The sequence below is a fragment of the Amblyomma maculatum genome, chromosome 1 (assembly GCF_055883805.1).
Source record: "Amblyomma maculatum isolate TAMU_Amacu chromosome 1, ASM5588380v1, whole genome shotgun sequence".
Classification (NCBI taxonomy): Eukaryota; Metazoa; Arthropoda; class Arachnida; order Ixodida; family Ixodidae; genus Amblyomma; species Amblyomma maculatum.
This window is the reverse complement of record NC_139344.1, coordinates 179,066,897-179,188,792: the sequence shown is the minus strand read 5'-3', so window position 1 is coordinate 179,188,792 and position 121,896 is coordinate 179,066,897. Positions and strand designations below refer to the sequence as shown.

The 121,896-nt window shown below is 46.0% G+C and overlaps 3 protein-coding genes across 4 annotated transcripts; 2 read left to right on the top strand and 1 right to left on the bottom strand.

Annotated features, from left to right (window-relative positions):
• Nucleotides 1-1,605: 1,605 nt before the first annotated feature.
• On the top strand, nucleotides 1,606-8,883 carry LOC146205010 (uncharacterized). Its single transcript, XM_084589676.1, has 5 exons — nucleotides 1,606-1,856; nucleotides 3,491-3,631; nucleotides 5,252-5,340; nucleotides 8,234-8,453; nucleotides 8,701-8,883. The coding sequence occupies exons 2-5, from the start codon at nucleotides 3,586-3,588 to the stop codon at nucleotides 8,781-8,783; spliced, it is 438 nt and encodes a 145-aa protein (XP_084445802.1). The 5' UTR covers nucleotides 1,606-1,856; nucleotides 3,491-3,585; the 3' UTR covers nucleotides 8,784-8,883.
• Nucleotides 8,884-21,341: 12,458 nt separating this feature from the next.
• On the bottom strand, nucleotides 21,342-95,426 carry Mtp (microsomal triacylglycerol transfer protein). Of its 2 annotated transcripts, XM_084589673.1 has the most exons (19): nucleotides 95,085-95,426; nucleotides 68,026-68,052; nucleotides 64,939-65,132; nucleotides 51,758-51,985; nucleotides 51,274-51,387; nucleotides 50,913-51,058; nucleotides 50,196-50,284; nucleotides 49,719-49,789; nucleotides 49,173-49,333; nucleotides 47,894-48,056; nucleotides 47,377-47,490; nucleotides 45,871-46,083; nucleotides 41,089-41,300; nucleotides 40,071-40,168; nucleotides 39,883-40,004; nucleotides 34,380-34,583; nucleotides 24,896-25,050; nucleotides 23,077-23,247; nucleotides 21,342-21,551 (listed from the first exon to the last, which is right to left on the bottom strand). In XM_084589673.1, exons 1-19 carry the CDS (start codon nucleotides 95,140-95,142, stop codon nucleotides 21,404-21,406), a joined length of 2,688 nt encoding a protein of 895 aa, XP_084445799.1. In that variant the 5' UTR covers nucleotides 95,143-95,426; the 3' UTR covers nucleotides 21,342-21,403. The 2 variants fall into 2 exon arrangements, with proteins under 2 accessions (XP_084445799.1, XP_084445801.1); XM_084589675.1 differs by lacking the exon at nucleotides 68,026-68,052 and having other exon boundaries at nucleotides 95,085-95,423.
• LOC146205009 (SPRY domain-containing SOCS box protein 3-like) lies at nucleotides 76,185-76,919 on the top strand. Its single transcript, XM_084587545.1, has one exon. It carries the CDS (start codon nucleotides 76,185-76,187, stop codon nucleotides 76,917-76,919), a length of 735 nt encoding a protein of 244 aa, XP_084443671.1.
• Nucleotides 95,427-121,896: the final 26,470 nt, after the last annotated feature.

The window sequence follows — 121,896 nt, the reverse complement described above, 5'->3', positions numbered from 1 at the left end:
TGTACCCCTTATGAAAATCGAATTTTCCTTTTTACTTCCTTTGTTTTTCCTTTTTGCTTCCTGAACAGCCTTCCTATAGACTTTTCCTTTCTTTTGACTAAAGGAAGTTTCCTTTGAGCTCACCTTGTTGAGACTTTCCTTTCTTTTGACAGAAGGAAGCTCATTTTTAAACTGGCTCTCTTTGGCAATATCAATAATGACCTTCCTTTGTTTTTCCTCAAGTAAAGAGAAAGTTCTCTTTACTCTTTATGCATCATACCTTCTTTTTTTTTTGTTCTTAAGCGAAAACATACGAAGCTCATTTTTCTTTTCAGCTAGACTTCTCGTTTTTTTTCTTTCATTAGTATCCCTTGCACTTTTTTAACTTCTGAACTTTTTTGAATAAACCAATTATACATTTATCAAAATATACAAAATCGCATTCGTTTCTTTGTTGTGCAAGTAAACATCATTTTAATTTTCTTTTTCATTTGATATTAAATCCCTGCTTTTTTTTTTTCACGCGCTAGATCTTATTTTTAGCGCAAGTTTCTTCTTAGTCGCCACACAAGGACCAATAATATTCACCACCTTCCTTCCTTTGTCCTTAAGTGTAAAGATAACTTTCTTTTCATTCATTTCTTGTGCTTATTTTTGTGCGTGTGGCATTACTTGGTCTATTTCTTGCCCCTCTGATTTTTTTAAGATAAAATATAATACATTCAAGAATTTTCATACATGTTAAAGAATGCCAGGTGGTTCTAATTCATCGCTTTCGCAGCCCGCTGGTTCGATGGCGATGCATGCGCGAGACGGCATGTACATACATACATCCGTGACCGCTGCTTCAGCACTCTGACACGGTACGCAACAAAGCTCGGCGCAGGGCTGGCAGGGTTCGTCAGTATTTGCGTCGGCATTGCAGCCTGGCAACTCTTGGCTCGCAGCGACGCCAAGGGCAACGCTGTTAGCAAGCGCGGCCTGCTTCCGTCGTGATTTAGTGCACTTCGGTACGGCGCGACGTTGACGTCGCGCAAGTACGCTTTTACCGTGGTGGCATTTCCAGTGCGTTCGACGGGTAGGCGGTTACCGCAGCACCATCGATAACGGCTTCAAAAGCCTGCAGTTAAATGCACTTCACGATGTGCCTAGTACCGGATGTCACATTGTTCACGAAAGTCAAGCTCGTTTACCTCCTATCACAGTTTAAAGACCAGCAATTAATACGTCAGCGACGTCGGTACGTCGGTACCACCACGCACAGAAGCCCCCGCAGCCGAGGTTACGAATACGCCAGTAAAACCAACGTTCTCACGGCGAGTAAAACGGTAAAACCAATGAAGATTGACATGCACCACAAGAATTCCGCAGCAAAAAAAAGGGCGCTGCAGCTGCTTGTGGCAATAATTTGCTTAAATTATTTTGTGTTTTGTTACGCATCACATATTACTACTAAAAAAAACAAACGTTTAAGGTTGTTTATAAATTATAAGTTTTATTTTGAAAGTTTGTGAAGTTTGCAAAAATGCATTTAAAAGTTTGCAATGGCGCTTGAGACTCTAGCGCTATCGTTTTCGTGAAAACAGCCGGCGGCATGCTTCACTATGTGTTTCATGACCGTAGAAAGTTGATTGTTCGCGTTCGTTGTGTTCGTCGTGTTTTCTTTACGTGAGTAGTGCAAATGGCCGATCATGTCTTGGTTAAATGGGCGACCGCTCAGAAGTGGGACGTATACCCTGTAAGAAACCTACAATCAAAAGAACTGCAGGCGAAACTGATGGATAATCCCAAATACTGGAAGATTATTCCAAACCAAGGAGTACTACATGCCCAGTGGAAGGAGGGGTCGTACTCTCCTACGTTCATTCTCAGAGTGGGTAAGTAGTCAAACGTCTCTTGTCTCTTTTCGTATTCGTGTCTTGATAATGTTTACCTGTGAAACACCTTCCTTTGCTACTCGCGGTGAGTCGTGTCGCGAAGTCGTTTACATGCCCGCATTACGACCGCATTGTGTTAACCGGCAGGTGACAGTAGTGCACATGGTGAAAGAGGTAGACAGTTGATTCCGGGAATTGCGTGAAATTAAAACAAAAATGCATAATGAACTGAATTTGCGGAAATAAGAAGTAGAATAAACGCGGCTGCTGTCGTTACGTGGACCTGATTCTCCCTGTTTACACAGCAAATGGCAATTCTCGGTGTTTCGTGTTAACAGGAGTAGGCTTCCCAATTTGGGCTCTATATAAAAAAAAAAAAAAAAACACCCTGCCCGCATCGTCGTTTCGGAACGGTGCGGCATGGAGAATGGCAGCTCCTTGATTATTGAAGCTGATTTAGAATAAGTTTTAAAGATGCCCAGGGTGCTCGTTCCGAGACAATTGGTAGTGTAGCAGCGAAACGGACGCTTTCACAGCTGCAGGCGACTTAAGTTTAAGCAGAAAAAAGCGCCTAACGTGTTGTCGCATTCATTTACTTTCATATTCATTTGTTTGTTTCTTTTTATTGAAGCGTCAAACATGCTTCCTTTCTTCGCTACCAGCCATTCCTCAGATTTCGCGCAGAGAGAGAAAACTTTATTAAAAAAAGTGAAAAAAAAAAGTGTGTGTGGTGGGGAGGCAGTGTGTGGAGTCTCCATTCTAAGACTCCAGTGGCCTGGGCTGCCGCTTTTGCCTGAGTTACCAGCCTACGCCGGGTTGCTAGGTCAGAGCATAGCAAAGCAAGCAGTGATATCAGTTACCAACAGCATAATGCTGCAATGATTTTTAGCTGCCTATGTAAAAGTTGCTCCCAGTGCATGGGGTACGGCCAACAGGTGGAAGGGCACCGCTCTCTCCACTTCATTTTCAATGCTGCCGTTGCACTTTGCCACTACTTCTGGATGAGGCTACCTGCCACGGGATCGCATGCTCCCTTTCATAAAGCTCACGACTGTACATGGGTACAATCCCAGCATTCATGGCCGCATTTCAGTGGAGGTGAAATGCAAGTTGACTGTGTACTGTATGATGTCATTTGCACATTAAAAAACCCCAGGTGAGCCCACCACTACGGCATCCCTCATCGCTATAGCTTAAGTCGCTTTGGGACATAAAACACCATGAACCTACCATAAAGCAGAGTGGCTATGTTTTACGGTATGCGTGGGAGCTCAAACTGTTTTTCTGGAAATGCATCCTTTGTTTTGTCCACTACTGCTCAAGTGGGCATTCTGCCCACTTGAGCAGTAGTGATGCTGGATGGTGTCAGCTCGCAGTTAAACATTACCATTTCCTTTTCTGTGCCAAGGTTTGCTCAAGGGCTAATGTTCCTCCTTAAGAAGTGTTGCTTTGAACCCTAAACAGTGTCCATGCTACGTTTCTCTTGTCAGTGGTCTTCATTTGGTCACTATTTTGCTAATCTCATGTGTGGAACCAGATATCTGCACAATGCGTTATACTGAATAATTTTTGTATGATGCATTTGAGTGCCAATACAATTTAGTGAATAGACCTTGCCACATGTCGTTTTGCAGGAAAGCTGCAGCTGTGACAAAATGTCTAAGCCAACAGATGCAAAAAAGAGAGTCCTGGAGCTTGAGGATGAAGTGGGGTCTGCAAAAAAAAAAGAATGAAGAAATATAAGGCCGCAAGAGATGAAGCACGTCAGATGCTTGGTATGTGATCGCTTTTTTCTGAAGCCATTGGAATGCTGATCTCCATTGCCATGAGACTGAAATTATTTGCTGTGTCACCAGATGCTACGTAAAGCATAACAAATTCAAGTGCTAACTCTTAAATGAATAAGACCTCTTGGTCTGTAGCATGTCCTAGTAAAAGCACCAGTAAGATTATGTTGCTGCAATAAGGTTCCCCCTACACTGAGGATTAGGATTGGTGTTCCTCCTGTAGTTGTCTTTGCGACACATTATAGGTGGTGTACAGTAGCGCTCAGCTACACCGTGGCGCTGCTGCATGACGCCACCAACCACCATGCTTGCAGTGCACGTAGCAGATGAACTGCTGCCACTCCTGCTCTGCAAGCATGCTTTGTTTGTGTTACAGTGACTTGCGTGTCACATGTCATTGCTTGGGATCGGCATGCATCTGAGATTGAGCCTGTTGTCGTATGTGATAGCTGCATGAAAATGCATGGTAAACAAATGCCACTCAAGGTGAGCACCTGTGCTGATTTGTGCTGCTCAAGCCGATGCCTTAAAACGGGCGCGGGATTGATTTCCTTTCTATTCTGGAGTGGTCGGTGACAACAACGCTCCAGTGAACCCGGAGAGCTGCATTAGGTTCAAACACATTCACGGGGTGTAAGTTGTAGCCAGATGGCTGCGGCAGGTCTGTGGTGCTCTTGCATTACTGTGGATGGCGTATCTGAATGGAACCCTTGATTCCCTCAGATTTTAACCTCAGAGTCTCCTGCAAATGATGAGGTGCATCTAGAATGAGCGCAGGAGGGACAGCAAAAAATCTAAATTTGTATGAAATTATCATATGTGGCCTCGTCCTGTCTTGGACCTTGGAATCCTTATGGCATGCGCTTCATTTTCCTGTGCCATTTTGGTCACTTAGGTGGTGTTTTTTTTTTTTTTTTTTTCACAACAGGAAATTTATACTTGTCCAAGCTCGGCACCTGGCTCAGCAATCTGCCTAACTTAACTCGGTCACTACACCATGTTAGCAAATGTCGACACGAAAGACAGACACGAGATAGGTGAAGCATGGGCTATCGAGTATCAGCTACACACTCGAGTGTCAGCTTTTGTCCAAATGTATGGCGTATTGCTGCCGCCATACATGTATATTGCATGCTGACCTCTTCAAGGCCCTTGCTACCGACAAACTGTTTCAGGGATGTGATCTGACTAACTTCTGTTAAAGCACTCACAGCTATCTCGGCATCATCATTCGCACCCATGAATTCATTCTAAGCAATAGCAGCACCCGTCAGTTGCACTGTAGTTACAACGTCCTCCGCAGTTAATTCAATCCAGGCATTTCCACAGCGAACAAAGAGATCAGAAGTGGGATGTCAGCATTGGCTTCATCAATTGCTATCAGCATCCCCTAGATTATGTACCGCTGATAGGGCGCCTTGAGTGCGTGAGTGATGCCAGTGTCTAGCAGCTAAATTTTGAATGGCGCATTTGGTGACAGAAAAGGGTTGGTCATGCAGTCAAGGGCAAAGTAAAGGCTTTTCTCCTGTGGTGAATGTTACATGGGCTGCTGCTGCTAGTGATGAAATAGTATGTTTTGTTCCAGCTTTCCTTTTTTGTTTTTTTCAGATGTTGCTGAGCTGGTCAATCAGCTGACGGAATCCGTTAATAATGCTGCGTGTACAACTCAAGCAGTTGTACTGCCAACCGAGGCTCAGGTTAGTTGCTTTAGTCTAGTGTCTGCATGGTTGTGCTCATTACTGCCTTTCTCGATGAAACATTTTTAAGGGTCACACAAGAACTTGGTTCTAGCTTTATGATAGCACTGCCACAAGTCATGCACTTCCATTGAGAAGTGTGCAGGGATAGGGAAACGAGGAGCTCATTATCCATGTGAATGAAGTCAGCAGTCACTGAATTCAGAGATAGGCAAGAAGCAATGCTCTTTATGATTGGTTGGCTCTTAGGGTTTAATGTCCAAAGCGACTCAGGCTATGAGAGATACTGTAGTGCAAGGCTCTGGAAATTTCGACCACCTGGGGTGCTTTAACGTGCACCGACAACACAGAGCACACGGGCACCTTGCGTTTCGGCTCCACTGAAAAGCGGCTGCCCTGGCTGGGATGCTGTTTATGAGGCTGGGCTCACAGACTGCATAATTAGTAGCATTATGATATTTTTAAATGAATGTCAATTTGATAGAAACGACAAAAGACAGACAGGGCTATTTTCTTAAATTCGTCAAAACAACCATGAAAAAAAATCCCAACTGCTTCCTTTCATTTTAGTGACTGTTACTTCATTCGTGTGTATATTGATTTGGAAGAGTTTTTGTGAAAGCTGTAGTGATCGGAAGTGCAAGGTTACTTTTGTTTACGCTTCCTGTTGAGCATACTTCGCTTGGGCTATAGCAAAGCCCTTTTCATCAGAAAAGAGATTTCCATTAGCTTGTTTAATATTCAGCAATTTCTTAGGTTATCGATCTCGGAAGGCCATCTTTTTGCACTACAACTCGAATGACGCAGCTGGTGCTCCTCTAATCAGTCATTTTAGCGACTTGGGGCAGTCATCATGGTATTCAAGCTAATGTGCATATAATCCACTTGCACCTGACAGCCACCTGCAATGTCACTCTGGCAAGTCAAAGGCAATTAACCACCATGGTATTGCCAGGAGGGTCTCCTTTGAGAAGGAGTTGTGGCTTCTTAAGCTGATCCAACAATAGTTCAATTTCACTTTAACCCCTTGAGCACTATTATTTCGAGATTTCTAGCTAAAATTGCTTAAAATTACGATATCGTTAAAGGCCCCATTACATGAAAATTTGTTGTCTGTGTTGTGAGTGAAACATCAAGAGCATGGCGCTGGCAAGTGGCATGGCCGAACACACATTCTTCGATGATTTGTGTGGCTTAACGAGACCACATGATATCCAAAAGTTAGGAGGAGCTGCTAACTCCGGTCGTTCATTTGAGGTGGGAAGGTGAAATACGAATCAACATTCCAGTGCTCTTCAATGCTGAGTCAGGCTTGCTACACCTAGGCTACGCAGACATGTTGATACAGCTTTGTTAAAGCAGGGCTTTATATGTTGGGTGGTAGCCTACACTGGTCGCATCATACCCTTAAAGGCGGAGCTTAAGTGTCCCTTTAGTTTTTATTTTTACTGCTGGTTTCTATTGGTAGTGTAATAAAAAAGGAGGTATCCGAGACAAAAATATTTGAACCAGAAACTAAGTCAAATGAGCGCAGTGAAGTTTATTGCTCATTACGTGAAAAATCAACTGCCCGCCAATAAGCAGCAATCTAGTCGAGTAACATATAGCGAGGTAACTGGAAATGTTTTACAAGGGACGACCAAGAATGGAAGCCCAGGGGGTTTCATCGGAATGTTGTCAATTTTCATCCATTGACACAGAACTCGCAATAGTATCGTCTGAGCTGTCATCATCTTCGTCGGAAGAACTACTCATGTCATCACTGTCGTCTTCACTTCCCATAACAATGCAAAAATTGGTGTCTGAGCCATCTTCGGATGGCGAGGATGGCAACGAAGAAAAGCTTCTTTCCCGCGATGACGGGCCAACAGTGCATGCATTGCCTCTACCAGGCACCATTTTTCTCATTAAGGCTGCTTAAAAGGCTTTCAAGCGGTAGAACAAAAAGCAGTTAACGGGTCAGTGGTGCCATCTGTCAAATGGCGCATGACCTAAGCCTTAGGTGAGTACAGAGGAGCGCTGTACTCACCTAAAACTCTCAGGGCGAGGATCTATCCTGCAAGGACAAGCACTCGTCCAAAATGGCTTGAGGGCATCTTTGCAAGGACGAGCTGCTTGTCCAAAGCGCTTGAGGGGTTAAATTATGAAAGCTACCTGTGCAAGCTGGAAACTAAATGTTGCCTCAAAGTAGCACATACAGAGCAGGGAGTGCATGCTTTTGCTAAACCTTCATTGGCAGTTTTTTTTAATTGGTTGAGCTTCTGATGTACGAAAAGGATGTTAGTATTTTTAAACAGGAAGTGACAATGTGGGCACTGTGCTCTGTCTAAACTGGCTTTTAATGGCCTTTGCAATGTTAATGATGAGTAAATCCCTTTATTTTCTGACTTAAAATCTGTTGTTTTTTTTTATTGTTGAAATGCAAGCATAAATTAGGTCGTTAAAAAATATCTTATTTCTTGTTTTTTCTTCTGCTATAGCAATGCACTATTAGCGCACAATCCTTTACGGGGCATTATGTGCCCTCTTTTTGGCTAGTTACTTTAAATACATATTACACAATTGTCAGGTTACACTAATAAAAATGTTAAAAGATGTTTGGCCTGATTCAAAATTAGATCAAAACACCGCTCGGGAAGGTGTCAAAAACATCCAATAGTTTTCGTATGCCTTCATTGTTGTACATGTAAAAGTACGGCTTCTTGAATGTGTATTTTTACTTGCAAACAAATGACCTTAATTATGCATTTTGGGATTTCTTTGAATGTTCTTAAGCTGGTCTAAGTTTTTTGTTGGTTATAAAGCCCCTTCATTTTCTTATTGCATATCAAGGAATATTGTTGTTGGTTACAATACTGGTCATAGTACTAATATTTGCTTTTTGTTCTTGCAGGTGCACATTGGCAGCAATATTATGGTAAATCAGCAGTTGATTGACCGCATGAAACTCAGTGCGGGCAATCAAGCAACAAAGTTTGCATGTAACTTGGTGCGGGTTGTGTTCTCACCCGAAGAACTGGAAGAAAGCTCACTCTATGGCCGTGTCTGCAATGCCCGCAAGGAACAAGCTCCAAAAAAGGCACTGGGCTGCCCAAAATTGGATGCTGTTATCTGTAAGTCCTCGAGCTCATAGCCTGTGCATGTGATGCAAGAGCATTCTGCAATATTGTCCAAACAGCTGACTTTTCAGTGATGGTCAGGGCCATAATGCTTGCCTTAATGCATAATGCTGTGGTGCCTGCATGGCGCTCACACTGTCAGTGCTCTGTATATTTAATTTACAAAAGCTAAGGAAGGCTGGATGGACTCTAGCTTGTTCATTGCAGTCATGCTTCTAATGTTTTTTTTTTCTTTTTGCAGCCTACACCTGCTTGCTCAATGGAGTACTAGCCAAGGTGGTCACCGGCAGTTGCGCAAGTTTGCACTGGGATTGTGGACAGTGATCCAATTTTTTGTCGCAGGGTCTTCGAAAGCAGGCCTAATTGCAAGGCCTAAACAGAGGAAGTACATCTATTCAAATAAATATAAGCTCATACAAACAAATGTTTCAGTCTGAACCTACTTCCTTCGAACATCCACCAAATATCCCATAGTCATCATTCCTTCGAACTTCCTTTGAACCAATAATTGGCCACTGCCTGTGAACTCAACTCAAACTGACAACGGTCTGTTCCCTGGGAGCTCAAAGGAAATTCACAGGAAATTCACAGGATGGTCAGAGAAATTTAATTCACTGTGAATTCAAAATCAGTAGCCAATTCTCAGTTCAGAGGAAGTTGCTTCCTTCTGACTTTTTTGAGTTCACATTGAACTCAAAGGATGTTCCCATTTTTATAAGGGACCTCTGCCGAAGACACCATTATACAAACGTTTATTAACTGTGAGAGGCCGGTTGGGGACGCTTATAAGACGGTTTCTTCATCCTCGCTGAACACGCCGTGTACTCGTCCAATAGACTGCTTAATATTCAATGAAGGAATCATTTTGGACGTACGGAATGTCTTGTCGTGTCAAGGCATCTTGTAAACGTTAAGCAGCCATCTCAGAGGCCAAGTAGGCTGTGTATAAGATTGCACGTGCTTCTTGGCTAGACGGCCGTCTAATATGAGGGCTATACTCAGCGGATAATTATTGCTAATGTAGCAAAATTGATTTGCGAATTATTACCAAATTAGCCCGTCATTCTCATCTATAGTAAGGCTAGAAGCTAGAACCAGATATAAAAGTTTAAAAATCATTTACCTCATTATTAACAACTCTCTCAAACTAAATAAATTATATTACTTAAAAAAACGATGAAACACCAAGGCATCGCCATTTATTCAGTTCATCTCATTACCGACCATATGAAATGACTGTTTTAAGTTTACTTGCTTTCCTCGAAGCTGCCGAGATTGGAATTCTCTCCAGACTGCTGTTTCGTCTGCATCATTAACAATTCCTGCATATAGGTATGATTCTCCATGGCACTAACTGAGAGGTAAGAATACTTTGCGGCTATTGAAACGAGCTGTTGTCTTCGTTTTTTTTTTTGTATTATTTTCTTTTAGCTGTTTGTGTCTTCGATGTGTGCCTGTTCTTGCATTACCAAATTTAAGGTCGATATTTTTCTTTTCTAATTCTGTAAAAGGCCCTAACTGTTGCGGCTTTCGGGATAAATAAATGAATTCTATTCTATAATTCTGTAGTGTCCACACGAGAATCGCAATTTCCGCTGTACAAAACATTAGCGGAAAGTATAGTAAAGTTGAATTATTGAACCTAAAAGGTGAATTTGTGCGCCCTTATGTATACGTCCGAACAGGCCTGAGAGCACGCGCAGCTGTAAACTACCGCCTCTACTGCCCAGAGCCAGCCCCACTGTTCCCTTATCGGGTCACGAGGCACGGGCTACACTGCTACATGGTGGGCGCCCAGGTCTGCCCCATGCAAAGACGCCGGGCATATTCGATTTTCCAGTTCCGCACAAATCGCTGACAGGTCCCAGCTTCCGCTCTTACAGGAAGTAACGCCATGTTCACCTGACCTCACTGCTCCCGCACCTCTGCTTTGCCAATCATGCACCAGTCACTACGACGCAGTTCTTTCGTAGTGACGCCGCGAGCACGTTTATCTTCTACCAGGCATGTAATACTGAAGACAACACAGATGCGAATCAATCGTTGCTTCTCGCGAATGGAGCGCGACATGCAGTTTGGTTTGCATGCCGTTGCTGCTTGTGAAGTTGCTCCGTGAGTTCAACTCGCTTCGCTCGAAACCAGACGAAGGCATTCGCAAAAAAAAAAAAAAAAAAAAAAAAAAAAAAAGACTGAAATTGTTACAGCTACTCCAGCACACAGCTGCTCGCTTGCGACGCTTCCAGGCCTGCGTACTGAAAAAATTGCGGAACAGGGGAAGAACTTCTGAATAGCACGGGCAAATAATCCATATTCGAGGCTCTAAACACGTACAGTGTGTAGTGAACTTCAAGACAAGAAGGTGAAGTTGGGAAATTCAAACGTCTTACTGCTGCTTAGAGAGCAGCTACGTACGGAGTTCATGTCATGGTTTAACCCTCATGTATCGTTTCATGACTGGCCGAAGTGAGACGTGGACACAACCAGGAAACAGGGAACAGTGAAAGAACGGTTTTATTCGGTGAGTGTTTTTATAGCGCACTTCGTGCGTAAGAGGGCGAGCGTTATTGTCCATCACACTGAGCAGTGCTCACAAGAATCCGAGAGGGCCTGTTAGGTTGAGCTGTCGGGTAGAGAACTGGTTGATGGGTTCATGTTACAACCGCCGTGTTGGATCTGGGAGTCGAGTGGACGAAACTCCGCCGCTAAAGGTGGATTAATTGACTCGCAGCCCCAGTCGCAAATTACAACTTCATTCTCTTTCACGCAAATAAGGAAAATTATGATCTGCAAAGGAGAACATAAGCGGGAGCCAGTGTACTGCTCGTGAGCTCGCTCCTAAGACGGCGCACCACGAGAGTTGATCGAATTCAGGTAAACAGATAATAATTGGGCAGTGCCGATCTCGTTCAGCACGACCTCTTCATTCGAATCAACGTTGCCAGTTCATCTAAAAGAGGTGGTGTCTCATACACAGCGACCCGCCAGAAAAAAAAAATCAAAAAAAGAGGGTAAGTGAGAGACAAAATTCAAAAAAGGCAACAAAAGACAACATTACGTCACCCTCTATCTATTGACACCACTCATTAACCTCTACCACTTCTCCTCAATTGCTCACAACTGCTTCTTTGGCATTAAAAAAAAGGGGGGAGGGGGTAATGTAAGAGGCAACAACAAACAGATACGCATGACACAGCGCTAACTTTAGCACGGAAGTATATAAACAGAAGAAAGGGCTCCAATGAAGAAAAATAAAATAAGACTCATCGCACGCTCATGCCATGACCATCAAGGAATGCAATTTTTTTTTTCTGACAGGTTCACCGAAAAAGTTACGACGCACAAAGCTGCATTCTTGCAAATCGAAAGTGCTTTGATTATTTATATATGCAACAATTCCATCTCCTTGCCTCAGCAGTGCACTCCCCGAACAACGGCTAACAGGTTTTACGCAGGCAGTCATGGCAGCATTCAGAGAACTTGCCCTTGCTGTGCCACATTGCGCTTGAATTCAGTCAGTCTTTCATTTATACATCTGCCAATATGCACTAAAACAAACAACAACAAAAAACAGCGAAAGGCAATTTTCCTAAACGTATAACATGGCAGTAATGTAATAATATACTTACTTCACACGCCCCGATGGAGATCACTGCTATAATTGAGATCCCAAGTTATAGCGCCAAACCAGTAGTGCTTCGCTCTCTCACACGATTTTTCGCTTTGTACAAATATCCACACAAGGAACAAATATTCATAAACATGTCTGACACACATGGTTGGCACGGTTTTTTACTGCTAATCATATTCGATTCGGTTTTGAAAAGCTTCAATTGTGCTGAACCCAACGTGAACTGTGCTGAACCCAATGTATGACGACAATCATCACCAAATCGAGACGCAGTGCTATACAAACGAGACCTTGTACAACACGGTCACCGCGGAGAGCATGTATGCACGTTTCACGCCCTTAAACATGGCCTTCGAATACTGGCTCATTTGTCGTGCCCGTTTATCGTTAAGGGGTCCTTTGATAGCAGTTTTCTCTTTATGTCTCGATTAAGCCATATCGTTCAAAACAGCGTGCTTATTCGTTGGCCGAGTTTATTCGCGAACCTCTAATCACTAAAAGTGCAAACTGCATTTATCGGCAGACATGCGCGCGCGAGCCGGAAGTGCGCCCGAAGTCAGGTTACACCGGCTTTCCGGAGCAGCAGGAGATCGCCAGTTCCATACCTCTACCGCACATCACTCACCCAGCGCAAAGAACGTGTCCTCCGGAGAATTCAAACACCCTCCCCACTCTCGCGCTTCTCATTAAGTGTGCTGCACATCAGCGGAATGCAAAAGCATATCATGGGAATGTAGCAATACCAGGTTTACAGATTATACAGCCTCTTCCGAGCACGAAGGAAAGACCAGTTCCATCGTATGGAAAAGATAGGTGGCCAACGGTCCTCCTAGATCAAAAGGTACTGGCCAAGAATGGTTGCCCCATTTGAAGGCCCACTTTCTGTGCCCAAGGCTTCAATAAGAATTTTCTCTCTTCCTCTAAGAAAGCTTTCGGCTTTTATTAAACAAGGTTTCGCGAGGCCCCGCACTTGGTAGCGCTGACCGGGTGCATAGGTAGGATGAAAAGTTATTCTTGTTGCTTTAGATTTTGCTTGCTTTGCGGTGTACGCGAGGTTTTCGGACCACGAGGGAAGTGTTGCAGTGAAGTAAGGTTAGCTAGGCATGTACGTTAGGGTGCAGTGCAACCTGATGGCCTTCTTGGTGAGCACCTCTGTCATGACCCAGGTTGCGTGTTGTAGACCTGGTTGGTTGTCGGAGCAGGAACAAGGACGAGGCGCTGGAAACCGGACTTTGAAGTGAGATGGGAGAACTTTTATATACAAAATTTACATGGTATCGTTTTAGTAGGAGACTTACTGGAGCAACAGTCTCCGTTTTACCGATCCCGTTTGACTGACTACATTTTTCTGACTCTCTCCGACACACACAATTTTTAATGGGCTGTTTCCCTCTTTCCCAGATGTGAGGAAGGCCCGTTGATGATGGAATGTCTTTTTCCTCACTCTCCCGCAATCTCACACACACGCACAAGCACTGTTCGCACTCGTTGACACGTCCCTCTGTCTGGTTCTGGCTTGAGGGTGAGGAGGTGGCCGTCTAGACGGCGTAGATGGGGTCAGCTGCTTGTCTCCGGGCGTGGTTGCATCTGGGCAGACTCATCGGTCCAGGTGTCGCTGGGCTGCATTCAGCTAGACCACTTAGCCGAAAGTTATCCCTGTGGTTCACCACGGGAAGAAAGGAAAGAATGCGCGCCCGCTGTTCGTAGAGAGGCTCGACACTTCAAGGGACCGGGATTTGTTCGTTTCCCATCCTTTGTTCCGGTCGTCCACGTGTCGGCTGGACCTTGATAATTGCCGCCGCGTGACGGACAATAACCTTCGGCCGGCCGGTGCCAGGTGCAGTGGCGTCTCACCGGCGCCGATGTTGGGGAGCTCTGGCTTGGGAGGGGGTAAGTGGCGCCTGCTTCCCGTCTCGATCTTTTGTCGCCGCTCGTCCGATCACAACAGCTCGTCCGCCGCCAGGTAGAGGCCTCAAATGGGGCTACACCTGATTGGTGTGCTCTGAAGAGGCCGCATCAGCTGGGCTGGTCTCCGGTTTCTTTTTTTATCCAGAAGTGCAATGCCTGCAGGCCAAAGGTCTCAAGTAGGGCATTAGTGATGATGTCGGCACAATACCCCCGCCCCCACAAAGGAAGAGCACCGCCATCTCCTGAGCCGTGCCAGGCAACCAAAGAACAAGCCTTAAACTATAGGCTGTAAGAGTTCCCTCCCTTTCTGGTCACTCTACGGGCGTCCGACGGAGAGAGCTACTGACCAAACCTACGCGGGCGATTTATTCACGCCACTCTTTGCAATTTTGAATCAAATTTTGGTAATATATAAAGACCGCAGCTGCCGTCGCGATCTCCGGACAACGGCTGATAACATGAACACCGAGAGATATACCTACATCATAAACTACACTAGGCATATACTAACCTCAAATGATCAAGTGCTGTTAAAGAAAAAAACAAACAATCCTGAAAGGGATATGGCCAAGAAGGTTAGATCCCTCTGAGCATAAAAGGGTACACTCAGAGGAGCGCCTGGAGGCAGTCCTTTGCATAGCAGAAAAAGCCTCGGCTGAGACTGTCAGCATACCAATTTTCATTTACCCTACGGTAGCGCACTTCAAAATTATGCCCCCGCAGGGCGAAATCTGAATCACCACGTATCCTCTCGATAACTTCAGTGAAAGAGGTTGCATTCCTACCGGAAAATACAAAATCGATCTCTCACGTTAAGCCTGGCTAGATTACAATACGTCGGTGCAAGCAAGGTTCAATCCGAACAGGCTTCTACAGCCAACTTTCCTACCGGGCTCTCAGGGGTACGTTAGTGCAAGCAAGGTTCATTCCGAACAGGCTTCCACAACCAACTTTCCTACCGGTCTCTCAGAAGTATGTTGGTGCAAGCAAGGTTCAAATCCGAACAGGCTTCTACAACCAACTTTCCTACCAGGAAGAACACCTTACGTTAAGCCTGGAAAAACTCAAGGAGAAGGCGATACACTCACCAACCGAAGCAAGGACACCAGCAGAACATCCCACAGCTGCCATCCAGTTGTCGTGACCCAGGTTGCGTGTTGTAGACCTGGTTGATTGTCGGAACAGGAACAAGGGCAAGGCGCTGAAAACCAGACTTTCAAGTGAGATGGGAAAACTTTTATGTACAAAATTTACATGGTAGCGTTTTAGTAGGAGACTGACTGGAGCAACAGTGATCCCGTTTGACTGACTACATTTTTCTGATTCTCTCCGACACACACTTGTCCTCAGTTTTTAGAGGGCTGTTTCCCTCTTTCCCAGATGAGAGGAAGGCCCGTTGATGGTGGATTGTCTTTGTCCTCACTCTCCTGCATTCTCACACACACGCACAAGCACTGTTCGCACTAGTTGGCACGTCCCTCTGTCTGGTTCTGGCTTGAGGGTTCTGGCTTGAGGTTCTGGCTAGACGGCGTACATGGCAGTCGTCAGCCGCTTGTCTCTGGGCGTGGTTGCATCTGGGCTGACTCATCGGTCCAGGTGTCGCTGGGCAGCATTTTGCTAGACCACTTAGCCGATTGGGAAGGAAAGCGTAGCAGGGGGCGGCAGAAAGTTAGGTGGGCGGATGAGGTTAAGAAGTTCGCAGGGATCAAGTGGATGCAGCTAGCACAGAGCCGGGTTAAGTGGAGAAATATGGGAGAGGCCTTCGCCCTGCAGTGGGTATAGTCAGGCTGATGATGATGATGGTCCCCGTGGCTCACCATTGGAAGAAAGGAAAGAATGCGCGCCCGCTGTCGGTAGCAAGGCTCGACACTTTAAGGGATCGGAATTTGGTCGTTTCCCATCCTTTGTTCCGGCCGTCCACGTGTCGGCTGGACCTTGATAATTTCCGCCGCATGACGGACAATACCCTTCGGCCAGCCGGTACCAGGTGCAGTCTCACCTGCGCCGATGTTGGAGAGCTCTGGCTTGGGAAGGGGTGAGTGGCGCCTTCTTCCCGTCTCGATCTTTTGTCGCCGCTTGTCCGATCACAACACCCCCTCGCCCACTGTCTTTGGGCTCGGTCATCGAATTTCGTGGCGCTCAAGAAGAAATTTCGCATAGCGGCCCGCAGCTTCGCAGGGGGGCGCTGCAGGCACCAGTGAAAAGCGCCCTCTTCGGCGGCGTCCTGGTAATTGACTGGGCAGGCCGGTTCCCCCTGCCATTGAACAGCTGCGCTAGTGGCTCTTGAAAGGGGTCAGTTCTGCATGTGTTGGGCTGCTGCAGATCTGTTTGTGCAGTCGCGTGCTTTCTCCTTGGTGCCAGAGAATTAGGAAAATTGGCAGTACGAACACGAAGAAAAAAAAACTAGTGGATCATGTCCCCTCCATGAGGCGAATTGACGGAAACGCCATTATCATAACGGCCCTTTTAGTCGCAAATAATTATGCGGCAACATAGTTTACAACTTAGAAAGTAAATACCTTTTTTAACATAGCCATCTTCACAATGCAAAATTTTATTCAATGGCTCAGTGTGGTGCATGCAATTTCACTGACTAAACAGCTTAGATTTTGATACTTTTTTGTGCTAATAATAAGGAAAATTACACTTATTTTAACACAAATTAATATTCATGAAGGTTATATGCGAGGCTCAAGAGAAAAACGAGACCATCCACCGAATATGTCTACCAACTGCTCGCTTATGGTCAATAAGTGCCCTAGAGATAAGCGGTTGCTAATTTATTTAATTCTATCACAGCGCACGTGTACCCCTACGACAACCTATCCGCAAAGCCATCGATCATGAGCGAATGCTCACTGTGGATGGCAAACATTTTGACTTTTCACAATTTTTTTCGAAACTGCATTCGGCCACTTGAACACTCATCAGTAAATAACGATAATGAAGAAAAGCTTAACTAAATGATATGATTCCGTGCAAAGGTTTGGTAAGTAAATGTTTCTGCAATAAATAATACCATACTTTTTCAACTGGATAGAAGTTTTGTCTAGTTGGAGGCCGTCCATGGTAAAACATTGTGGACGCATGTTCTCTTTCTCTGTACTCGTAAATTTTGCGACAAAAAAGTTTCATCGCGAACATCTTTTTTTAGCATTCAATGCTATGCTCTCCAAAGCAATAGCCTACAAGGAGCAGTTGCAAATGCACTTTCACAGTCGGCATTATGTGACAAGCATGGTTCTGTTATGTGCTTTTAATAAAAATAACCAAGAGGAGCCATTCCGCACCCCTGGACACAACAACTTTCTTCCCTCTCTGAACGCCTTGGAATGCCAACCAGACTCGCAGCAATTAGCAACATCTCTTTTGTGCACCTGCGAGGCCAGCGGCGCGAGCAGCCCGCATACCAGTCGGGACGTGGGTGGTTCAATGCGCTCCCTCGGCGACGTTCCCGACCAGTAGTTCAGAAATGACCGCCAGAGGAAGAAGGGGGCGCTGGTGTAGTGGGAGCAAACTTTAGGTGCACTCCCGATGTGGCCAGGAACCCACCGAAACGTTACAGGATGTGGCGCAGTTGTATGAGGGCATAATCTAGGGCTGTGTGGAGATCTAACGAAAGGGTTCTACGATTAAAAGCCCCGAAGGACTCCTGCGAGTCCATGTAGACTACGTAAACTAAGGAAGAAGGAACTAAAAAAAATGATTTAAATTTGGATAATGCCACGGAGTTCTAGCTGGAGGGTATAAGGAGGTTTTGAGAACGGACCACTAGGGAAGTTGATAGCATCGGGGATGATGGGTGACAGAAGATAGCTGCCGCAGATCAATGCAGGCCACCGCGCCACCGCTAGTGTGTCCGCTCAGCTAACTTTATGGAGGAGGAGGAAGAACATTTATTTCCGGCCACCTCCGGGTCCGCACGCAGGCGTCCAGGGAGGCAGTCTGTCGCACCGCGGCCAGAGGACACCCCACCCCGTCTAGGAGAAGAGGTATTCAGCCTCGGCCGCCAGGCGGACGGCGAATCGCTGAGTTTTTTCGTCAGAGCTTCTTAGCGTGGTCTCCCATTCATCGCTAGTTTTAATCGCGTTGCGCCCTGGGGCACGAACGCATCTCTATATTATGTGATCTAATGTTGCCACGTGGCCGCAAAATTTACAAATTTCGGTTTCTGCACCGTCCCTCTTCCGCCCTCTGGCACCCGTCCAACTCCTCCACAGGGGTGAAAAGAAATTTCGAGCTTGGAGCCTTCTCCAGTCGTATGATTCCTTTTTACTCAGGGATCTATCCGGTGGCGGATATATCCTCCGGTCTTTCTTCAGGTTGTCGGTTACATCCCTAAACGTACCAATACATTCGTTGCTTTTAGATGTTGTTGTGGAGGCTTCCGCAGCACCCCGAGGTAGCGAGGAGCGGGCGAGCATGTGGGCAGCCTCGTTGCCGGCGAGACCGGCGTGTGCTGGGGTCCAGATTATGGTCACGCTTTCGGCGAGAGACGACTCGTTCAGAATTTTTGCAGCACGATTGTTGACTCTACCCTTGCTAAAATTCCTAACCGTCGCTTTGCTATCGCTGATGACGTGTTTCACGCCTGGTTGTGCAATGGCAATGGCTATTGCAATCTCCTCCGCCTCTACCGGCGGTAGATCTCGGTTTCTTTCGATTCCTATGGCGATCCCGGTGTCTAATAGAGCGACCGAGGTTACGTCGCCTTCTTTCGCGATCGCTGCATCGGTGTAGGCGACCGATCCCGGTGGGAGTTTGTCCAATTTGTTAGCGAGGTGCTTAGCTCTGCTTTTTCTCCTCCCCTCGTCGTGTACGGGGTGCATGTTCTTCGGTATGGGCGAGACGTACAGATGCTTTCTGATTTCTCGATCTATGCTTTCTCTGACACTTTCGCCTTCCCCGGGCGCTAGTAAGTTTACCTAGTCGAGGATTTGCCTACCCGCCGCCGTTCCTGCGAGTCGCTCTCTCTGGGGCAGCCTGACCGCCGCAGCTAGCTCTTTCCACTCATTATGCAACCCCATTTTCTCTAGAATGTAGTTAGAAGTAGTTATGGGGAGTCCTAGAACGCACTTCGTGCATCTCTTAATTATGGTGTTTAATTCGCGTTCTTCGGTCTTGATATTTAGGAATGGAGTCGCGTAGCAGATTCTGCCCGTGACAAAAGCTTGTACGAGTCTGAGTCTACTAGCCTCCGTGAGACCACTCCTTCTGTTGGCGTCTTCTTAAATACTCTGACTACGAGCTCCGCCTCATCTTTTAATTTCTTAATCAGGCTTTTACTACCCCTGCGGTTGACAATCATACCCAATATTCTAATTTCATCTACTTTCGGGACTTCGTTCCCGTTGACTTTAATTTTGATATCTGGAGTTAGCTTCCCACTACTGCTGGTCATTACCAGGAGCTCCGATTTTTCTGGCGAACAGCATAGACCTACGTCCTCTGCGTGTTTGCTGATTATATCCGCTACCTCTTGGAGCCTGGATGTGATGTACGAGTCGTTCCCTTCGCACATCCACACGGTCACATCGTCCGCGTAGATGCTTAGTTTTAAGTCATCGAGATGGACAAGCTTACGGGGGAGCTTCCTCATTACGATGTTAAAAAGGAAAGGTGAGAGTACAGACCCCTGCGGAGTGCCTCTGTTTCCCAGCGGGAACTCCTCCGAATTTAAGCCCTGAAAGCTGATGATCGCCGTCCTGTCTCGCAGGAATTATGGATTTTTAAGAACATGTTCCGTGGAATCGGAGCGATGCGCCAGTTGAACACATGCTGCAGGTGGAGAGAACTTTAATGGGAACGTCGATGAGTTTATAAGGGATATGCGAGTATCCATCTCTCTTAATATTCGACGGAAAGTCGAGTCATCTGTCAATATGTATGGAGAGTTAAGAGCGTGTTTAAAAAATAAAGAGACCGGTGTGGTTTTGCAGAACGATTCCGCCCCACATCACTCACATGCGCATCGATGCTTTGGCGAATATGAGCGTGTTCAAAAAAAGATATTGTGACGTTATGAAAATCCAAAACAAAAAAATACGGTAGGTGACGTGCTTGTAGACGTCAGCCGAGGATGCAGCACAATCCTTTTGTCACAGCCTAGAACTTGAAAGTCTTGTTAGATTGTTTATAATCTGCATCTGAATTTGACTATTTGTGAGGCGACGAGAAAATCTCGACAAATCAACAAGCTCTGGATCTCCTGGCTTAAGCTTCATCTAGATGTTCAGGAATGTCTGCAGAACGTTTCGTGTTAGTGAGCACCATGATGGAATATAAACACAGCTCCAAGCAGTACAGCGATGCAATAGCAACTGACGATTTGTGCTCGCTGATTTACAATGTAATCGAAACAATTCTCGCGCTTCATCTGTGTTACATTGAAAATCTGTGTTCGTGTCGCTCCTAATATATCCTAATAGCGGATTGCACAGCCATATGAGAACATGAAAAAATCCTCTCGACTTAGTAAGCTCTGTGAACGGATGCTGAAGCTGTAAAAAATGGCATTAGGCGTTAATTCAGTATTTTACCGCGGGAATGGCAAAGATGTGGCTAACACAGTTTTCTTGAAGAGCCTTCAGGCCAAGATAAGATCAAACACAGGATGGTGGTTTGGTGCAACTCATTGATATATGCTTTTTAAACTTTTCTAGCCGCGGAAAAGAGTTGTGCTGGTTGTAATATACAAGCTTTTACTTAATATTACCGCGACGTTACATAGTTATAAATACGCTACTTTCACAGAAGACAGAGGTAGGAAAAGGCCAGGAAATGAAGCAAAGGGGTCTTCATCAACTTCTGACTCATTATAAAAGGCAATCAGCGAGCGTTGTTTTTCTTTTTTTCGTGGGGATCGCAGAGGTTGAACTGCACCTCCATTCACTTTGAAAATGTGAGCACGCAGTCATATTCGGTGTCACAAGTTTTAACCAGCTTCCGGGAAACATCAACATGTTCAAGCCGAATACGCTGCACATTCACTCAAGATGGGGCTTTTATAAGCTAAAAAAGGTCGGGAAATTAAACCTGTGTCTTCCTATTGTTCGCGCCACACTCGTGTATCGTAATAAACTATCTAGACCAACTAGCCTTATTTGCTACCCATCATAAGTTCGCGGGTGCTACACAGGCGTAGAAACCCTTCTTTATATGCGGCTCCACCGTGAAGCACAGGACAAAATTTCGTTTTTTTTTATGTAATAATTGGGTGTCGCTGTGTTTCCTGCTCGAAATGCACAGCCTTCACCTACATTGCATAGTACACTTTTCACCACAAGCACAAGAAGGCGAAGCAACTGCGATCTGTTGTGCGATTGCCACACAAGGCTCGCACGATGTGTCGATAAAGGTTTTATTTTTTAATGAGAAATTCATTAAGCATATAGTGCCTACGCGACGTTCATACATCGGCGAGCAACACGGAGCAATACTCGCAGTTCTTTTTGTGAAATGCATAAGACTTCCCGCTGATATTCTGAGATCTCCTCTTGAGCCTGCGCACAAGGTGCTTGCGGCCAGTCACACTCTCGTACTTGCGAATGTTGTGCCTGCGCAGAAGAGGAGGAGGTGGAAAAAAGCAATTAACGCAGAAACGGCCCTTACTGCATTTACACGAAAATAAATTGGCTCCAATAAAGACAACAACACTACTGTTGGAACCTCTCTCTTTGAGAATGCAAAACACGTGAAAAAAAAAAAAAAAAAAACAGCGAAAGCTAAACCCTCTCTTTCAGTTTGTAGTTTACGATGACACACATGCCGGATTACAGAAAAGAGGATCAACCTGTAGGTACACAAGACGAAGAGAATTCGACGCTTCATGGTCCATCTAGGAATAACATGATAAATGCAGCGCTCAAGTAACGCATTTACTCTGAAGGAGGCCTTGCGAGTGAGTGCGTAAGTTTTATATATGATTAAGCTGCTTGAATTCAGAAGAAAGAACATGGCATACGCGGAAAACTTAACGAGGTTCTTTTACACGAAGTCCGTCTCCTGTATTTGGAACTTTGTCACTTGCCCGATAGTGTCGATAGTGACCTCCAGAATATCTCGATATATATAGTGCACACTAAAATGGGGAGGAAGTTTCTGCTTAAGAGTAGACGCGACAGTGCCTTTAACACTTCCTTTTCATTCCGCGAATTCTCAGGAATTTTTCTTCTGTAAACTATTGAAAATTAAAAATATATATATTATTACTGTAGTTCAGCACGCGTCTCAAACAAGCGATACGCATTACAACGCATTCGATAAGCCCTAAGTGGTCTATGCGATGCGTACCCGCCCGGCATGCGAGAGCCCGAGTTCGAACACAAGTGGCGATGAATCTATTTCATTGAATTGCTCCTATTCTCTGACATTCAATTCAATTAACTTATTTGCATCTCCAGGTTGAGGTTGAAATACTGCCGTTACAGAAACCTTTAGTTTCATTCTGGCCCTCCCTCAATTCTTTATCTTTATTTAAATGCGGTGCGTTCGAAATTACAGCTCGATGCGAAGTCATGACCCTGTGCACCAATAAGGACTTCCCCGACCACCGTATACGGAGGAGGCTTTCCGGTGAAACAAGTTGCATGGGACGCTCAGAACGCATCTACGCTGTCAAATTTTCATCTCACATAGCAAAAGAAAGAGAATTAGCAATGACACTATCGGTGCATGAGAACTGTTGCGTGACCCAGATACCAGGCTCTTTACTATAGGCGTACGTGTTTGCCTTTAGTTTGAACAAATTTAAGTCACTGTTTTCATCTTGAATTTGATGAACAAATTGAAGTGACAGCAATCCAGTGCAACGAAATTCCTCCCGGAAGGGTATTGTTGCAAGTGCCATAGCTTCACACTTTCTATCTATTTATAGTCAAGGTGGCGCAACGTTGGCGAGAAAACGAGTGATACAGCGAATGTCATCGATTGGTGCGGAGTCCCCCTGCAGCCCGCTAAAAAACTGCTCCAAGTAAATTGCGTTTAAAGCTAGCGAAAGAAATCCATTTTCTCGTTTTTCTCTGCGCAGTCATCAGCTTTCTTACATGCATGCGCAAATGAGAAAAAGGGCGGGCAACGTACCTCAAGACGACGCCCGGCTGCGTCATCTGGATGCACATCTTGTAGGGCTTCTCGTAGAAGTCGAGATCAGTGACAAACTCGAGGTGCGTGTCGCCGGCCACGTTCAACTGCACGTGACTCGAGGCTGCGTCGCTATTGAGCGACGCCGACGCCTGGATGACGGCCGCGCCGCTGCAGTGATCGGAGAAGGCACACCGTGAGCCCAGAGTGCCTCGGCTGGGCACGAGCAATATGGCGCGCGAGGAGAGATGTCTTGGAATTATAATCGCGTGCACCATGTCTCACATTCGCCCCGGGACAAGAAGCCCTGATGCTGTTCTGTAGATGAAGATGCATACAAGGGAAACAGGGAAGGGGCAATGCAGTGCTGTATGGAAGAACGTCTGTAGACCGACTTTATATCATTACAACAGCTGAGGCGGGCAAACGCTACGACAACCTGGGCGGTAGCCGCGCGATGTTTGGGCACCGTCGCTTATGGTCACGTGGACAAACGCAGTAGCTACGGCGTTTCGCTGCTCAGCTCAAGTTCACGGGCTCAAACGCTTCGATGAGGGCGAAATGCAAAATATGCCCCTATGTTGTGCCGTGTCACTGCAAGAAATTATTTCAGCACTAAACTACGCCGTACTACATCAAAGCTCACGTTCTGCTACATACGTACCGCACTCTATTAAACAAAACGTAAGTGTGTGTCGCTGTTGTGTCACGCGGAAAGCAGCAACTGTCTCACTATCGGTGGACAGCTTAATGACCACCCCGTGAGGGAAACGGTATGAAGAAGGTAGCGAAAACAACCAGAAAGAGGCATCGAAGGGCTTCGTAGGCTCCGTATCAATTTTTACCGCTTTACTGTTCTTTAACCTGTTCCGGCAGAGCACATGGGCGTCTTTTGAATTTCAGAGAGAAAAAAAAAACAATAAAAAACGAGGCGTTCGAACTAGGAGACACTGAGATGGCGTCAAAAGAACGTGCGCTGTGAACGAATGGACATTTTGATGGCGCAACACGGTGATCGATAGAGCTCATAAGTCCAGCCCTTCGCAGAGAATCCTGCTGTTCTGACCGGCCTCTTGACGCAGGTGTGAAATGGAAAGCGGTAGTTTTATCAATATTTAAAGTAAAAAACAGAAAGCGTTATCGTTTCTTTTTGCCGCTACATCATGCGATAGATGTGCTGACTACAAACATTAGGAGAACACCTAAGCTCTTACGTTAAGGGTATGACGCACTAGCGTCGTTCCACATGCACGGACGATATCGTTTCCCCGTTTAGCTTATTTTGATTTTGATTTTATTTTTACACACCGATACTTAGCATCAGCAAACATTGGTTATCCATTCTGAGCAGTCTGACATCTTTCAAAGCATTTTCCTTTCATCAATTATTTCAATTCATTAATTGATCAAGTAAACTCTAAATTTTCTTAGCATCATTAAGCATTAGCTTTTCATTCAGAGCATTCTGAACACTTTGAATCCTCTGCATCAATTTCGTCATTTTATTTAATTAATGAATTATTTACAATGATTTATTAACTCGTCACTGCCTATCGCGCACCGATCAATCAGCAATCACATGTTACCATGATACGTTTTTTTTTTTTTTTTTAACGCAGCCCCCGATAATTCCTGACAACTACTACTACTACTAATACTACTACTACTACTACTACTACTACTACTACTACTACTACTACGTCAACGGCTTTTCGACCAAACCAGCTGTATAAGCTATCGCTTAAAACACCACGCTGAAATGCGCGCGCAAGCGTACGCCACTGGCAAGACGCCGCCTGTCAGGCATGCATTCACGCACCTCGTCCTGACCACAGAGTGCGAGTTCCTGTTCCACAGCGAGATCTGTATGGAGCCGGTCATGTCCAGGGAGATAACACCCTGAAGCTTGAGCTCCAGCACGAGGCCATTGAGCAGAGCCACGAACTGGTAGTGGTCCATCATGAGGAGGTTGCCCTGCAAAGCAGAGGGAGCGGCATTTTCAGCTTCGACACTCTGAACACTTTGAATCCTCTGCATCAATTTCGTCATTTTATTTAATTAATGAATTATTTACAATGATTTATTAACTCGTCACTGCCTATCGCGCACCGATCAATCATCAATCGCTCGCATTTTCTCTTCAAATAAAAGTAAAATGTCGTAAAGTGCGCCAGCTCTAGTGCCACCGCGACTGATTGCATAGAGCATGACTAGGTCTCTTGAAAATCAACACCTAGTGCACCTTCGCAATCAGTAAAACGTGCCGTCACGCGTAATAGTATTTATAGAAGCAAGGACCGGCGGCGCAAGCAAAGGCGAGAGCTGCCTCGCCCAGTGCTCGCAAAACAACATTCTTGCCTCGGGATGCGAGTCACGTAGCGCCTTGGCCGCCCCGTCAGTAGGAATCGAGCCCATCATGCGCGAGACCGGTAGAGCCGTGACTTTGACGGACGCTCACTAACAGCGCATTCCCAGCATATTTCTCAGCGCGTCTCGCCTTTCGCCGTTGCTGCATGCCGTAAATGCGTTGGCCAAAAACAGTGTCGAGCCCGATCCGCTGGCTACGGTTTCCAGCAGAGCAAATGATCCAATCACGTGGGCAGTGCGTTGAGTCCGGGTTTTTTTTTTTTTTTTTTTTTTTTTTTTTTTTTGTCTGCAGAACAATGCGGGCGTTGCCGCATCAGAAAAGGGCACCTTCTCGCGAATGGAATGCTCGCTTGGAAAGCGACGAGCCCGATTGCCCATCTAGCAAGCATTGGTGCTTGCGGAGCCGTTCTCTTCGTGCCAGTGCGAAAACGAACAGACATGGGAAAGACACCGCAAGCGGTCGCGCTTAGGCCTAGATCGAGTCAGAGCTCCATCCCCTACGGCAGTTCCAGTCCCGAGAAATACAACCTGCCGGCTGTGAACGAACCACCAGTCCTGTCTGATGACGTCTCAACTTGCCTCCCGCTGTTACGCTGTTTTTTTTTTTCTTCTTCTTCTTCTTTTTATGGCGCGTGACTTAAGCTCTCATGCGCCAGCCGCATGGTAGGATTTGTCGGCTTTTAAAGAAATTTCTAATGTATGCTTGAAGTCTCAGTTTGTTTAGAAGCTTGGCTCCTTTCAAAAACGTGAAGACACATGTTCTAGAGTGCATTTCCTCCTTTGAGTAAGCAAAGCTGAAATAGTGTACATTCGGAATAAAACAGTGAATAATTATTTTGCCTCAATTCGTCCAGCCTTGCACATCAACATAAAATGTGATGAATGGAGATCATTTCTCCGCCTAGTTCTTATGTTTGTGTTTCTCCTTTTGCAAGAATAAAACTTATGTAAGGTGTGTGTTTCTCCAACGCGAAGTCTTAAAGTGACATCAATGAGTCGTTCTTGGTGTGTGCATAACTTCGATACTGCTATATGATAGGTTTCACAATTGTTCACTTGTTCACTTCAGTATTCCATTCTTCCATTTTTTTCTCAGCTTAGAGTGTGTTAACGTGACTGTATACCTTTGTAGGACGTGTGAACTCTATGTGTCGAACTTGTGAGGCCCATGCGTCAGCTTTTTCGTTACCGTTTATTTCGATGGGGCTCGGAAGCCAGCAAAGTTCATAGTGTGCCGTTGTGTTGTGGCTCTTATGTTGTTTATGATGTCACCAAATAGTCATGTAACTGCATTGATATGGTTAAACGAGTACAGGTATGCTCAAAGAATCAGTGGTGTGAGTGATATTCTTCATGCTCTCATTTATTTATTTTTTTCTACAGCGATGGAAGCTGGGGAAGCTAAAGGTCGCCGCAGCCAATGAGGAGCGCGCATTCAATGCGCCCATCCGCGCTTTGTCTGCTGGCAAATATACAGGATTCGTTCGAAAAAAAAAAAAAAAAAACACTGTGCTCTGCCATAACAGAAGACTGAGAGAGGCTAAGAAAAGCAGCCCGCACTGAGCAAGTACAGAAAAATCAAGCTGGAGTTGGCTCCGCGATGCCAGCGCTCGGGTTCTGTTCTGACGGAGCGGAGCGAAGACCTACGCGCAGATGCGCAGCGCACGGCTGACTGTGGAGCCTGCATGACCTTGAAGCCTGCGCAGCCCGCTCGCGCGGGAGCGCGTGCCAGGCGCCGAGGAGAAGAAAGTGGAACAGTCGTGTAGAGACGCGCGCAAAGACAAGTACATGGCCCAGTCTAGGTGGCTTTGACAAAGCCCGCGCTTTTCGCCACTGTGGCTTCTCAATTTTTGCCTTTTCCGATTCCTCGGCTTACAAAGAGGCTGGTTGGAAACGTGTTTTTTAATCGGTGCTTTCGAAAGCGAGAAATTATGATTAACTGATAGATTGCCGTCACTGCATGCGCGCTGCTTCAGGTCCTAAAAAAACGAGCCGAGGACATTGTTTTCAAATTGCGCTCTGAGGAAAAAAAAAAAAATGGGGCAGATTACACTGTCTTGCGTGACTTATGACATAGCGATGTTTGCATTTGGTTTGACTAAGTTCGTGATTATACTTCGAGACTCGTTATTTCTATCTTTTGTCGGCGGAGAAGTGCGACAGGTACTGCTCCTATTCTTTCTTGTAAACAAATTTAAAACGCCGCTGATTCCTGCTTTACTGCGTCTGCTTCTTTATGTTGTGTAGTGCGGCGTTCGAGGAAGCTCCAAATGAAAGGTGCAGCACGGACGCCTAGGTCGGATGCCCAGCGGGGTCAGCTTCGTATATGCGTGAATCGCCTGGTGGAGTCATCGGTCATGACCGGATGAGACGTCATGATGACGTCAGATCCGGTTATTAGACATGACCGGGTCACCTCCGGCGTCATGACCGTCCGTCCGTCCGTCCCGTCCCGTCCCGTCCCGTCCCGTCCCGTCCCGTCCCGTCCCGTCCCGTCCCGTCCCGTCCCGTCCCGTCCCGTCCCGTCCCGTCCCGTCCCGTCCCGTCCCGTCCCGTCCCGTCCCGTCCCGTCCCGTCCCGTCCCGTCCCGTCCCGTCCCGTCCCGTCCCGTCCCGTCCCGTCCCGTCCCGTCCCGTCCCGTCCCGTCCCGTCCCGTCCCGTCCGTCTGTCTGTCCGTCCGTCCGTCTGTCCGTCCGTCCGTCTGTCTGTCTGTCTGTCTGTCTGTCTGTCTGTCTGTCTGTCTGTCTGTCTGTCTGTCTGTCCGTCTGTCTGTCTGTCTGTCTGTCTGTCTGTCTGTCTGTCTGTCTGTCTGTCTGTCTGTCTGTCTGTCTGTCTGTCCGTCTGTCCGTCTGTCTGTCTGTCTGTCTGTCTGTCTGTCTGTCTGTCTGTCTGTCTGTCTGTCTGTCTGTCTGTCTGTCTGTCTGTCTGTCTGTCTGTCTGTCTGTCTGTCTGTCTGTCTGTCTGTCTGTCTGTCTGTCTGTCTGTCTGTCTGTCTGTCTGTCTGTCTGTCTCGTCGGTTCTTTATTTGCAGGAAATCGTTCCTTCCTGCGGGTGGCAGAGACCAAAGGCATGATTGCCTGACAAGGTCTCTGCTCCAGTAACAAAGTAAGCAGTCTAGATTAGTGCATCAGAAAGCTGGTACGATACATAATAAATATGAACATAGGAGCCACGATAAAAATACAGGCGTACATTCATACAGCATGGTTCTATTCACTCAACCACTACGCAATGCAGCGGCCTAATTCTATTTCGTTATGATTTAAACACATTGCACATTCGCTCATGTAACCCAGACACATTCACTTGGGCGTGCTAACTATCACCTCTGTGAAAATCACATGGTTCTCTCGATGTTATTATTATTAGCAGCTATTTTTTATGAGATGTTGTTAGCTAAACCTTCTCTGACGGTCAGTGACATATTACCTACTGCAGCTCGCAACCAAATGTGCATTTTGTAATACATATATTTCGCTTGTATACAACGCTTTGTTTCAATCAGGATGTCCACATATTATCAGCATATTCTACGAAACACTGATTTAAATAATGCGAAATTTCCGCGCAATATCTTCTCCCTCAAATAAAGTGACACTTTATATCATGGGAATTGTCTGCGGATGTGCAAACGCGCAACGCATTATTGCACATTTCTAAGTATGGCACATTCCCTGACAATATTCTTAGTTACTAGCAGGACCGTGTACCTTGCCTTTTATCTATTCTCTACGTCTTCACGCTAACCGAAATGAGAGCTGAAGCGGTATTTAATTCCTACAGAATTTCCGCTTACAGATCATGTAGAAACGAACGGAAAGTGTGATTTCTTGTGGAGCCCCTAGAGACTTGAAGCCTTTACGCCAACCGCTGTCTACAGCCCATGAGCAGTTGAGTAAGCCGACCGTTGGTATCTTGAAATTGTTTAAACATAAAGGGGACGCCTGCGCTGCCAGCTTCCTCTATGTGGTTTCAATGCGAGAGCGTTAAAGACCCCATTACTGTTTATACGTACTGTACGCCTGAGTAAACTGGACGACAACAGGTGGGCAGCTAAAGCATAAAAATACTTTTACAGAAATAGCTTGTGCTTCCATTGGCCGAAAAAACTAGAAAGCTAACCAGTAAGTACGCAGCTTTAAACAACATGTTACAAACACAAGGGATAAATTAAGTTGGATTAATTCAGTGAAAGAATAACAGATTACTAGCCTGCATAGAAAATATAAAATGGTAACTCAAGAGTCAGACCAGTGTTTATTCGGATTTATATAATCTTGTCCATCGAAGTAACTTCATTTATCGAACTTATTTGAATTGCGTGGGGTACATTTATTTTATATACCTCCTCGATTACATCACCTGACAACGCACAGACAAGTATTTCAAGTTCAAGCAGAATTGCTGGTGGAGGAGGGACGTAAAACAGGAAGAAAGGCATTGATTTCTTTGACACAAAATGGGCTGCAAGAGAGCTACTCAGAAACAGGAGAAGGTGTTTGCTTATTGACCCTGATTCGGGTCGCTTCCTCAAGCCGATGAGTTGAGGCCCTATACCGCTTTACACACGGGCGACATGGGCGACGAGCTAGGGCCAGAGTAATCGACGGACCTGACATTTCCTGACATCCGCCTGAGCATCGAATTCCGGCCACATGGTGCCTCCATTCAAGTTCATTCATTTAATTTTCTTCAAAATGAACAGATCAAATTCCGGGTTATGTGCTAGCCGCTAATACCGCGAAAAAGAAACGTACCTGAAAATGACTGTAATGGCCGGAACATCCCAAGAACTGCAACCAGATCCCTTTATTGTGCATTCTTTGTTTCCAAAATCCTTACGTAGCAATGATTTTTGGTATGGTCGGTCAACAATGAGTTCACAGCGGAACGCGAGACACTGCGGTAACCCGAACAACTTTCTTGGCGCTTGTCCATGCGACGAACACAGCCAGCGGGCGCGCACTACGTCGGGTTCAGGGCTTGTCAAATCGACTCAGCGAGTTAACTGGCAAAGTCATTGGCCTGCTTTGTCCGCAGCAGCTGACGAACGAATAGCACCAGCTGTCATAAGACCCTAAAACGCCGTGTTGAGAGGTAAGAATTAGAAGGAGACAGTGGTCTCGATTCTCCAAAGGTTTGTCGGTTGGACGGAAAGGGTCCATGTTCGAGAGACCATGTGCTCGGACAACACATGCACGCTGAAATCAATGTCTTCAGAATGAGATCAAAGAATCTGGAAGACGTCGAATGGTGGAGCTAGGAGGGTGGCTTTGCCCTGCACGAAGAGTTCGCTTTCATCAAGACGGAAACGTGGCCTAAGGTAGAAGCCGGACTTCAATGTGAGGAAGGTGCATTTCCCGTCAATGCACAGACTATTGTTGTTGGGGCAGTAAGCGCAGCCTCCGGAGCACGCAGCATTCCGAGTTGAGGAGCTCACCTCCCTTCGGCTGGAGGGGTCTGTCATCTTTACCGCAGAATCCTGGCTTCGAAAAGGAGACCGGCTGATGTGGGGCATGTTCCACCAGCACGTCTAATCTGTTATCCCCAGTGCAGGATCCTTGCCTCCAGGAGACGGCACTGGCCAAGGCTTCGTGGCTGGCTTAAGTTCATCATGGCGAGCTCGTTGTTTACAGAAATGACAACTGGCGTTTTGAAGATGCCGCATGCCAATACGTTGTGGTTGGCTTCCCTTGTCCCGCCGCACCCGTTGTCATTAGACCCGATACTTGACCTCCGCAAGACGCCGGACGAAAATAAGAGGAGGTTCCCATCTCCGGAAATGCAAATTTCGTCATTTTCTGGGCGAAAACGCGATCCCTGGAAGGCACCACAACCTAAAAGGTTGGCTTCCTTAGGAAGCCCGGATCCATCGTCCTCGAGGCGGCATCCTTGACCGAAGAAAATTTCGCTGGCCGAAGAGAGCAGACAAAGTTCAGGTGGCGCGCCGGGCGCCTTTTCAGCATGAAATCTTGGCATCCAGAAGGTAGCGCTTGCCAAGGCTAAAAAATTAGCTCCCTCCATCACGCAGAGTGCGTTGTTTTGATACCAGAAACCTGGTCTCCGGAAGATTGCACATGCCAAGACAATGAGGTCTGCGTCGCTTAGGACTCCGAGTCTCTCGTTTTCAGGCCAACAACGTTGCCCCCGTGAGTAGCTCTTCAAGACGAAAAGAGAGGCTTCCTCGCCTGGTATTTTGCTTTTGGGTCGAAAGCCTTGTCTCCGGATGACGCAGGGCTCTAATGGGAAGAAGTCTCGTTCTCTGGACATTCTGAGTCTGTTTTTTGAAAGGTTAGTAGCCTCCATAACAATCTCCACACCGAGGAGTACGTTGGCTCGCTTTCGGAAGTCGGATCTTTTGTTTCCAAGGCATAATCCAGATCTCCAACAGAAGACTCTGGAGGAGGAGTGGAAGTCGGAATTTGTGGAGAGAAAGAGTCCGCTGCCATCAGTTCGGAGACCTCGCCTCCGGAAGAATCCGTGGCTAGCTTCAACTGGTCCACTGAGTCTGTTGTCCTCATGATGGAAACTTGGTCTCCGGAAGACGTCGGACGATGAGAGGAGGTCGTCTTCCCAGAGTACGCAGAGTTGGTCGTTTTCGGAGCGGAAACGTGACCTCCGGAAGGCTCCGCCAGCAGAGGTGAGAAGGGTGGTTTTTTCAGACAGGCCGGATCCGTCGCCTTCAGGGTTAGCTCCTGGCATCCAGAAGATTTCGCCTGTCGAGGCACACAAGGAAATTTCTCGTGGCACACCGAATGCCCCAACCTCGGGGAGTAATTCTGGCTTCGGAAGGACGGCGCTGACCGAGAAGAAAAAGTCGGTCTCCATTGCAACCCCCAGGCCGTCGGCGTCTGAAAATCGGCACCCGAAGACACGGCATACCGCGGCGCGGAGGTAACCTTCGCAGGGGCCTTGGTCCTTAAGCCATAAGAGCCGCCAGGAACTGCGCGATTCCAATGAGAGGATGTCGCCTTCCCTGCGTACGATGAGCCTGTTGGTTTGGGGATGTCGCTTCCAGAAGACTTTGCAGCCCGGGTGGTATATGTGGACTTCCTTCGCCAGGCCGAGTCCACAGTCTCCAAGGTGCAATTCTGCCTTCCAGTAGAAGGCGATGGTCGAGACGAAAAAGTCACCTTCGAGGTCGATGACGCGTCCGCTGACCTCAATCCAGAAACCTGCCCTCGGGAAGGCTGTGAACGGCAAAGCGTGGAGGTTGTCCTCACTCGTCCCGCCGAGCCTTCGTACCGCCGAGCCTTGCCTTCGTGAGACGCCGTATCCTTTTTCCTGGAGGTCCGGTTCCTCTCCCACTCCGATTCCTTCGACCCCGGGGCAGAAACGTGGCTTTTGGAAGAAGCCGCACTCCATGACGTAGAGGTCAGCTTTTTCTGGCATTCCGAGTCCGTTGTCAGGCTGAAATCTTGACCTACGGAAGATATCAGGGGCCCAGTCGTAGGGGTGGGCATTCTGTGGCCAGCTGAGTCCATATTCGTTGTGGTGTATCTCTAGCATCCGAAAGACGGCGTCCGCCGAAGGGATGAAGTCGGCAGCTCCTGGCTGTCCGCAGCCTTGTCGATGGCTGCTCCTTAAGGTAGTTGATCTCCCGTTGAGGGCACGCAGGCAAACGACTTTCAGGGTTACTGCTATTGCGGGGACGATGAAACAAGCGCACGGCTTCAGGTCCTAATGCTGAGTTGTTCGAATGGGCTCGCGCACAAGCAGAACGTGCTGCATCATCTTCCTCGACACCTTTTTGCCGGATGTGAGTACATATTGTATATGTCTAAGTCCATAAAAAGAAACACTGCACCAAGCCACGTGTCTTTTGAAAAGCGTAAGCAATTATAATGGGATTAATAAAAAGGACTCGGAAAAATGAAGTATTTTTCCTGTATTATCAGATTTACCAAGATGAACTTGCTCGTGTCCGGAATAGAGTGCGCGCGACCCTTTTAAAGGCGTATACGTCCATGACGGGGCTGCCCAAGAAGCGTGCGGCAGCTAAATAATGTACAGAATGAGCCGATGTTGGTTAAAAACAATATATATTTTTACTTCGGCAACTTAATTACTGAAGGACGCAATTCATAGTTGGAAGAGGTGGCATGCTTAATAAAGGCGGAACGCGGATTATGTATGTATGTATGTATGTATGTATGTATGTATGTATGTATGTATGTATGTATGTATGTATGTATGTATGTATGTATGTATGTATGTATGTATGTATGTATGTATGTATGTATGTATGTGTGTGTGTGTGTGTGTGTGTGTGTGTGTGTGTGTGTGTGTGTATGTATGTATGTATGTATGTATGTATGTATGTATGTATGTATGTATGTATGTATGTATGTATGTATGTATGTATGTATGTATGTATGTATGTATGTATGTATGTATGTATGTATGTATGTATGTATGTATGTATGTATGTATGTATGTATGTATGTATGTATGTATGTATGTATGTATGTATGTATGTATGTATGTATGTATGTATGTATGTATGTATGTATGTATGTATGTATGTATGTATGTATGTATGTATGTATGTATGTATGTACGTACGTACGAACGTATGTATGTATGTATGTATGTATGTATGTATGTATGTATGTATGTATGTATGTATGTATGTATGTATGTATGTATGTATGTATGTATGTATGTATGTATGTATGTATGTATGTATGTATGTATGTGTGTATGTATGTATGTATGTATGTGTGTATGTATGTATGCATGTATGGCTGTCTGATTTACATTTATAAATCAAGATAAAGACTGAGGAATTCATAATTACAATTCCAACAATTCAGCCGAAAAAAAAAAGCATCTTTCCCACTCCCGTACCCGCGTAAGGCGGAATTCAGCTACAAAGCCTCCATGTGTCCACAACACGGTTTCAAAAGCTCTCCGAAGCCGTCCTTCGGACCCACCTGTAGCGCAGGTGTGGGCTCGCTGGCGGTACCGGACCAGACGTGGCTCATGAGCTCTGAGGTGCCCACGAAGAATACGTAGGGGCGTAGTTCATAGCCCAGCACGCTGAGCCGCATGCCGGCTGTGGCCTCCTCCTCGCCGCCGCCGCTGCCAGAATCGTCGCCACCGGCCAGGCCATCCAGGCCGCCCGCGAACAGGCCCACCTGTGGGAAAGGCACAACCGCCGCCACTCGACAAACAGCTCATGCAGACCGCGTGTCCGGGCTGCTGGCTTCTGAAGCTTGTTACTACAGCCACATTCCTTTCTCCTGCATAGGCCGGTCATGCTTGCGTCCGAACAATCAAATGAAACTTCATATTTGTTCTCAAGGAGAAAAGAGGGTAAAAGCCGCATAAAAGCAGTATGGCGAGCAACGGCCCCCTCTACGTATAATTCGACAGCAAATGTTGGAAGTGTATAGGTTTTAATAAAATCAAGAAAGATGTCTCTTAAGAGGAGAATGGCGAAAGCCTACGCTTCCCATCCTATAATTTACCTCCAATCGTTAGCCTCTTGTCGGCATTCCTTGCAGTGCTCCATATAATTATAATTGGTTTACAGGAAAGGAAAGGCGCAGTATCTATCCCACTTTCTCCGGAAAATGTGAGTTTGGACGGTACACCATCGCTCCTGTCTCGTGGCGTTCCTTGGCGCGCGTTTGTGGCATTACAGATGGTAGGGACGCATCCCGCTTCGGCCAATCAGAAGGCCGCAAAAGCGGGACACACTTCGTCCACGACCGCATGAGCTATTAAAGGCTTTCGCCTTAAAAAGCGCTTCCTGTAAATCAAGACACATCACACTCAAAAAAGATTTAACAAGGGTAGATGTACCAAAATCGCTAAAAAAAACCACGCACACAAAATAAAAATCGGGATGTCATGGACATGGCGAAATACTGCGCACACTGCAATATAACCCGCTACCGAAATTCGTTTCATTTTGTGCTGCTTACCATTTCAGATGTACTGCATGATTACGCTATTCTCTTATTTCTTCAATGCGACAGTCTGGTCAGCAATACCATTAAAAAAAAGGGGGGGGGGGGGGGGGCTTGGGAATCAAGAAAACCGCGTAAAGTGGTTGGCGCTCGGCACAAGTTAAGGAGGTGACCTTCAACAAAGCAGAAGTGGAGACATCGCGGGCTCGGCTCCAACTGGTGGCATGTATTAATGATGTCATTCATTTTCATATATAACATGGAAATTAAAGATAACAGAAATACGTTACTGTGTTGTCCTTGATTTTAAACACTTCTTTGGTATCTCAATGGGTATAGGGTTTGTTTCGCAAATTGACATCCGCTAAGGGGGACGCTGTATTAAAGAGCTTCGGAAATTTCGACCACTTGAGGCTCTTGGACAGACACTGACATCGCGTGGCACTTGAGTTTCGCCTCCACTGAAACGCGGCAGCCGCGACATGTGATAGAACCCGTGCCCTCGGGATCAGGAGTCGAGCGCCAACCGCTGTGCAACCGCCGCGGGGCCAGAACGTATATGCAGTTGCGGTCGTATATATATCCCATTCCGGTCTGCTCACTAAGAACTGCAAAATTCCACGATGAAATTCAAAATTATTTCAGCAGCCTGAGAACACTTTAGAATCAACTGAACGGAATCACCATGGCACGACTTTCTGAGTGATCCTGCTCTGTTCCTGCGCGAATGAGCAACGCGATTTTGCCCTGGATGATGCCTTGCTGCAGACCATTTCAAGTACTCATGGGGTGGTGGATCGTTAGCGTCGCCAAACCGGGCAGTGGAAGCAGCCACACAATGTGACCTTGAACGGCTATCGAAACGCGCCGTGGCCAGAAGCCAAACAGCGGGACACCCAGAATAGTCGACACGTCTTGTGCTGGGTCTACTTCGATCGTTGCAACGTTAAACGCGGACCCTAAAGCACTTCTATCGGCTACACCGCTCGATTATTCGCGCGGAAACTTAGCACGCAGTATACTATACCATCTATCGTTTTAATACCAGTTTCGATGATGTGCTTGCCTGACCGATCAGAATTAATTAGAAATCCGTGCCGTCTGCATACAGTATCGGTGACTAGTAAAAGAGCGCTTCTTTTGCGTCGACGACGCAGATTTCGAAATAATTCTGATCGAATCAGACAAGTACATCAATAAAACTGGCATTAAAAAGGGTAAACGATTATATGCTGTGTGACCTAATGAGCGCGTATAAGCGAGCGGTTTTACCGACAGAAACAATTTACGGAGTGCGTTTAGCATTGCAACACCCGTTAGTTACTGCTGGCGTTTTATTCGAACACAGCTCGAAAAAGATGCAGTATGTGAGCGCCCCTGAAAAAAAAAAATAAATAAAATAACCTGCAACCAATGTCTCCGACCTCATGCAATGAGTTCGCGGGTCAATCGTATCGGGTCTCGGCTAGCGACCTGCGATTTCACGCTAGCTGGCTCAAGGTGGTTGACGACAGAACAATGAGCCGACGTCACTGGCTGCATTTTCAGCTTCATTTTTGAGTTGTATCTAATTGTGGACGTGTTTGAACAGCGGGAATGACTGCACACCGTGATTCAGACAGTGAACCTAAGAGTGCGCTGCGGTATAGTCTGTAATAAACCCGAGCTTTTCTGATAACTGATGTGTGTCAAATAAGCCATGCAACCACCGTAAATGTAAAAGTTCAGCGTCAACTTTTGCGTTATTCTGATAAATCAGTGGCACTCAGGTACCGCAATACAGCTTTATGCTTTCGTTCCGCTATATATGCTCCGATATGTGAACCATCGAGGTCAGACCACTTAGCACCACCATTTTTGTGGATTTCCTATTTGGCGCAGAAGGTTCGGAGTGGTATCAAACTATTAAGCGTGCTACGGAGCACTAAATTACTAGCTGAGTCAGAGCCTAGTGTATGCTAGGGATTCGCACCGATGACCTTGGCCATCCGAAACCATACGAGTTCCCATGAACCTTAGTATGCCGCGCGCCAGCTGCAGTGGAGAGGAAGAGATGAGACGGTAGTCCAGGGAGCCCTGGCGCAGTATATATCTGTCACACTTCTGTGTGGACCCCTCAATCCCGCCCCAAGGGAGGATAGGAAGGAGGGACTGAAAGAAGATAGAGAGAAGAGCTTTCATAATGGACGGCTCCGAAATAATCAATATTTTGTTCGTAATGTAAAATCCGGCCAGAAAACTTACTAAATGCGGAAGCGAGCCGAGATCGAAGCGACAGCAGCGACTGCGTCTGCGGGCCGATGGCTAACGCTCGTGAAACATGGTGAAAGGATGATTGAAGTTCCAATTTTTTTTTTTTTTTTCAGTCTCACGCGCTAGAATTTAACTGGGTGCTTACAGATGCGAAGCGTGGTTCGCTCTTTTCCAAAACACTGTCGTTAAAGATACAAGTAGTAATGAGGAATGCGGGCTTCTTAGTATCGCGATACCTTTCGTGAAGAGGTCGAAGGGCGCCTCCATATTCGACACTGCCGCTGAGGGCGATAGCTGTAAACTGCTTGTATAACAGGAAAAAGTTGATATAGGCTGCTTTCGAACGCTCTCCTCATAGGATGAGGAGCCCGACGTGTTAAGCGCGAGGGTGGCCGCGGGAGCGGCCCATTGCTTCGTACACCCTGGTGGCTAGGAGCCCATATGACGCTTGTTTTAGTTGGATCGGCGGCAGCCCCTCTTAGAATTTGGGAGCCAAGAGGTGATATTTCCCCTGCCAGATAATGTTCACAGGCCCGGCGATAGTTTGTGATAACCGTCTTAATCGTAAACCATTACTAACCACCACCGTATCTACCCGGCTCCTGCCAAGGGGCTGAATAAGGCGGAGGGGTGAACGCTGTGGCGCTTGCTGACAGGAACTCTTCTCTGTCCTGCCGTACTGAAAAACTTTGATCCACACATCGATGGGCGTTGCCCGCACTGAAGAGACCTGCGATATCTATTACACGTGTAGGCACGTGTTCAGAGTCTTCCTCTTCCCCATTCCCCTACCCGAGAGACATGGGAAACTGCCCTCCTCAACTGCTCCACACTGGAGGTCCAAAGGGCTCCATTAAAGCAGGCGCGAGACGGGTCCTCATCGCGCAGTATCCCAGACTAAGAATACCGACCATATAGCTGGGTTTTCAGACTCCCAAACTGTCTTTCTGAGCATTAAAAAGTTTACATCGCCACCATCGCCCACAGTTCAATCGTACGCTTCATTGAAGGCCATGAAAAAGTACACAAGCATATGGGTGCCAACTGAAGTGCGGCGCAGACTCCAGTCAGTGCTCGTTTGCGACACACGGACCATCATTGAGGGAATAGAGAGATAGACGACGGAGATTTGGCCAGGTCGATACATGGAACGAAAAATGGTAGGGGTAACATTAAGAGATAGGAAGCGTGCAGAGTGGGTCAGAGAAATAACTCAAGTTACCGACATTCTAGTGGAAATTAAGAAGAAGAAATGGACATGGGCAGGACATGTAGTGCGAAGAGAGGATAACCGATGGTCGCTGAGGGTAACAAACTGGATTCCAAGGGAAGGAAAGCGTAGCAGGGGGCGGCAGAAAGTTAGGTGGGCGGATGAGGTTAAGAAGTTCGCACGGGTCAAGTGGATGCAGCTAGCACAGAACCGGGTTAAGTGGAGAAATATGGGAGAGGCCTTCGCCCTGCAGTGGGTATAGTCAGGATGATGATGATGATGATGATGATACATATTCGCTCGCAAGCAACCGATCAAGAGGACGAACTATACATATCTAGAAGAAGGTCGGCAAGCACCGTAACCTATACCCTGAATATCGCACTTCTATTTTCGCAGTTAACTGCATTGTTGTTTGCTTTCTGAGCGTAAACTAGAGATACGAAAAAAAAAATGAAAGGCTGAGGGTGATGGCTTACGACTACTACTGCAGGGGTTAAATTGTCTGTTGCTCTCTAAAAAAAAAAAAGAGCGAGAAAAAGTTGAAGAAAAAGTGAGAGACGATCATAAAAATTGACAAGGCGAAGCTGCGAGCCTGCGACAACAGTTGCTGCTTTCACTGTTCGCCTCCTCAGTGCGTCTCTGAATTTGATTTAGCCATCACTTATTCCACTGCTTTTGGCAGATGGAGGTGGTTGGGCAGTGGACATCTCCTTTTCTCTCACGCACCGATGCCGACATTTTCCACTGCTACCTTCGTGTCAGCAAAACACAGAGAAAACCAACCGGAACACATACACAGTCTCCGCAGAAGCAGTGATCTGTGTGAGGCTTGGGGGAAAATAAAGCTACCAGGCATACGCTATTATGTGACTTCTCAGCCATGTAATGAAGACGAAGTTAAACCCATGATGAAGCAACGATGGGGCGTGGTGTGGCAAGTTTCCCCATGATTTTCAAGCTGAAGCCCTTTCTCTCTTCGACCAAGTGACTTCTTAAAAGCAAACTAAAAGTAAAAGATGATAAGACTGAGTCGCTTCCAGCCTGTGTGTTGCTTACAGAGATCAGGTTTAGCCTTTCGTCAGAAGTTTCTAGATTGACGTCCAAGGAGCTCTCCTTGAGTAGTCCACCAGGAATGAGCTCCATATTCACTGCATACGTGGAGTTGAGGTCCTCTCCCTCTGCGAAAAAAAAAAAAAACAAACGAGTCAATACCTGCCGAGGTTGTGCGGTGTCAGTGGACTTACTGGTAAGGTACTTGGTGAAAGTGGCAGAGGACCCAGAGTGCGCCAGGTTGTAATAATTTCCAAATGTACTGTTGCTGAGTACCTTCCCTGCAAACGACCTGCGTGTAAAATGTCACCAAGACACCGAACAAGTCAGCAAATGGACAAAAAGCCGGGCACTGCCGCAGTCGTTTTTGTGTAAAAAAAAAAAAAAAAGAAAAAAAAAACTTCTTTGAGGGCGATGGCAAAACGCCGAGTTACACTCTTCACATCAGTCGGAGCAAGCGACGTCCACCTATGCTCCGTTTCAGGAGCTGTTTGTAGCACTATGAAAGGGCGACCAAGCAATCAACATGGCGCGCGCTAAAAAATTCCGTTCCTACGCGCCTGTCGACCACGGAGAAGTCGTCTCCGACGGAGTTCCACTCCTGATCGAGAAATATCACGCTCTGCAGAGACCCCGCACTGTCACATGATGCCATAACTTATATTCCTTTACCGAACCTCGACGGTTTCAATACGGTGCCTGAGATGCGGATATATCTCAAGAAGACGAGCAAAAGCAGGGTCCTGTTGAAACCAGCACTTCTGATAGAGCGTTTTGTACACGAGCTGCTGCACGTACATTATCTGCTTTCTTCCCTGCAGCGTATATAGAGTATTCAGTCTAGTTGCTGACCTCATGACGAAGAAACGTGCCAAGATTAACTTCGAAAACAACTCTTGTTGAAAATATGAAGCAATCCGCTCTAGTTTAGTGAAGCCCGAATAAATTTGTGCTTTGACAATGAAGCTTAGAAGGAAAGTAACGCAATAGTGATCTATTACTTTTCTGCAGTTTAGCTACTTTTCAGGGGCTGTAGTTGTCCACTTTAATCACATTCCCCATAGCGTAATTGTAATTGCAATCAGTTATTTATTTTCTCCAACGTGTACAAGGCTGTTCTCAACACATCGGCAAAGCGACATCTACCGTGGAAACAGCGTGTGAGAAAAGCCTCCCCCCTTACGTTCTTTCGCGTATTCGGCGCGCGCATACCTGCCGCTGTCGGCTCGGTCGACCAGCTCGAAGAGCTTGCTGGCGACGAAGGTGGCCAGCTCGGGCGCTTCGACCCTGGGCAGCAGCTCCAGCGTGCGCTCGATGTGTCGCTCGCTGGTGCTGGAGAAGATCAGCTCGGCAGCGAGAGCGCGTGCTGTCGAGTCGTGGCGGCGGTCCACTTGGCCGTACACCTTCTGCAGAGCATCGAGCACCTGCGGGGGCCACGTAAAACGATCTCAAGCATCGATCCACTTAAACCAAGGGTTCTCAAAGTTCTTGCAAATTACGAGCGCTGCGACGGAGAACAACAACGAGAGAGTAATGACAAGGACAGGCGCTGTTCTCCGTCGCAGCGCTCGTAATTTGCAATCATGTACCAACTAGCTCAACTTTCCGTATCAAAGTTCTTGCCTCGAGGAACCCCAATAGATATCAACATGTGCTAAGGACCCCCCCTTTCGTAACATTCGGTTGTCGCAAGCTTCACAATCAGGCGCCGTTGCTTGTGCATTGAACCTTTCCATTTTTTTTTTACTTAACTTTTGTGAGCATTTATTTGTTTTCTAGCTTTTGGCAACCGACTTTCCATTCAATGACAGCCTCTCGTTTAGACCTCTAAATCCGAAACAAAGCAAAATCTAAAGCCACAAGAATAACTTTTCATCCTACTTATGCGCCCGGTCAGCGCTACCAAGTCCGGGAACTCGCGGAACCTCGTTTAATAAAAACCGAACGCTTTCTGAGAGGAAGAGAGAAAATTCTTATTGAAGCCTTGGGTACAGAAAGTGGGCCTCCAAACTGAGCAACCATTCTTGGCCAGTACCTTTTGAACTAGGAGGACCGTTGGCCACCTACCTTTTCCATACGATGGAACTGGTCTTTCCTACGTGCTCGGAAGAGGTTGTATAATCTGTAAAGCTGGCATTGCTACATTCCCATGATATGCTTTTGCATTCCGCTGATGTGCAGCACACTTAATGAGAAGCGCGAGAGTGAAGAGGGTGTTTGAATTCTCCGGAGGACACGTTCTTTGCGCTTGGTGAGTGATGTGCGGTAGAGGTATGGAACTGGCAATCTCCTGCTGCTCCGGAAAGCCGGTGTAACCTGACTTCGGGCGCACTTCCGGCTCGCGCGTGAATGTCTGCCGATAAATGCAGCTTGCGCTTTCAGCGATTAGAGGTTCGTGAATAAACTCGACCAACGAACAACCACTCTGTTTTGAACGATATGGCTTAATCGAGACACAAAGAGAAAACTGCTATCAAAGGGCAGCTTAACGATAAACGGGCACGACAAATGAGCCAGTATTCGAAGCCCATGTTTAATGGCGTGAAACATGCATACATGCTCTCCGCGGTGACCGTGTTGTACAAGGTCTCGTTTGTATAGCACTGCGTCTCGATTTGGTGATGATTGTCGTCATACATTGGGTTCAGCACAGTTCACGTTGGGTTCAGCACAATTGAAGCTTTTCAAAACTGAACCGAATATGAATAGCTGTAAAAACCCGAGCCAACCATGTGTGTCAGACATGTTTATGAATATTTGTTCCTTGTGTGGATATTTGTACAGAGCGAAAAATCGTGCGAGAGAGCGAAGCACTACTGGTTTGGCTCTATAACTTGTGATCTCAATTATAGCAGTGAACTCCATTGGGGCGTGTGGAGTAAGTATATTAATACATTACTGCCATGTTATACGTTTATGCCTTTCGCTGTTTTTTGTTGTTTGTTTTAGTGCATATTGGCAGATGTATAAATGAAAGACTGACTGAACTCAAGCGCAATGTGGCATAGCAAGGGCAAGTTCTCTGAACGCTGCCATGACTGCCCGCGTAAAACCTGTTAGCCGTTGTTCGGAGAGTGCACTGCTGAGGCAGGGAGATATGCAAAATAATCGCAGCATTTTTGATTTGCAAGAATGCAGCTTTGTGCGTCGCAACTTTCTCGGTGAACCTGTCAGAAAAAAAATTGCATTCCTTGATGGTCATGGCATGAGCGTGCGATGAGTCTCATTTTATTTTTCCTCATTGGAGCCCTTTCTTCTGTTTATATGCTTCCGTGCTAAAGTTAGCGCTGTGTCCTGCGTATCTGTCTTCTGTTGCCGCTTAGATCCCCCATTTTTTTTTATGCGAAAGAAGCAGTTGTGAGCAATTGAGAAGTGGTAGAGGTTGATGAGTGGTGTCAATAGATAGAGGGTGACGTAATGTTGTCTTTTGTTGCCTTTTTTAAGCTTTGTCCTAACGTCCCTATTTTGTTAATGCGAAAGAAGCAGTTGTGAGTAATTGAGAAGTGGTAGAGGTTAATGAGTGGTGTCAATCAATAGAGGGTGACGTAATATTGGGTCCGAAAAAATAATTAGGTCAATAAGTTAATTAAGTAATTAGTTACAGGGAAAAATATAAATGTCCGCAGCAGTTCTGAGTAATTGAGAAGTGGTAAAGGTTAATGAGTGATTTCAATCGATAGAGGCTGATGTAATGTGTCAGAAAAATTAATTTTGCCAATAAGGTAATTAAGTAATTATTTGAGGCAAAAAATGTAAAAGTTAAGGTGGAAATGGTCTCGTTAGCCAATGACATGGTGGCACATTTGAATGTATCAAATACTAAAATAGTTAATTAAATCAGTCAATTAAGGCGACGTCAAGGATGTGACGTCACGCAACCGGAAGTAGAGCCGAAAAAGGGCGTAGGAAGGGATTGGCGTGCAATTTAAAAGTACGAAGACTACAATGGGTAAACAAGAAGTGAATTAATGTTACGTCAAGGATGTGATATCCTGCAACCGGAAGTAGAGCCGAAAAAGGGCATAAGAAGAGATTGGCGCGCTTTTTGAGAGTACTAAAGACTACAATGGGTAAACAAGAAGTGAATTAAGCAACAAACGTGCTTTTGCATTACTCCAATGCAGATTCAGCAGTGCTCTTTTTTTTTATGTAAAATGAGCGCGGTATACATAAACGCGGCAACTGCTGCCAGGACCGACTCCGGCATTGTAGGTAGCTAATGATTCGTCATTTATCCACCGGATGAATACTTGTGGCCGCGTGCTTGCAGTGCCACACCTTCCGTATGCATGATTCACTGCGGAATCTCGCTGCTATCTGCTTCGAAGAATAGAGGATTGAAATATATCAGTAGAACCATGCGCATTCGTAAACTAGGAAGTGTCGAAATGAACTCGCAGGAACACGTTTCTGTGAAGGTATGTTCGACTGATTTACTCTCACAAATACTGAATTTCAACACACAATATACAACTTACCGAGTTTTGCACCTTAAAGCTGCCTGCGTCATTGCAGCTCCTCAAGAGTAATGAAAATAAGTATTGCACGCGTTCATTGCACTTAGTTCGTGTAGCACGCATCTGAATATTTGCACCGCAGAAAGCTCGCTTCACTTCGGTGATGTAGTTCGCCTCCAGTAGCAACCTTCCATCGCAGCTGAGCATTGTCTTCTTCACAGCGTACACGTCATTTGCTGTGTGCAGACCCCACAAAAAGGGGGAGAAAAAATCTTGGAACAATGTACAGTTTCGCTTTGGAACCAACGCACAGCGCAGCGTTCCTGTAACGCTGTAGGATAGCACGGCTCATAGCGAAGTTGCAGCTTCGGTGGTCAGGTTGCCCGGTTAAACCAATCTCGAAGCACTTCGGAACGCTGCAGGTTGCCTTCGGACAAGCTAGCCACGAAGCGCTAACAAGACGCCACTCGCCTTGCGAGAGGATATAGGCGCCGCTACGTAGAGAAGATATCGTCGTACGATGCGTGAACATTCGAGATGTCAGCCAAGTAGAGAATAATACGCGAGGCAGCTAATTACGGAAAAAAGGAGGCTGAATATGCACGTGAGTGTAGAGGCGGCCCCGGGCCGGCATTATAAAATGATTGTGCAAACGATTCTATGTCACGTTTGAATTTCTGCCCACCACCACTGGCTGAATGGCGTTTAAGATTCAAGCATGCAATCGATTCAGAAAGGAATCATCAGACTAGGCCAGCTTCCTCTGAACTATGCGCTAAGCTGGAAGCATACAAACATTTGAAACAGTTGTCTATAAGAATTACACGCATGATTTATTCGATATTCGTATCATTAAGAGGTCGAAAAGTATCCGACATATTGATAACATGTTATTCGAATAATTTTGAACACGATCCCTTTGAAGAAGCGAATAAGATGGTATTTGACGCGCTGTTCGAAAATTCCCAATATTCGTGCGCGCCTACGAAACGGCTACGTGCGAAAATGACTTAGCAACCGGAAAATGATCGGCTGCATTGCACGGTATCAACGACCGGCCTCCAAAGAAGCTTAGATCAAACTGATTGGGCTAAATTGTGTTGCGTCAGAGAAGAATCAAAGCCAGGAACACGCGAGCATCAGTGCTGCATGGTGTTAGCACAAGGCGCACACCGCTACAACTCCGATCCCCCGTCACATCTGCCGCTGAAGGCTTCTTTTTCCCACCGCAGTAGGAAAAACATGTGTTCTTATCCACCTTTCTGCTACCTTCCAAATAAAGTGCGTGCGCATCACGGCATGATGGGCCAGCCGCATCCGATTCTCCACGCTTGGTTCAAGAATGCTAAGGCCGTTGAAAATATGACTGGGCTTCAGCATGACTTAGTTATGCGAGGGAAATATCTAATAAGCATGGTTTTGCGTGGTTTAGCAAGGTTGTACACGGTTTGAAGGGACGCTCAAGTTTCGTCTTAAGAACGCGGTAGCGCCTTTTTTTCATTCCGCGGTTTTTTATATGTCTTGCTAGATCACCCACCTGGTCGTTGAAGTGCTCGCTTCCGACCTGCTTGATGGCGCGCAGCGCGCTGAGGACTGCCTTCTTGCCTCCCTTGCGCACGGCGAAGAGCAGCGTAGGAAGCGTGGAGGGCTGCGCCGCGTTCTGCAGGCCGCGAAGGTACATCTGCCAGCAGGACTCCTCCTTGCAGTGGCGCAGCTTGTCCTCTAGGAACGTGAGCGCCGCGCCCACAGCCTGCGCGAGCACACCTACACGCTCATGTTTTGTATATTCGACCCTACAAACGGAGTCACTGCATGATTTCCTCCGCGTGTGTAATATAGATATATACAGGCATCTGCGCAAACAGTGAGAACTGCCCAGCAATTAGTTTAGAGACAGCCTCGAGAGGTGAAAACTGAGGTCACGACAACTGTCAAGGAGAAAGCAGGCAAGCTGTTCCACGCAGACACCACCACTAACGGTGATGGAGTCAGCAGGAATATAGTATAAGGCACGGCGTTGGACACTAAAGAGTAAGTACTTATGATCCCAATGAAGGTTTCTTAAGCACGCTATTTCTGCGGCTAAAACAGAAAATGAACGTCAGTGAGGATGGAAGTCTTCTTCACCCGTACCCTCAAACTTCTACCAAATGACCTACAGGCACTGCTCTCCTCAAAACTCGTTTTTAACGTGACCGCGTCCTGTAGAAAGAGCGGCGTTATCCTTAAAAATCATGAGTATGCCCGCGGCACGCAGCAGCTGGCAGGTCGGCGGGTTGCGCGACGTCTCAAGAGTGCATGACATGGCCAAGTTCACAGCTCTTGCCAACTCGAGCAGTTGCTGTGAAATGGGAATCGAGCCCATGGACCCTTGGATCTCGAGTTAAACAGTTGAGTTAAACAGTTTGAGCCTCACCTGAAGTGCTCCCTTAGAGCCTCAGCTGCAGCTGCAGCTGAGGCTCTAAGGGAGCACTTCAGGTGAGGCTCAAAGGAAGTACCTTTGCAATACAAACAGAACCACCTTTGCAGGCTGCGAGGTTCGAAACTGGGTTTGGGCCCACTGCGGAGGAGGGGCGCGCAGCGGGGTTTACGAAGCTTGTCCCAAACGCACACCCCTGGAAAAGCCGAGCGCCAGGCCGGGGGACGCTTGTACCCATTTTTACCGGTGGGTGTCCGGCGGTGGGTTTCGAACCACCTCCCGCAGCCGAGACTGGCGCTCTAACCACTAGGCCTTTTTTTTTTTTTTTTTTTTTTTTTTGTTGTTGTTCGAAACTAAGCCCCCGAGGGAGCACAGCAGGGTTAGCAGAGCCTCTTCCAAACGCACACCCCTGAAAGAGCCGGGCGCCGGGCCGGGGGACGCTTGTACCCAATTTTACCGGTGGGTGTCCGGCGGCGGGTTTCGCTCGCGGCAGCCGGGCTCTCGCCACGTTGGATAAATTTGAGACAAAAATCCGAAACCCGCCGCCGGACACCCGGTTGTGTCCGGGTGTCCGGCGGCGGTTGTGACATTCAGCTCCGATGTCGACGCGTAGGGAATGCGCACCTCGTTTTTCTCACAGCCTTGGTGGCCCTTGCAGTAAACGCTGACGAGGGCTCCGAGGGTGGCCACAGCGGACGCCTTGTTCTTCTGGTTGCGGATGTCCTTCTGGGAGACTCCCTGCGAAGACCCGATATCGGGAAGAAAAAGAGTGTTGTGCACTAAAATAAGTTGAAGGACGCAGAACACAAACACACGCTTATGCGTCGCAGTCCACAAGCAATGTGCCTACACAGCAAGCAGCTGATGCATGCAACGTACTACACGCGTCAATATATGCATCTGGGCCCGTTTTGCTGGGTCGATGTTTCTGACATAAATGAAGTACATATGCGCAGTAAAAGTATACTGCCACGCATTCCGCAAACAATAAAGGAATATTCTACGAGCAAGTTTGCGCTAGAAAACAACTCTCACGTGACTTTAACGAACGTGAACTGAGTTCTCAAAACGAGACAAAGAGAACTGAAGATATCAGTGGACAGAGCAGCCAGTGTAAGGTGGCAGGTGCACGCTGACTGACCAGTATTTCGGTTATGATAGCAGGACTCGGGTGGGACGCGGCCAACAGGCCCACGAGGAAGCGCTCGGCAAGATCGCTGTCGGAGTTGAAGTTGAGGAATTTTAGCGCCGCCTTGACCGATGCCACGGTCTGCGTCGCCGCCGCCAAGTCCAGCAACTGAGGCCTGTGTTGGAGAGAAGCAGCGAGACGCCGTTCTAGAGACCAACCGAACAGCTCTGTGCGCCCTCGAGCTAGCAGAGTGCGCCAAATGAGCAGCTACTTATTTATTGCAAAAGCTAATTTATTTCAAATGAGTTTTTATCGCAATCAACCACCTAAGTGTTGTGTGCACTGCAGGACAAAAGCCCTTTCCATCACTAATTAACCCTGTCAGCAAATCTCCCGATCGCATCCCCCCCCCCCCCACACACACACACACACACACGCATGGCTATGTTTTCCGCCTTCGGAATCCACTCTGTTCCAGATACCCGACGGCTCACGAGCCGTCGGGTATTTGCTGTTCTTTCCCACTGATGCTTGGACACGAATAACTATAGTTTGTTTTCTACCTCTTCCCACTCTATACTTAGTCTCACAAGATGTTTGCAGCACTGCGAAAGGCAAGGGAGTCCTGGCCCATTCAGGATCACGCTCACTATAGCACGTAACTTTGCTCCTAAGTGCCTCTCGCCCCCGCGCACTACAATGGATAATTGTGCTCCTGTTGTCGCCCCCACAAATACGGGGGCCACGAGGAGAGTAGGACCAGAATTCCCTATTGTAGTGCGCATGATCCTGATTCGCCCATGTCGCCCCAGCCTTTCGAAGTGCTGCAAACAGCTTGTGAGGCGAAGTATAAGTTTCCTTACCGCTGCATTTAACTGCAACACAATACGTGCCCAAATGCAACCTTTTCCATTCTTAGCCCCTTCGTTTTTTTTTTTTTCTTGTGATCAGCGACAGCAGTTACTTGGCCTGACTGTATTCCCTTACATTTTAACTTGAAATATCTAATTTCTCATTTAAGTCTGTGGGACCCTACCCGCGAACATTACTTTCGTTTCCTTCATAACAGTTTAAAGCCCACTGGTTCACTTTGCCTGCTTAGGCCTTGAAATCCTGCAAAGCCCCAGTAGATATTTTTTTAGCGTATTTACAACTTATTTCCTCTATGGCCTGCTATAAAATTATCTCTACGTACGGCGCCTCTTTAAAGTGTGGTCACGTTTCTTGACACAGTTTGAACACTTCATGCGGAAGCTTCACACAGTGCACTTTGGCAGAGTGGTCTACGCACGTGATGTTCTTGTTCTTGCTGCTCTTGAGAACCGCGTGCACCTCCTTCTCAGAGGCCTCCCGGAAGCTCTCCAGCAGCCTCAGGAACGACACGGCGGACTTGAGCGTCGCCAGGTTCTTCGCGCGGAGATTCGACTCGAACAACTTGACGTTATCGGCCAGCTGCGGCGGCAAAGGGGTGCGCACTGCTCAATATAGTCGCCGCGCAAACGTTACATCACATCGGACAACGTCGTTCAAAAGCATGCGAAGAACGCGCCGCCTGCCTGGCCATCTCGTCGCGTCCTCGCCTTCCCCTGGAGGGCGTCAGTTAATTTGCTGAGCCAAATCTCGTAAGCCTTCCAAAACGAGACACGACCGCACTAATCCCGTGGGCTCTACCAGCATTTATAATCTTAAACGCTCGTCTTAAGATTCAGTTAAGGAAACACTTTCATTAGTTTCTTCGACACTGTGTAAGGCCTGTTCTCGCATGTTTCTGAGCCGGTCTTGAGACGCCAGTCACTCGTCACTTCAGATTCGTATCGCTAGCTTGTTTTTCACATACAGACTTGCAGTTTTTGGTGCACTTCTTTGGCTCCGGCCTTGCGACTATGGTGTCTTCCGTCAGCTTCTGACCTAAAAAAAAAAAAAAAAGCAGAACAATGCTAGAAGTAAGCGTCTTTTCAAAGGTTGCATATGTTGGTCACAAAAGATTAGCATTTTCCCACTATACACTGCTTGCTGGCGAAAACAATAGCAGTACTGGACGCAGAATACACATGGGGAATCATTGCCATCTGAGCTTATAATAGATTTACGTTCGAAGTTCGACAGCAACTAGATTCGTTGGGGCCTCGGTATATATATCGTCCATTGCGCTATGCTGTCAGGAAGAAGGTTCCTGCGGCTGCGTAACAATTTTTTTTTCGGCCCGCTCAAATTATTGCTAGAAGCCTTGTATGTTGGCTGCTGATAGAAACTAAAACAATATTCCGTCCAGCAAACACTCTCCGCAGCAGCGAACGCGGGCGAATGAACTTACCAGCGGTAAGCTTCTGGATGACTTCCGCTTCTGTTGCAGCGGTAAACGTCTGGCCGGACGATGAAGTGGACTCTAGTTTGTAGCTGTGCCTGGAGAAAAAAAAAAAATGAGGCCAAACTAGAGTGACGGTAAACGCGTAAAACAACTTTCATCCGCCACTTAATGAACACGGGACGTCAGGCTCTGCATCTCGCGCCCACTTATTCATCTCCTCGCAATGGGACGTCACCATTCGTACAGGTAACGATTAGATGGAGCAGTCACTGCACGCATGCATTCATGACAGTACACCTGAACAAAAAGAAAAAAAAGCGAAAGCTTACAGACTGCGTTGTTACACGTTCCTGTCGTGATATTCTTCGTTTATTTCAAGTTGTTGGCGGCACAAAGGGCATGAATTACTTTTCTAAAACTAAATTATGAAACTGACTCGATTACATGCTCTGTAAGCTCCAGGAACATATTCAGGCCCGCCTGCCAATTCAAGTTAGCCTGATTCCCATCCACACCTCGTAAATGTCCTTAGCTACATCAGCACATCAACTCACCTGCAGTTGGTGAGTTGGCCTGCGCGAATATGTGAGTGAGTATGTGTTTTACCGATTCACTTTACCCAGGAGCGGAAAGCAAGAAAAAAAAAAAAAAAAAGACTCGTGGCGCTGGTCAGACGGCATTGACAACGTTTATCCAGCCCAGGAAATTCGTACGTGTACTCACTCTGCTTTTACTAGGATGCTGGCTTCTTTCACAATGTTGACATACATTTGGGATTTTTCGCTGATGTGCACACTTTTCGGAGCTGTCATATCGGGCAGTAGTTCATACAGTGACGTCGATTTGGTTAGTATAGTTGGGGACTGGATCTGGAAAGTAGAAGAAATGAAATACTTTCGGTTACCAGCCAACTGTATACGCCACAAATAAGCCTTTATGCGAACAGCAACGACTAAAAGAAGCTGCCTGCCGTGCCAGTAATCTATACTTGATTCGCTCACTGAACTGTATGCAAAGCAGCTGAATGCGGAGCTGTTCGTTGGGAGCCAGTGAAGAAAGTCCTTACGGTGCGGGTTATACGTACGTGATTAGGGTTGAAGTACTGCGTCTTGTCGGGGTGCGTACACAAAGTCTTTTGCTTCGTAATGGTGTTACGCTCCGTCTTGAACGACACCGAGCACCGACCGGACACGTCAACCTAGAATGGTGCAAAGGGCGAAAACTCAGATCCACACAAAGTGCCACTAAGGAACACAGAAGCGCCATCGAAATTCAGCAGCGAGTATAGGTGAAGTGCGCTCACGGCAAGTCCAGAAGGGACGAGTCCCGTTTATTATTAGTTCTAATTAAGGGCGTGGATTAGGTTGACACCTGTCACTCGACCCGATCTGCGCCATTAGTGAACCGCACTGGGTGCGATTCGCGCAGGGTGAGAGAGCCCGTGATCTCTTTCGGAAATTTTAGTATGCGCTTTAGTATGCGCTTTAAAACAGGTTATGCGGAATGACATAGCTTATCCATCACACAAGGCAAGGAAAACCCCTCTCAGTGCTCGCTTGTGGACAGACCTGCTGCTTGTCCTCAGGCGTGAGCTGGTACTGCAGCATGCTGGCGACGGCCTTCTTGATATTGACGCTGGTGGGCGACTCTTTGTGCGACCAGACTTTGACGATCTCGTTACTCTGCTGGAGCACGTAGAGCGGTAGCTGCGAGGCTGCGTCCCACTGCGACGCATGCTCGCCGCGGCCGCTTTCGGGCGCGTCCGCCGGCACCACGGTCAGGTGCACCTGCGAAAGCTGAACGCAGGACATTTATGCTGAAAGGCGTCTATGGGTGTGTACGTCGACATGAACCCTTTTCGCGGGGTGACACGTCCCCTTGGTCAGTTTGTGCGGAGTCAACCCGAAATATATTGAGTAGTCAGCTGAAGTTGCGCGCCTCTCTATAGTATATACACATACCGGGTATATCAATGGTAAATTTACACTCGTAAGTGCACGAGCTAAAACGTTAAAATGAATCCTTCTAGGGAGTTTTGAAAGAGCCACTGCGTTAAATGTATTAAGGTATAAAGGACAGCATACAACCAATACAACACAAATCACACGTTACGCGAAATAGGCGAGAAAACGTTTTGAGCCGGTACTCTGTGGAACACCAAACGGCTTTTACTATAATGGCTTTGCATTTATTGTCGAGAACGAAATAAAGGTAAACTAACACGACGCCAAGTATTAACCTTATTAATTGTGCTGCCCATAAAATAATTAACTACCCCCAAGAATGATTGATTTAACTTTACTAACCGGAAGTTCACTACCTGCACACATTAGGACGCCCTTACTGACCTATATATATTGAAGAACATGAGATTCAGCTCATGCGCAAAAAGCATTACACTCTCAGTTATTCTTTATTATAGCTGGCATGCGCCAAACTGCCGCAAGCCTTGCAACGTGCGGTTGTATGTGTGTAAGTAAGTAATATATAACGGGCCTTCCAGAGAATACTTTCAAAAATTGCTCAAAATGCAATTCGCTGCGGAATCCTTCTTTTATACACGTAATTAAACTGAAATTTTCTAATTAAAATTTAATGACCGCAGTTGGGTGGTTAGTCCGGGGAGTTCGAAGCTGTGGGCAAGATGATGTCATATATCAATTTTTGAAATGAATAAAAACATATTTGCTAAAAACATGCAGTACCAGCAAATCTGACGCTTTCTTTTTTTCTGCACGAAACCGAAACTGAACGCAAGAGGCGCGCAGGAGAATCGGAATTAAACGCGACGTTTGCTGATGACGTGCTGCGGTGACTACGGCAAACAATTCGACTTTCCGCCGTATTGTGATATATCGCAATCTTAATTTCGCTCCGTCGCTCTCAAAAATAACGACCAAGTAGCTAGCAACGATTGGCTTTTCCCTTGCACCAGGCTGTGCGAAGCAAACGGATGCAGTATATGGCGTCGAGTTCGTGGTGTTCGAATTGAGCTCTGTAACCACTGAACGACGTCATCCCCGAGTGTCGCGTCTCTACGGAGCTTTCTGTGCTTCTCCTAAGCTCGGTTTCTGTTTCGTACAGAAAAAGAGCACTGGAATTTCGCGCGCTGCAGCCCCTTAACGGGCCCTTGCAATGTTACTTGGGGCAAAATTCTAATGCAAAAACATCCTTAGAGGAGGTCCTTGTGAGCTAGCATTCCAGTCAAATTTGAAAGCTTTACGCCTGGCCGATAATTTACAAATATTATTTTAATTGTTCCTGGCGGCCGCTCGCAACCGACTTGGGCGACATATCCCCGCGCATCAAAAAAAAAAAAAAAAAAAAAAAAAAAAAAAAAAAAACAGCGCGAACAAACGGGGACGACAGGAAGAAACAACAGGAACAAGCGCTGAAGGGTTAGGGTACGTAACAGAGCCCGTAGTACTAGAAATGAAATTCAACAGGATAGTTAAGCGGGCGAGTTGGTGATACATCATCCAAAAAAACAGCGCGAACAAACGGGGACGACAGGACGAAACAACAGGAACAAGGAATGATGTATCACCAACTCGCCCGCTTAGCTATCCTGTTGAATTTCATTTCTAGTACTACGGGCTCTGTTACGTACCCTAACCTTCAGCGCTTGTTCCTGTTGTTTCTTCCTGTCGTCCCCGCTTGTTCGCGCTGTTTTTTTGGATGATGTATCACCAACTCGCCCGCTTAACTACCCTGTTGGATATCCCCGCGCGCAAACCGCAAACCTCCCCACTGACGCACCGTCGCTACTTCTTTTTTTCTTGCACGCCTTCGTGGGTTGAGTTGAGGGGGGAGAAGAAGAGCATAACATTAAATCGCCCATATGTTCGGTGCTAAAGAAGTTAGCTTAACCTATTTTTTATATTATTTTTTTTACGTTGCGGTGAAGATTGTTGGGATACCTATTGCTATTGCGCGTTTTATAATTTTAGTAAATAGCTTTCATTGGCCCTCTAAGAAATGAGCTTTTCTTCGTTTAAAAAGCTGATATTACATCGTCTTGTCAGCGGCTTCGAACTCCTTATTTGGAATCATCACCCAGCCAGCCGCGATAATTAAAACTTGAGTGAGTAAAATGTAATTCATTAATTGTATAGGTAGAAGAGTTCTGCATAAAATTTTGTCCGTCATGGACGAGAGTTTGTTATTGCAAATATTTTCTTTCTCTTTCGAGCCCACTATTTTCACGAATTTTTTTTTAGTGCTCGCTGAAACGACGGTGCAATATCGTGGTGTGTGTGCATGTACTTAGATCCCCCCACGACTTGGTATTGGCAGGACACGCTCAAGGATAGGCTCCAGCATTAAAGTGTGAACGCCCCGATAACTGCATCGGAAGTCGGCAGCTCACCGAATGCATAAATAAGAATTTTTTTCGCAGAAGATACTCCCTTTGCATCAGCCAAATAATATCAACATGGATTCAAGGGGGAAAACACTAGAAATGGCGTTGAGAATGGCCAACTCGAGCATGGTGGCCAGTTTTCCGTTGAAATTCAACGCTGCCCCAGCGGTCTATCGACCATTCCTTGGTCCAACGCAAATTCAAGGGGTTGAGTTTGTTGAGAACAACATCAACGCGACCTCAATAAAAGAATTGTACGGGGTAGCAGATGCACTATCATGAATTTAGTACGCAGTGTGCACTTAAGGGGTCGCCACCATATAGACCAAAGCCGTAGGCATGGAAAGCGGAAAGTAAACAAGGTTTCCCAAGCGTTTTCACAACCACAAATAGATGTTGCTATTAATTGAAAATACGCAAAGTTAGACATAGCTATACAGTGCCTTCATGCACGGTTATGCAGCCGTCTGGGCGGCCACTGTCATAATATACAGGGTGTCCAAGCTAAGTTTAGCCAAGGGTTAAAAAATGGAACGTTTGAGATAGGCCAGAAAAACCCCCTGTATGCAGCTACCAGCCAATTGGTGCACCACAGGAAATTTCTTGTTTTGCATTTAACTAATTAGTATTTAAGATAATTTATCTAATTTACTAACTATTGCCTTTAGACAACAAAAGTGATTTGCAGAGTTGGAGAGTATCTTCTAAAACCCCCATTCCATCTATTTCCGATAAAGAAAGCCTCACGTGTATCGTTTTATCTAGCCTTAAAGAAAGCCCGCGAAATACAAAAAATATCACGTGACTGGCGCATTTGTGCGCCACGATTGTGCTGCTCTCAATCTGGCTTTCAGTGAACGAAATCAGCTGCGGAATTGGCTCCGCGACACCACTCAGCGGCAGGCCGATATGTGACGATGCAAGAGCGTGACGATGCAAGCTCACCGCGCCGGCCGCAACCAACGCCAACATATCAGCCTGCCGCAGGGACTGGGCTGTCGAGTCACGGCCGCAGCTGATTTCGTTCACTCGGGCCACGATTAAGAGCACCACAATCGTGGCGCCCGGATGCGCCAGTCACGTGGTATTTTTTGCATTTCGCGGGCTTTCTTTAGGGCTTGGAAAAACGATACACGTGAGGCTTTCTTTATCGGAAATAGATGGAATGGGGGTTTTAGAAGGGTAGATGTGTAGGCCAGTTGGTGAGACATAAGGAAAATAAAATCACAGCAGACACAGGACGGAGGCTAGAGACAACACAGGACGGAGGCTAGAGACAACAACCGCCCTGTGTTGTCTCTAGCCTCCGTCCTGTGTCTGCTGCGGTTTTATTTTCCTTAGGTTTTAGAAGATGCTCTCCAACTCTGCAGATTACATTTGTTGTCTAAAAGCAATAGTTAGTAAATTAGAAACATTATCTTAATTACTAATCAGTTAATTGCAAAACAAAAAATTTTCTATGGTGCGCCAGATGGCTGGCAGCTGTACACAGGTGGTTTCGCTGGCCTATCTCAAAAGTTTCATTTTTTAACCCTTGGCTAAAGTTAGCTTGGACACCCTGTATGTATGCACCAGTTACAGACGAAAGTTAGTAATTTATCAAGGACATGCTTCTCATCGAAATCGCTGCCTCTCGGAGCGCTTTAAATAAGCAAGCATTAACAACTGCACCGTGAAACCTTATGACACTTGGCATGGCACAAGGATGCAATGAAAGGTATAGTACGTAGGAGCTTAGCACCCCAAAGCGACATGGCGCTATGAGCGATGCTGCAATGAATGGTTCCGAATTAAAATTAACCATCTGGCACAAAACACAGGCGTCTTGCTTTTCGCCTCCATCGAAACACGGCCGCAGAGGCCGTGATCGAACCAACGCCGTAACCACTGAGCCACCGCGGCGGGCAGGCACACTTTCAGGAAATGGCATATCTCAGCTACACTGACGGCTCCCTCTGGAGCATCGTCCGTGGAGTGCAAAAGGAGGTGATGAAACTGGTATCACAAATCACAATTCAATAAAATAATGGGCACCACAGGGGGACGCAAATATATAGTTTATAAATAACGATGGGTGGCTCGGATTCAGCATAGACGTCTGTTCTTCTCTAAGATGACAGAAATCTGTGTACAGCCTCTGTTTTTCGCACCAAAAAATGTTTGCTCAGCAGAAAGGGCTAAGACGCCCGTACAACAGAAGCTGGGAGCAATGGGGAACTACATATGTAGAATGATGGATTTAAATGGAGCCCTCAGACAGAAAGCGTTTACATTTTCCGAATTAAAACCGCTTGTATATATCCGTTGTTGTTTTTTTTTAGAAGATACAAAAATTAAAGAAATAAAGGTAACATTTCTTGTATTTAACCAGGTAAGAGACAGGCTGCTTTAATTAGAGCGCTAATTAATAAAAAGCATTGCATTTGTAAAACTGCAGCTCGTCCTCCAAATGATATAGCCGAGAGAAAAAAGTTTAATTGAAAAAATTGTAGCACGAGTTACAAGCCGCCAGATATCACCCTGATAAGAAGATTAAGATACCGGGGTAAAGACGAGCATGATAGCAACTGCTACCACCCGTTTCAAAGGGGACTCTCCTATATTCCATCCATCCATAACACCCTAACCGAGCAGCAGCGCGCGTCTGACGTAGGTAGCTTCATTGGCTGCTCCACCATGATTCGACAATCTGCTAGCGTCCCCTGCGACCCAGGCGGGCGCGCGGCTGCTCATTACCAATTCGCTTCGCTCGCGGTTTCGCCGAGGCGGAACGATGTACCGGTATACGCATTGCACGCTCGCTGTGTTACGATGTGAATCTGCACCAGGCTGACATTTGTGCTCCTCGTAATGTGGGCTACAAATTTTCTGATGGAACTTTTTTGGCTCGGCTCTACTATACGGAGGACGAACTCGAATTCTACAAATACAACATGTCTTCAAAAGCAGAAAAAAAAAAGAAAAAGAAAAGGCAATTCAAATATTTAGTTAACAAGCGAAATAATTAAACTTTGCGCTGATGTGCCACTGATTCCTACCGCCATCGGACAACCACAAGTCCGCCCTGCGCGGCAGAAATTCATTATGCGTGTTTTTTGTTTGTTGTTTTTTTTCCAGCCAATATTTTTGGTCCATGGCCCCTTTTTCCAAGAATTTCGCCCCAGAAGAGTCGAGCACCAGGCTGGGGAAAATCTTGTACCTATTGGAAACCGGTGGGCACCCGGCGACACCGCGGATTCAACCTGGTACCTCCCGAATGCGGGACGGATGCTCTACCACGAGGCCACAGCGTATTACCTTGTGCCTTACCTGTGCCCGCCGCAACCCACACTACATCACCATGAATAAAATAAGTCTGAAGCAAGTTCCCGTTTTGTATAAAACAAATTAGACCCTCTGTAGAGAACACCCTGTATCACCTTGCGTCAGATGAAGACAATGAAAATGATGACATCTGAACCACAACCTGAGAGTCTGGCACTTAGGCACGTGAAGAAGCCCGCTACCGAGATGGCGAGATCTGGTTCAGCTTTGTGCTATCAAAACTAGACACTATCAAAACATACCGGTAGTTCACTATAGTTCTTCGATATATTTGGGTGCGTCAGAAAAGAATGGTAATCGAGGTCCCATGATCATATTTTGTTCTTAATGAACTTTTTATATGATGGACAAATGCCTCGACACAAAGGAATTGATCTTAGTTTTGCAAGATACGCCGTAGTTTTCTCGGATAAAAATCCACTACAGGTGGAAAACACCGCTTTTGCCACTTCAAAAAAGTTGCAAATTTGAAGCCCTGCTGTTTATACACTTAAATTTTATCACGCACTATTTTTTTATTCAATAAATCTAGGCTACTTTCATATTTAAAGGAGCTATTAGCAACATTGCTGTTTCTTTTTGCAGTTGGTTTAGTAAAAAAAAAAAAAAATAAACATTGTGAACATTGCACCATGAGCGTCTCACTGGTCCCACTGAAAAAAAAAAAACACAAAAAAGTCAATTTTCATCCGTACATTCTGGCATGATGCGTTAAATTGTTGTCACTAAAACGTTTTCTGTTTATTACATAGGTTACGTCCTTAAATTCAGACAAAATTTGGTGCTCTAGACAGCTGGCTGTCTTATCGAGAACACATCAAAGTCGAACAAAATTCGAAAACAGCAATAAAAAAAAAAGAGCATCACATTCGATTTTTAATAAAATCTCACTTAACGATCTCCTGTAGCTCAGAAATATTAGGTATTAAAATGTGTTGCACTATATTGTTTAATATTATAAAAATGCATATAGAACTCAGCGCATGTCCTAAATATTGTCAATATTCAGCCCTACATTCTGGCACTAAAGTGCAATACAGTGGCAATAACGTGCCACAGAAACTTTTTCTCTGCATTATAAATGCCTTGTTCTTATACGGGAAAATTTGTAGCTATACAATTGTACATAATTTCGGCATATTATATCGAAATCGGCCAAAATAAAAAATAATAAAGAATGAACAACTTTGATCTGAAATTAAAAAACAACTGTACCTTCGATCTTTATCAAAATCTAATGGTGTTCCCAGTCTTTCATAAATATCAAGATATCAGGCACTAAATGTTATTGTAGCATGCAGACTAAAAATATAAAGGTAAATATAAATCTGAGCGCATGTTTTTATTCTGCGGAACTTAAATTTGATTTAGTATTTGCTCAATTTAGTTAAATATTAACTTATGCAGTACCCAAAGCCTTCTCAATACTTATAAAGCCGTTTGCTGCTGGTTGTCAGGGTCGATGATAGCTTAAATTGGGATAAATTGGCTATTTCTTGCAATTTTATTGAAAACGCCACAGTTGAATTGTTTCTCTATCCTGTATATATATATATATATATATATATATATATATATATATATATATATATATATATATATATATATATATATATATATATATATATATATATATTTCATCATGAGGTGCAGTGGTATTCCATCCAGTTTTTAATTATATTATTTCATTTCTTGGTTATGGCAAAAATCTAAAGTAATATATTTTTGAAGACGATCGATATTTCTAATGTGCGCTACTATAATAAGCAAATCGCTTGGCAGCATAATAGTTTAGGTGGAACTATATCCTTTATGGCAGCACTTATGAGCCGAGATGAATATTCATGTCGACACAGCCATCACACGGAGCGAGCCCGTCATCCACCTGATCTTCAGTACTTACAATGCTCTAAAATCTTTAGCACTGCACATGCAGGTTATATACTTTGCAGGTTAACGGGATGAGGGGCTCGCCCCGTATTGGATCGCGTTTTCTTTGGGCTAGATAGCTACGCCGACAAGGATACTCATCTCGGCTCCTCTCGGAGCCCTGCGGCGAAAAAGTGTCGCTGGTTTACGACAAACTAAAGATAAAAAATGAATTGTGCTTTTGGGACAACGAAAAATGTGAAGTGTACCAGTTGCAGCTCATCCGGATACACCTTCACTAACCGAGGCAAAAAACCAAAACACAGGTACACGGGCTCTACGCTCGCGCCGTCCACAACGTCCCAAATAACTTTCGTGAACATTAATGCACGTAGTATTATCAATAAGCTCGGTCCCCTGGAATCTTTATTATTAGGATTACAGCCAGAATTCATGGCTATAACAGAAACTTGGCTGACAAGAGAAATCACAGACTTGGAAGTACTTCCCCTCAACTACTCGATAGCACGCTAGGACAGGCAGACGCGAGGCGGAGGCGTGGCATTAGTGATAAGAAAAGATATACATTTCGTTACGTTACCTGAAGTTGAAGGGGTTGAAGCAATTTTTTGCAAACTCTGCTTTTCTGATTCTGCCATCGTTGTAGGTTGCGTCTATCTTAATCCTTGTTCCGATCCTATCATACTTCAATCATTGTATACGTATATGCAACATCATGTTAAGGGGGCGAGACTAATACTTTTAGGGGATTTTAATCTTCCTGATATTAAATGGAATACGCTGCACCATACTTCACCTTGCGCTGATGTTGTTTTTGATATTATGCTTTCTTTTAACCGCTCGCAAATTGTAACAGAACCCACACGTGAGCAAGGAACCAGCTCTAACATTTTAGATTTAGTTTTCCTGAGTAGTCACTTCCTCTGTCGAGAAACAAAGGTTGAAATTTTAAATGGCCTTTCTGACCACAAACTAGTAAGGTGTTCTGTCCCGCATCACTATACCCCTTGTTTGCCATCAACAATAACGTACCCAGACTACAACCGAGCTGACGACACTACCATACTTGACACTTTATCACACGAACTAGCATCATTTCAGCAACTCTCAGATGACATAAATACTGACATAGAAACATTGTGGCAGAGATTCAAAAACGTTGTGTCATATTGCGTTACTAATTATATGCCTACCAAGACTAAGAGAATACGCAAACGTAACCCATGGATACCTCGAACCGTAATTCATGTCAAGCGAAAGGTTCGACGACTGAAAAAAGTGCAGGAACGCCATCCATCACCGAGAACAATTGAAAAATTAACCTTAGTCATCACTGATTTAAATCCAAAATAAAAACAGTTGAAACATTTTACTTTACTAATACGCTGACTCGTTTCTTAAAAGATGCTCCCCAAAAGTTCCTGCGTCACCTGAACCCTAATTCACGAAAAGAAAGCCAAGCTTCTCCAGAGGAAAACAGAAATATTGCAACCACGCTGAATAACTACTTTACTTCTATTTTCACTACAGACAACGAAAGTAAGCCTCGTACTAGTTTTTTGCTCAGGAAATAATTTAGAACCCCTTACTGTAACAGAAGCAGGAGTCTTAAACCTCTTACTAAACTTGGACACAAAGAAAGGATCAGGGCCTGAATCTTTCACATTTTCCTGCGTATATATTCCGAATGGGTAGTAAACTTTTTAGTTATACTTTTTAGCAAGTCATTGTCATCGCACACCCTTCCTAAAGAATGGAAAATAGCTAAAGTAACACCTATACTTAAAACAGGAAGCCAATCAGATCCCTCAAATTTCAGACCAACTTCACTAACGAGCACAGTTTGCAAGTTATTAGAGCACATTATCTTAAAGCACATAACAACCAACTTAGAAGAAAACCAGATTTTAACACCTTTTCAGCACGGTTTTCGGAAAGAAGTTTTTACAGTTACACAACTAATCGAACTTACACATGGCATATCCTTCGCTATTGATCAGCAGAAACAAATCGATCTCATTTTCTTAGACTTTTCGAAAGCTTTCGACCGCGTATCACATTCAAAACTTACTATAAAACTTAATGCAACCTTTGGAGCTGGCCCTATAGTAGATTGGATTGTTGATTATTTGACTGACCGTACTCAATTCGTCGAAATTAACAATGCGAAGTCCGAAACAGCCAATTTTACATCTGGTGTATCACAAGGAAGTGTTCTAGCCCCAGTACTATTTTTAATTTTTATGAACGACTTACCTACTAGTATTTCTCACAATATTAAACTTTTTGCCGGTGATTGTGTACTTGAGCAGGACATTAACTGTGTCGATTGCCATATAGCTTTAAATAATGATTTAACATCAGTGACCCAGTGGTGTGAAGAATGGCAGATGACCATTAATGTTAAAAATCAGTTTCTTTATCCGTAGCTAGAAAGATACACAAATCAATTTTTCAGTGCACATTAAACAACATTCCTCTTGCTTCGGGGTCCGAATATAAATATTTAGGCATAACACTGACCTCTGGTCTCAGATGGGATTCTCATGATAACAATGTCACATCAAACGCCTTAAAGCAGTTATTTTTCATTAACAGACGCTTCAAACTAGCACCATCGGAAACAAAGTTCCTTACGTATAAGACATTTGCAGACCAATTCTAGAATATGCCAATATTGTTTGGTTTCCTTTCACTAACAAGCTTATTAAACAAATAGAAGCAGTGCAGAAGAAGGCAGTCAGATGTATATTTAATAAACACAGGTCGACAGACTCACCAACAGAACTACTCAAACACGCAGGACTACTATCCCTTCAAAACAGAGCAAAACTAGCGCGCCTTAAAACCATGTATCAACTCATACACAATCAATTAAAAGTCGACACTTCAAGATACATATCAAAATCACAAACGCGACAAACACGTAATAATCAAATGCACACTCTAAACGAGTTTTCATTCCGTACTGACACTTTCAAATATTCATACTTTCCTCGTGCTATACGCGAATGGAACACCTTGAACACATCCATTGCTAGTAATCCAACATTAAATTTCTTCAGCACACGTGTGGAAAATCAACTACTTATATCTCAGTAAATGTTGAGTTCTTGTGCTATTACGAAGTTATTCCTTCCGTTTGTGTTTTCGCTTGTGGTATTATTTGTCCGCCAAAATCTTGTCACACGCTCCTCATTCTGGTTTATTTGCTATACATATCTTCTTATGTATAATTTCGTGTCATATTTTTATGTAATTTGAATAATTAACATTGTTATTTTTTGTGCCTCTGTACCTTTGAACGCCCTCCCTCTTGCGATCCCTGGATGGGATTGACAGTATCGAATAAATATATATATATATATATATATATATATATATATATATATATATATATATATATATATATATATATATATATATATATATATATATATATATATATGTGTGTGTGTGTGTGTGTGTGTGTGTGTGTGTGTGTGTGTGTGTGTGTGTGTGTGTGTGTGTGTGTGTGTGTGTGTGTGTGTGTGTGTGTGTGTGTGTGTGTGTGTGTGTGTGTGTGTGTGTGTGTGTGTGTGTGTGTGTGTGTGTGTGTGTGTGTGTGTGTGTGTGTGTGTGTGTGTGTGTGTGTGTGTGTGTGTGTGTGTGTGTGTGTGTGTGTGTGTGTGTGTGTGTGTGTGTGTGTGTGTGTGTGTGTGTGTGTGTGTGTGTGTGTGTGTGTGTGTGTGTGTGTGTGTGTGTGTGTGTGTGTGTGTGTGTGTGTGTGTGTGTGTGTGTGTGTGTGTGTGTGTGTGTGTGTGTGTGTGTGTGTGTGTGTGTGTGTGTGTGTGTGTGTGTGTGTGTGTGTGTGTGTGTGTGTGTGTGTGTGTGTGTGTGTGTGTGTGTGTGTGTGTGTGTGTGTGTGTGTGTGTGTGTGTGTGTGTGTGTGTGTGTGTGTGTGTGTGTGTGTGTGTGTGTGTGTGTGTGTGTGTGTGTGTGTGTGTGTGTGTGTGTGTGTGTGTGTGTGTGTGTGTGTGTGTGTGTGTGTGTGTGTGTGTGTGTGTGTGTGTGTGTGTGTGTGTGTGTGTGTGTGTGTGTGTGTGTGTGTGTTATTTTATATTTCTTCCTCGGCTTAAATTTAGAACTTTATGATTTCTTGCTATAAAAGGCAATGACCATGATCCTCAGCCCTCAGCAAACGATTTTGTTTAGCAGACGCTTTCTCTTGGCAGACAATGTTTCTTGTGCAGATGGCGTTGCCATGTGTAGAGTGCCCAATTTCGTTAGTGCATGTCATTTCTCTGGTGCTTGTAATGTGTGTTCATTTGTAACAGTGATTACTCATCAAAATGCCGCATGGCTAAAATGTTGAGGTAAAGTGGTATTTCAAAAACGGACATGTTTAATACCAATATGCCAGAGTGGATCTCTTCCAAGCAGCGGAAATGTGTCCTTGTTAACGCTGCCCGACTTGCAGACTGAGTAAAGGCATTAAGTGGGCATATGGAAGAAGCACACATGCCAAATGACTCTCTCGCGATTCGGTCGAGAGCACCTCGGCCGACTTCTGGGCAGACACGCACACTCCTTCTAAAGCAGCTGTAAAAACCTTTCCGCACACTCACTGTTAGCAGCGCTTCTGTAGAAACTGCAGTTATACGGTGCAGGGAAAAACATGACACTGCGCGCCTTTACTGTTTTCGCTTTCTGCCGGAACTCTCTACAGTACAAAATGTTCGGCTAAAAACGTTGCGCACTGCAGAAATTTGGAGTGTCTAACGCTTGTTAGCATACACATAATATTTCTAAACTAGCGCTAAAAGGCATGTGCAATGCACTTATAGCAGCTCTGGCACAAATGAGAAACTCTCGCTATTGCGGAGATTTTCGCGGATTGCTAACAGAAATGGCGTACACACAAACATCCCATTTCTAAATATGTATTTAATTTCTTCTTTTTCTTGGCGGGGAGGGGGGGGGGGGGGGGGGGAGCAATGAACGGAAATGAATTCCCTACTGCAACATAGGCAGAAAACCGGCGTGCTTCAAGATGACGAATGAAAGTAACCGAGATGCATTTTTGGAGCAGAATTTTCTCCATTAGCAGTTTAAAACGGAATTCGGCATAAGGCGTCGTCCTCGTTACGTTGATGAACATACTGCGAGAGAGCCACGCGGTGGGGCACGTACCTCAATCTTGAAGAGGCGGTTCAACGGATCCTGGGGGCTCTTCCAGAGGCAGGTGACCGCGGCAGCCGCCCTGAGTCCGTAGCCCACGCTCTTGCTCGTCTTTCCGGCCGGTCGGGGCGCCGCTTCGTTGAGGAACACATCGCTTTGCAGGCTGTACTTGTAGGTGGTGCCCAGCTCGAACTGTCGACTCGGAGCTGTTTCACGGACACGGCGCCAGAACATTCAGAACACGCGCCCGCCACCACAAGTTCGCAAGGGCAGGAAAATTTGAGAGAAGAAAGACGCGGGCCGAGCGAGCGGAGAAATGCGCTCTTAACGAGGAAGACAAAGGATTTAGCAAATGAACGTGCTGACGCCTATACAGTGCATCCTGATGTACATACGTCCTGCTGGTTTGGGACCGGGGCGCAGCGCCGCCTGCTTGCACGAAAGTTCTCGTCTGCGCGTCCTGCCGATTCCTGGCTAAAAGAGTGCGAAAAGATGTTCTCTTCTTTTTTTTTTTTTTTTTTTTTGCTTGTTTATGCGGTTCCAAGCATTTGTGCGCTGAAACGCCCGATTCTTGGCGTGTGCATGACAGTGCTCGGGAAAAGTCCAATTTCGCGTTTCCGCACGCCCGCCCACATAAAGCTGCACGTGCAGAGGACCTTTGCACTCATTATTGGCTATCGCGATACTCATCCATAAAAAAATGGGCGTCTACATTCACTAATTTACGCATGATTCTTCCTCGCCCTCAAGACATGATACCATGAAACCTTAGGAACTATGGGGTGAGCCTCAAGGTGCTGGGCGAGCTGCGCAGCAGGGCACTGCAAAACGACGATACGTTGCCAGAAAAGCCCGCTCTTTTCTCAATAATTGCGCTGCCGAAAAAATAGCTGTATAGAAAGCTTAGTATTCAGTAGTTGTACTGAGAACAAACATGCCGAGCACAAAAAACTAAGGATATGGAAAGTGTTTCTGCTGTACTTGTCATTCATCAAGTGTAAAACAAAGGGCAATATTTTATTAAGGTGGCGCTCGACGCTGGCTCTTTGCACGTCCAAGGCTTATACCGAAACACGTGGGCATTCGCTACACGGCAGGACTGCACCCCGAGTCTCCTTAACACAACTACTACTCTATCAAGTACTTAAGGATCAGCGATAATCAATAACACCGAGAAAGTAGCACTTTAAGACCAGTAATGAGGCTGTCGCATGGTCCCATACATATATTTTACGTGTACTGCACGTGGAATACCTGCCCCAGCCATGCATCAGCATGTATACGTGGTGCACTACAGGGTATCGAACGCATTGTTACGGTCCAAACTTTTAGCGGCCCAATTACACCCGACTAATTTTCGGTGCCCTCAATTTGTGGAAATGTAAAACGTGAGTTCATGGTTTTGAAAGGAAAGTGGAAAGAAATCGGGGCGAATAACCGATAAAAGGGATCAACTGCAGATTGGGTATTATGAACGCAACCGTTACTTTCCGACTGAGTTGATATAGTGCATCTTCGGGGAATGAACTACGTATGTACAATCATGCCAAACAGTTGGCAGCACGCCTTCTATCCTCCCAGGAAATAATTTAAAATTATATTTTAATTATAGCGACCTTGCATGTGAGCGACACTTTGAAAATGGGCCGTTAATTTTTTAAATTCTCTCTTTTAGTTTTTCATCATTTCTTTCTCTGTGCGATGACATAATCGTCGCCTATAAATTTGCGAGCGCCTTTTGGGTGGAAGTACTACATTGCTCTCTCATTATTTCGCCGTGTCTACCCATTTTGTTGCTACTGTTGTTCGGTGAGGGGGTATGTATAGGCTGTTTCCTTCCAACCTTTCTGTCAGTGGTAATATTGGAGTTGCTGAAGGTGCCAGCTTTTTTGACCGTGGGAACAGCAGTCATCGTGGTCTTATTTCCGTCTTCATTTCATATCATTCAAAATCCTGCACACCTCGTGCAAATAAAGGAATGTAAGTGATATGCGCAACTGCAGGCGTGAATCAAACTACTCACGGCAGGATATGAAGCAGCAATACATACATATAGCGTAAGTACTAGATGGCGCCCGAGAGCTCCCCTAGCAACGAATCACATCGCTTGCAGAAAAATAAGGAATGCATGTGGAAGCGACAAAAGGAGACAAAACGACCATGTGCACATCTGATACCAGTGCAGCCTTGATTTCGGTGCGAAAGGGAGAGTTTCCTCAGTTATCGAATTGGAAATAAAAGGGATGAGAAAAAGCGGGGTATATATTTGACTCCAAAAACCGTTACGTTTCATTAAAGGAGTAAAAACCAAGAGTCAGTACTACTAACAAAACAATACGCTATCTGTTCGTCAATAAACCTGTCTTGTACAAAGTACTTGAACTTAAGTATTAATCCACCCACTTAATTTATTTATTGAAATCAACAAATAAAATCTACCCAGTTCGACCAATTCACAAGGTCCGACTGCTGCGAGCTTGGAACCTATGAGTATCTCTGCATGGTAAAAGTGTGGCAATAAACTGCAAAAGAGAAACCAATATTTAGCTGCCGAGTCGAAATATTCATATTGACTACTCCCATTACTATAGTTTCCGTAAGACGGATTATGATTCTCCGTCACATTCCCCTTACAAACGCTAAACTGCGCGCAAAATTCGAAGACCTTGAAACGCAACTCATTCGGATTAAGAGGAGTGAACTCAAAGCGAAGAATTGTCCTAAGCTTCTGTGTTGTTTACCGAATCTGCGGTCGAGCTAAATGCTTTATGCGGAACGTGTTCATGCCCTTGGCCGTTTAAGCATTCTCACCAAAAGACGTGCACTTAACAGATACGGCTGCCACGGGCAACGTTGACTACAGAAGGCGGACAGATGCAAAGAAGCAAGTGCTTTGTGCATAGCCACACGACATGAACAGATCACGTCGCTGGAGGAATCACTTGGACAGCGAGAGATTAGTGGAGGATCAGAAACGGGGAGGCAGTTCCCAGCGCCAGATACATACCATGCAATCTATACACAGCTGGACGCACCTACACATTCCTCCGTTAGTGTCAGTATGCATTCAGAGCAGGCGTCCGTTGCCATGGTACGTACCTGGAGCTGGGGGCGAGATTACTGAATCTGAAAGGTCCAGAAAAGTACACAGTTGGCCGCTGCGCACAAACGCCGACATCTCGCGCTGTAAACAGCGAGCAACAATAATAGACATCCCAGGCTCAGTACACTCATGGCTGGAGGAGCTGCAACAGAGAGGCGCTTGAGGGGGCAAGAAACACTGGATTACGGCTTACTGGCGTTTCCATCCCTAGGGCAGTTTTCAGCCTGTGGGGCGTGCTGGCGAATGACAACTAGCCAAGCACCCTGTGTAACGAATAAACGCTTTCGTACATATGCGTGTCCACCACCGTAATTTTACGCTGATTGCTATTCAGATTTCGTTGACCGCATGGAATTCGTCTCGGACGGGTAACAACCAACGAACGTAACAGGGCGTGAGACCAAAAATTATTTGCGAAAAAGACCGACCGATGGCTCAAGCGTAACCTACAATCCGTTACATAGAATAAGTCGCAAACAAATAATGAAAGTAAAATAAAAAACGACACTCAAAAACATCCAAGGCCATTTCGTCTCACCATGTACTGATTCCTAGTATTCGACGAAACATTTTGGCGTGTATGGCCACCATACAAACTTATCAAAGCCTCCAGGCAACTTTTGGAAAATCCATGCTCATCAAGGAAGCGCTATTGAAATTGGGAACCCCAAAATACCGTGTCACATGGCTTAACACCTACAGGAATAATCAATTAATTTCTATCATTTTTGCGACTGTCACCTTGGAGAACACAGTTAAGTGAATGATTTCAGCAGAGCTTTTTGCGGACCCTACTCGAGAATCGGCGACAAAGAGGCCTGCTCGTTGTACTGTTCTCTTTGAACGCGTACATGAAACCTGGAACGCAAAATGAGCGGCCTCTACAACGTCGTTTGTGATGAAGAGCAAAATTTGAACGTTTTAACTGAAAATTTGAAAACCTCTTCTGTCATAAAACAAGGAGGGACCACCTTTCGCGTAGCCTTCATCTGTGGCGTGCTACGCCATTGGATAAGCAGTTCGATGAAATCTGAGAACACCGTAAGCGCCTGCGGTAGGCTCATTATGTTCATTAGCTGCATGCCACTCAATGCTTGAGCGAGCCTCAACTTCGTCGACACAGGCGAGCCTTCTCTCACCCATTTTCCGAATGCATGCGTAAGCTGCGAGTGTGTCATTTAAGGAGAGAAGCGATGTCAGTTGGTCGCATATTTTTAAGGCAGGATGCGTGAAGCAGAGGAGAGGAGTTGGTCAAGAGTCGCAAGGAGGCGGATACTCTGACCAGCACATCTCCGATATATAGTCTTCTTCCCAGCCTTCGCTCAGAGCTTGCGGCCAGTGCACGTCTCGGCGACCAAGGGTGGCGCAGTTCGGCGTGTCTGGCGTGGCGGATGCTTCCCTCAGCGAACAGCCCGAAGCTCGGAAAGGAGCCGGGACGACCGTCCACCAACAAGGCAGCATACGCCGTATTACGGGCCATAAAACTCCTTGCGCGAATCATTCTTCAAGCGCCGGACGGTGTGCTTTCAACGAGAGGTGCAAACGATTTTCCGACTATTGATAATTGTTAAAAACTGATCTGAAGCAGCGCTGCCATGAGGGCGGTTCCAAACTATGGTCTGGAAGCACTCTTGCGGCAGCACTTCCTCGAGAGTAGCATTGAGGATTCTCCTTGAAGCAAACGGCGTATGTCGCTGAGGAAGCTCCCGCGTTCACTTGGTTTCCAAAGGAAACGCTAGATGCTTGGGTAGAATGTTTGTGGTTATACTGCCGAGGCGGACGCGTAACAGCTACCACTGCCAATTCTCGGGAGAGGGCGAGAAGTCTCTTTTTAAAGGTTCGCAGATAAACTTGAAGAGCTTGTCCAGAGTTCAGCAGATTGTAATATCACGAGCATCATGCGCAGCGTGCATATCACGAGTCAGCAGCCTTTTACTGAACTATCGGTCTCATGCATGTCACGCGCGCTCTGATGTGGCACCAGAAGCGAACAGAGCGCGACTCAAACACCAAAGCGACTCGCGGACATTGTGCGTGCACGGGCGTGCCAACATGCGATATTTTACCCGCCGACGCCAGCGCACTAGCCGACGGGACCTTATAATGCCTAACTAGAATATGTACGCAAAAGAATACTGGACTAAATCTCCCCGCGAACCGAGATTGAGCAAGCTGCAAGCAGCACCCACTGGCCGGTCGTGCAGGACGGTCAGGCGCTGCTTTTTATAGCTATACAGCATAGTACGCCCACAAGTGTCCGAACAAACGCACAACGTGTTTTCTCCGCTTTCCACTGACATAGAGCATAGCGGAGAAGTATTCACGCCGACATATACTGGGTCAACTATATCTGTGCACGCACCAGTGGCCGTGTCCTGCCTTGCTACACATCGCATGCACCTTCGCAGCATGTAGGTAGAACGAGAGGAAGAAGATGGTTTACACGGTATGAAGGAGCACTGAACAAGGGTAAATGGGGTACGCCTCAGTTCGCAGGTCGAGCCAACGTTTCGACAAGTGGACTTGTCTTCGTCTGGACAAAGTGATCATCACTGGGAAGGGTTTAAATACGCTTTTTCTTCCGAAGGGACAGGTCAACCAATGAACATAAGGCTTAATGGACATCGGGCAGACACAGGCAAAAACCTCCCGAAAGCAGTTTCCCAGCATTTCAATCAGAAAGACATAAGTTCGAAGAACTTAAATTATATTTTCTCCAGTCAGGCTTTAAATCTGCAAGAGACAGAAAATATAGAGAGGCATATCTAATTCATAAATTTAGAACATTGGAACCAGCAGGAATAAATATCTCTAAAGGAACGTTATAATCCCTTAAGTATATTCCCTCTGCATCATAACGCATGTACACTCTATTCCCTTCCGCAATAGCATGAGCTGCACATGTTTCTCCAAACACATTTCCTCCTTATAACTTGTTATTTGAGTTTGTACAACCTCGAACTCTTTTTTTTTTTTTTTTTTTTTTGCATGTCAGTTGTGGTTCACTGTGCGCCCCCCTTGCAGAAAGCTTCAAGAATTGTCCCCCTTAGATATATTTCTTATCAGGGCCCTTTGCAAGGCCTCTCCCTTTGTAATGTGTATCTACGCCAAAACCGCTTAATCTTCTACCTGGCATTGTAGTTTTTCCATGGTACTGCCGCTTTTACTTCTTTTGCAGGCAACAGGATCCCTGGTTCTCGGCTGAGAAATACATACTGAAGAATTTTTTTTTTTTGTTCACTCTATGACTTACTTTCTTCTCACCCACTTTCCCCTCCCCAGCTTTTCTTCTTCGGAAGCAAAAGTGTATTTAAACCCCTGCCAGTGATGATCGCTTTGCCCAGACGAAGACAAGTCAACTTGTCGAAACGTTGACTCGACCTGCGAACTGAGGCGTGCCCCCTTTACCCTTGTTCAGTGCTCCTTCATTCGCAACACGTAGACATACGTTGATCCGTCTGGCCTTCGCAATGCAAAAAACGTCCAATAATAACTCCCGGTCACCCAGTCGGCGGACAATACCGACTCCCGGCGCCAGATCCCTCTCAGGACCTCCTGATGTTGAAAGACATTGAGTCACTCTATATGTTTATGTGAGACCGGAAAGCGTGGCGTGACATGGTCCATAGGGTCCCGAAGAGTCGGACACGACTGAACGACTGAACTGAACTGATATGTACACAACTATGAGAAAGTAGACGATGAGCCGAAAGCACGAATTTTGAACAATGGTGACGCAGCTGCCGCTTGCTCACCCCAGCGTCGTTTGCAGCGGCTTTTGAACAAATACCTGCTCCAAGACATTTGTAAAGACGACGAATTTAATCTGCGCCGCCAATAGGGTTCCAAATTCCCCGGATCTCTGAAAACGCCACCAGCGCGGCAGAAGAAGGCAAATAGCATGGCACCATCCCCAGTGCTCACATTCGCATGCAGTGTTCGCTGTTTGCGGACATGGCCAACACGAAAACGCGCAGTGCATATGTGGCAGCCGAGTATAGTTTTTTGCCCTGGTTGACATTACAGAACTCTCCAGGGTATCCTTCGCGGGCGCAGGAAGTTTTCACGTTCCCCCCAAAACCGGATCTGAGCAGAGATAGAAGAAAAAAAAAAAGGGAGAAAGAAAAGCTGCTCCGGCGGGTTTCACGCGATAAGAAAAAGCCCCGAATCTACGTTTTTTTTTTTTTTTTTTTTTTTTTTTTTCAGAAAGAAAACGCTGTCTTGCTTGCATGAGGTCGTGCAAGCAATACGTGCTGCGGTTCCTGCAGTGCTACAAGTAACGCAGCGACCAGCGCGTTGAGGTCATGCATACAACGCTAGGGAAAAGAGATATACGCCTCTGAAAAGTAAAGGTCTAAGGTTGATAGCACGTACTTAAATACACTCGTGCGTCGCTAATACAGATACTTTGGTTCCCAGAAAAACTGTCCATAAAGCAAGTCGTCGAACGAATGACGAAGAATGATATTCAGGGTAACCAGTAAGTTGAAGTAAAACGTTATTTTTGGGAGCTACAATCACGTTACTCTGGTCGTCATTACGCTTGAACAATGTAGGGCGGCAGCTTTACGCACCTACAGAGACTATGGGCAAAAGGCCAAACTCCTACGACTTCTCACTGCCCACGAGTACTCATTCCGCTGCCTGCTGCTGAGTGCGGCTTTCTAAGATGCACAGCATGCGGAGAGAGCTATCTGCACTGCGGGATATAGCTCGTTGCACATTGCTTAAAGGGCAACTCCGGTGGTTTTTTCATCATTTTGTGTTTTTAATTGAATTACATTCTTCGGCACGTCCTGACTCCAACACAAAAAACCGTTTTCCAAAATTCCAATTAGAAGTATTTTTAAAAAAGAAAAACAGCAGATCGAAACCGAAACTGATTTCACGGCCAGAAACAACGTCACATTTGACGAAATGGTGACGTCACACTCAGTATTAGAAAAACACTCGTACGTGCGTTGGATGGTGAAAATAAAGTGTGGAAATCATGCCGCACTGCATAAAATGTCTGAGGTAGTTCAATATAAGCCTCACAATTTCATAACCACGCGGGAAGTAGACATTAACGCCTGTATACTGTTTGTGATGTCAGAAACTCAGTGTTGCCCGCAGAAATACTCTCAACTTAAGCCATGAAAACGGCATATTTTAAAGCCGTATTGCGCGTGAACGGATTATCGTACGGCACCCAAATTTTGTAGAATGCGTCAGGACGGAGAGAAGAACCTGTGGTAAAAGTTTCACTACAATATTCGAATGTCAAAAAACCCCCGGAGTTGCCCTTTAAAAGGGAGCCGCGCAAACGCAGGACAAAGAGCCCGCGTTGTTCGTTTCTTTCTTTGCCCTGTGTTTGCGCTTTTCCCTTCTGAGCAGTCACGATGCTAGGAATAATAAAGTGCATCAGCTGGACAACTTCGCACTGTAAAAGCACGAGATCAATAAAAAATGGAGGCATCATTCAGTCATCCGCAATTTTGCTCTCAGAATGCAGAATATAAAGCCTTCCGGTTCGGGCAGTAGCTCTCTCCGCGTTGTCCGTATTAACGGGGGCCGTAATAGTGAGGCTCAACTGTGTGTATTTATATAGGGAGAGGGTTGAAGCTCGGATGGGTCCGGTAGAGCATAAAGGTAAGCAAGTTCACACGCGGTATAGAAATACAATTTTCTTGATTCTAACGTTTTCGTGTGAATTGGCCAGACTCTGGCGGAAACGTTAGAATGTCTACCTTATGCCAGCTCGTTTATATATTTAGTTTGGAGTTCAACGTCCTAAAACGACACAGGCTGTGAGAGAAGGCATAGTGGAGGGCTCCGGAAATTGCGACCGCCTGGGGTCTTTTTAACGCGCACTGACGTCGCACAGCACACGGGCGTCATGCTTTTCGCCTCCATCGAAAAGCGGCCGCCGCGGCAGGGATTCGATCCTGCATCACTGGGCACAGCAGTCGAGCGCCATAGCCACTGCGCCAAGGCGGCAGGGAGAAAAAAAAAAAATCTTCAGGAGCAAATCCTCAGCCACGGCCAGGCTAGGTTACTGCAAAAGCTCTTTCAATGGCTTAACGAATTACGTAAAACTCATAAGTTAACTTTATAATGAACATAGTTGAGTGGTTATTGCCAAAGGGTGTTCAAAGCCAAGGCAATGCCGTATCATTTTTTGAAACAAAGAAAATCTAATCCTATATTACCCTAATAGTAGGAATTTTGGAGCTTTTTCTCCTGCACAAGACCGAAACTGCAGCGCACGAGAGGCGCAGGTGGAATCGCGACGTTCCCTGATGACCGGCTACAGTGGCTGCAGCGCCTAATTCGGACTGCTTCCTCTGTACTGTGTCGTGTGACGCCCTTTCTATTGCTCCGTCGCTCTCCAAATCACGTCGACGCAGTTGGCAGTGACTTTTCCTTCCACCTAACGTCTAGCCGATACAATTATCCTTGACGTACCAGAATAGCGCACGCAGGTCAAATCGGGCGCCGTATAGGCACTGCTGCTTGATCACCGGACGTGCCGTTTCCAAAAAGCTTCCTGCGCTTATGGCCTCAGTTTCTATTTCTTTTTTTTTTTTTTTCGTGCGGAAAAAGCGCCGGATTTCGTAGTGCAGCATGCCGGGCTTTGAGAAATTTGTTCTTTGTTTTTTCTTTCATTTCTGAAATTGCAAAGAGATCGTCATGTCCACAGTAACGAACTTCCCGTTGGTACTAACCACCAGACTGTGTTAATTAAAATATTAGCGAGTGCTAGTTAACTAGCTATGTGATTAGAAGGGTTTTTTTTAAGTAAATTACGTCCGCCGCAGCCAAGAGTTTGTTCCTGAATATTTTTTTTTTTTTTCTATTTCGAACTTCCCCTTCTAGGTCACAACCCGCAGTGTGTCCTAGCTAAATGTTACCAAGGTATAAAAAAATACGGGGAGTCTTGCCCAGTCAAACCAACCTGAAGGGTGTTGAGAGTCGCCTATCTAGCCTGCGGTATTTCATCGTTCGACAAATATCATTAGTTACTACAGTTTAATTAGCTGAATTTTTAATCATTGGTTTCAGAAAAAAACTGTCATTGCCGAAGTTGAAGATCCTCACTAAATATAGCTATAGCTACGTAGCTTCCATCAAGCTATAATTTATGTTGCTCTGTTGGCCTTCAAAGCTGTCACGCGATCAGCGGCTATCTTAAATCAGTCGCTTAGTGCGCACACAAAGCTGCACTAGAGAGAGCATCCAGTGAAAAGCATATAAGTTGTGTCTTAGACGCGTCTTGAGATCTTTCAGTGGTGCCGAATGGTATATTTTAAAACCCTGGCTAAGTTTACGTGGGACGCCCTGTGCATGCTTATATACCGAATGTATATATGCATATAGGTAGAAGAACCACGAGGTACTCTTTTTAAATGTTGTTAAACATTTTTTTTTCGCTGTAAGTTAACTTAATTTTCTTTCAAAAATCATCGCTTCACCACTTTCTCATTTCAGCAAAGTTTTTTTTTTTTTTTTTTTTTTTGTTATCTGTGGGTGGGTTTTTCATTGGTTTGCAAAGGCTCTGCATCACACCGTAGTCAGTCCCCCATCGCAGAGCGCGCGGTATTTGAAGCGAAGAAAAAGAGTCGGAAGCCCCTGGATACCTGGATAAGACAGAGGCATCGGGCGAGCAGTTTCTCCGGCTGAGTTCAGGAGTGAATGCAACGGGCGGGGCTGGTGCCCTGACGAACTGGTACCTGAGACTCTGGTGGGCTGGCCTGCACTCAGTCCTGAACCACTACCGAGTGCTGCTGCCTACGCTCCATCCTGATCCACGGCCAAATTATGCGTTCTCCAACCTGAGCAACGGCCGCAGCCTGGCATCTACGAGCGACATGTGATCTCGTCTCTGGCATCATTCTGGTGAGCCCCTCACAGTGAACTACCGGACTTAGTCTTACTACTCCTTTGACCGCGACCGGTGCCGGTGCCTTTGCGAGCTAAGAGAGGCCCTAGCGCTGTGTCCTCTGCTCCAACTTGAGCCACCTTCGAGTGCTGCGTTTTCCGAGCCGTGCGACGTCGCAGCCCGACTTCTACGAGTGAAACTTCATCACATCGCCGTCCCGGATCCCTTGTCACGGATCTCATCCCTAGTTTCGATCTGGAGAGTACCTCACAATGAATTAACGTGAGAGCTGCAATGGAAAACGGCGACGTCGAAGAGCGGGGCCCCGAGCGCGGACCCGAAACTTGGACCTGGGGATTCAAGCAGGACACCTGGAGGCACAGCTGGAGGAACACCTGGACTTGGAGTACGACGCATAAGTCAAACGAGGTGGTGCTGCTTGGGCCATCTCATGCCCAGTTCAATCCAATCTGGAGCTACGGCGCGGCCGGCGTGCGGACCGAGAGGCCGCTCGAGCGGGACCGGCTAACGTACTGGGAAGTGCGTATGACGGATCGACTGTTCGGGTCGAGCATGATGTGGGGCCTGTGCACGGCCGATGCGGCGCTCGAAATACGCAGTTTCAGCGACTTGCTGGGACGGGACGAGAAAGGATGGGGACTGTCGCACAAGGGCTTGCTCTGGCATGGCGGTCTTTGGCGCCGTTTCACATCATCCTTCCGCGAGAATGTAGCCACAGTAGTAGGAATGCTGTTTGATGGAGTGCATGGTACGCTGACCTACTACAAGGATGGCGTTTGCCTGGGTGTTGCATTCGAGGACCTGCACCTTGTGAAAGACCCACTCTTCCCGGCCGTCTGTTCAACGGCGGGCAGGACGGAGATGTACCTGGAAAACCCGCGCAGAGAATATGCTAGCCTGCAAGACCGTTGCCGTGAAGTCATCCTGAGGAACACGACAGGACCAGAGGACGTGTTGAAGCTGGGGCTAACCCATATTCTCCAGCACTACATTCTTCACGAGGACTGAAGGCAGAACTTCCTGCTGTCACTCTAGTCACGATGCCTCTCAAGTCCACTGCTGCCACGTTTTCACAAGTCGGGACATCATTGTGCAGAGAGTTTTGGCAGCAGCCAAGAAATGATGCAAGCACATTGTCAAGCAGCCTTTCCTGTATGTTGTAACACCAGCCAGGTTCTCCGCAGTATACTCAGAGCATGACAGCTTGACATCAACATGTCCTTTTGTAAAAGTGAGTTGCAAAGGTAGATTAAATGCTTATAAAAATAGCCGTAAACCAAACAGGTATTATGAAACAGAATTTATCCAAGCAGTTTAAAGCTTTTAAGCATAGCCTTAACACCTACCAAGTACTGCCATACACAAGTAATTTATTCATGCAGTTTAAATGCTTATAAAAATAGCTGTAACACAACCAGGTATTGCCCCACAAATCTTATCTAGACATTTTAATTTATTCATGCAGTTAAAATGCTTATAAAAGTTTGTACTAATGCTAACCAGGGATAGCCAGACACATTTTATCCATGCAGTCTTCATGGCTAACACATTAAATTTGAATGGTTTTTAACCACGCAGTAAAATATAACCATGCAGCTTACGTAAAGTGCAGGCCAAGTGATAGCCAAGTAATGGCATTGGTTCCAGCCTCACTGAGCCACAATCACCCTTTCTACCCAGGTTTTCAGCTGTCTTTATCTGTGCTTGCATCATGTCAGGACAAACTAAATATGCAAAGGAACATTGTTACTGTACGACTTTTGATGGTACTTTGTTTTTCATGACTGTACTGCTTTTTTTTTCTTTTCTTTTTTACGATGCACAGCCACAGCCTACCATCATTTTTTTTTTTTCAGCTGACATTTTCCAGTGCCCCAGCTAATCTTTAGTTAAGGGCTAAAGAACAGAGACCTGGGAAGCTGTTAAAAAAGACTGATACGTTTCAGTAAAGTTAAGAGCTGGGAGAGTTAGTGTATATTTTGAACAAATAATACCAGTGGAACGACGCAGACATGGGACGATGTCATTTTGTGTCCCTCTCTGTGCTTGCCTCGAAGTCGTTATTTTTGCCACTCACGAACCGCATTAGAACAACATTGTTTTCGTGCCGTCAGTAGAACAGGTCTCGAGAAAATAGTACAGAAAGCAAGAAGCATCGCTGCCTAAGCTGTGCTGGAAAGAACCGACAAGCATTCTATATATTCCATAATTTCCATTTCGCAAACGATGAGTAATGCAGTACGGCAGAACGTATTGACCGGAGCCTTGGGCACACTGCTGTCAAAATTTACTTATACCTTTAACTGCTATCGCAACACTTTGCTTCGGTACATGAGCAATATCTTGCAAAAATTTCAATTTCCCAAGGTTCTCTACTGCGACTGCAATATAATGCGATTCCCTCGGGGTCCAAACTATGTCCATTCGGCCGCTTTCTTTCGGTGAAATGTTCATCACGTCAATTTCTGCCCTCCGCTACATGCGTGTGACCATGCTATATGCGCGTCACCAAAGCAGTCGCGTTGATGTCACCCAAGTAGTGGCAAAGCGGAGGTTACAACGACCGAGTTGAATGCTGCTTCGAGAAGTGCACGTTAAATTTAAACTAAATGCAAATATCCGCGGAGACAGATTATTAATGCGAAAGCATTACTTCGCTATGTTCACACATTTCTGTCCGCAGAACGTGTCCGCAGACCATGTTCGCAAAACGTGTCCGCAGCAGTTCTGAGTAATTCAGAAGTGGTAGAGGTTAATGAGTGGTGTCAATCGATAGAGGGTGACGTAATGTTACAGTTGAAAAAATAATTAGGCCAATAAGCTAATTAGGTAACTAATTGGAACGACAGGTACACATGAAAGGAAAGGCGCAGTAGCTGTCACACTTGTTCTGTGAACATCTGAACCGCGCTGTAATGGAAGGGAGGAGGGTTGGAGTGGAAGCGGAAAAAGAGAAAGGGAGAAAGCATTGCCGTAGTGGAGACGTCCAAGATGTGACGTCACGAAACCGGAAGTAGAACCGAAAAAGGGCATAGGAAGGGATTGGCGCGCAATTTGAAAGTAGCAAAGACTAAATTGGTTAAACAAGAAGTGAATGTGACGTAGAGGACGTGACGTCACGCAACCGGAATTAGAGCCGAAAAAGGGCATAGGAAGGGACTGGCGCGCAATTTGAAAGAGATAATAATAATTGGTTCATAAGAAGAGAAAGGCGCAGTATCGGTTACACTTGTTTCTGTGTGTACCTGAATCGTGCCGTAAGGGAAGGGAGGAAGGTGGGAGTGAAAGTGGAAAGAGAGAAAGAGGAGCCGTAGTGGAGGGCTACGGAGTAATTTCGACCACCTGGGGATCTTTAACGTGCGCTGACATCGCACAGCACACAGACTCCTCTTCGTTTCGCCTCCATCGAAACGCAGCCGCCGCGGTCGGGATCGAACCCGGGTACTCCGGCACAGCAGTCTGGCGTCTTACCACTGCACCATCCCGGCGGAACGATTTGAAGGTACCGGAGATTAAAATGGGTAAACGAAGTGAATTAAGCAACTAGAAGCAACCAGAAGCAACCAACAGCAGCATCCGTGCTTTCGCATTACTCCAATGCAGATTCTGCAGTGCTCTTTAATCTTTCGGTGAGCCCGGTTTTGTTAAAGTTTGGTTCGAACATTTCCCATTTATTTCCTTCTTTCTCCTAACTGTATTTTATTCTTTCAAAGATGGCTGTAAAGCGACAAACAACCGTTCGTAGATGCTTTTTAATGCGTTACACATACACAGAACCAGAAGTAAAGCTTTTAGCACGCCGCCGCAACCTTTTGACTTGATACGCAGGTACAATGCCAACGAACAGCTTTAGAGTAAAATAGATTGAATGGAGCGAACATCTGGCTTTTTAGCAACTAGTTCAAGCTTCGTAAAACTTTTTTTCCCATGCCGGACACTTGTTTAAAGTACGCAACGAGCCGTGACCCTTTCCGGAGGCTCTTCTTTTTTCTTCCGATTCGCTATTTAACAAAGACGAGCGCTGCCCTGAAAGCGAAGCCTGGCGTCCACGCAGCGGACCCAGAGAGATGCGTGGCGAAAGTGGCCCGCTTTAGTGCGTGGCTTCCCGCGACGGTGCCACGTCGGCTCTGTTAATCAAGACCACTTATCGACAAGTGTTTTCGAAGCCCGGCAGCGTAGCCGCTGTGCTGACATCGCTCCGACTGGGCGCATCCTCAGCCGCGGCGCGACTGGCTAAGCGTCTGGCAGAAGAACGGCGAGGTGGACGTTGTTCATCTCGTAAAAAGAAAAATCAGCGCACACGAATGAGGACTATAAGAAGAGTGGACACACAAGCGCTATCTCGCAACTAATATTTGCTCTGAAGGAAAGTATATTATATGTGTGTGTGTGGGGGGGGGGGGGGGGGGGGGGGAGTGTTCATTGGCACATGTGCGAAAAACACGCAAGACATACAGGCCGGCACTTTTGTTTCCACCTTTCTTAGTCCTGGTTCGTGTGCGTTGTTTTTTTTTTCTTTTTTTTTTTTTTTTTTTCATTTTCCAAGATGGCTAACCTTGACGCTCTGCTGCAGTGTATAACCTCAGCCCTTTCATGCCGGCTAGGATCTCTTTGTTTTGAAGAAGAAAAAAATGTTCACTTCATCGCTGGTTCGGAGTCCCCGCTATACGAGGTGGCAAAAAATTAAGGGACACTGACAGTCTGTGTAATTAGTGCTAAATTTTACCCGCATAACGCCTCAGCAAACAAATCACTGCTTGTCTGCAGTTTGGTACTAGCGGCAGCGGCTGGTTCTTTAACCCTAATAAACTGCTGCTAAAGAAGCAAAAAGGCACAGCGCCAATATCATGTGCTGTGAGGCCACTGTACGCAAGTAGGGGGTCGGTCTGTTCGAAGCGCTGCTGCGCGTAACACGGCCGCACATGACAGCAAAGTAGCGCAGACGGAAGGTGGTGCTTCGCATGGACTGCCACATTGCTTCGAAGCGCAGCCGAGTCGAACGCACTGAAGAAAACGGCATCGTGTTCCCCCCAAAAGTGGGCGACCATGTGTAGTGTTCCTTCGTTTATTCACTTAGCAAGCCTATCACCCCTCAGTCCTTCTGTATGTGCGGTAAAGCAACAAGGTTTTCCCTGTACCAGAGTTACTGCTCTATTTCTCCTTTGTTGTATGCGCACGGCTTCTTGAAGACTAAAGCATACCATACTCGCGTCCACTAGAGGCACCGCGCATGATATTCGAATATGTCAGGCAGATATACGTCATGCAAGACACAGCTTTTTCGACTTCAACAAAAGGCATCGTTACAAACGATAAAACATTATACTATTGGTGCTGGCGACATACCAAGCGCAGCAGATAAAAGGCATACTCGTATACATAGAAGAGCTCGACGCAGCAACAAAAATTGTCCGGAGTCCTCCCCCACGGCGTCTCTCGTAGCCGAGGTCGCTTTGGGACGGAAAACCCTATGACCTTAGTTTGTTTACTCTTTTTGGATGCAGTTACGCCTCGATTTCAAGAGACAATCGTGGTTTCAGCCTCGGTAATTTGCCACCTGTTTGTAATGAATACATCTCAAGGGTGGGTTGCAATTCTTCAGTTCTCGGTTTCAACTCTGCCAAGAACTGATAGGTTTCCCCGTAAGTTACCTTTACTGTCTTCCACACTGCCCCATTGGCCTGAGTTCTAGCATGGCGTATACTGTCCTGGGTTCACGAACAATAAACAGTTGGTAGTCAGCGCCCTTTCATGTATTGAGTGATCCTTTGTGCGCTTTTTATTTGTTAACGTTACAAGTCATAGCAGATTATATGGTATAGCTTTGTAAGGCTTCATGGCCGCTCACGGCAGAACGTCGTGTCGTGCCGTCGCTGAGTGGCGGCGGCCCTATATGAGAGGAAACGTAGCACGCTCGAGTGACACTTGACACTGCGTCCTGCACGCATGCAGATATCGTCGTGCCTCCCTTGTCCAACTCTGTCTGCCCAAGGGCTATGATACATCGAGGAAGAGGTCAATGGCCCTTGGAACAATAAAGGGGAGATCAGAGCGGGAAGATAAGTAAAACAGATGAGGTTATCGTTAAGGAGTGAAACCTCATGCGTAGTTCTTTATTTTCCTCCATAAAGCTTGTGTTCCTTTGATAGAGAATCTTTTTATACCTCCACGCGCGGCATCTCAAAAAGACAAACAGAGAGACGGCATGGTAAAGAAAAGTGTTTCTGATGCCATTGCCTTATTTGACCGCATCCTTTTTGCAGTGTTGTCGCTGATCGATTATCACGAATGAAGGCCAAGCAATCTTCATTGTTTTTTTTTTGTTTTTTTTTTTGGTCACACTCTTCGAGAAGTGCCGAGAAAATATTTTGAAAATAAACTCTTCGTGTTGCAAACTCAGCGCTATCATACGACTGCAAGTTAAGAGTCGGGAACTGAATATTCGGCACGCGAACCGTAGTCAAGGAACCAGTGGAATAGAAGCATACGAGAAGTTGTGACAATTCGCGACGCATAACTGCGTGAGCACAACCCCGGATAGGAATGTGTGTCGACGAATATGGCGCAGCAAGATGGCAAGCTTTCTCGACACTGCACAACTTTCAATGGCACGAAGAAAACGAGACAGTGCGTGAGAACAAGGCGAACAAGCGCTTGAGTGGCTGTTTATCGTTCAATGTTCCTGCATGCCCAGAAAGTTTGGACAAATACCGGGACAGAGTTTATAGACAGAATTTTTCACATATTGTATACCTGCACCATAACAACCAATGCATCCCCAGGCGCTTCCTCAGCAGGTTCATACTTTTTCGCCTTTTATTTTGGAAAATGCACCCATTGTTCTTTTTTTTTTTTTCACAGCAATCTTAATTACCCTTTGTGAGCGCCGGAAAAACTCAAAGGGAAACTGCACCGGTTTTAGATTTCGATGAGTTTCGAGGGGTCGAATGTTCATAGCTTGCAGTGCGAAATGTCTTGGCGCTAGCACTTGAATCGGTGGCGCAATTAGCGACTAAAACCGCGACCGTTAGCAGGCTTCTCTGCACCGCACAGCTACGGGTGGGAGGCACTGACGGTACCGGTGTACATTTACCGCATAGGAACTCTTGGTTTGAAGTATAAACACCGCTGGCAGTGAGCGAAGGCAATGCAAGGATAATAAAACTCAGAGGGTCTCTTAGATGTCTCGAGGATAATGGCGAAAGCCTACTCTTCCTATCCTATAATTTGCCTCTCATCGTTAGCCTCTTGTCGGCATTCGTTGCAGTGCTACATATAATTATATTTGGTTTACAGGAGAGGGAAGGCGCAGTATCTATCCCACTTTCTCCGGCAAGTGCGAGTTTGGACGGCGCACCATCGCTCCTCTCGCGTGGCGTTCATTGACGCGCGTTAAGTGTGGCATTGCAGATGGCAGGGGCGCATTCCGCCTCGGCCAATGAGAACGCCTCAAAAGCGGGACACACTTTGTCCACGACAGCATGAGCCATTAAAGGCTACCGCCTTAATAAATGTTACCGTTCTTGACGTCATCACCAAGCTTCTCTGCAGGCCTTGAGCGCTGTGAGAAGAAGCTCGAGGTGTAATCGTCGATTACGTCACCAATTTGAATGCTAGCGCAAAAACACTTCACATGCATTACCTACAGCCTCTAGACATTTGAATCATTGAATATCACGGAATTCTCGGAAAGCGATGTAACTGCCCTTTAACAACGGAAATTTCGATGCCCCTCGGAAGCTTATTGACCACTTACATCGATCGGTATGTTCACAAAAGTATCTTACACAATATTCTCCCTTTGCCTTCAAGAAGGAAACCCACTGATTTTCTATGGCAGATTTAACTACTCGGTGCGAGAGCAGGAAAAACTTGGAAAGGAAATCCCTGTTACGCATCGGAAGCTTAGACGATTCCCATCAACAGGTACATAACAATATCTTAAGATATGCCACAGTCTTCTCATAATAAAGGTTATGGGATACACTGAAGTTCAGCCTCTAACGGTATGAGGCGGTCCCTTAATTTGTGCCTCTGATATCTAGCACATTCTTATTAGCATATTATACTACCACTTTGTCCGGTCGTAGTCGACCACCCCGCATTATCCAAGCCAACGGGTCTGCGTGACCTTGGAGTAAGCAGCGCGGCTCGCTCGAAACCCAAGAGCACAGCATTCTTATTTTCTCTTCAGCTCCTCTCAGTATTGTAACGTGCCCTCGTTACGTCACACAACCCATCGGGCAATTAATGTTCGGCTATGTCAGCTGCCACCTAACAGCGCCGTGCCCGCGATTGTTCGCTCATAACGCCAACGCCGAATGTTATGGAGAACGGGGCCTTTAACGGTATGCCGTTAAACGGAATCCCAGAAAGCTGGGTTTGTATATTGCCAAAGGCAGCATACAATTGGTAAGGCCGCATTAAAGAAAAAATGCGAAAGCGCGATCGTGTTCTTGATATAGCGGCTAATTTAATATATGCTAGATGGTGTCGCTCTGTTAGCGTCACCGTTCGCCTTGACGTAGTTGCCGTAGCATATAAAAAAAATATTAGAGGATCCGACGGTAACGTGTGAGCATATGGCTCGTTGCCACAGCACAGGTTGTCCCGTAGGCTTTCTTCGACATTGCTCGATTCATTCACTCTTTACTACTAGTTCGATTCCTTTGAGCGGGTGGCGCGAGGCCCGCGCACGGTAGCATATAGATTCCACTGTTCTCCCCGGTGTCTCCCCCCACGGTGCCGTGCGGGCCCGTTCACAGGACATGTGATGTGGTAGTACAAGCCGTGGGAGCAGGAAGCACGTACTGAGGTGGCTGATTGGATAATGGCTTGGTTCCCAAGTCTTCTTGTCTGCATGTTTATTTCTGTTTCGTTTAATGTTCCTTCTTTCATCAGTGGCCTTGGCCGGACGGTTGATAGCTTTTAGTGCGACAGCTTCCGCAGAAAGCCCGGCGGCGGCGGTGTGAGCGAAAAATCACAGGAGAGGCCTCTGGCAGGTGGGAGATGGTGGCTACCATGGCCAGCCACTGATTGGACGTAAGATTGTCTGACGTCACGTGACCACATTACGTGGCTGATTTGGCAGGAGCTGCCAACTGGGGCCTCTCCTTTCAGATGGGAGGGTGATAGCAGAACCACCCTTCCAGGACCCTTGCATTCTGAGTCAGTGACGTCACCCTTAGGTCACGTAGCCTACGGTTAAGCGGGGCGTTGTATATCTCAGGCGGTTGGCCTTGCGCCTACGACTGTATAGTAAAGGTTAGTGTGTGTGAGATATTGGATGAAGAAATTAACGGATTACTAATCGGGTGAGTAGCAAAGTCCATCTGCGCTAACAAGGATCCGTAGGAGAATTGGCAAAGGGAGCCATTGCCGATATCATGTGATACCCTTAAAGGTGGTGCCTAAGTGCCCCTCCAATATTTTTTTTTTCTCCACACAAGGCCTCTCACATTAAAAAAGTCAGCACACGCAGGCGGTGATATCGTTGCCGTCTAGTTGCACAAAGGCACCTGGTCTCCGATGTGGCCTAGCGCAGGCGTCAACGGCGCTGTTCACTGCAGCGTGTGTGTAAAACAGAATGCGTCTGGCCGTGCGTGAAGCAGCGGCATATTTGAGGGCGACAATCTTGGCTGATTGGCTGATAGATTCCCGCGATATGGGGCCCTGGTATCGGCTCTTTATCTCGAAGGCGTCCTGTAAGGAACCGCGAGACCGACTTGTCAAGGGGCCCCCGGCACTCAAGCCGTCCGGCAAGACGTGTTCGGCGGTCGTAGGCCGATTAGATTGCAGCGGCGCATGACACAGTCGCGGTGCCCTTCTGCATTGTGGAGCACGCATGAAGCCGCGTGGAGTCGGTAACAACGTGGTCGCCCGTAGCACGCACGTGCGGGGGCGAGAGGCGCTAACGTAGGCCTTCCTTTGGCGCCCCAATGTAGGGCCTAGACCCTCGAGTTCCAGAATGAGAGGAATTGAAAGCAAGGCACGGGTAGCCTAAAGTGTTGTGAGCGTCGCCTAGTGTGACGGTTGAAAAAATTGCAGCTCGCGTTATACGCATAGTTAAATGCCGGAATGTTTTTTGTGACCTGACCTCTTTTGGCATATCCACAAAAATGTTCCGGAAAGTATGTCGTATGGTGGCAGAACAGCGGAGTTTACTCTGAAAGGGAAACTTTATCAGAGGCATCTGATCCTTCAAAGCAGCTCTATGTAAGTGTTACAGGTCAGAACCATCTTGTAGTCCCAGGCCTTGTGCTGTGAGCAGATTTTAATTAACGTGTCAGAGCGACACATGGGCGATGGGGGCGCCGTACAGTAGAGATCTTCGGAGCGATTTAGACGACCTGGTCTTTTTTATCTTGCGCTTACTTTACACAAGAGGTTACGTATCTCGGAGTGAAGCCGCTGCGACACTGGTGGCAGCAGCCGGAGCCAGAGACAGTGGGCAGACTGAACAGTGTCGAAAATATGCTCAAGAATACATAAGAAAGCATATACGACGCTGCCGTCGTCCCAGATATATCGTGCCTAGCGTTACAAAGTTGGTGGCAGTCAGCGCGTTGTAAATTTCGATACAGTCTCTGTAAAGGCTATACAGCCCATCTAACTCCTGCAATAGAGCTCCTAGAAGCTCTCTCGGGATACTTAAGCTCGAGACCGGTGAGGACGAGGTTCCTCGTCACCTGTGAAGTTGCGAACGCTGGAGATGCGTAACGATTGTTAGCCGATCATTTTCCGGTTGCTATGTCATTTCCGCACGTTGCCATTTCGTAGGCGTGTACGAATATTGGGAATTTTCGAATAGCGCGTCAAATACCATCTTGTTCGCTTCTTCAAAGGAATCGTGTTCAAAATTATTCGAATAACATGTTATCAATATGTCGGATACTTTTCGACCTCTTAATGATACGAATATCGAATAAATCATGCGTGTAATTCTTATAGACAACTGTTTCAAATGTTTGTATGCTTCCAGTTTAGAGCATAGTTCAGAGGAAGCTGGCCTGGTCTGATGATTCCTTTCTGAATCGATTGCATGCTTGAATCTTAAACGCCATTCAGCCAATGGTGGTGGGCAGAAATTCAAACATGACATAGAATCGTTTGCACAATCATTTTATAATGCCGGCCCAGGGCCGCCTCTACACTCACGTGCATATTCAGCCTCCTTTTTTCTGTAATTAGCTGCCTCGCGTATTATACTCAGCTTCGCTGGCATCTCGAATGTTCACGCATCGTACGACGATATCTTCTCTACGTAGCGGCGCCTATATCCTCTCGCAAAGCGAGTGGCGTCTTGTTAGCGCTTCGTGGCTGGCTTGTCCGAAGGCAACCTGCAGCGTTCCGAAGTGCTTCGAGATTGGTTTAACCGGGCAACCTGACCACCGAAGCTGCATGCCAACTTCGCTATGAGCCGTGCTATCCTACAGCGTTACAGGAACGCTGCGCTGTGCGTTGGTTCCAAAGCGAAACTGTACATTGTTCCAAGATTTTTTCTCCCCCTTTTTGTGGGGTCTGCACACAGCAAATGACGTGTACGCTGTGAAGAAGACAATGCTCAACTGCGATGGACGGTTGCTACTGGAGGCGAAATATCTCACCGAAGTGAAGCGAGCTTTCTGCGGTGCAAATATTCAGATGCGTGCTACACGAACTAAGTGCAATGAACGCGTGAAATACTTATTTTCATTACTCCTGAGTAACTGCAATGACGCAGGCAGCTTTAAGGTGCAAAACTCGGCAAGGTGTACTTTGTGTGTCGAAATGCATTATTTGTGAGAGTAAATCAGTCGAACATACCTTCACAGAAACGTGTTCCTGCGAGTTCATTTCGACACTTCCTAGTTTACGAATGCACATGGTTCTACTGATTTATTTCAATTCTCTATTTATTCTTCGAAGCAGAGAGCAGCGAGATTCCGCAGTTAATCATGCATGCGGAAGGTATGCACGCACTGCAAGCATGTGGCCACAATTAATCATCCTGTGGATAAATGACGAATCGTCAGCTACCTAAAATGACGGAGTCGATCCTGGAAGCGGCTGCCGCGTTTCGATGGAACATAAGCCGGCCGTTTATGTATACTGCGCTCATTTTGGCAAAACCCTGATATCATCTGTACAACGACAAAAAATTCTGAAGCGCTTACCCGCGGCGTTGTTCCTGGATATAAAGAGTGCATATTACAACGTCACTCACCAGGCCATTTTGGACGCTCTATAAGCTGCCGAGCTTGGCGGTCGTGTTTTTTGCTGGATACGCAGTTGTTTATCCAGCAGACCTCACTTTCTGCAGACTGAGGATGGCCCAACATCTCATTTCACTTCCCGTGGAGTCCCACAGGGCGGAGTACTAAGCCCAACGCTTTTCAATCTTACTCTTGTCGGGCTTGTCGACTTAATACCACAATCGGCGCAACTTTAAATACATGCAGACGACATCTGTATACCTGGGCATCAGAAGTTACGCGCCCACATGTTAAAGCGAGGCTGCAAAAGGCGGCAAGTATAGTTGCAGACTACCTCCACCTGCAAGGTCTACAAATATCAACTGAAAAGTTTGCGCTAGTTGCATTTACACTCAAGAACATGTCACCTTACACCGTACGCATTCATGGTAAAGCAATCCCCTACGAAAGCAGCCATCACTTTCTGGGAGTGATCATGACCGAAATCTTTCGTGGACTCCCCATATTTCATTCATAAAAAAGAGACTGACAGCAATTACTCACATAATTGCCTTTATTGGGGGAAAGGCGTGGGGAGCGTCCGTGTGGTCGATGCTCCAATTATACCGTGCATTATTTATGGGATTTCTTCGGTACAGCTTACCTGCACTTGGAAATATCAAGAAAACCAACTTAGGAATTCTACAGAGCGTTCAAGCTCAAGCTCTGCCAACCTGCCTGGAATTGCTGAAATGTGCCCCTACGGCTGCTACCATTTTAATTGCACAGGAGCATCCCATATCTACCTACCTAACAGTTGACGTCCTGAGGGCACCATTTCCGACACATATCTCGGGTTCCCTGTCATAATTTGGCCAGTCTTCCTATTACCAGGCCGCGTACATCGTTTACAGAGACCGTTGATGCGCATCGCGATATATGCCGTCCCAGTTTACACCCGCATCTAGACCGTCCTCTCCACTATGGAGCCTGCATAAACCACACGTGCTTCTTTCAATACCCGGCGTCAGGAAGAAGGTCGAGCTATCGCCGACAGAGCTAAAACAAATCACTCTTGAATACTTCCATGAGCACCATGCAAATCGTTTGCACGTCTACACCGATGGTTCAGTGAATGCCATGAGTTCTTCAGGCTCCATGGTCGTACCCTCAATTAATACAGAAATAGAAGTTAGGACAATTCACCAGACTTCTTCAACAGCTGCAGGGCTAACCGCTCTTCGTGTCGCAATTAGGCATATCAGTCAGCAGAGCCCCCAGCGGTGGTCTATTTTCACAGATTCAAAAGCAGCCCTGCAAGCCTTAAAATCAGCTCTTCGCCGTGGAGCCCATGAACAACTCGTTGCGGAAATAAGACAAATTCATCACTGTGCAATTAATGGAGGGCATGACATCATCTTCCAATGGCTTCCAGGACACAGCGACATAGCGGGCAATCTTCAGGCGGGCGAGGTCGCACGAACAGCCCACCAAGATGGCGATTGTGTGTTGATTCCCTTTTCCAGGGCAGGCGCAGCGGGCAGGCTTCGCGCACTTCCGCGGGAACACACACTCTCCTTGTGGAATTCTGGCCAGTTTGCGAACTGCCGCTTAAAATCCCTGGACCCTGACCTGAAGCTACGCCTTCCACCTGGCCTACCCCGACGCGAAGAAACTTTGCTGTGCCACCTGTGGGTTGGTGTAGCATTCACAAACTCGTATTCTTTTATGATAGGCATGGCAAACAGCCCTGCATGTACAAACTGTGGATGCGACAAGTCTATAGGCCACATTCTTTGTGAGTGCCCGATATACAGTGAAGAAAGGCAGTGTCTGTGCCGTACGCTGCAACATCTAGGTGGACGCCCATTGACTTAAATTAACATTTTAAATCCCTAGCCAAGGCGATCGTCTGCGGTGAAGGCCTCCCAGGCACTGCTCCGCTTTATGAAAAGCACACGCCTAATCGAAAGACTATGAGTTTGCTATGATATGACTGTGAAGTGATGTGGCATGTCTGTTATGTGACTGTACTTACTTCAACTATCCCTCTCTCACAACTTTTATATCCACTCATCCCCTCCCCCCAGTGCAGGGTAGCAAACCGGTCGCTTTTACTGGTTAACCTCCCTGCCTTTCCTCCTCATCTTCCTCCTCCTTGGCAAAACCCAAAGCGCAAAAAAAAAGAGCACTGCTGAATCTGCATTGGAGTAATGCAAAAGCACGCTTCTAATTGCTTAATTCACTTCTTGTTTACCCATTGTAGTCTTTGGTAGTTTTAAATTGCGCGCCAATCCCTTCCTATGCCCTTTTTCGGCTCTACTTCCGGTTGCGTGACGTCACATCCTTGAAGTCACCTTAAATAACTGATTTAATAAACTGTTTTAGCATTTGACACATTCAAATGTGGCACCAAGCCATTGGCTAAGGACAACATTTTCACCTTTACTTTTACATTTTTTGCCTCCAATAATTACTGAACTTATAGGTATAATTATTTTTATGACACAACATTAAGTCACCCTCTATCGATTGAAACCACTCATTAACCTCTACCGCTTCTCAATTACTCAGAACTGTTGCGGACAACATATATATTTTTGCCTGTAACTAACTACCTAATTAACTTCCTGACCTATTTATTTTTTCGGACACAATATTACGTCACCTTCTATCGGTTGACACCACTTATTAACCTCTACCACTTCTCAATTACTCACAACGGCTTCTTTCGCATTAACAAAAACAGAGACGTGAGAGACAAAGCTCAAAAAAGGCAACAAAAGACAACATTACGTCACCCTCTATCTATTGACACCACTCATTAACCTCTACCACTTCTAAATTGCTCACAACTGCTTCTTTCGCAAACATATATATTTTTGCCTGTAACTAACTGCCTAATTAACTTCTTGACCTAATTATTTTTTCGGACTCAGCATTATGTCACCCTCTATCGGTTGACACCACTTATTAACCTCTACCACTTCTCAATTACTCACAACGGCTTCTTTCGCATTAACAAAAACAGGGACGTGACAGACAAAGCTCAAAAAAGGCAACAAAAGACAACATTACGTCACCCTCTATCTATTGACACCACTCATTAACCTCTACCACTTCTCAATTGCTCACAACTGCTCCTTTCGCATAAAAAAAAAAAAAAAATGGGGGGATCTAAGCGGCAACAGAAGACAGATACGCAGGACACAGCGCTAACTTTAGCATGGAAGCATATATACAGAAGAAAGGGCTCCAATGAGGAAAAATAAAATGAGACTCATCGCACGCTCATGCCATAACCATCAAGGAAGGCAATTTTTTTTTTTTTTCTGACAGGTTCACCGAGAAAGTTACGACGCACAAAGCTGCATTCTTGCAAATCAAAAGTACTGCGATTATTTTACATATCTCCTTGCCTCAGCAGTGCACTCTCCGAACAACGGCTAACAGGTTTTACGCGGGCAGTCATGGCAGCGTTCAGAGAACTTGCCCTTGCTGTGCCACATTGCGCTTGAGTTCAGTCAGTCTTTCATTTATACATCTGCCAATATGCACTAAAACAAACAACAACAAAAAACAGCGAAATGTTAATTTTCCTAAACGTATATCATGGCAGTAATGTAATAATATGCTTACTCCACACGCCCCGATGGAGTTCACTGCTACAATTGAGATCCCAAATTATAGAGCCAAACGAGTAGTGCTTCACTCTCTTGCACGATTTTTCGCTTTGTACAAATATCCACACAAGGAACAAATATTCATAAACATGTCTGACACACATGGTTGGCTCGGTTTTTTACAGCTATTCATATTCGGTTCGGTTTTGAAAAGCTTCAATTGTGCTGAACCCAGTATACGATGCTGGCGTCGTCCCGGATATATCGTGCCTAGCGTTACAAAGTTGGTGGCAGACAGCGCGTTGTAAATTTCGATACAGTCTCTGTAAACGCTATACAGCGCCTCTAACTCCTGCAGTAGAGCTCCTAGGAGCTCTCTTCGGATATTTAAGCTCTAGAAGGGTGAGGACGAGGTTCCTCGTCACCTGCGAGATTGCGAACGCTGGAGATGCGTAACGAGCCTCTTTATAGGGCTTACAGAAGCCAACCAGCTGGGTTGCATATTTTTGACAAACACTTACGTTCATGAACTGCAGGATAAATAGAGAAGCATTGCTTCCCGCTTAGCAGTAAAGCCAAAGTTGGAGCGTGCGGTTCTGACTGCCGCGTGTATGTAATATCGCGCCGTAGATGGGAGCCCGTAAGACGGCATTAGGCGTTGCCTTAGCAAGTTGATGAGTGCTGCGCGTGTCAATCAATTTTGCGTGCACCATGTACGATAGCACACAGCATGATTGAAACTATCGCAGTATAAGAGCAATCTCCTGTAGTGTTTCGTACACATCGAGCATAAAGATACCGTTCATCGCAAAAAAAAAAAAAAAAGGCATCCATGTCTTCGAAAGGCAGGTGAAAAGCGATGCAAAGTTTAAGCTTTCATTTCCAAGCGCACCATAAGGTGTGGGGCAAGTAAATGGTAATTTACTATTACAGCACAGAAAGGTTTGCTACATTATTCAGTCTCATCCGTCTTCCATATTCTACCCCGTGAATCGGAAGTACTGTAGAAGGGAGAGATAAGCGGAAGCTATATACGCAAGAAAAAAAGAAAGAAAACTGTATATTGGGAAAAGAGGTCTCGATTGAACGAGACATCGAGCTTGGCTCAATAAGACGGACATCACGAAACGGAAGAGCACAGGACGAAGCTGGCCCACGGTCTTTCTGTACCGATGAGGCACAGCGAATGAACGGTTTCCAGACAGAGCTTTAAACGGGTATAACCATAGCATTTATTTATTTCATCTGTTCATGCAGATCAACTAGCTGTGCGTAACCTGGCGGCAGACGGTTTCAGGAGTCTTCATCATCCTGAAAGCTTCGGACGCGAGGTAACACATCAGTAATGGATAGTAAAATAAAACGCTTCTTGAAATGAATAGACAATGTCATGACTGGTTCAAAAGCGCACTTGTGAGCGAGAAACCTCGATCAAGTTTACATGCCGTTTTTAAAGCCTCACTTCTTATCCCTTAGACCCACATGACAAAGTATGCAACCTATGTCAGTGGCAGAGCACATCTTGGTCTTGCAGGAAATTGACTTTTTTTAGATAGAGATGATACCTTTTGACGAACATTACGAGTGAATAATTTTATTTGGTCAATATGTACCATTTTGGCGGTTTAAAATCGTGGGCCAGCACAATGCTGCCGCCGCCCGCACTAAATCGGGCACTATATCGGGGACCTGCAACATTGGCTCCGCTCAGAAGCAGAGTAGACAAAAACAGACGCCTCGATTGTTAAATCTGCAGCAGGCACGTACATGCGCTTACGTAAGAAGCACTGCGCTAGCTACAGGTCTCCTTTTTTGCTCCTGCTGCACAAACCCGAGTTCATGGGCGCCGCTGTAGAAAACAGATAGCGCCCCGGCAGGGAAACGATAGCGGCTCAAAGTCCTCTGGTTTCCGTTGCGGTCGGGACATTTACTCAGCGCTTCCCGGCCCGGTTTCTATCGCTGGGGCCGACGCCTGGAGGCCAGGGAGGGCGAGCGGCAGAGCCTCGAGACGTGCGGCACGCTACAGCGCGCAGCGATGCTCGTACCCTTGAATAAATAACACGCGACGTCGGCAGAGCTTGAGACGCGACAGGGGCCGTGAACTACTCGAAACGACGCCGACAAGAGGATGTGCGAAGAAAAAAACGCGCATCAGCAGAGTGCATGCGATGGGTTCGAGTGGATGTGAAGGGTTCGGTCCAGTCGTCTACAAATATACATTGTTTCATGGCGCTCTTTAAAATGCGCAGTGAATATTGCCATTCAAGGATAAGAAAGTCCCCTGAGACGGAAACCAACGTATCAGTTGGGTGAAATTCCATGAACGGCGACGTCGCAACCCAGATCTGCGCCAGGAATATATGATTGACAAGAGTGGAAATAGCCAGTAATTGCTACGTGCTCTGAAATGTTTCCTTTTTGTCCGTGACCTAATGCTGTCTGAGACGGTAAATAACTGGAGATTCCGATATGAAGTAACACAACTTACAAGGACATGGAAATCTTTGTCTTCACTGGGTGCCCTTTAAGCGCCTGTCCAACATTGCCGAGCACGCACGCCATGTCAGCATGGACTCAATACTGCGCTCCAATGCGGTCGCAGCTCTAGATCCGCCATGACCCGAGACACTCGACGTATAAAATGAAAGAAGAAATATCGATGTGAAATGAGTTCGAATACGGAGCAAACTTATTGCGAAAACTTCTCTTTCCCTGTGGCCAGATTTGCGTGCCGGCAAACGTAAAGAGTGTCAGATTCACTACTTCTACAACTATGAAGAACCACAGATAAGCATGGAGAAATGGAAATTTTGCTGGCGCTACCGATTTTCTCTCGGGAACCAATCCCATAGCTGTCGGTGTGCGTTCATTTGTTCTATACGATACGACATTCCCGACGTGCAGTACATCATAAATAGAAGCATTGCATAAATAGTCAGAGTTACCGTAACTGCTGCCGCCCAACCATGCAGTGAGGGTTTCTATGATTTGATCGCCAGTCACGCCAGCGTAAGAAGTAAATGAGATTCACAGGTAATAATCCGCGCAGGGCCATGAAGTTTCTTACCCACACACACACACAAAAAAAAAAAAAAAAAAAAAAAAACTTGAGGCTCGTGAGAATTAGGTTTGTTTTTTCTTTACAAATGCTTCAGGACTGCACAGACGATGACATAGCGACTTTCGCTGATACTACAAGAAACACTGTGATAAAAAGCTACCGGCACGTGTACTCTTATAACTTGCACACTGCAGCGGATCAAAATAATCGTAGTACGCGTGCTCCTACGAGTTAATCATCAGTTTTCTGAGGACGTTACAGATGCAGCTCTTCTCCAGCCCTCTAAATGACGCGTCGCTGAGCCACGTGCACTCACCGGCGAGGCAGGAGAGCGCCGCGAGCAGCCAGGGCAGTAGCAACCGGGTCCGGGCCATGGTGGCGGCGTGTGCCGATCTATCGCCTCTGGCCGCTCGACGTCCGCCGCGCCGTGGAGGCAAGGGCCGCCGGTTGGTTGACCTTCAGATAAGGGCGCCCCCCCGGTTGATATTTCACCGAGGCTCGAAGGAGCGGCTGATAGGCGCTGAGCCCCGCGCCTGGACCATCGCATCCGAGCCGCGGCCGGTCGTGCAGGCGGCTGACCGAGTCGCCCCGATCTGGGGAGGACCAGCAGCAGCAGCCGAAAAAGGCAAAAGTGGTCCTTCCAGTTCGCCCTTCTTCCGGGTGAGGGTCGCCCGCACCGTTGCGCGCGCACTCCTCGCCCGGCCGCCGGAATGCCGATGCTAATAGAGGGGCCGCCGCGACGCTCCGGCGCGCCATCATGACTGCGCAGCCCAGATCAATGGGACGCACGGCCGCGCACAGGGCGTTCCAAGGGCGCCGTCGGGACGTCCTCAGCTCGCGCACGGCGCCGTCCGGAGCCGAGTTCACCAGCCCCGGTGTTGTGAGATCAGCTCATTGCAGGCTCGGTATTGCACGGCTAGATCCGAGAAAAACGACAGGGCGCAGCATTTGGTCGATTTTTGCCTTATGTAGTGATTTTCGCTCTACAGTTGGCTTACCAGATCGGTGACAAAACGAATGATCGCTACCGTCACGGCGCCTTTTTGCTGTCCGCCAAATCACGAGCCCTGCACAACGCTCGCCGAGTGGTTGCTACTCTCATCAGTCCTCCAAGAATCCGCTGCGAAATTGAGTCAAGTTTCCCAGTGGACATGCCCACTGGTTGTAGTGCTCGAGAAAGACCGGGTAGAAGAGGAGGGGAAATACTTGGATCTCCTGGTTTGCCTCACGCGAGCAAACGACAGATCAACTAGACGCCACACCTTAGAAGTACTACGTGTAAGCGCCCGCTCTTCGACCTTCTTTTTACTTTTTTAATCGCGATTTTAACGTGAGTGCGAACAAAAAAAGATATCTGTTGACGTTAACGAAGCATATCCGATGTTTAAAAAGACGGCTTGTTTTGTTGCGGTCCCTAAGGTCGTTCTCTAGTGAGAAAGGGAAATGGAATTGTCACGTGTTCGCCGTCAGTTCAACGACCTTCGGAAAACGACCAAATGTTCTGTGTCTTCATGATCTCGTACACGCCATCAACTCTAGGGTGTACTCTCGCAGTGCTGAAGCATGCATATGGCTCAAGAAAATAAAGTGTTCGCCGACATGGGGAGTGCAGCCGTATACTATGCAAGCTACACTCTTCAATGTTCTCGAAGGAAATAGGGCCTCGCAATATAGTTTATTCACTAAGCACTATCTACATGTAAGCGCTATATATAGGGGTGGTGATGTGAACACATTGCACACCCGCTCGCAGGTGCGAAATGCTTCTATTCCAGTTTCTATTACCTATATGAAGCGTTGCGAATCGCTGTTGGGGTTGCGAAAAGGCAGCGCAGGTAAGGTCGCTAAAAGCTTTAAAAATAGTGTCGGTGCTTTCTTCGGAGCATCAGAGGCGACTGCTCGTGTGGAAGCATATCAAGGTCGGTTGAGTTCTTCGGCCAAAAGATGGTGGAGTTCCTGACGTCGTCCTTCAATAGGCACCCGCTTAGCATTAAATCGAGAAATTGCAACAGGTGTTAGCAGAAGCTGCACCAGGAACTAACCACGGAGAGTGCAACATGCCAGGCAGCCATGCGCACCGTAGTGCGGCCGAATAATTTGATGATATAACGTCGTCACAGACGCTTTGCCTCTGTAGCTTCCGCTGCACAAAAGTGACTGCTAACTGGAAATCAATCAACAAAAAAGATACTTGAATCAACCAGTACGTTACGTTTGGTTTGGGTTTTTGTGTATAACTCAGCTTATGAGAAACGCCGTAGTGGAGGGGTCCGAAAATTTCGACCGCCTGAGGTGCTTTAACGTGCACTGACATCGCACAACACACGGGAGCCTATCGATCTTTTCGCCTCCACCGAAAAGCGGCCGCCGAGGCCGGGATTCGATCCCGCGTCCCTGGGCACAGTAGTCGAGTGCCCTAATCATGCACTACACCACCACGGAGAGACGAAAAGTTGCTGTTTGAAAAAGTAATGAACTGATTGCAAAATTGTTCAAAAATGGAATTAATTACAAGTAATCGATTACAAGCAATCGTTTACGTACAACTCTGGTACAGGTGAACGTGTCCACTTGCTCCCAAGCGCAGTTATCTCTTTCCCCGAGGCTGCCACCTACACGGCCGTCGCGACGACAACGGCGACGCTTTCAGTGATCTTGAAAATGTGTTTTACCACTCGTATTACGCTGAAGCCACACTAATCGCTAGCAGTACTGTTAAGATCATTGCTTTGCTCGAAAATCATTTTTTTTTTCTTTTGGATAGCCGAGAAAGAGTGAGGAAAAGGACTTCACGGATGGTCAAATGAAGACCTCATATAGCTGTGTAAAGGGTCCGCGCGAGCCACCGAATCTCACATTTGGAAAGAAAGGCGGAACCGATAGCGCATCAAATATGAAGGTACGCGATTGGCTTTTCGAAAGTAGGTACTGCTCGTTTAACAGAAGGCTTCCGCGGTATTTAGAGACCGACCGAAGCTGCATCCAGGACATACCCGCCGGAACTTCAAAGTGCTGTGCAGAATACAGACAAGGACATGCAACTATGGGCCGTCCAGCAGGCCCGGGGTGCGCTCGAAAAGCACAAGCCTCACAACCCACCACAAACGGGCCAAATGAGGTAGTGCAGAGTAGGGCTTAAAGGGCAACTCCGGTGGTTTTTTCATCATTTTGTGTTTTTAATTGAATCACATTCCTCGGTACGTCCTGACTCCAACACAAAACACCGTTTTCCAAAATTCCAATTAGAAGTATTTCTAAAAATTAAAAACAGCAAATCGAAACCGAAACTGATTTCACGGCCAGAAACGACGTCACATTTGACGAAATGGTGACGTCACACTCAGTATTAGAAAAACACTCGTACGTGCGTTGGATGGTGAAAATAAAGTATGGAAATCATAACGCACTGCATAAAATGTCTGAGGTAGTTCAATATAAACCTCACAATTTCATAATCACGCGGGAAGTAGACATTAACGCCTGTATACTGTTTGTGACGTCCGAAACTTAGTGTTGCCCGCAGAAATACTCTCAACTTAAGCCATGAAAACGGCATATTTTAAAGCCGTATTGCGCGTGAACGGATTATCGTACGGCACCCAAATTTTGTAGAATGCGTCAGGACGGAGAGAAGAACCTGTGGTAAAAGTTTCACTGCAATATTCGAATGTGAAAAAACCCCCGGAGTTGACCTTTAACCCCGGGTAGACGCTTGGCCAGCGTCACGACGCTTTAACCCGTCGTTTGCCGGCTCCCTAATAAAGTTATACATACATACATACGTACATACATACATACATACATACATACATACATACATACATACATACATACATACATACATACATACATACATACATACATACATACATACATACATACATACATACGTACGTACGTACGTACGTACGTACGTACGTACATACATACATACATACATACATACATACATACATACATACATACATACATACATACATACATACATACATACATACATACATACATACATACATACATACATACACACACATACATACATACATACATACATACATACATACATACATACATACATACATACATACACACATACATACATACATACATACATACATACATACATACATACATACATACATACATACATACATACATACATACATACATACATACATACATACATACATACATACATACATACATACATACATACATACATACATACATACGCGTTGTCTTACCTGCTTGTTTTTGCTCTTAACTAAGAAGGGTGTTCGATATGCACTGCCTCCAGAGCTTCACTTTTCATTGTGTGACGAGGTTGAAATGTGTTGCATTCGTAGAAGACAGCTTATTCAAAAATCCGCGTCACGAGAGGCTTCAACCGTAGTGCTCAGCGTTGTGTAGCTCTGCAGCGTGACAGTCACTCACGTATAAGCTACTTCTTTTTCCTGCTCATTTTTTTTCGGCCTTCCTGTAAGGGATCCTCGATTTGTTCATGTACCACGTGTTCGTACCAGGACGGATGGACAAAAATGCGCGGACACGAAAAGGCGCCTTTGTAGACATAAAGTACCTTCTGAAACATTGAAGTTTACTGTTCAGCAAGCAAAAGTTTTCTACACAGTTCTCGTGCATGCGGTCGTGCCTTCGCGTACGACAAAAAAAAAAAAAAAAAAAAGGGCAATTCACTGAAGCGTCTAACTATAGGACCCAGTCGTTGATTTGTTAAATATATATATATATATATATATATATAAATACAAAACCTGTTTTCTTTTTTTTTTTTTAAGTGCAGGTGCGCATCAATTCTTCGGTCTCAGCCTGAAGCGTACCCTTAGCACGAATTCAGACCTCATTTCGCGTCACAATTTCAGCGGATGCCCAATGGAGGTGTGATCTTAAGCTACAATTTGGCCGTTACAATTGATTACGCGCACCCAATGACCTCGAACGACGAAACGCACCGCGCACGGACAACACGCAGGAACTATAAAAGGGGTTCATGCATAGCCCTGCAGCAAAAGGAAAACACACAAGACGGACAGCATGGAAACTAGCGCGATCCCTATTCGAGTGTATACTCGCGTAAGACTCATCCTGCGCAGGTCGTTACTTGGCGTCGAAGCCTTTTTGACGACTAAATAAATAACTACCTGATGCATGACGGTTTTCACATTATAACGTAGACATCCCTTTTTGCCGCACTAACACATATTTTTACTCATTTATTTTGAAAACCTAATGGAACCACTTGCCCCCCTCAATTGCTCTTATCGACATTGTTTTGTTCAGATCAGCTGTTGAAGAGCGCATTTATCCCGTGTAATCTATTTTTCCGTCTTCTTGTTGTTCCCTACATTTTCTGTATCTCTTCTGTATTGCCGCACTTCTAGTGTTATATATTTTTCTCATGCATTCCACTCCCTTCTGTAACTCCCTCATGAGCACTGGAGGTATTCAAATAAATAAATACAAAATCTAGAAATCACGGAAAAACATTTCAAATAAATCTTGGCCTTGATTATTTACTACTTGCTGAATTGCAAGCACACATTCACTGAAGCTGACTGCTGGCTTGATGAATATGAGGTGCCTAAAAACCCCCCGTTACACACCACAGGCTATAGAACACTACACGAGTTCGAGCCAGCCCGAAAGGCCGCGCCCGGCCCTGCCCGCGGGGCCGGGTCCGGGCCGGGCTTGTGCTTGACATTGCTGTCCTGGGCCAGATCCAGGCTTGTGGCGGGGGCAAAGGCCGGGCTGGGACTGGTTGTGTATGGCTTCTTTAGGAAATGAAGGAATCCCTTTGTTAAAATCGGTGGTACGTTTACGAATAAACTACTACTAGTATTTTTATAGGCGCCGAATGAAAGCTCATTTGTAGTTTAATCATCGCCACAAAGTGGTTTGTACAATCAACCTCGTGAAGCGCGCACCTGGCGCCGTTCAGCGACACAAGCCAAAAAAAAAGTTAAAAAAGGAAAGTGGAAAACGCAGCAGCGCGCTGTACTACAGTGGTCTAAAGCATGACACACGGCTCTTTTGCACGAGCACCAGTGAGCGCACACTGTATACTCTAACAGAAGGCGCTCTGCATCTTCTTGCTTTTATGTGGCCGCTAACAACCGGACATCTGAAGCCACTGGAGGACATTCAATCAATTTCTGGCCAAGCAGGATCAAAGATAGCCTTTGATTTACTGCCTTAGCCTGCGCCTCCTCCACTCCCCCCTCCCCCTCAAGAAAAGAAAGAAAGCCATATTCTACGAGAAACGGCATTGGATAAGAGCGTACTGCTTAAGAATATTGGCAAACACACCATATATATATATATATATATATATCATCATCATCAGCCTGATTATACCCACTGCAGGGCGAAGGCCTCTCCCATATCTCTCCACTTAACCCGGTTCTGTGCTAGCTGCATCCACCTGACCCCTGCGAACTTCTTAATCTCATCCGCCCACCTAACTTTCTGCCGCCCCCTGCTACGCTTTCCTTCCCTTGGAATCCAGTTTGTTACCCTCAGCGACCATCGGTTATCTTCTCTTCGCACTACATGTCCTGCCCATGTCCATTTCTTCTTCTTAATTTCCACTAGAATGTCGTTAACTTGAGTTATTTCTCTGACCCACTCTGCACGCTTTCTATCTCTTAATGTTACCCCTACCATTTTTCGTTCCATAGCCCTCTGGGTTGTCCTCAACTTAAGTAGAACTCTCTTGGTTAGCCTCCACGTTTCAGCCCCATAGGTGAGTACAGGCAAGATGCAACTGTTGTATACTTTCCTCTTGAGCGATACCGGTAAGCTGCTAGTCATAATCTGCGAGTGCTTGCCAAATGCGCTCCATCCCAATCTTATTCTTCTTGTTATTTCCTTTTCATGGTCCGGATCTGCGGTTACTACCTGTCCTAAGTAGATATATTCGCCTACTACTTCCAGTATTTCGCTACCTAATGTAAACTCCTGTTCCTTCCCGAGGCTGTTGAACATTACCTTAGTCTTCTGCATATTGATTTTCAAGCCTACCTTTCTACTTTTCCTGTCTAGGTCATCAATCATTATTTGCAGTTCAGCTCCCGAGTTGCTTAGCAAGGCAATGTCATCAGCAAATCGCTGATTACTGAGGTATTCTCCATCTAGCCTTATCCCTAACTGCTCCCATTCCAAGTCTCTGAATACTTCCTCTAAACAAGCTGTGAATAGTACTGGGGAGATTGTGTCTCCTTGCCTAACACCTTTCTTTATGGGAATTTTGTTACTTTCTTTATGCAGAACTATGGTTGCTGTGCAGCCACTATATATATCTTCCAGCACTTTCACGTACGGCTCGTCTACCCCCTGATTTCGCAATGCGTGCATCACCGCCGAGGTTTCAACTGAGTCAAATGCTTTTTCGTAATCAATGAATGCTATGTATAAGGGCTGGTTATATTCCGCGCATTTTTCTATCACCTGATTGGTGGTATGGATATGATCGATAGTAGAGTACCGTTTCCGAAACCCTGCTTGATCCTTTGCTTGATTGCAGTCTAAGGTTGTGCTGATTCTATTAGCGATTACCTTGGTAAATACCTTATACGTAACAGACAGTAAGCTGATTGGTCTGTAATTTTTAAGGTCCTTAGAGTCCCCTTTCTTGTGAATGAGGATAATGTTTGCATTCTTCCATGCTTCCGGTACCGTCGACGACACCAGGCACTGCGTATACAGGGTGGCCAGTTTTTCTAGCACGATATCCCCCCCGTCCTTCAGCAAATCTGTAGTTATCTGATCCTCTCCAGCTGATTTCCCCCTTTTCATAGTTTCTAGTGCTTTCTTGACCTCGTCCTTCGTCACTGGTGGAACGTCTGACTGTTTTTCCCTACCGCCAATCTCATTACGGTCCTGACTACTTTGGCTGCTGTAGAGATCTGTATAGAACTCCTCGGCTACTTTGACTATCTTGTCCATATTAGTGATGACGTTGCCCGCCTTGTCCTTTATCGCATACATCTGGTTTTTGCCTATGCCCAATTTCTTCTTTACCGCTTTAAGGCTTCCCCCGTTCTTTACAGCATGCTCAATTTTCTCCATGTTATACTTCCTTATATCGGCCACCTTGCGCTTATTGATTAGCTTTGATATCTCGGCCAATTCGATCTGGTCTGTTGGATTGGAAGCTTTCATACTCTGCCGTTTCTTAATCAAATCTTTCGTCTCCTTAGACAGCTTACCGGTATCCTCTCTAACTATCCTACCGCCTACTTCTACCGCGCACTCAGTAATGATATCTCTGAAATTATTGTTCCTTGCCTCTAGGGTAATGTCGTCATCCTCAGTTAGAGCTGAATACCTATTCTGTAGCGAGATCCTGAACTCTTCTGCCCTCCCCCTCACCGCTAATTCGTTGATGGGTTTCTTTCTTACTAATCTATTGCGTTCCTTCTTTAGATTTAGGCTAATTCGGGACCTCACCATCCTGTGGTCACTACATCGAACTTTCCCGATTACCTCTACATCCTGCACAATGGCGGGGGTTGAACACATTATGAAGTCGATTTCATTTTTAGTCTCTCCGTTAGGACTTTTCCATGTCCATTTTCGGTTCTTCCGTTTGCTAAAGAAGGTATTCATGATTCGTAAGTTATTGCGCTCTGCAAACTCAACTAGTAACTCCCCCCTGCTATTCCTAGAACCAATGCCATAGTCACCTACTGCCTTGCCTCCTGCCTGTTTTTTCCCTACCTTGGCATTGAAGTCGCCCATTAGTACAGTATACTGCGTCTTTACTTTTCGCATTGCCGATTCTACATCTTCATAGAAGCTTTCAACTGCCTGGTCATCATAACTACATGTAGGTGCATAGGCCTATACAACCTTCAGTTTATACCGCTTATTAAGCCTAATTACGATGCCTGCAACCCTCTCATTAATACTATAGAATTCATGTATATTACCCGCTATATACTTATTGACAAGGAAACCTACTCCTAGTTGTCGCCTCTCTGGTAAACCTCGATAACACAGTACATGCCCATCCTTCAGTACAGTATATGCCTCATTCGGCCTCCTAATCTCACTAAGCCCTATGACATCCCATTTCATGCCCTCTAGTTCCTCTAACAGCACTGCTAAACTAGCTTCACTAGCTAGGGTTCTAGCATTAAACGTTGCCAGGGTCAGTTTCCAATGGCGGCCTGTCCAGCGGAGCCAGGCTTTCTTAGCACCCCCTGCTGCGTCACAGGTCTGACCGCCGCCGTGGTCAGTTGTTCCGCAGCCGCTGGTGACTGAGGGCCGAGGTTTTATGGAGCTTATCATAGGAGGTTGTGGCCAATTACTGCACCAGGGTGGCCAACTCCTGTTCTGGTGAGGGAGTGCGTTGCCGGAGGTGTTCACCAGCATCAGGTCGCACCCCAAACCTGTATATTCAATTCCATCGACACGCGGATTTTTTTTTTTTTTTTTTTTTTTTTTTTTTGTCATCCGGTGGAGAATTGCGCGGCACCGGGATTTGAGCCCCGGTCCTCTTGCATGCGAGGCGGATGTTCTACCGCTACGCCACCGCTCCTCTCTTTATATATATATATATATATATATATATATATATATATATATATATATATATATATATATATATATATATATATATATATATATATATATATATATATATATATATATATATATATATATATATATATATATATAGGAGCGCACCTGAAGTTTGCTCCCACTACACCAGCGCCGCCTCCTCCTCTGGCGGTCATTTCTGAACGACTGGTCGGGGACGTCGCCGGGGGAGCGCATTGAACCACCCAGGTCCCGACTGGTACGCGCGCTGCTCGCGCCATTGACACCCTCTCCTTCATTGTGTGCACGCGCCGTCTCACTCGCAGGTGCACAAAATAGATGTTGCTGGTCGCTGCGAGTCTGGCCGGCATTCAAAGGCGTTCAGAGAGGGAAAAAAAGGTTATTGTGTCCAGGGGTGCGGAATGGCCCCTCTTGGTTTTTTTTTATTAAAATCACACAACAGCACCATGCTTGCAGTGATACAGAATGCTAGCCGTGCAAGTGCATTTGCCACTGCTTGTAAACTGCTGCTTTGGAGAGCATAGCCATGAAGGCTAGAAAAATGTTCGCGATGAAACTTCCTCGTCGCACAGTTTACGAGCACAGAGAAAAAGGAGACGCGCCCATAATTTGTTGTCATGAACGGCCTCCAACTAGGCCAGACTTCTATCCAATTGAAAAAGTATGACATTATTTATTGCAGAAACATTTATTTACCACACTTTTGCACGGAATCGTAGCATTCGGTAAAGCATTTCTCCATTCTTGTTATTCACTCACGAATGTTCACGCGGCCGATTGCAGTTTCGAAAAAAGAATTTTGAAGTCAAAACGTTTGTCATCCACATCGTGAGCATTCGCTTATGATCGATGGCTCTGCAGATAGGTTGTCTTGAGGGTACGCGTGCGCTGTGATAGCATGAAATAAATAAGCAACCGCTTTTCTCTATGGCATTTATTAATCAAGCTTACGACATTTTTCTTTTAACCATAAGCGAGCAGTTGGTAAACATATTCGGTGAATGGTCTCGTCTTTCTCTTCAGCTTCGCATATCGCCTTCAGGACTCTTAATTTGCGTTAAAATAACGGTAATTTTCATTACTATTAGCACGAAAAATACCAAATCCAATCTATTAAGTCAGCGATGTTCCGTGCACCACACTGAGCCATCGAATAAAATTTTGCATTGTGAAGATGACTATGTAAAAAATAGATTTACTTTCCCCGTTGTAAACTGTTTTGCCAGTTAATTACTTGCGGCACTAAAAGCGCCGTTAACATAAATGCGTTTTCGTCAATTTGCCTCACGGAGAGGACATTATCCACAAGTTTTTTTTTTTCGCGTTTGCGCTGAAAGATTTTCCTAATTCTCTGAAGAATGCGCATGCGTAAGCGCTCACGCACCCATGAGCAAGCACGCAACTGCATAAACAGATCTGCAGCAGCTCAGCACGTGCAGAACTGACCCCTTTCAAGAGCCACTCGCGCAGCTGTTCAATGGGAGGGGGAACCGGCCTGCCCGGTCAATTATCGGGACGCCGCCGAAGAGGGCGCTTTCACTGGCGCTTGCAGCGCCCCCCTGCGAAGCTGCGGTCCCCTATAGCTGGTGAACACTCTCAAGGTTCGTGTGCAGACAACATTAATACCCGAGAAAGTAGCAGGGGGGACAGCGGCCGATGTAGCTCAGTTGGAAGAGCACCGGACGCGATATTCGGAGGTCGTGGGTTCGGTCCCCACCATCGGCACGTTGTTTTTTCTTCTACTTTGTGTTTAATTATCTTTCCCCTAAGCAGATTACATTACTCATTTCTGTGATTATCCAAGTAAAAATAAAAAAAAAGACATAAAACATAATCCCCAATGCTTTCCTTGGCTTCGCCGACTGTTGGCTTCTTTCCTTCATATATATATATATATATATATATATATATATATATATATATATATATATATATATATATATATATATATATATATATATATATATATATATATATATATATATATATATATATATATATATATATATTGTGAAAGAAGGCTAGGTTGAGACGGCAAGGTCGTGACGGCAAGGCCAGCGATGCCTTGTCTAGCGTTTTAATCCGATTACAAAACCCGGGCGCGTGCCGGAGCCGTATGTATATATATATATATACATATATTGGAAACTGACCCTGGCAACGTTTAATGCTAGAACCCTAGCTAGTGAAGCTAGTTTAGCAGTGCTGTTAGAGGAACTAGAGGGCATGAAATGGGATGTCATAGGGCTTAGTGAGGTTAGGAGGCCGAATGAGGCATATACTGTACTGAAGGATGGGCATGTACTGTGTTATCGAGGTTTACCAGAGAGGCGACAACTTGGAGTAGGTTTCCTTGTCAATAAGTATATAGCAGGTAATATAGGTGAATTCTATAGTATTAATGAGAGGGTGGCAGGCATCGTAATTAGGCTTAATAAGCGGTATAAACTGAAGGTTGTACAGGCCTATGCACCCACATGTAGTTATGATGACCAGGCAGTTGAAAGCTTCTATGAAGATGTAGAATCAGCAATGCGAAAAGTAAAGACGCAGTATACTGTACTAATGGGCGACTTCAATGCCAAGGTAGGGAAAAAACAGGCAGGAGACAAGGCAGTAGGTGACTATGGCATTGGTTCTAGGAATAGCAGGGGGGGAGTTACTAGTTGAGTTTGCAGAGCGCAATAACTTACGAATCATGAATACCTTCTTCAGCAAACGGAAGAACCGGAAATCGACATGGAAAAGTCCTAACGGAGAGACTAAAAATGAAATCGACTTCATAATGTGTTCAACCCCCGCCATTGTGCAGGATGTAGAGGTAATCGGGAAAGTGCGATGCAGTGACCACAGGATGGTGAGGTCCCGAATTAGGCTAAATCTGAAGAAGGAACGCAACAGATTAGTAAGAAAGAAACCCATCAACGAATTAGCGGTGAGGGGGAGGGCAGAAGAGTTCAGGATCTCGGTACAGAATAGGTTTTCAGCTCTAACTGAGGATGACGACATTACCCTAGAGGCAAGGAACAATAATTTCAGAGATATCATTACTGAGTGCGCGGTAGAAGTAGGCGGTAGGATAGTTAGAGAGGATACCGGTAAGCTGTCTTAGGAGACGAAAGATTTGATTAAGAAACGCCAGAGTATGAAAGCTTCCAATCCAACAGACCAGATCGAATTGGCCGAGATATCAAAGCTAATCAATAAGCGCAAGGTGGCCGATATAAGGAAGTATAACATGGAGAAAATTGAGCATGCTGTAAAGAACGGGGGAAGCCTTAAAGCGGTAAAGAAGAAATTGGGCATAGGCAAAAACCAGATGTATGCGCTAAGGGACAAGGCGGGCAACGTCATCACTAATATGGACAAGATAGTCAAAGTAGCCGAGGAGTTCTATACAGATCTCTACAGTAGCCAAAGTAGTCAGGACCGTAATGAGATTGGCGGTAGGGAAAAACAGTCAGACGTTCCACCAGTGACGAAGGACGAGGTCAAGAAAACACTAGAAACTATGAAAAGGGGGAAATCAGCTGGAGAGGATCAGATACCTACAGATTTGCTAAAGGACGGGGGGGATATCGTGCTAGAAAAACTGGCCACCCTGTATACGCAGTGCCTGGTGTCATCGACGGTACCGGAACCATGGAAGAATGCAAACATTATCCTCATTCACAAGAAAGGGGACTCTAAAGACCTTAAAAATTACAGACCAATCAGCTTACTGTCTGTTACGTATAAGGTATTTACTAAGGTAATCGCTAATAGAATCAGGACAACCTTAGACTGCAATCAAGCGAAGGATCAAGCAGGGTTTCGGAAACGGTACTCTACTATCGATCATATCCATACCATCAATCAGGTGATAGAAAAATGCTCGGAATATAACCAGCCCTTATACATAGCATTCATTGATTACGAAAAAGCATTTGACTCAGTTGAAACCTCGGCGGTGATGCAGGCATTGCGAAATCAGGGGGTAGACGAGCCGTACGTGAAAGTGCTGGAAGATATATATAGTGGCTGCACAGCAACCATAGTTCTGCATAAAGAAAGTAACAAAATTCCCATAAAGAGAGGTGTTAGGCAAGGAGACACAATCTCCCCAGTACTATTCACAGCTTGTTTAGAGGAAGTATTCAGAGACTTGGAATGGGAGCAGTTAGGGATAAGGGTAGATGGAGAATACCTCAGTAATCAGCGGTTTGCTGATGACATTGCCTTGCTAAGCAACTCGGGGGATGAACTGCAAATAATGATTGATGACCTAGACAGTAAAAGTAGAAAGGTAGGCTTGAAAATCAATATGCAGAAGACTAAGGTAATGTTCAACAGCCTCGGGAAGGAACAGCAGTTTACATTAGGTAGCGAAATACTGGAAGTAGTAGGCGAATATGTCTACTTAGGACAGGTAGTAACCGCAGATCCTGAGCATGAAAAGGAAATAACAAGAAGAATAAGGTTGGGATGGAGCGCATTTGGCAAGCACTCGCAGATTATGACTAGCAGCTTACCGGTATCGCTCAAAAGGAAAGTATACAACAGTTGCATCTTGCCTGTACTCACCTATGGGGCTGAAACGTGGAGGCTAACCAAGAGAGTTCTACTTAAGTTGAGGACAACCCAGAGGGCTATGGAACGAAAAATGGTAGGGGTAACATTAAGAGATAGAAAGCGTGCAGAGTGGGTCAGAGAAATAACTCAAGTTACTGACATTCTAGTGGAAATTAAGAAGAAGAAATGGACATGGGCAGGACATGTAGTGCGAAGAGAGGATAACCGATGGTCGCTGAGGGTAACAAACTGGATTCCAAGGGAAGGAAAGCGTAGCAGAGGGCGGCAGAAAGTTAGGTGGGCGGATGAGATTAAGAAGTTCGCAGGGGTCAAGTGGATGCAGCTAGCAGAGAACCGGGTTAAGTGGAGAAATATGGGAGAGGCCTTCGCCCTGCAGTGGGTATAATCAGGCTGATGATGATATATATATATATATATATATATATATATATATATATATATATATATATATATATATATATATATATATATATATATACTCCTTAGCACTCCACTATACGGCACCTCTCTGTCTCTTTCTTCTTGAACTCCCATTTCCCTCCTTTTCCTTACGGCTCGGTTGAAGTGTCCGCAGAGAATTGTGACAGACACTGCGCCTTTTCTTTCGTGTAAACCAATTTGAAACACCGCTGCTGTACTGCGTCTGCTTCTACATGATGGGTGGTGCGACGTTCGAGGAAGCGCTATATAAAAGGCGCCGCACGGACGCCTGGATCGGACGCCTAGCGGGATCAGCTTCGTAACGTCATGTCTATGTGAAGTCATGATGACGTCACAATGTTATGAAGTCAAAGTCGAAGCCATCTATGCAATTGCCCATTACTAATAACTAATTAGTACCAACTAGTCATGCGTTCAAATACTAGTTAGTGACTATTTAGTCATTAGCCATAACCATTACTAGTACTAGTTAAGGTGCGACATGGACGTGACAAGGTCATGTCCGCGAGTATGAAAGACTTTCGCCTTAATATATATATATATATATATATATATATATATATATATATATATATATATATATATATATATATATATATATCGCTTTCTTTGGCCTCGCCGACTGTTGGCTTCTTTCCTTCATGTATTATAACGAGCACCCTCATTTCCCCTATATATATATATATATATATATATATATATATATATATATATATATATATATATATATATATATATATCAAGCGCTTTCCCTTTTGTTTTTCGTAGAGATGCGGCAACACGATCATGAAGTCTTCGCAATATGTAGATTTTTGCTTTCCCTGCTCTTGCTCACTCGTTCTCCTGTAGCAGAGTTGCTGGAGACTATTTTTGTGTGTTATTAAGCAAAATAACTCACCCTAATTGCTAATTTTTAATAAGGAGCGGTATTTAAGATGTCTGTAATTCGTAACTTTCAAGCGTACGTTGAGCCCAATAAGCTTTAAATAAAATGTATTCCCAAAACATTTCTTGTGCAAGCCATTGCTTCTGCCGGTACGATAACCCTTTTCTGCTGAGAATATTTTGTATAAGGGTTTTCGCTCATCTTGATTTATTCTTATGCACTGGTTAAGCAGTGCATTTATAAGGCGCCTGCGCAGAGCCCGGAGCGGGCCTTGTCATGGCAGCGCTGAGCCAGTCCGGGCTTCAAGCCATGGGCCCAGGCTGGACACGGGCTTTATGCGGTAGGCCCGAGCCGGGCCCGGGCCGGAAAATCAGGCAATGCTCTACCACAGACACAAAAGATGCGACAAGCGCAGTTGCGAGTTGGAATTACAGCAACGATGCTGCGCGTAAATTAATATTTGGCAGCGTCCTTCAGTGGTACTGACTCTGCCACAAATTTATACACATAATGCTTCAGGAACGCGGGGAAAAAAAAAACATATTTTTATGACGGCAGTCTGGAGCATGGCACAAATTCCATGCATTTGTTGCCATCGAAATTATCGCCCCAGACCTGATTCGATCGACGCCAAATTGCCTTCTTCTCCCAGAACTTCTTTCAAAGTAAATATCACCAAGAACGTATTGTTAATTTTTCCACCCCGACGTGTGTCGTGGAGCACCAGCGGACGCGCGCTCCTATACCATCAGACGGACAAGGGCGCCTACAGCTATACAGGCTGCATCCTTCTGTCCCTGTATCAAACTTTCGGCGAGGTCTCATGACCGGTAAAAGTATTAAAGGACCCTGATATAGACAGTGAGGAGTTCCTGGTTATTTTTCTAGCCTACTTACATATGTTGCGTCGCCGAATTTGTTGTCTGATTGATAGCTATATGCTCCTACATAATCAATTGACTTTTCCTTCTATACAAGTTAAGAAGGCCGCAAGGAGTGGCTTTTTGTACCCTGCAGGTATATCGCGCCTGAACCTGCTTGATATGAATGAGATCCATGTGCAGCTAAAACCCCTTCCGAAAATGGACCTGTTCCACGGGTTGGTTCACAAGCCCAACTCAGCTTTGATTTTGTCTGTAATTCGTTTCATAATTGCATCTTCGACAAACACATACTAAGCTACAATCTTTCAGCAGTTCAATGTCTTACTTCTCGTAAATTAATATTACTTCAGCGTTTTCACATGTCCCTTAGCTCAGTGGTCGAGCGCCGTAACCACTGCTCGACCACTTTTCCCAAGGATGCGGGATCGAATCACGGCCTCGGCGGCCGCTTTTCGATGGAGGCGAAAAGCAAGGCGCCCGTGTGCTGTGCGATCTCAGTACACGTTAAAGAACCTCAGGTGGTCGCAATTTCCGGAGTCCTCCACTACGGCATCTCTTATAGCCTGAATCGCTTTGGGACGTTAAACCCTACAAACCAAACCATGTCCCTACCTCACATGAGGTCACTAAGCATTAATTGCGCATATAAGGCTGCAAGCCTTCTGAACACAACTACGAATCTTTTCAGCCTGAAATATATGAGTATTCAGTATACATTTCCACCTGCAGACTTTTGCCATAATTACTACTTAAAATATTTTCTTTACTTAATGCATTGTTACAGCAGGATTTTCAGTTTTGCAGCTCTCCTATTTACCCAAGCCGCTATTTTGTTCATTAGGTGCCAAATTTCACTGCTATATATTTTTTTCTGAATTAACTGTGACATCCCCGTCTCTTTATATCACTACGTGCATATGATGCAATGTATGCAAATTATTGATTTCTTAATTTAAGCTTCTGTGCAGGCTTTTTTTACACCGCATTGCTTTCTCAATATTTCCCACACGCTATCTCCTATATTCCTACATGCGTTTACGACGGTGCCACTCTTGTCTCACAGAACTAACACGGAACGTCTGTTAACGCAATCAGTGGTCTGAGCTGCGCACCTTTTCCCTGATTGCCAACAAACTGAAGGCGAGTTTCTTCCTGACAACCTTCTCTCACCCTTTTTTCAAACCTAGGCTAAATGTAGATCTGATATCAGAGCGCTTGACCTAGCCTAACACAACTACAGATCCCACATGTTGCTGGAATGGACGGCAGGTGTGAAGACAGTTTCATTTTTGTCCTGCTTAAACGTGTCTGTGACCCCCGATGCTTGGTGCGTTGAGGCGTCACGGATCGCAGCGTATGTGGGTTACGTCTCCTCACGCACTAGGCCGTGTGCGGCTTAGCCGTGCTGAATAAACATATGATCATGTCGGTTGAGCCATCGCCACTTTGTACCCCTGGAGTCTCGTAAACAGATCCTCGGGCTGCTCCATTCGTGGGAAATGGTTTGGTGGCCTTTTCCAATCTCCCCTTCTATACTCATTTTATCTTCTATGTCCTATGCTTGCTCCCTCCAATCTTCACCACGCTCTTCCGACCAGCGGGCGCATCAGGTGATCCTTATATCCAGCCATTATTGGATTAATTGCTACATACTGTTGGTTACAGTACTGGTGCATGGACAGTGCATGTACAGTATACCTCCACCTCTTTTTGAGCTCAACGATGGGCATCTGGTGCTGTCTACGACACCCCCGCGCCCTTTAATGTGATTGCACTGTCACGTGGTAGTGACAGTACTCTCGGCAAACAACAAATTTTAAATTTTAAATTGACATGTAAACTGTATTACCAGTCTAATCAAATTCTGCCTGAATTTCTTTCTTAGTGAAATTCACATATGTTGCCTAGTTTTTGAAACATGCTTTACACTGCTATTTATTGTTGCGCACATGCTATTACGTGTGCGCAATAATTTTTGTAAGTGGATCGTGTACTTCGCTTGCACTTTATTGTACTTTGTAACCATATTCTTTCTAATTCTCCTTTTCTTCATTGTATTACTATTATGCTTATCGGTTTTATTTGGTACTCATAATTATGTGGGTATTTTATTTTACTTGTAGTTTGTTGTATTCTTGCATATGTATGCAAATGTAGCAGTAATGTGGCGATTGTATCATTATTTTTCCTTTCAATCCTTGATCCTCTATGGCTGAACCTAAGAGTAATATTTGTATTTGTACCGGTCACTAGCCTACTGAGCTATCGGTCCAAACAGTGTTTGTACATATTATTTGGTTTTGTCGATGAAGTTCCTTGAAAAAAAAAATACCGGCTGGCATGACAAGAAACTCGCTGAAAACAACTCTTTATTGGGCTGACTTGCACTCTCATATAAGGCGCGGGCGATAGTAGCAGAAGTGCTCGTTTTCACTCGTCAGTGCTTCATACAGAATCGCCGAATAAACATCTAGATAAAGCCGCCAAAGGTGGCTAGAACAACCTCGAACATTGTGAAAACAGACGCGCGTGGCTGGAACCCTTCGCGATACATCTCGGTGCATCTTGCGCGAAAAGAAAATGATAGACGCCTCATTTAGGCACCCCTTCATGGATCACTGCCTTGTCGTGGCGGAGGGGCTTGCGAAACTCGATGAAGTCGTGAGCTCTGCTGTGTAGGGCCACCCAAGATAGACAGGTCACGGCAGAGAGTTCTGACAAAATGTGATTCACTGGAGAAGGTAATGGCAACCCACTCCAGTATTTCCTGCCAAGAAAACCCTATGGCCAGTCACAATACCATTAAAGATATGGCGCCGGAAGATGAGCCCCCCAGGTTGGAAGGCGTCCCACATGTTACTGGGGATGAACAAAGGGCGATTCCTAGTAGCTCCAGGACGAATGAAGCGGCTGGGCTAAAGCCAAAAGGACGCTCAGTTGTGGATGTGTCGGGAAGCGACCGGAAAGTCCGATGTTGCAAGGAGATATATCAAATAGCAACATGTAATGTAAGATCTATGATGCAAGGTAAACTGGATGTCGTCAAGCGAGAAATTAACAGATTGAACATTGATAGCTTGGGTATCAGCGAGCTCAAGTGGACCGGAATGGGAGAATTTAACTCCGGCGGCCATTATGTCTTTTATTGTGGGCACGAATCCAAGAGAAGGAATGGGGTCGCTCTCATAGTAAACAGAAGAATGGGCAAAGCAGTGCTAGGGTACAACCCCAAAACGACCGAATGATTTCACTTCGGATCCAAGGTCACCCTTTCAACATAACAGTTATCCAAGCCTATGCACAGGACTGCTGAAGAAGCTGACGTTGAGAGATTTTATGCGGACCTACAATTCCTTTTAGACCGCACCCCATCATCAGACGTCGTTTTTCTCATAGGAGACTGGAATGCTAAGGTCGGGAGTGAAGAAATATCCGGAATTATAGGCAAGTTCGGTCTTGGCGAGCCAAATGAAGCTGGGCAGAGGCTAGTAGAGTTTTGTCAAGAAAACAACCTGACCATAGCGAATACTCATTTTCAACAACACAAGAGGTGCCTGTACACATGGACTTCACCGGACGGTCTGTACAGGAATCAGATCGATTATATTCTTTGCCGACAGAGATGGAGAAGCGCTATACACGCAGTAAAAACAAGGCCTGGGGCCGATTGTGGCACCGATCATCAGCTTCTTGTTGCCAAAATTAAGCTCCGATTGAGGAAAACGCAGATAACTAGAAGGCCTTTCAGGTATGATCTGGATCAAATTCCATTAGACTATGCTGTGGAAGTGAGGAATCGATTTCAAGAATTAGATCTAGAAGACAGAGAGCCCGAAGAGATGTGGACCGATGTTCGTGATATAATACAAGAAGTTGCTACTAAGGTAGTTCCAAAGCAAAAGAAATGCAAGAAAGCAAACTGGTTATCTGAAGAGGCTTTGCAAATAGCTGAGGAAAGGAGGATGGCAAAAGTTATGGGGGAAAGAGAAAGATACAAGGTTCTCAATGCGGATTTTCAGAAAATAGCAAGGAGAGGTAAGAATGCCTTCCTGAACATACAGTGCCAAGCAGTTGAGGACAACAGCCAATTAAGGAACACAAGAGCTCTGTATAAGACAATCAAAGATATCAAAGGCAGCTTCTGTGCTAAGTTGGGCGTGATAAAGGACAAACGAAGCAAGCACCTCACTGAAGTCTCAGAGATAAAGAAGAGGTGGCAGGAATACACAGAAGAACTGTACAAGAAGGACCCGAAAGTGCGAACCCAACATAAGACAGTTGTGATTACTGATCTCAAGCCGGGCATCCTGAAGAGTGAAGTTGAATGGGCCTTAGCCAGCCTTGCTAAGAATAAAGCTAGCGGAATTGATGGCATTCCAGCTGAGTTGCTTCAAAACCTCAACCATGACGCTGTTAACATTCTGCATACATTATGTCAGAAGATTTGGACAACCCTGCAGTGGCCACAGGATTGGAGGAGGTCAGTTTACATCCCCATCCCAAAGAAAGGCAGTGCCAAAGATTGTTCCAACTACCGCACGATCGCGCTTATTTCGCATTCTAGCAAGGTGATGTTGAAGATCCTCCAAGGTAGGCTGCAGCAGTATGTGGATCGGGAGCTTCCGGACGTGCAAGCTGGGTTTCGCAAGGGCAGAGGAACTAGAGACCAAATTGCCAACCTTCGCTGGATCATGGAAAAAGCAAGAGAGTTCCAGAAACCCATCTACTTCTGCTTTATTGATTATGCAAAAGCGTTTGACTGCGCAGATCACAGCAGATTGTGGCAAGCTCTCCAAGAGATGGGAGTTCCAATTCACCTCATCTGTCTCCTCAGGAACCTGTATGAAGGGCAAGAGGCCACAGTCAGAACTGGGCATGGTCTTACTGATTGGTTTCCGATCGAGAAAGGAATGAGGCAAGGCTGCATACTGTCGCCCTGCCTATTTAACCTATATGCAGAGTGCATCATGAGGAAGGCCGGTCTGGACGAGTCTTCAGCTGGAGTGAAGATTGCTGGAAAACGTATCAACAACCTTAGATATGCGGATGATACCACTTTAATGGCAGAAAGTGAAGTGGAACTCGAGAGACTTCTGATGCGCGTACAAGAAGAGAGTGAGAAGTTTGGGCTTAAACTGAACATTAAAAAGACAAAGATCATGGCGTCTTGCCCTATCAAGTCCTGGAGCATCAATGGACAAGAAGTGGAAGCTGTGACAGATTTTCTCTTCTTGGCCTCCAAGATTACCTCAGAAGGAGACTGCAGCCATGAAATTAGGAGACGCCTGCTTCTGGGAAAGAGAGCAATGGTTAGCCTTGACCTCCTAGTAAAGAGCAGAGACATTGTCTGCCAACCAAGATCCGTATAACTCGTGCTATGGTCTTTCCAGTTGTGATGTATGGATGCGAGAGTTGGACTGTGAAAAAGGCTGACCGCCGAAGAATTGACGCATTTGAATTGTGGTGCTGGCAAAGACTCTTGAGAGTTCCTTGGACTGCCAGAAGATCAAATCAGTCGATATTGTCGACCATAAACCCTGACTACTCATTGGAGGGTTAAATTCTAAAGTTAAAGCTCAGCTACTTTGGTCATCTGATGAGAAGAGAGGAGTCGCTGGAGAAATATTTGATGTTGGGAAAGGTCGAGGGTCGCCGGAGAAGGGGTAGGCAGCGAACGCGATGGTTAGATGGCATCCTCGAGGCACTGCAGATGAAGTTATGTGATGTTAGGAAGATGGTGAAAGACCGGAAAGCGTGGCGTGACATGGCTCATAGGGTCACGAAGAGTCAGACACGACTGGACGACTGAACTGAACTCATTTAGGCAGCACTGAGCGTAAACAAAGAAAAAGCACAAGGCAAGTCTGCGCGGCGCAAGCAGTGATAAGGCCGAGCTGTTTGGTTTGTGGAGTTTAACGTCTCGAAGGGGCTCGGGCTATGAGAGACGCCGTATTGGAGGGCTGCGGAAATTTCGATCCCCTGGGGTTCTTTAACGTGCACTGACATCGCACAGCACACGGGTGCCTTATTTCTTTTCGCCTCCATCGAAAAGCGGCCGCCGCGGCCGGGATTCGGTCCCGCCTCCTTGGGCACAGTAATTGAGCGCCCTAACCACTGCACCACCACAGCGGGGCACATATACCTTATGTTCGTATTAAAAAAAAACTGTAAAATGTCTATTTAGTCACTGAACGCGGCTTCTTTGTTGCGTTTTGCAGTAGCTCAAGCCCTCAGTAAATTTGATGTCGAGACCTAATGAGAAAGCAAAGCACAAACTCCCTGAAGGTCAACTGCAAGGTCGAAATTTGAGTTACTCGCGCACGACCTACAAATATCTTAGCGCAGTCCGATCAGTTATATTCGTCGAGAAATCTATGCATCCCAGTGTACCGGAAAGGTTTGAAATCTCCGGGGAATAAAACGCAGTCGGCGTAAAAATGACAATTATCAACAGTGTATGAAATGGGACTGCAAACGGGAAAAAGAAAGGAACAAATTTTTACCGTGACATATCAAGATCCCCGAGTATCGATAGCTTGGTAAATCAAAGGTATCAGTTGCAAAGGAACGCCTTATCCTTCCAACTGAGCTGCGCAGTCCTTCCTGTAACAGTAACCGCTGGATATTCCGCGAATAGAGCACGTAACATTTGATGTGATTAAGGTTCAGTGACAGAGCTTCATCACAGCGGGATCAGGAGGCGACGAGGCACCGAGGCTGAAGACAGTCAGGAAGAAGAGGCAAAAATGAACGTTTATATACACGTTATACATAGTGAAGAATAGAAGACGGAGCTGCTGCTGGATACATTCCACAGCTTAAATACTGCTTGTTGTCCCCAGCTAGGGAGTTGGGGACATAGAGTTCATATTGGGCCGTCCAATCGGTGGATACACGTGGTCGTCAGAGGCACCGCCCAGTGTAAGAGGCGTCCGTCGAACCTCCTCGCAGTTCTTCCCTTGGTTGCAAGGGTCAGTTCCGCTGGTGACGATGACGATCCTGTGCAGGCGGTGGAGATTTATCACCAGGTTGAAGCAGTCCTGGCACCCCCATTGCGCGAAAAGCTGCGCGCTTTTGCTTTCGCCAACAAAGAAAAAACATCCTCGCGGTCGCCTCTGTGAGCGCCAGGCGGGATATTGCACTTGGATAGGTCGCTTCCCGGGCCTTCCGATCCGGAGAGGTGATTGACCGCCGCAGCATGTGGCGGCAACGTTGCCGCTCGTCGTTTTTGCCTCCGACACGGTGCCTTCGAGGGCTGCTGTTCGCCGGACTGGCTTGGTTCCTGTCGTTGGCCGCTGGAGCCTCGGCTGAAACCCCCGATCATAGCACAATGCTATCCGCGCGAAGCACCGACCAAGTGGTCCACTCCTTAACAATTAAGCGATTAAAAATGCTGCGTCAGCTGCGAAGCAGACTACCCATCTTATTCCCGTTAACATTTAGCGTGGAATCATGGAAAAAAGAAACGAAAAATAGCCGCATTATAGAGGCGGAGAAAACCATTTAATTTCAAAAAGCCAGTCGGATAGCGCAGTTGCTGATAGATGCCCTTGTGGTTCGTGAAGGATAGGTCCTGTTTGTCTCCTTCTCAGTATCGTTCGTTTTGGCGCTACATCTTTTTCAAAGGAACATGCACTAAGTAGACCCCCCAAGCAAGTATTATTGATACGTGTCGCGTCCGGCTCCTGCATGGTGCCTCCATCGGTATTCGAAGAAGGCAAAACTGGATATCTCGTGTTCTGTTAGTGCGAATGGCTATGCGACTATCTCGTTAAGAAAGCAGCATCTAAGAAGAACGACCAAACTGGTTCCTGTCGGTGTGAACGTCTTCAAAAGAGGTCAAGGGCACAATTTCCAGTACAGCAGGGTAACACAGAGAAACTAGCAATTACAGCACGAGTAAAAAGCCACCCAAAACAAAGCAACCCAGTTTATAACAGCACCTAAGACCCGAAGGAATTATTCGACGCATCTGCAATATACCTTACTTATTTTAATAAGCTCCATTCCTAGAATATATATGGAGCCTGACAATTCAGGCGCCATACAAAAGTACTTACGAATAATCTACCTTGTTGCTCTCCCAATCCTATGTGCTCATCTGATGTCTGCAGAAAACACTCATATTAGATGCGACTCTCCAAGAGGGGTGGAAATCCCTCTATCGATGTCTTCTGCGCCTAAAGCAGCCCATCTGCAGCCCTCCCTTGAGGCTACCGGTGATATAGTGGTTATACTGGAAGCGGATTCGACTCAATAGACAAACAGGTGAGTTGGTGAAACATACTGAAGGGCAAACAGTACAAAAGACAAACACAGAAGCAGAAGAACCACAGGACGAGCTTCTGCTCCTGTGTTTGTCTCTTGCTCTGTTTACCTTTCAATACGGATTCAACTGTGGGGTTTTAAGGACCAGAAGCAACCCAGGCTATGAAGAATGCCGTAGTGGGGGGCTCGGGATTAATTTGGACTAACTGACATTGTGCTGGCATCGCACATCACGTAGGTGTTTTTTTTTTTATTTTACCGCTGTCGAAACTCAGAGACAGCAAATTTGGATCAGCAGCCGAACGCCAAAGCCACAGAACCACCGCGACGTGGATGCAGGAAAATATATCATCAGACCGCGCTTTCTCTACATTCCAGTCAATTATCTCCCTGAAGAACGAACCACCCACCTTGGTGGTGCAGTGGTTAGGGCACTCGACTATACTGTTCCCAAGGGTGCTGTATCGAATCCCGACCACGGCGGCCGCTTTTCCGTGGAAGCGAAAAGCAAGGCGCCCATGTGCTGTACGATGTCAGTGCAGATTAAAGAACCCCAGGTGGTCGAAATTGTTGGGGCCCTCTACTACGGCGGCTCTCATAACCTGAGTTGCTTTAGGACGTCAAACCCCCTAAACCAAACCAAACCAAACCAAAAAACGGACCCTGAAGTGCCCGCGAGGCAATTTCTTTCCCTGGTGCCACATTACAATGACTTCTCCTTGCGCGTTGCCTTTTCAACGTTCAACGATAAGCATGCAGCTGGTTTGGCCACCGGCACCACATGACAACGGGTGGTGCATTCTCGAAAGTGGCCCGCTTGCCACATTACCTTTAATAATGGTTTCGGCCAAGCTTTTGTCCCCTGTAAGTCGAAATCTTGAGGCGAATACCAAATAGACAAACTTATTGTTTATTAGGTCATTGTCCTTTGCCTGCAAGGTGTTCATAAAATCAATCTCTGATATACTCAAAAAAGCCTTATAGTCTTCAATCAACCGAAGGATAAGGCCAAATTTCGTAAAGGCTAGTCGACCATAAACCATGATCACGCTATCCTAGAGCGATACAACCAACTCCTATATACAAATTTCATTGCTTAGGAGAAAGCATTTGACTCAGTAGAAACCTCTCTCATACAGGCCTAAGAATACAGGGTGTGAAAGAAGTACCATATATTGCGAGAGTTTTGGCTACACGGGGACTACATCGGCAAGCTAGGCCTAAAGAGGCGCTCCGCTCGCCCACACGCGATGTATAAATAGCATCGCGGCTGGTTCGGATACTTGGCATGGGAGGCTGCATGTGAACAAAATGGTCTTAAAGTGCACTACAAACACAGGGGTGGCTATCGAGGTACACAGTAGTAATTATCATGAAAGTCGCCCAGCCTGCGACCACCCTATATAGTCACTTGCTGCAGGGCGAAGAGAGCCTGTCTGGAGGCGCTACGGTGCACACCATTGGTGTGCTTCGCGCGCTTTCTATTGACAGCGGACAGGAGAGGTTCTCTCTTGATTGAATCGCACGCGGTCGATGTAGCTGTGCGCATTACGTTACCTGCGCAAAATGGCTCTCGGTGCGCACATTGCTGCGACCAGGCCTAGCAGCGCGCGAACAAAGAAATGGAGGTCTAAGAATTCCCTCCTTAAAACCGTATGATGTCTGTCAAAGAAGGCCGCCACAGCAGGAAAGCAAGCATAACTTAGCTAAAGGGCCTCGGTCGCCAGGGCTTCCAAGTGTGGAGTTGACGACATAATGTGGCCTACAGAGGTACGTTGCCACTGTAGAGAGCAGACGCTGACACCATGGAGGAGCTCCTGGTAGTTTTAAAGCAATAGCGTTAAACGCCCCGTTCACCGAAAATCCGGCATCGGCGGCCGTCTACCGGTGTTGCCGTTGTGAGCGAAACATCATGAGCATGGCACTGGCAGGCGGTCACCGACAGCTGACATGGCCATGAACTAACTGGATGTATGGTTGCCTAACATTGTATTTGTCTGGAGCTCCCAACTCAGGCCTCTCCTCTCACGCGGGAGGATGAATATCCGAACCAGCTTGCCAGGAAGCCCAAGACCCTTGCATTCACGTTACCCCTAGTTCATGCAGACACGTTCACACGGCTTAGTTAAAGCGGGGCTTCATATGGTGGGCTGGTAGCCTGGGATATCGCGTCATAACCTTAAAGGCGGACTTTAAGTGTTCCGCGTGATGTTTTAATGACGCTGCATGGTGCATTCTGCAGATGTGCGTGGTATCAGTGACTCCCTTTTCGATCCTCGTTGCAGGGAGCAGCTTGGTGTCTTACTTTGTGAGTTATAAAAGGCTATAGCTTCCAAGGTGGATGCGATTCCGAGCAGGATGTTCCTCACGTCTCAGAGGGCCAGTGTAAAGAAGCCCGGGGTTGACGCTGGCTACTGGCAGACATGCGCCATGCTGGTATAGCCTGCGGCGTGGCTTGCGCAATAGAGAAGCTAATGTAGGGGGAGTCTAGGTCC

Coding starts and splice junctions, on each gene's coding strand:
- Mtp (XM_084589673.1), bottom strand. CDS start 95,142: ATGGCCCGGACCCGGTTGCTACTGCCCTGGCTGCTCGCGGCGCTCTCC. Junction 51,059..51,273: donor AGTACTTCAACCCTAATCAC/GTACGTATAACC, acceptor TCTACTTTCCAG/ATCCAGTCCCCAACTATACT. Junction 40,169..41,088: donor GACCGAGCCGACAGCGGCAG/GTATGCGCGCGC, acceptor TTTTACACGCAG/GTCGTTTGCAGGGAAGGTAC.
- LOC146205009 (XM_084587545.1), top strand. CDS start 76,185: ATGGAAAACGGCGACGTCGAAGAGCGGGGCCCCGAGCGCGGACCCGAA.
- LOC146205010 (XM_084589676.1), top strand. CDS start 3,586: ATGAAGAAATATAAGGCCGCAAGAGATGAAGCACGTCAGATGCTTG. Junction 3,632..5,251: donor TGAAGCACGTCAGATGCTTG/GTATGTGATCGC, acceptor TGTTTTTTTCAG/ATGTTGCTGAGCTGGTCAAT. Junction 8,454..8,700: donor AAAATTGGATGCTGTTATCT/GTAAGTCCTCGA, acceptor TTCTTTTTGCAG/CCTACACCTGCTTGCTCAAT.